The sequence below is a fragment of the Mytilus galloprovincialis genome, chromosome 13 (genome assembly GCF_965363235.1).
Source record: "Mytilus galloprovincialis chromosome 13, xbMytGall1.hap1.1, whole genome shotgun sequence".
In the NCBI taxonomy this organism is placed as follows: domain Eukaryota; kingdom Metazoa; phylum Mollusca; class Bivalvia; order Mytilida; family Mytilidae; genus Mytilus; species Mytilus galloprovincialis.
In genome coordinates, this window is record NC_134850.1 from 7149156 (window position 1) to 7293334 (window position 144179).

Consider the following 144179-nt stretch of genomic DNA (forward strand, 5'->3'; position numbering starts at 1 on the left):
ATATCCATAAACTTAACTGGCTAAGGAGGGGATAAGTCTCGCTAAACCAATGATATCTAGTAAACTTACCTGGCTAGGGAGGGGATAAGTCTCGCTAAACCAATGATATCCAGTAAACTTACCTGGCTAAGGAGGGAATTTGTCTCGCTAATACAATAATATCCAGTAAACTTAACTGGCTAGGGAGGGGATAAGTCTCGCTAAACAATAATATCCAGTAAACTTACCTGGCTGAGGAGGGGATAAGTCTCGCTAAACCAATAATATCCAGTAAACTTACTTGGCTAGGGAGGGGATAAATCTCACTAAACCAATAATATCCAGTAAATTTACCTGGCTAGGGAGGGGATAAGTCTCGCTAAACCAATAATATCCAGTAAACTTACCTGGCTAAGGAGGGGATAAGTCTCGCTAAACCAATAATTTCCAGTAAACTCACCTGGCTAAGGAGGGGATAAGTCTCGCTAAACCAATAATATCCAGTAAACTTACCTGGCTAAGGAGGGGATAAGATTTGCTAAACAAATTATTTCCAGTACACTCACCTGGCTAAGGAGGGGATTAGTTTCGCTAAACCATGAATATCCAGACATTTGACCTCCCTGTTATCTCTTCTTTGATCAAGAGTTTGTTATGAATGTCTTATCACCAAATAATTCAACATACAAACATTAGCTATTAAAAGTTGTCCTTGCGGAAGTAAATATATATTTCCGTTCATATTTTATTCATATTTCCCTGTCAACGTTGTGGTTTTGACAGTGTTATTGTATAATATATAGGGAAATATTTTGAATATTTCGTATAAAGGATATATCTAATTTAAGAGATTGTTATCCTTTTGTTTCTTGTGTCATGTTCAATCAATTTGAAGTGGGCGAATCTATACGATTTTTGTTTTCACTTAAAAGTATTCTCATTTATTTTGTTTGTTTCAAAATTTTTCTTTTAATCATTTTAATTGATTACAAACTGCGGTTTTGACAGTTTGAAGAATTGTGATTTCGGATAGTTGTTACCCACTTATACACTTTCATATTTTGAATTATGAGTGAACAATAGAATAATTTTAAAACATGTTTACATTCTTTACAATTTAAAAACCGAAAGAAATCCTCCAATTTCATAAATCGATAGCACTAGCTATTGTGTACATGTTATTCATATTCATTCTTCTTCCTTGTTATTTATGGCCTTGCTTTGTATACATTGTTTGATATATTTTGTTTATCATTAAAATAAATGACAGCATTGGTATCCGAAAGCTTTGCACTGGATATGCTGCTGTAGAAGATGGATAAGCGATTACAGACTAATTTGATAAAGCTATTGTTACGCATTCTTTTTACTTATTCTGCATAACGAGATAAGTTTGATCATAGGCTGTGTGTGATATCTAAATAAACTTATCATAGATACCGGGATTGAACATTTGTACGCCAGACGCGCGTTTCGTCTACAAGAAAAACTTCATCAGTGACGCTCGAATCAAAACAGATAACAAAAGCAAATAAAGTACGAAGTTCATGATCATTGAGTACAAAAAAATCCGAAAGGTTTTTCCTAAAATCTATTCTTAGGGTAGAAAATGCTAAGTTTTGCGGGGTAAAAAAATCACAGTTTAATGCTTTCGACCATATCAATAATAATTCCTTTAATTGATGACTACTAGGCTGGTGATACCATCAGGACGGTATACTAGAAGTCATTAAGAAAGAATGAAATCATACCAGAACATAAGATACAATGTATCTCTATATTTACTGGTCCGTTTATTCGATGCTTACTGATATTTTATTAAAGATATAATTTTATTAAAGAGTAATTTTTTAAACTATCACATGTATTTACAATTTTATAAACGACACTTATCTTAAAAATATATAACTATATGTATTGTACTGCCGATTACAATGGACAAAGACAAGTAAAGTGCGTGAAACATCACGAGAAAATACTCGTAAAAGATGACATGGTTTATCATCACAAAGTCAGCAATGATATTACAAGGTGTATTTATTTACATCAGCAATGATATTACACGATGTAGTCTTATTTACATTAGCAATAGTATTACACGGTGTAGTCTTATTTACATCAAAGTCAGCAATGATAGTACACGGTGTAGTCTTATTAACATCAAAGTAAGCAATGATATTACACGGTGTAGTCTTATTTACATCAAAGGCAGTAATGATATTACACGATGTAGTCTTATTTACATCAAAGTCAGCAATGATATTACACGATGTAGTCTTATTTACATCAAAGTCAGCAATGATATTACACGGTGTAGTCTTATTTACATCAACAAAGTCAGCAATGATATTACACGGTGTAGTCTTATTTTCATCAAAGTCAACAATGATATTACACGGTGTAGTCTTATTTACATCAAAGTCAGCAATGATATTACACGGTGTAGTCTTATTTACATCAAAGTCAGCAATGATATTACACGGTGTAGTCTTATTTACATCAAAGTCAGCAATGATATTATACGGTGTAGTCTTATTTACATCAACAGCTGTCATGTACATTAAACATGCACATATATATCAGCTTTGTGAGAAAAATAATCACATAAAGATTTCACGCTGTATGTAGCAATTGACCAATCAAAATATCCTAAACAGTTATCATACACATCTTCAGTGTAACTTATCACCATTAAAAACGTCCAAAACAGATATCAAACGCGTCCTCGATGTGACCAATAACCAATCAAAACATCCATTAAAGTTATCATTTGCATCCTCGGTGTGATTAATCACTAATCAAAACGTGCAAAACAGATATCAAACGCATCCTCGATGTGACCAATGACCAATCAAAACATCATAAAAAGTTATCATTTGCATCCTCGGTGTAATTAATCACTAATCAAAACGTGCAAATCAGATATCATATGCGTCCACGATGTAGTAAATGACCAATCAAAACGTCCAAAAAGGTATCATATGCACCCTTGGTGTAAAAAATAACCATTCAAATTCTCCAAAAAAGATAGAACATTATTTCTGTCGTTGGATTGCTGGATAAATGTGGTTAATTTCATAACTCTACAAAGGTGAGAGTGTGAAAGCAAGGATTTTCATTAGTAATAAATTACTGACAAAGAACTAATGAACACTATAATGGATATTAACCTAATCTTAAACACAAGTATAAGCGTTGCTATGAGTCAAAATAATTAGATATCGCTTGCTATGCTTCGTTAATTGTCTATCAAAGGGTGAATATAATTGAATGTCTAATTATTTTTGCAATTAGTATAACAGCTAATCTTCGATAGCCCGGAATGTTTTCGAAACAAGAAACAACGTAAAAAATGTTTATTTACTTGTTTTACTGTATACTGCCAGACAGCTTTGTGTCTATCTTTTTGTTTTCATGTATATCTTTAATGAAATCGGTGTCACGTGTTTTTGGAAAGGTTTGAATTTTCAATTCAATAGCCCGCTTTTAATACGAAACAATTTAAAAGGTATCAATGGGACATACAGCAGCCAACAACAATTACTGCATAACAAGTTTATTTCTTGAGAAACAGACTCAACCAATTCGTGCAGGGGTTAAACTTGTTTGCAAGTGCTCAACTCTCTTCCTAACCTGAGATAATTGTTTCCAGTCTTAACGTAAGAACACGTTAATAAAATCAACAGGAAATGATAGAACGTTTTTTAAGAGACACTTATCGAAAGATGCATATCTTTCATTATCTCCGGCTGGATATGTTTCTAGGATTTTGTTTATTTGATTTTTGTTTACACACGTCGCTACAAAACTGTTATATTTCAAATTTAGCTTAGTGATTTCCTAAGGCCATGTCCAAATTGATCTAAACTCGATTTGTTTTAAGTGTACTCACTTGTACGTTCTTATTGATAAATATCAATTGTTAAAATCAGGTTTTGATTACATTCAGTCGATAGCCAATGTAGTCCTTTTTGTATTTTAAAGTAGATACATGGTTTACCGCCATCTTGGATTGTACAATCACAGTAAATAATCGATCTACTTATTTGCCTAAATCTGCAAATTTGGAAACAGATTTGCAATTTAAAGGTTCGACTGTTTTATAATATAAAGAAAACTTGGTAATTTATTGTATAATTCAAAATATTTAAACAAATATCTTTTTTTTTTTTACTTTTAGAACCATTTTTTTCAAATGGGCCATTTAAGTGAAGATAACTCTTTTAGTAAAAAAATCAAACTGGACTGATAGGGATTTTTTTTTCTTTTTACTTGCGTGAAAACAAGTGCGGTGACACCATTTTTTCTTTTTATTTTCTTAAAATATATTACAAAAACTATCTTTTCTCAATTTATTTCTCAATTCTATCTCATAGATTTTTTTTTATGCACACAAATGTGTTTTCCATGAACAATCTAACCAAATTAGGCAATTTTCAACGACTCATAGCTTAAAAAGTAGCACGATGACCCATACTTTTTATTATATTTTTGAAAAGAGCATAGTAAAGTCTTCCTTTTTGGCTAAGTATAAGAAAATTTTGTCTCGCCAAATTTTTACTTACGATCTACCTCAAGTGTACTTAAAACTAGATTTAAAGCAAAGTATTTTTATTATGAATATTAAAGGAGGCTCGAGTCTACAAAAAAATCAGCAAAAATTGAAACATTTCTTTTTTCATTACAAATTTTATTTATTACATTATTAGTGGTTACTTTATGATATGGTACAAAAATCAACCAAACAAATCAGTTCGTTTTGGCCACAGATATCGTTGAAAAAGCTCCAAATTATCTCCCTTTTGGCAAAAAATGCCATTTTGTTGGCATTAAAATTGAGATAACTTTTTTGACTCATCGGTGACCTATTTTTGTTATTACTTTTTTCAAATAAACTGTTCTTAAACTAAACTATTGTAAAATTTAAGCGATTTCTGTAATTTAGTTTTTTTTTTTTATTTCGATATTACTTTTTTTCTCCTATAAGTTTAATAGTAAAAAAAACCTTAAAAAAAATGCATGCTTTTTCAAGCAGATTGTGAGCTTACATTAACGATGACCCCATATTCTTATTTGTCCATTAAGTATAGGATATTTAATTATATATAAAAGTAACGAAATCCTATATTTAAAAAAAAAGGATTTATACCCGCGAGCCCCCTTAAGGAAGAAACTTTTTTTAACAAGTACGAATTGACAATTAACAGAGAAGTTATATCGTGTAATAGGGAGTTGATATATCTCAAGTGAATATATTATCTTAAATAAACATCTAATTTGATGTATCTCAAGTAGACACTCAACTTAGTGTATCTTGAATGAATATTCAACTTCTATTGCGATAAATAACTACCTCCAATTTATACAAATCAATGTTTACATGATGTTTAAATCAGGTTTTGATAACATGCAGTCGATAGTCAATGTAGGCCTTTCATAGGGTAAGTGTTCAAAACACTCGATATCTGACAGCTATATTTTTTTTATGAGTATTGATTATTAGGTGCATCTATTAAATAAAAATTCATAATATTTGAATTAAGTTATAGACCAGTTGATTTTTTCAAGGCTCAAAATATTGCTAAGTTAAGAAAAACATATAGAAAGTGCAATCATAATACACGCGATTCACTTGAAATTGTCTTCCGTGATTGACTGGACTCATTCCAAAAGCTTAGTGTTCATTGGTAATAAATAAGAGAAAAACATAAACATCCTATAATGATTATAAGAATATCCTATAAAAATTACTTGTCTTGTATATCTGAATATAAGATTCAAATTTCCGAGCTCTTATAAAATATAACACATCATATATAAAGATGAGTTAAGAGTGTTTCACCTGGTGTTTATACCTATCATTGCCACCATAGATGAGACGAACTGATAAACAGATTACATGCATGACGACATTTCCAATCATTTTACATAAGTAGGTGATGGCAGAAGTATCTTCATTTTTTGTTTTATGATATATAAAACATCAATTAGAGTATTCCGCACACCGATTAATACTTATCTTCTGTACTCACATCAACGGAATCTAATTGTGTGGGATCTGATTAACGATACAAATCATGGTGCATAAAAAAGTCACTAGTAACTTACAATTTTATTTTTTTTTATTTTTCATAGCCATGCTTTTACTTCTTATGGAACGCATAGCGGTGGCCTATGAAAACACCCATACCATTGCACTTTTGTTGCTGGGTGTCTCGTGGGTAATGCCATTCATCAACATCTCCTTTTATCTACTCTCTATATTGTTATTATAATATGCATCTTGTATTAGAATTTACAAATTCCAAAGCATTAGATTAAGACGAAAAGCGTCTTTGAATAATAAATATGTTAAATTGTTAGAAAATCTTTCAACTAGTATGTTACATCGATTGTTGAAGATTAAGATTTAATTCAATTTCAAGAACTATCAGAACCTGAATATTGTTTACCACTGATTGACATGTATATCTGAAAAACATATCTGAATGATGGCTAATGGAAATACAATGATCTGAAATGGAATGCCATACTCCAGTGCCATGAACTGAAAACCAATGTCTAAATGGGAAACCGAAAAGATTAAAGTCATTAACTAAAACACTGATAGAAAGTCTCTTCTAAGATTGATTATCAGTATGATAAAGAAAGAATGCAGAGTTGTACGGATTGTAAGTGGGAAACGATTAGTCACCTCATACCTATCAATCAAGCAATGCTTCAATGCAAAGATATTGGAAATACTCATCAACTTGTATTCCGAAAGGTTATACTGAGAAATTATATCGCAAACCTGTAAATGTCAACCCTTTAATTAATTTACAAAATATCTTCGGACAGGAAAACATTTTACAGCTCTGAAAGTAGGCAAAGACCTGTTTGAAGGTCTTCGGTGAATCAACAAAGGGATGCAAATTTACATTAGCTTTATTTAACGAATACTCGGTTTGCATTGAAGAAGAATTTTACGTAAATATTAACAGCAACCCAACGATACAAAATTTGTATTTAGAGTTCATAATACATTAAAAGGCAAACTATAAACCGGCTTGACTCTAGTAAAAAGATATCATCAAACGATCTGTAATCAAAAGCAAACTGGAAGAAGCAAAATGTGAAATGATATAAATAAAGAAACCATTGCAGAGGGTGCTGACAGCTTCCCAAATTTAGGACAGTTATAATTTTAATAATCATATATACCCACACTATACTCATAACTAAGAAGTGGAACATCTTCAGGTTTTGCTAGAAATATCGATCGTTGGCACTTAATTGTTTTCAAAAAGAAAGTAGGTTGATTTTGACATATTGAATGTTTTGTCATGTCAGATTGGCTACATCTATTATGTTTAAAATAAATATTGATGGAGAATTGATTTCTAACTGGCCAAATTTCAGGGCGTAAATGAAAAATGAAATTACTGGTTAAAGTACAGCACAAAAATTTACTAATTATGATTTGTAGTTTTGGTTTAAAAGAATAACTGATTTCAGAATAAGAAATGTATATACAAAACCAATTATATAACGCATTTAATATTATATATAGTATTTCTGTACGCAAGTAGTGCAACGTTTTAGTAGTTTGTCTAAAGTACTAGTAACTAGTGATTAACTTGTCATAGTATGGTTTATTTATGATAAACAACGTCTTTCCTTTATTATATAATTATGAATATGTTTTCAGGTCAGCATTGAAATGGATGTTAATGGTAAAGGGAAATATTACATTCCAGAGGATGGTGCGGCACAGGTGAAATTTTCCAGGTAGGTAAAACTTTTCCTTTATTTTCATCAGAGCTTTACAAAGATGTGCCTGTTTGTTTTACTTGTGTTCAGAGAATTCAAATTGCAAGCGTTGAACTATTTGACAGGTCAAACGTTTCCAACTATTTGCCTTCTATGGGTCTATTTGACCGTAAGCGTGTTTATATTTCGCAGATTTTCCACAGCAGCTTTTTAATGTTATAATATCGCGGGAGTTACGACATTGCGTTTAAAGATATATGTGTTTTATCGTCCTTTGTTTTTTTGTTGCACTTCAGTTTCTGTTGTTTCGTTGTTTTCCTCTTATAGTTGATGTGTTTCCCTCGGTTTTAGTTTATAACCCGGATTTGTATGATCTCAATCGATTTATGACTTTTAAACAACGGTAAACTACTGTTGCCTATATTTACCTATTATATTTAGGGTTGGTGTTAAGATTTAGAATATATATGAAGTAAACTTGAAACAGTATGATTGTGTTTCTGCTTTTTATATTACGATAGTTGACTAAGCCGCGATACTTAATTGTCTGTTGTCTCTATGGGTATAATAAAACACTTACAGACTGGATATTTGTGGAAAAGAAGGTTTATTGTCCTATTTGATATCACAATTTAACTTAGCTTTGTCTCAGGACAATAGTTGCACCTTTTGGTCAATAAAATTACTATTCCACACATACCAAGTCAACACGTATCAAGGTAGATCATAAGTAAATAATTTTTTTAAACAGAATTTTCATATAATTTGCCAAAATAAAGATTAAACTATGCTTTTTGAAACGTATACTCTCGTATCGGTCACCGTGCTATTTTTCAAGTCGTTGGAAATTGCATAAATTTGATTAGTTTGTTTAAGAAATAACGCATTAGTATGCATAAAAAAAATTCTATCTCATAGAATTTTGAAATAAATTATGAGAAGATATGTTTCAAAATATGTTTTAAGAAATAAAAAGAAAACATGGTGTCACCGAACTTGTTTTCTTGCTACAAGTACACATTACAAATTTACCTATTAGCTCAGTATAAATTTTGTACTAAAAGAGTTATCTCCCCTTAAATGGCTCATTTGAAACAAATGATTTCAAAAACCAAAACATTTTAAATTTGTTAAAATATTTTGAATAATACAATAAATTAAGTTTTCTTTATATAAATAAACAGTCCATTAAATTGCGAATCTGTCTCCAAATTTGCAGATCTGGGCAAATTACTAGACCGATTTTGTGCTGTGATTGTACAATCCAAGATGGCGGTACACAATGAATTTACCTTAAATGTATACTGTAAGATGATTTTACCATTTTAATTTTTCTAATTTTGTATCATATGACAAACTTTCTCAACAATGCAGTCCTTAATGTTTTTATTCTAATATTATTAATTTTTTCACTAGATATGGATAGAAATATAAACTACTGGTATTTACTATGAAGAAATTATTTCATTGAAAATCAACAGACTTCGTATTTCTGTTTTTTTTTCAAGACATAATCCGTTAAAAGTAAAATAATAAAAACACCGAATCCCGAGGAAAATCCAAACGGGAAAGTCCCTAACCAAATGACAAAATCAAAGGATAAAACACATCAAACACAAAGTCAAATACATACACCTTTACGATTAACTCTGCTCAGGTATGAGAAGGCTACAACTAATACATACACCATTGCGAGAAACTCTACTTAGATATGAGAAGACTACATCTAGTACACTACCACAATTACTTTTAATCAAAAGGACATTTAGATCAATACTAGTCATGTTGCATTCAAAAGTTTACTTAACCTCAAAAATAATTTATTAGTTGTACAGGCATTTCCCCTGCGTGCCATACCACAATTGTCCGACAAAAGTGTCAGTAATAGTGTTGTCAGTACGACTTGTTATTTTTTATTATCTGCGAACAAATGTCACAATAAACACTTTGAAGCATATCAACCAGCATCCAAGTATTACCATCAATTACTGTAACAGCCCTCACAAGCAGCTTTTGACCATGTATAATTACAATGGCATATGTATTTATCTTCAAATGCTTCCCTTATCTACAGATAATCGCTCTTTTATAGGAAAACAATTTGTCAAAGAGTCTGATTATTTTTTATGATAACGTCGATTTTTTTCGGTCACGTAGATAACACATTGCTTTCTTGTGAGGTACTTTGTGTTGATTGATGTTTTCAAGATATAAGATAATTTAAATCTTACTTATCTAACTTATTGTGAATAATTTTATTTATGTAAAAAAAAAAATATTCGCTGATTTAAAACCTAGCATATCAATGTACTTATTGTGAAATATTTTTATTTATGTTATTAAAAATTATGCTCTAATTTAAAACCTTGCATATCAATGTATATGCTGTTTGATTAGCAATAAATTTAATGGTTTTCATTAACGCTGTCGTGATCTCCTCTGATGTTGAGACTTTATTCACATTATTGGAAAAAATACATAACTTTAGAATTTAATTTATGAATTATGTTGATACTAAGGCTCCTAATTCCTCAAATTTTACATAAGACAATGTCTGTACCAAGTCAGAAATGTGACAGTTGTTATTCATTAGTTTGATGTAGTTGAGGTTTTGATTTTGCCTTGTGTTTACAGAAGTTTTGTATTGAATTTTCCCCGGATTTCGGTATTTTTGTTATTTTTACTTTTTTCAGAAAAAAAATTGACGGTCATAATGCCCTTCACGTGTTTATTTCATGTTTTCGAAATATTTCTCTTTCATCGTTTCCGAAATAATTATATACAGAAAAGTTCTTCGAACGAAAAACATTTATAAAGTTTTAAAGCACTGCATGGGTTGATACTATTGGTGGTTGGCTACCAATATTTGAGGGTGTTGCTAGCTGACAGTTGTTAATGCTTTTATCCTGGGGTGATTTATATTATACTTTTCTTTCATTGTTCGATTATAAATTTAGAAGTTGTCAAGAAAAGAAGATACCACCTCCCTCAAGCAAAGTTTGCCATTTGTTTTTCCTTTTTGTTGAATAACTTTATATGTGTGTATTTTTTGTATGAAAGCGTGCATCGAAGATATACGGTACAAAATATGTGGCCCTTTTATTTGGTACAAATCGGTTGCTTTGCATCTGATTTCTTCTCATTAATATGCATTAAAGCATCCCGCAAACCTACGATTATACTCGAAAATAAAATTAAAACCAAACTGTATTATAAAATATTATTGTATTTAACGCATTTCAAATATACATTACCATAACAATATGTCAAAGAGAAAATTAAAAGAAAATCTACTAGTGAATCCTTATGTAATACACCTAATCGCTATTTATTCCATTCCGGATAAGTTCTAAAATTACTCAACTTTTTCATCCAGTTGAAACTATCTGGGACCCTGTTCAAACAATGCACCATGCAAGATACTTTTTAATGAGACCTGTTTAAACTACCGTAAATACTTCATACAAAATATTTTTTTACTTCAATTTTAATTTCGAAAAAAGTTGATCATACTCTATCAAAGTTTTTTAATGGTCGCTTTCTAAAGTTTTTCCTCCCTCAGCTCACTACTGATGACCTCTATCTTTCGACGGCTTGACCTAAACAGGAAGTTGTGTAAATGACTGATTTTCCCGGATTGGACTAAATAGCGATAAGCTATTACTAGCGAGGTCGTTACATTTGTGTGATTTGCTTTCTAGGTTGAATGCATGACGGTATGACTACATTTGAGTACCAATACATTATTTTGATTACATTAACATACGTAATACCTTGTTATCCTATATATTCCTTTGCTCTATGAATTCGTGTTTTATGTCTGTATGTATAGATGTCATGTAGTGTCTGTATAACACGGAAAATTGCTAATTACTTATACAATTACTAATTACTAATACAATTACTAATTACTTATACAATTACTAATTATTAATACAATTATTAATTACTAATACAATTACTAATTGTGAAGGATTGACAAAATACAGATATAGAGATTAAAAGTTATCTAGTTAATAGTATGTAAAGTTTCAGTTTTAGATAGTGATAAAAAAATTATCTGTAAATTCTTTTATTGTGTTATTCACCATGTTAACGTAGTGTTGTATACTCAATGAAGAGTGGAAATACTATGTGACTTTTCATTAAGAAACTAAATTGTAAAATAACAAGCGTGTACTAAATATATATGCCAATAGTAAAAAAAAACGGATGGTATAATAATTTGGAAAGTATGCTGTAACCCATTTTATGTGATTTATTTTGTGTTTTTGTTATACCTTTTATATCACTATTTTAAAGCTATGTTCTTTTCGTGTATTTTTTCATTTTATAATTATCTAAGTAATAGCCATTAGTATAAAGAAGGGGAAGGTTTAGACCACAAAGACAAGTTATCGGAATATAGATAAGAGTCGACCCAAACAATTCTAGCCATGATGTTTGTATAGATTATATATTCGTCCCTCTTTTATAACATGACCTTTTCCATATTGGCCCTGGTATCATCCCGAGACTCCCATATCGGCCTCGAGGCTTTAGCCGAGGGCCGATATGGGTCGAGGGATGATACCAGGGCCAATATGGAAAAGACATGTTATAATCTTTTTATCACATATTTAATTTCTGCAGAAAAGAGAAACAAAGGTCAATTATAACAATTTAATGAAAGATAAAAGGTAAAATCTTAAACATTTTATCACAAACGTGTCGTTAAGGACACAGTGTTTTAGAATCAGGGCACAATATCAATATGGTTTTTTTGCCCCGGGCAATTTTGAGGTTATTGCATATGCAAAACCAGACGTATTCGTAACAAATATGTGATAAGACCTTTTATTCGGTGTGTAGGAATTTCGTTGCAATGATGAATACTTCTCACCCTACCTTTTCCAGTAACAAAAATAATTTTTGGGTGATTTTGCCATTTTTGACTTTCAACAAATGAAAACATGCTGACAGTATTTTTCTAGAATTTGACTCTCTCAACGATTTATACCATCATATAACCATATTACATTTAAAAACGACGAAAAGATAACAAGAGCTCATACGAAAACTCATTTAAAACAAACCCTGCACTTCGTTTAATATTACACAGAAAACTCGATATTGAAAAACCCAAAATCCCTTTCAGAAACCAAGCACCTGTGCTGTCCAGGAATCAATAGTCAAAAGGACACGTTAATTGACCTATTTATATTGAGCTATTCCCATTGTAGGATGTAGGTTTAAAATAAGCGACGTAAATAAAATTTCTGCACTTTTGCGAAATATATTTCCAACAAATGTCTTGTCTCAGGACACTGACACATTTTATTATGGGGATATTTATGATGTTTTGATTGATTTACCAGAATAAATGTCTGTATCTAAAATGTTACAAACGGCAGTGTACTAGACGCTTTAGACAGCTTGACTTACACTCGATTCCCAGTGGTATTATTTAAAAACACATCAAAGACCCGGATCGAGGCACTGTAACAACCCTGATCGAAGCACTGTAACAAACTATCATTTCCCTTGAGTAAACATCAAAATCAAAACCGTATAAGAAAAACATTTAATTAGAAGAAATAAGCTTAGACAATGACACAAATAATCTAACTTTATTTTTTTATCTTCTGTTAAACCCATTACAGGAAAAATGATGTCATGATTTTCTAACAGATGTCCACAGAACTGAGAATGTAGCTATTAAGTACATTTTAAAATATTTGCTTGTGTCTGCGAATTGCTTCAGCGTAAAATGTATTTTCAATTGTATCTAAATATTGATTTCGTTTTCGAAAAATCAATTGTAATTAATAAAAACATCAAAGATACCATGATAGAAAAAAAATAAACGCTGATCTACAAAATAAACAACATGGTCAAATAAAAATGTAAAAAAAGCGAAACAAAATTCAAAATTTAAAGCATTGAATATCAAAAATTCTGAAAAGTTTTTCTAAATAGAGCTAAGGTCATTCTAATCCTCCGTTTTTCGAAAGTTTTGCATTAACATATAACTTATAATTTTTACAAATAATAATTCATTGTAACAGTTTAGGAGGATTCCAAACACTATTACATGGATGGAATGATACCATGCCTGTATAAAAATGAAATTTGTATGACCCACCTACGATAGTAGAGGGGCATTGTGTTTTCTGGTCTGTGCGTCCGTTCGTCCGTCCGTCTGTCCCGCTTCAGGTTAAAGTTTTTGGTAAATAACATCAGAAAAAGAAATGTAGACAAAACGACATTCCGGTGTATTAAAGTATAAGACGAGTATCTTAATAAGTTTCAGCTAACCATTTGCTATGCAGCTGAGGGTTGACTGTTCTGATAGTGAAATTAGGTTGTTTACCTAGACAAAAATGCGAGTGCAATGTCAGGAAAATCTGCATACGGATATATGTATCAGATTTAAGAACGCGAGTTCTTAATATTGCGATATGCACTCAGTCGCATTATTCGCATAAATAAAAAATTAATTTACTGTAGATTTTGTGTATGCCTTAATTTTTGTTAAATTTATATTTGTTTGGACATACTATAGGTCTTTCGTCAACATTTTAATATATTATAACACCTGACATACAAAATCAAGTTCTAAGTTGAAGAGCACTAGACACAAAATTAAAAAAACCTAAGAAACATGTTATGGTCCAAATCTTATAAGCTATGTTATATGATGTTATGGTGCGATAGCCGAACTTGGAACAAAAACTGCTTTCCTGTCTTGGTCACCAAAGTTCATTTTTACACAAGAAAACAATGTACAAACGAGACAAGTTGCAAAATATTCATAATCAACCATCTAATGTTAACTTCATGTTAAGTCCATGAAAATATGTATCTTATAAAAGATAATCTTAATGTTTTTAATGATTTTTAGAAAGATATCGATCACAAGTAAAACAATAAATACATGGAAGATCTATCAACACAGGTAAAAACTACAAGTCTAAATGTCATTATTCGAAATAAGGCGAAACTACCATGCATCAAAGAAAACTCTGATATAATCTCATTTCATTTTCCCCTTTTCATATGTTAGGACTGGACAAATCATACTTTATGTAAACCAACTCTGAATCAAACAAGGAGTTCACTGAACTACACATAATCGAGATGACAGATTGTCTTCATTGACAACATATTGGTTAATAGGTATAGGAAGATGTGGTATGAGTGCCAATGAGACAACTCTCCATCTAAGTCACAATTTGTAAAAGTAAACCATTATAGGTCAAGTTACTGCCTTCAACACGGGGTCTTGGCTAACACCGAACAACAAGCTATAAAGGGCCCCAAAATTACAAGTGTAAAACCATTCAAACGGGAAAACCAACGGTCTAATCTATATGAAAAAACGAGAAACGAGAAACACGTATAAATTACATGAACAAACGACAACTACTCTACATCAGATTCCTGACTTAGGACAGGTGCAAACATTTGCAACCGGATTAAACGTTTTAATGGTACCAAACCTTCTCCCTTTTTTTGAAACAATAGTATAACATCACAACATAGAAAAACACACGATAAAATATCAATTGGAAGGCTTAACTCAATCAAAAAACGTAAATTAACACACCAAGAACGAATAAATTTGAGATGCGATACCTGAATGCATATACATAGACTGATTGACTCGGGGTTTTGTCAACTTACAGTGGGATCCGACCAATTAACTCACACTCTTATTAAATTTTTAAGATGACTTCACTGATATTAAGTTTGTGAAACAAATGATTCTAATCCTTAAAGTTCGTTACAACTTTTTATTAACTACTTTAACTTTTACTGTCCCTTTGGTGTCTTTCGTCCCTCTTTTTTAACTTTTACTTTCTTTGAACCCCATGATCCATTGATATTTATTGTATATTGAAATATTATAGTAAAATCGACATAGTGTTTACATAGGCCTCGAAACAAGATTCATCATCTTGATGCTAGATAAAGGCAACAGTAGTATACCGCTGTTCGAAAGTCAAAAATTTATTGAGAAAAAACAAATCCGGGTTACAAACTAAAACCAAGGGAAACACATCAGCTATAAGAGGTAAACAACGAATCAACAGTGAACAAAATACAAACTACAATGCAACACAAACAGAAACGATCTATTAGATAACAACTGCCCTTTTCCTGACTTGGTACAGGACATGTTAAGCAAAAATGGTGGGTTGAACGGGGTTTTGTGCAAAATTTACGTTTTACTAAGACAAAGCTAAAATACAATAAGTTATGTCATACATTATAACGTAGCAGAGTTATTATCAAGAACCGCAGATTAAATCATGTTTAGTTACTGAGTTGAAACGTATTAGAGTTATTGATAGAAACCAAAGATTATTTAATGTATAATTATGGAGTTACAAACTAATAGAGTTACTGATAGGAATCTTAGATTATGTAATTAATATTTACCGAGTTAAAACATAACAGAGTTACAGATAGAAAACATAACAGAGTTACAGATAGAAAACATAACAGAGTTACAGATAGAAAACATAACAGAGTTACAGATAGAAAACATAACAGATTTACAGATAGAAAACTCAGAACCGTAGTGATTTTTGGTATTTCAGTCTAATAAACGAAATAAACTTCTAATGAGTTCACAATAAAAAAAAATCATGATGTAGTACTATCATTATAGATACTCGAATAGTAATGGATGTATTCCCATCAACGCGTTTACAGTATAAAAGATTAACAGTAACTGTTGTTTTTGATAGTTTGTTAAACTATTGATAAACTAACTTCCAAGTTTCTGTCATTTCAGGTCAAAACGAGAAGCAAGTAAACTTTGGTGTAAAGAGCGAACTGTCCTAGAGAGGATATTATTTTGTGTAGTATTACTGTGTATAGGAATTATTGGTATTTTATTAGTTTTACATGCCATTACATTACAGGAGAGACGGGGTAAGCTCTTTTTCATCAGTTATATTATCATTTTTTAAAGGATATTAAAAAAAAAAACAAGTTGTAGAAAATTAAATTGGCAATGATTATCCAAACAATTAAACTTCTTTACCATGTTAACAACCTCCTTCCCACCGTTTTAGCGATGTTAAACTGCTGTTATTTTTGACGAAATGTATTACCAACTGCTCCTGATTGAAAGGTTTTATACCGTTGTTCATGATAGATATTATTCTACCCGCTGTGAGTGATTTGAAAATGCATTAAAATATGTTTTAACCACTGATGTTGATAAAAAGAAATGCAAAAGCCAGCTAAGAGATTGTAAAACTTCGAAGTCGAATACAAACTGCCAATGACATACCGAAAAATCAAAACAACAAACAGATTAACACTTATCTACAAATTACAACACAGAAAACTAAACACGAATCCACTTGGAATTTAAAAGCTAACTTGTTATCAGCAACTTACTATCTCAAAAATGTTTTCCGTTTTTACCCTGCATTCGGATCACGAATCAAAACTATCAGACATCCATCAAAATTTTAATCCTTTAATTAGTAACCAATTTAATATAAAACAGAGAATGTCTCGGTAAGTTTAGAAAATTGTTTTAATTTGACCAGTTCGTTTTCCTATCGTGTTAAATGTTACATTTGATGGCATAACTTTTCAATACAAATCATTACGAAGTTTATCATTGATGTTTAAGAAACTTTGATTCGGAGAAGACGTTACTAAGTTGTAAAACTTGTGTCTAATCCATTTGTCCTTTTGAACAATAAAATATGTTAAAACTACAAACTATACTAACTTTGATTTGACATTTTTTTTTAAACATTTTGTATGGTTCTTAACAGGCACTTTGGAAAACTATATATTTTTCTATCTTGATAACTGGGTTTGTATGTTCAAACCTGAAATATGTGGGGTTTTTTTGTTTTTGAATTAGTATTTCCTTTTCAGTTGACGAAAATCAGTTTTATATGAATTTATCTAGTCAAGACAAAAGTGATAAAGGTAAGTCAGAATAAAATAAAAATGAAAAAAACACTTTTGATACACATTTTTGGTAGTCCTGCATTCATTGTTACAAATTGGTTTGTTTTTATAATGATTAAGATTTTAACACAATATTGACTCATGTACCTTTATTTTTGACATTTTTACCTATTACGTCTGTTTGTTTTGTTCACACATCGTTGTCAATATAATGAAATTTGATGCGACTGTCATACTGTTATATTCATGTGTTATGGTAAAGAAAATTAATCACCGCCTTCATTTATTAGATTTGATTTTGTTCAACGTAATCTGTACGATGTTTTACGTTTGAAGTTAGATTCAAAACAAACCGGACATATATATAATATAGTTAATTGCTATAAATAAGTATTGCAATGTGCATTGTGTTTAAATGTAATATCAGTATTTAGTTCTATTATAATCTTTAATCCATCCTAATTCTATCTTATTTTTGAGATATAGTTTTTCAAATGTGACGTCATTTTTGTGCCTTTTCACCACTTCGTATGTGACGTCATTTTTATGACTTTTTGCGTTGAGGCCTGGACTAAGTCGGGTGTGTCTATTTTCTGTGTTGGTCTTTGGTTACTGTTTGCAATAGCATAAATTGTTCTAAATAATAAGGATGTTCTTATCACAAGCAGAAAACCCTGATAAGCCGTATTTGGCACAACCTTTTTCATTTTTTGATCCTCATTGCTGTACAACATTGTACTTTTTTTGACTTTCGAACTTTTTATATCTGGCGTCACTGGTAAGTCTTGTGTGGACGAGGAGCGTTATTTGCGTATTGAATTTTAAACCAGATGCCTTTTGTTATTTATTATTCATGTGTTTCTTTGCATAATACGTTCTCCTATTTATTTGCATTATAGTCCTGTAATATTATGTTGTCATTTTAAAGTTATATTTAACATTGCCATTAAAGTGCGAGGTTTGGCATGCCACAAAACCAGGTTCAACCCACCATTTTTTCCTTTAAAAATGTCCTGTACCAAGTCAGGAATATGGCCATTGTTATATTATAGCTCGTTTCTGTGTGTGTTACATTTTAACGTTGTGTTTCTGTTGTGTCGTTTGTTTTCTCTTTTTTTTGAGTGTGAATTCACATTACTATAAGACGTGTCACGGTACTTATCTATCCCAAAGTCATGTATTTGGTTTTGATGTTATATTTGTTATTCTCATAGGATTTTGTCTAATGCTTAGTCCGTTTCTGTGTGTGTTACATTTTAATGTTGTGTCGTTGTTCTCCTCTTATATTTAATGCGTTTCCCTCAGTTTTAGTTTGTTACCCCGATTTTGTTTTTTGTCCATGGAGTTTTGAACAGCGGTATACTACTGTTGCCTTTATTTACTAATACAAGTGAGAGGTTTAGCTAGCTATTGTTTTAGTTTAACTATTAGTTTTGATCTTTCGCTCGAGCATTTAAGGTAATAGAAAGTTTGGGCTTCAAAAGTCTACATAAATATTGTTTTTAAAAACGTGGAGATACATTGAAAATAATTCTCGATATTCATTGATTGAGGAAACCAAAAAATCCGGACGTGTTCTTAGAGGATTAACAGATACCTATTCCACTAGTGCGATAGGTCTTTTTTCTCATGAAAGAAAAAAGACCTGGGATAGAAATAATTCATGAAAGGTGCCCACGACAAACATATCCGTGACCATTTGTTACATTTATTTACCCTTAACGGTCGAATAAATTTTGATAACATGTTTTATTTAACTAATGCTGGGTTTTTTCTAATCTATACGAAATGAATGCAATTCACTGTCATACAAACGATGGTTTACATGATAAAATGTACTTCTATTTATGCGGTTCCATGTACTGAATGTTTTCATTTCAGTGATATTTTGTAAGATTGCCTTATAAGCCATATAAGCTGGTTTGGCTAGCCTTAAAACCGGTTCAACCCACCATTTAATATTAAATATCCTGTACCAAGTTAAGAACATGGCAGTTGTTATTAAGTAGTCCGTTTTTATCGATGTTTTGATACTTTTTTTGTGTTGCACTTCAGTGTTTCTGTTGTTCCGTTGTTTTCCTTTTATAGTTGGTGTGTTTCCCTCGGTTATAGTTTGTAACACGGATTTTTTTTTTAATCAATCAATTTATGATTTTTTACCAGCGGTAGACTTCTTTTTTCTTTCATTTAATTGCCTTCATTTCGTATAAGTTTTCACACAAAAAAACATTCAATACACATGTTTTCCGATTTAAGAAATAGAAAAAAATATATGTTATGGAAGACATTTTAAAAACACTAAATATTCTGCAATTTTAAAAAAGGAAGACAATTCCAAGTAGAAAGTTTTTAAATCTTTTTCTTGTTATGTTATTGACGAACAAGTCTACGATAAGGAGAAGGAATAACTACAAATTAAATACATATAAAGAGATATATCATCGTCTTGCAATAGAAACCAACCACTAGGAATACTACCATTGCCATTTAGCAACAAAAATGATAAAGATCGTGTATCTCTTTGTTAAAGCGTAAGGGTTTATTAAAAATTGTCATTCCATTATGATTCTTGCTATAAGTCTTCGGTTGTTTGTTCTAATTGTCATTCCATTATGATTCTTGCTATAAGTCTTCGGTTGTTTGGTCTAATGTGGCGCCATCCTTTGTCTTTTGTTTAGAATTATACTATAACACACCTGAGACGTCGTATTGTCTTCTGATAAATTGATCAGTGAATTATGTAAAATGTTTGTAGTACTTTGAGCAGCTGTACAACGTCAGTGCAAAGCAGACCTCGCTAATTCTTTTGGATAACCTGATATTTTTAACAGATATTCATAAAGGGCTTATGGCGTCTGTGAAATTTTTGGAAGGCAGATTTTACATCCATCAACTGGAACACTTGGACTGATAGCTTTCTTGTTAGCACCATCTCTATATTAAATCAAGGATTGGAAATGAAAGTTCTGAAATATCCGGGAAGACATATACACAGGCAAATTTTACTCACATTCATTTCACGTGAATTTAAATTCATGTGAATCTCCCGTGAAATTCACACGAATTTCATCTCAAACGAGCTTATACGTGAAACTCACGTGAAATCAGTTTTTGTGAATTTCACATTAAAATCACGTAAAAAATTTCACGTGAAATTCACATGAATTTTTAAAATAAAGTACTTCAAAGAACATCTAAATTTACAAATTTAATTACAGTCATGAAAAATATAAACAAAAAACAAAAGACAGTAAATTTCACGTAAAATTCATGTGAATCTCAATTCACTTGAAATTCACGTGAGTTTCATGTAAAAGCTCGTTTGAAGTGAATCTCACGTGACATTTTTCATGTGCATGTGAATTTCATGTAAGATTCATGTGAACAAATTTTATCTGTGTACCCCTATGCAGGCGCTGCTGGAATGTGGCTACATAGAAATGTAAGTTTCACAATTGAGAAGCTGAAATATTTTTGTTTTTTTGTTGTGTTAATGTTTGGTCTCATCCGACCCTGATTGTCTATTTGTAGAACATAAAGTAAAGAGTTATTCTACCAGTTTTGTTTATACTTTTCTCATGATGCTCCTGTTAATTATTAGCCTCATATGAATAAATGAACAAGTCGGCAAGAAAAAAGAGCATATTAGTTACAATGTTAAGCCGATTATTGAATTATATGTCCTAATTACGTTACAAATATGTTGCCAATCAAGTTATCAAAAATCTTGATAAGGTCACTTTCAGAGATTTGTTTGCAGCAGAGTAATGTTTTCCTGCAAGAGTTATCAAAGGTACCAGGATTATAATTTAGTACGCAAGACACGCGTTTCGTCTACATAAGACTCATCAGTGACGCTCAGATCAAAATAGTTAAACAACCAATCAAGTTCAAAGTTGAAGAGCATTGAGGACCCAAAATTCCCAAACAAGCACGATTTATCCCTCTTCCTATGTCAAATACTTGTATCTGAGTTGGTCATAACTAACTATTCACAAAACCAGACCAATGCCTTGAAATATGTGTGAAGTTTTGGAATGGGGGAATACTTTTGTAAAGGGTAGAAAAGTCAAATGTTTTAAAAATATTGCAGAAAAAAGCACATATTTTGTAACGGATTTAACATATCTTTAAGTATGCGCATCTGATTTAGGTAGACCCTATAGTATGTAGTTTCATAATAACATAAATGTTCGGCGATATTGAAATTCTGCAACACATGTTTGTTCTTGAAGATTTTAATCTGGAATTAGTTAGGGTTATAAGTCACGAGTTGGTTGCCCGTTATGGAATATCCGTTTCACAGATGATATCTGATATGTTCCGTATGTCGTAACGATAGTCCTGTTCCTTTTATCGTATATGTTATAACATGGGCAACACGACGGGTGCCACATGTAGAGCAGGATCTGCTTACCCTTCCGGAGCACCTGAAATCTCCCAAGTATTTGGAAAGGTTCATGTTGCTAAGTATTTAGTTTTCTATGTTGTTTCCTGTGTATAATTATTTGTCTGTTTGTCTTTTTCTTTTTTTAACCATGGCGTTGTCAGTTAATCTATGAGTTTCACTGTCCCTCTGGTATCTTTCTACCCTGTATTTGACGCATTGGGTTCGGACTGTTATTATCAGCACTACTCCTTTATCAAGGCATTCCAATCATTATATCATATCAACTGGATGATATAAACGACATGAGCAGATGATGTTGCAATGTTGCTACAAAAATGTTGAAATTTTGCATTTGCAAAATTGAAGTTAATTTATTTCTCTTCAATTAACAGAGCTACATGTATGTTGTCAATGTCCAGGGATGAGTAAAACACATCTTTTTCTTACTTTATTGTTTTCCAACGTGAATAATAACAAAAGAGGGTCAAAATTACTGGATTGTAATATTGTATGGACAAAAATCAGAACAAAATATTTAAGAAAATATATTCTGAAATATCACAGTATATTTTCGATAAAATAAAAAAAAAACAAAAAAGGGATACATTCCCAAAGCACCTGTGATGAAATGTGATTGCTTCAATCCGATTTTATTTAAGTGATCACATGCCTAGAACAAACGTCAAGATCAAATCACCATAGCCGTCTGATGTAGAATTTTCAATATTTAAGGCATCGTGATTTAATCTTTTGACAGAAATCGTGTCTGACATGATATTTCTTTTAGCGAGAAAAAAAAATAATAAACCAGTTTACTTGAAATCTTTAATCTTCCATCTGTAATGTTGTAAAGTAAATGAAAAAAAATATTTGATATTTACTTCACCGTAGGATTTTATAAAACAGAATGGCTTGCTTGAAGAATTTTTGATAAACATGTTGATTGTGGTACTTGAGTTAACAATTCTAGACTATTTTCTAGGTTATTCCAGGTGTTCAATTTTCTAGGTTATTCCAGGTATTCAATTTTGTCTGATGCTTGGTCCGTTTCTGTGTGTTAGTTACATTGTAGTGTTTTGTCGTTGTTCTCCTCTTATATTTATGCGTTTCCGTCAGTTTTAGTTTGTTACCCCGATTTTGTTTTTTGTCCATGGATTTATGAGTTTGAACAGCGGTATACTACTGTTGCCTTTATTTCGCAAAGTTGTATTTTATTTTTTCAGAACAAGAAAAAAACGCAAAGATATGCATGACAAGAGATTGTGTGAAAGCAGGTAAATAGTAAAATAGGTGTAATACATTATAAATGAACTCATCATAATTACCAGAATTGATTTTTGTTATGTATTTGCGCCAGACGCACATTTCGTCTATAAAAGACTCGTTAGTGACGCTCGGATATAAAAAAAAAGTTAAAAAGCGAAATAAGGTACAAGTAAAGAGCATGGAGGACAAAAAATCCTAAATGATTTGCAAAATACAACTGGTTATTCTATTTCTAAAGTAGAACTAAACTTAAACATTACAAAAAATAGCATGTTGCAAAATACGAATGCAGATTAAAAAAAGGATCATTAGAAAAGCAAAAATACAATGGATAAGTGGAATTATAACACATAGAAGGCATGTTAGAAAATCTGTATGTAAAAAAAAACACAAAAAAATCAGTGAGAAATAGCTTTTGTGTTCATTGTTCTTTAAATATTTTAAATAAAACAATCGTTTTATCTAATGATGCTGTTGCATGTCAATCAATATTTTCCCAATTTCTGAAGTTAATTTAACAATTACGTACGATGATACTTTAACAGGTACCATGCATAATTTTTGAACCAGTACCAGAAAAAATATATCAAGTGAATCATTATTCTATTTTGTTTTCACTTTACCGATTGTACATATTATTTTTTTTTTAAATTTAGCTTGACCGAATTCGGATAATCTGGAAAATTTATTTTGAAGATGCAATAAGATAATAAAGTATACCTTTTTGGTGTGTCATATTATGTTTCTACTTGGTTATTGTTATGCTATTTTGCTTCCAGCTGCACGAATATTACAGGGAATGAACCCGTCAGCAAATCCTTGTGATGATTTCTATGAATATGCATGTGGTAACTGGAACAAAGTAAACATTATTCCCGATGACAGGTCAAGCTATAATACGTTTGCTAAACTTTTAGATGATCTCCAAGTTATTGTCAAAGGTAAACTCGAATACATTGTTAGTGACTTACAGATTTAAAAAGCAGAAATACAATGTAGTCAGTTTGTCTGTATACGTGTGTATTCTTTTAGTCCTTCAACAATTTTCTATGAACGTAAACATGTCATTTTTCACAGTTTTACAGTAATAGAAACTTAATTTTTAAGGTGAAAATCACCATGTATATATTCTACGTTTAAAATATTACTTGAAATATACTTTTTTGTTCTTTTGGAAAATGTCGTATATGCTGTATTTAGATCCCACGGCCTGAAAATTTGTTTTGCGTGAATACGTATAAAAATTGCGGTTTTTATCCAACGCAATCATAGGTTTAAACGTTCTTTTCAATTTAGATTTGTTAATATGTTTACGTATAGATATCGTAGGCATAATGCAAAACATGTTTAGCCAGTCACAATGGGACTCGTGTCGGATATTGTTTTCGGAAAACCCGATAATATATATTTATCGTCCTTCCCTATGCTTTTATCACTCTGCTCGGTTACTCCGTAATTCTCGTATCAATGCTTCTAAACGATATCAGGCATTATCAGCGACGTCACAATGTGAGAGGAAGAGTTATCAACGACGTCACAATGCGAGAGGAGACGTAATCAGCTTGCTTTTGTCAAGCGAAAACTGTCATAGGAAGAACAAAAAGAAAGAATTTTGGTAAAAACGTATTTAAAAAAAGATAACCGTGAATAACACCGAAGAAACAAAAGAACATGTACTTTTATATGTGTTTTCATATATATGTGACGTCCATGACGTTGGTTTATCAATGTTTTTATGAATATTTCAATTTATGAAAGTTAGAAGCTACAAAAGAAGTTTATATAAATAAAGGCAACAGTAGTATACCGCTGTTAAAAAGTCATAAATTAATTGAAAGAAAACAAATTCGGTTTATTATAAGCAAATAATGCGCAGCTAGTTGGGACCGTGAGTGTTCAACTCAATATTTGTATAATGGCGAACACAATTGCGATAAGGTGTATTGATTCATTTGATAGAGATATAATTCTATTTCAGGGCTGTTAGAGAGGCCTGCATTATCATCTGAATGTGAAGCAGTGAAAAAGGCAAAATATTTATACCACTCATGTATAAATGAGAGTAAGTTAATAGCGAATACAAATTATAAGATAAAACTTTCATAATTCATTTGCACGAGTGCTTTGAAGATTTACACGGGTAGTAAGGTCGTCATATCGAGGGGCGTTTAGTACAGTGATTTTGTCATAGTTTGGTTAAGTTAGACATGGTTGTGTTAAGATTTTTTATTGACATTCAATGACACAATATAAAAATTTTGATTTTTCGCCATAGGAACCTTTGAAAATAAATTCAAGCTGGTCATTATCTTTTTTTTTTTTATTGCTAATATATTAGTACATTAGGTTATTTCTTTACTGTCTGTTACATCCAATATTTCGTTATGGTATAAATCTGCCCTCAATTATTCCGAAAAAAAACCTACATTTGCACACAATGTAAGATTACAGAAAAATCGATGTCATGGTTTAGTTCATTAGTGTCATGGTTTAGTTCATGTTCGACATGGTTCAGTTATGAGATTCCTGTCGTGAATGATGAAAAGGTTACGATAAAAATAAACAGACATTATGTACAACTACTAAAATACTGTTTAACAATATTTTCGCTGATACTTTTTATCGTGTTAAACCCATTCAATCCTATTTTGAGTCAATATAGTGTCGTTATTTTCTTATCTTGTTGTTTTGTTCCCAGACAATATAGGACTGTATGGTGTCCTCTCGATATCGTTTGTATAATTTTATAGTTGAGTTATTGTTTAATGGACGGTATCATTTATAAGTAGGCGGACCCTGCCGGAGACTCCAATATGATAACATTCATACCATCCTTTGATATTTAATTATTTCGTTATTATAGGACAATTTTGGTTCTCTAAGAACTCCCAGAACGCTTAAATGTTTTTTAGGGGCTTCATTGATAATATAGATGATGTGCATCGATGTTTTACTAACAGATTCACCATTTATTCGTTCTTTGTCGCTTAAACAATTCGTCAACTAATATCCGAAAAATTGATTCTTCCATCATTATCACCATTTTTCTGTGTTAACAATCACAAGCCACTTAAAAATAACTTAAAAATAACTAATTACACTCTCATCCTATCAACTATCCTACGTTGTTCAATATAATTTGCTACACTTGAACTATTTTACTAACTTGCTACACTTGAAACGATTCCATATTCCCAGTTACTAGTCTTCAATCACTTATACACCTTTCTTTGGTACTGTTACGAACTACGAGTTTCATTGAGAAGTATATATCCGTCAAATCAAATGCTGTACGTCCTGAATATTGATATCTTGACTTGCCTATTTGTTTAAACACTTAGTGATCCAGCTATTAATCTACTCCAAGAGTTACCTTGACTAGACTATTTGTTTTTGCACTAATTGACGAAAGAGGTGTAGATCCAGCTTTTGATCCACTACAAGAGTTATCTTGACTTGACTATTTGTTTTAGCACTAATTGACGAGAGGGGTATTGATCCAGCTTATGATCTACTAGAAGAGCTAGGTGGTTGGCCTGTGACGGAGAAAGAAGCCACGTGGTCAGAAGAAAATTTTAATCTTATTGATTTGATGGTGAAGCTGAGATTTTATAATAATAAAATTTTGGTAGACCAGTGGGTCAGTGCAGACGATAAAAACTCAGAAGTCAATGTAATTCAGGTAATGCTAGCACCTAAATAGCCATAGTTCATGACAAGAACATGCAAAGTTGGTATCAACAAATAATAATTAGAGAGAGTTGGTAGTAATGCTGTAATCACAGAATTTGCAAGTGTCTCCATGAATGTAAAAAGGTATAGGCGGATGACCAGTATGCATTATCAGTACAATTATTTTTCAAAGTCATAACATCATAACCAGGTAAAAATCACGTATTTTATCGAAGTGACAATGACTCAGTAGTACTAATATAAGTAACAAAGAAGTTCACAAATCAATTTCATGTATCATATGTACAAATTATGTCTCGTCGGTAACGTTCTAAATCAATTTTTATCAAACAATGCTTTTAAAATGTAACAGTTGATCACCTAAACTATCAATTTCAGATTGATCAACCTGATTTAGGAATGCCCTCACGGGAATATTACTTGAAAGGCTTAGACGATCCTATTGTCCAAATGTATCACCGATTTGCTGTAAATGTAGCTGTGATGTTAGGTGCAAATAAAACAGCGGCAGAATTGGAAATGAGAGATATGGTGCAACTTGAGGTCGAATTAGCAAATGTATGTCTTTATCTAATGCGTTATTTTTAATTTATTGAAGAAGATTATATGCATTAAATCATTTTCGATAAATTGTTGGAATATTTAAACCAGTGTTTAGATTTTGTTTTAATAATATTTTCAGGTTAAAATTTGCTTCCTTTGTTTATAAATAAAATATCTAGTAGAAATACAATGTTTTGTAGCTTTTATTTCAAATTACAGTCAAAATTTGTACCAATAAACCACTCTATTGAGACTACAAAAGCCGTCTCTTTATACAAGTAGTATTTAGATTACGGTTCACACATTCGACCAGAAGGAAACTTTTGCTTGCATAATTTTTACGTGTAATATAAATGAATTAATTGTATTTGCCTCATAAGTACATTCATAAAAAGAATTATGAATTTAAATATTTAATCCATTCTTGTATTTATATGTTCTATCTTCCCCCCATTGTATTGTACATCACAAAATCATGTGTTTTTCTTTTACAAAGTCCAGACTCATCCATTTAAAAAATCTAAAATAACGTCAAAAATGTCTCAAATTTGTAAAATGTATAACTTGCATTTGGTTTTATAGTAGGCTTTGTTTTTATTAAACTGTGCAATATTTTTGTCAGGTAACAGTTCCACAAGACAAAAGGCGAGACAGTGAACTTCTATACAACAAAATGAATATAAGTACATTGCAACAAACTGTACCTCGTGTAAGATCATTTATCTTTAGACATCTAGCATGCTTATTGAAAAATCATGTTTCTTTGGAATGAAATTGTACTGTTAAAAGATGATAAAAAGAAAGCATCGTTCCATTCGGTAACTTTTGTCGAAATATGTTCGAAATATGTTAAATCATATCAACTTTACCCAAATGAAGATTAGGTTGCAAAACTCTTGTGAATTGTGTTTAATTCCTTTCATTTCTAAAAAAAATAACATGTCATAATTTTAATCAAATGATTCATCTTAGCTACACAAGGGTTTCTATCTATTTGACTCCTGTTTAAGTTTTTGATATGATTAGAATCATTTTAAACTGTTTGTTCTGATTCATTCACCGTATCAAACCATGACAAAAAAACTACTCTAGCAGCTTCCTATAGTGATGAAAGATGAACGATATTCTTTATTTTCTATATTTCTTGTCATCAATTAAATTTTACAAATTTATCAGTTTTATATCTGGGAAAGAACACCATATAACTTAAGCTAATGAAGCATATGTTATAGGCAAAAACGATCTCAAGAAAAATATATTGTTTTCTGTTCATTTGTAGTTTGATTGGTTAAGATACCTACAAGAAGTGTTCAAGCCTGTCAACAAATCTATAACGTCAGCAGAAGAAGTTGTCGTTTACGCACCAACATATTTGTCAGATATGGTAGATATTGTCGACAAGGCCAGTAGCAGGTAACTCAATATAAGGAGTGAAGCTCGGTTTGGGGGGGAGGGCTGTAATACTTAATTAAAAGGGGTTGTAACTATGGTTCTGTTACCCTATCCTTTTCTAATTATTAAGATATTAAAATTGTAAACCTTTTCATATATTACGTAGATAACAATGTTACCTTAAATTCTCCCTCGCCATGCTCGTCCAAATTTAAAACATTTCTTAACTAAATCATTGGTATAATAAATAAAACAAAACTCTAGATATAGGTTTAGTTGCTTGCAGTAACTTTTTCCTTTATATAAGCAATGTTTAATAACATTTTAAACCAACATATAAGTACAAACACATATGTCCAATACATTTAAATGGACTGAAATAAAACTAGGTATTATAATCATATAGTTTTCAATTCTTTTGACACAATAAACTGCAAACTGTCGCAGTTACTGTCAGCACTTTCTATGAAATGACACCCACAAATTTTCTTTATATAATATAACGGAACCCCACCTTTTAAACCGCCAAAGTATTTCACGTGCATATATTACCCATTTATATGTATAACCAAAACAAGAACTAGTTATACAACTACTCCACTAACCAGTTTTGAACTATAACACAGGGGAAAATCCAAGTCTAAACGAAAAGAAATTTAATTTTCCCATATTGGTTGAGTTTCATGTTGTGTAAGGAAAAGTGGAAATTTAAGGCCAAGATTCTTTATGTTATACTGTCTTGACTTTTGACAGTGCAACAATGACAGGGCTTTTCATTGGAATTTAATTGACCTGATATATATTTCCGATAGTTTTTTCTCACCTATTTACATATTTTGAAGCTGGAAATGTGACATATTCCAGCAGCACGTCCTATCACCTGGTATATAATATGCAATGAAATGATATGATGGTCACACCATGCTCGTTTTGCATAGGATATGATGTTACTACGTCTCTAATTCGGTTATACAGAGTTAAACAAAGGAATTGATACAAAGAATGTTTCAGTTTTGAATATTGATGTATATTCACCAAATGTAATCTTAAGGCAACATATTCTCGAATTTTCATATAGTCAGAATGTCCGTATATATTTTGCTCCCCATCCTGACGTGTTTTCGATTTAAAAACCATTCAAGCCGAACAACTCTTGGTTACGTTTATAAGCAACCAATCAGAACTAACTGTTGTTAGCGATAGTTCAAAACGGTGAGCCGTAGTGTAGGGATTAACGCATCGGACTACTAATACAAATTAAAGTATCCTGGCTCGATCCCCGTTTCGGGGAGACATTTTCAGTGACTCAATTTTTGACACCACTTGAGAGCATGGTCTTGAAGATCGATGATAATCCGTCGGCAGGGGACAATAAATGGCTGACCCGTGTTAAGTGAGTGAACAAAATATCTTGCACGTAAAAGACATCGATTTCTAAATCGCTCCAAGGCAGCACTCGCACTCTCAAAGTGGAAAAGATTAATATAAGTTTCAATAGCTTGTTTCCCAATCCCCTATAAATATGTTTAAACTCAAATGACTTGTTTTTATTGACTGAAAGTAAAAGATGGAACCATGATAAGAGATAAAACTAGTTCAGAGATACTTACCGATTATGTTAAATTATCAAAATAAAATGTCAAGTGATTTATTCTCTGTATAAGCAATAATCCTTAAAATAACCACAGCAAGCTTAGTTCAGTAACTTTTATCATACCCTTTTTATTTTTTGTTTTGATTTGTAAATTGTATATTTAAAACTGATTCCACTGTAAAAAAAACCCTCATTTTCCATTAAAACTTTTTTTTTATTTGTAGGACATTAACAAATTATTTAATATGGAGGATAATGATGAATCGAATAACAAATCTACCAGCAATATATAGAAATGTTCAAAAGGAATATCAAAAGGTAATGACAATGAAGTTTCTAGTTAAAGGTCATATAACTGAAACACAAAATTTCAAAAGGCATACCAAGAGGTAATATCACATTAGTATCTAGTCAAAAATGAATATCAAACGGTAATATCACTCCACTTCCAAGTTGCAAAATGGATACCAAAACGTAATAATACTTAACCACCAAGTATCAAAGGGAATACCAAAAAGTAAACTTATACATAGAAATTTGCTGGGGTATACAGGGAGGGTTTAGATCTCTCAAAACATGTTCCACCCCAACGCATTGATGCGCCTGTCCCAAGTCAGGAGCCTCTGGCCTTTGTCTTATATGTTTTGTAATTTCAGTTCATTTATATGTTTTGGAGCTTATTATGACGTCCTATTTCACTGAACTAGTACACATTTGTATTTAGGATCAATCTGAAGCACACCTTCAGGTGCGAGATTTTCTCGCTGTATTGAAGAACCATTGGTGGCCTTCGGCTGTTATCAGTTATTTTGTTGGCTTGTTGTATCTTTGAAATATTCCAAATTTTCTTCCCCAATTTTATACAATGAGTGCTTTGAAGAAAAATAATACTTAAATGAAGAATAATGATATGATACCGTATCAAAGAATGCTCGCATTTACAGGTTCTTGATTGTTCATTGTTTCCCTCGGTTTTAGTTTGTAACCCGGAATTCATTTTTATCTATCAATTTATGAATTTTGAACACCGGTATACCACTGTTGCCTTTATTTACTGAAAGCCAGCTTAAAGTAGTTAACAAACATATATGATGCCGTCTTACACTATAATTGGTATGTTGTACATCAATACATAACGTCATTAACAGAAGATTCTTCTTTAAGAAAAAAAGCATTGACAGACATAATGAAGCAATCTTATTTGTTTTGAATCTGAAAGACAATACAAACGTTGTTACATTCTGTCCTTATTGTAGTTTTGTACAATCTTTATCATTTTGCATTTAGTCATATAGCTAACGCACAACCCAAGGCTTTCAAACACATATATACTTTTTAGAAGAAACAAAAAAGCAAATACTGGTAGTGAAATAAACTTTTTGTTATTGTATTGTTATAAACGATATCATTAATATGAATCGATGTTTTTTAAGACTATGTATGGCTCGGAACAAGAACTTTCAAGATGGAGAGACTGTGTTAGTTATGTCAATGACAATATTGGAAATGCTGTTGGAAGAATGTTTGTAGATGAATATTTTGATGAAGACGCTAAAGAAATCGTATGTATCTGATGGTGAAAAGATATAAAAAGATGTGGTATGAGAGCAAATGAGACAACCCCCATCCAAGTCACAGTTTATAAAAGTAACCCATTATAGGTCAAAGTACGGTCTTCAACACGAAACCTTGGCTCACACCGAAAAGCAAGTTACAAGGGGCCCCAAGAACTAATAGTGTAAAACCATTCAAACGGGAAAACAAATGGTCTAATCTTTAAAAAAAAAAAAGAGAAACGAGAAACACTTATGAACCCCATTAAAAACGACAACTACTGAAAATCAGTTTCCATTATCAGTCTTATAAGGACACAATGGGAGTCTTTTGAAGTTTTTTTCTCTTTTGATTAAATATACACTTTGTATTGTCTTAAAGCTTTACATAAAAAAAAGAAGGATTGAATCTGTTATTGTTGAATTGACAGTTGTAACAAATCTGTGAAAGAACACTGCTGTTCTTTTGATATTTACATCCGTTCTTTTGTTTTATGCAGACGTCAAATGATAATTTGAAAAAATGTAATCACAGGTAGATCGAATGAATCTAAAATATAATGCGAAGACCACAATGAATCTCAGTTGATTTCATTCTTTGTCTTTACCTTTTTCAGGCATTAGATATGATTCATGGCATAAGAGCTGCTTTCGGTGAACTGCTCGAGGAAGCCGAGTGGATGGATGATCCAACAAGAAAAGTAGCAAAGGAAAAGGTAAGCTTTAAAGATTGTATAAGATGTAATAGATAGACATTTCATAACACGTGACCACTATGAAACGTCAATTGTATATTTGTGTCATTTAATTGGCCTGGATCATGACTATTCTTTTTAGTTCAGGCAAAAAATATATACTCCTTTAAATTTCCTATCTGATAAAAATTACAAATTGTTAATAATTTGATTGAACTGTAAACGCGAAGTATAAACAAATGCTGTTAACGTCGCCGCCGTCATGTTGACATTAGTTACAAAAAACATTCTTTTAAGGTTGTGTATCGAAAAATAAATACGGTTAAGAGCCACTACCGGAAACCTTCTCGAGCAATCATTTAAACGTATTCCCTAATATGAAAATCATATAAAAACTTTCATTTTCTAATCGAAGAATACTGGATAATGATGTTGAAATAATCATTTGATACAACTTTGTACTTTATTTGGCCTCTTTATCTTTTTTTGATTCGACCGTCACTGACGAGTCTTTTATAGACGAAACGCGCGTCTCGCGCAAATTTAAAATTTCAATCCTGGTACATATGATGAGTTTATTAACAGCAAGGAACTTAAATCAGCTACGAATATATTTTTTTAGTTCATTTCCATGTCATTTTGTTTCTGGTAGAGAGTTGTCTCATTTGCAAAAATACCATATCTTCTTATTTATATATTAATCTAAGAAGACTTTAAGGTTTGTGTCTTGTTATAAAGTGTCAAACAAATCAAAGCCCCCATGATAATCTTTTCTTGATAATGAAATTAAAACAAATCAGTTAAATTTGTAAAAATTTTATTGTAGTCTGATGCCATTGCTGAAAAGATTGGATATCCATCTTACATCGTAAACGATACCGCATTGGATGATGCCTACAAAACAGTGAGTATTTTTAATGTAAAAGATACTAAATTGGACGATGGTTACAAAACAGTGAATATTTATTGTAAACGTGATAAATTGGACGATGGTTACAAAACAGTGAGTATTTATTGTAAACGTGATAAATTGGACGATGGTTACAAAACAGTGAGTATTTATTGTAACCGATACTAAATTTGACGATGCCTACAAAAAAGTGAGTATTTATTGTAAACGTGATAAATTGGACGATGGTTACAAAACAGTGAGTATTTATTGTAACCGATACTAAATTGGACGATGCCTACAAAAAAGTGAGTATTTATTGTAAACGTGATAAATTGGACGATGGTTACAAAACAGTGAGTATTTATTGTAACCGATACTAAATTGGACGATGCCTACAAAAAAGTGAGTATTTATTGTCAACGATACTAAATTGAACGATGCCTACAAAAAAGTGAGTATTCATTGTATTCATTGTAAACTATAATAAATAGTTATCAAAGGTACCAGGATTATAATTTAGTACGCCAGACGCGCGTTTCGTCTACATAAGACTCATCAGTGACGCTCATATCAAAATATTTATTAAGCCAAACAAGTAAAAAGTTGAAGAGCATTGAGGATCTAAAATTCCAAAAAGTTGTGCCAAATACGGCTAAGGTAATCTATGCCTGGGATAAGAAAATCCTTAGTTTTGTTAACAGGAAATTTGTAAAAATGACCACATTATTGATATTCATGTCAACACCGAAGTGTTGACTACTGGGCTGGTGATACCCTCGGAGACGAAACGTCCACCAGCAGTGGCATTTTAAATTAGACGATAGTTATTGTCACTATTATTTCATTTGAGTTATTTAAACTCATTGTAAGGTATCACAAACAGAAGGTGAAATCAAAATAAATGAAGCATTACCTCGTCAAAAATGAAATTTAAAAACTTGAATTTATGCTGACTATCTTTGTAGACTTTCAACGCAGTACATAATGTATCTCTATTCTGTTTTAGGTTACTTTTCATCCAAATACCTATTTCGAAAATGTGTTGGCGAATCTGAAAAGTGTGGCTATCAACAATTTAGAAATTCTTAGAGAACCAGTCGATAGAACAAGGTATGAGTCTCACTGAATGAAAAAAAACAAAGAGGTAAATATATACATTTTATACAAAATGTCGATAAATACTACTAGAGTATACAAAAAAAAAGCAACAGTATGTAGTATAGCGTTGTTTAAAAGTCATATTCCGATTGAGATAAATCAAACTAAATATTAGGGAAACACATCAACTATAAGATGAAAACAACGAAACAACAGCAACACTAAAGTGCATCAAAAAACAAACGACAATGCAACATACATAGAAACGAACTATTCGATAACAACTTTCATTTTCCTGACTTGGTACAGGAAATTTTAAGAAACAAAATAACAAGTCACACATGAGAATATGGTAACAGCAACAACAGCAGCTTCCACCTCATTACTTCATTTTTCGTATTTGAATATTTAAATCTTTCGAAGCGTAATACCACAATTTAAACACAATAACCGAATGAATACTTAAACAATTTTAATTGTAGAAAATTAGAATTAGAAACATTTCACTTGACTAAATGTTGATGTTTTAAAAAAAAGGAAATCACAAAAATACTGAACTCAGAGGAAAATTCAAAACGGGACGTCCATAATCAAATTGCAAAATCAAAAGCTCAAACACATCAAACGCACGGATAGCAACTGTCATATTCCTGACTTGGTACAGGCATTTTTTAAATGTAGAAAATAATGGATTGTTAAACAAATGCAAAAACAATGTAAACTTTGCGAGCTTTTTGTTTTAACAGATGGTCAACAACCCCAGTTGTAGTCAACGCATTTTACAGTTCAACCAAGAACCAGATCAGTAAGTTTCAATGCTATTATAGAAATTCTTTGTATGTTATACACAGGGAATTAAACAACGGTATTTTATCGTTTAATCTCATAGTTTATATTTGTTGCATGTAGGTCTATACCATCCATTGAATGATACCAAACTGTACTGAAACAATGATAATTTCTCTTCATTCGAAGCAAAACCAATTTAAGTATTTAAGGGTAGTTGAAAGGATATGGAAAGTCATTAAAAGGAGATACTGTTATAAGTATAGTCCCATGTATTGCTATACCTGTCAATGTCTCTTTGATATAGATTGTCTCTAAATAAACAATAAGTAATAATAACTTAAATAAGGTGGTCTGATTTCATGTAATAGAACGTACAGTCTAGAATTTAACGCACAGACGCTCATGTTTACTCTACCATAATAAACTAACAATATGATGACACCGCACGCTCGCGTAAATCGGACATTTATTTTTAATCTCGTCTTGTTTTAATTCGTTTTCTCTTCTAAATTCTTTCAAAATTCAATATATAATGTTGATATTTTGTTTTAGTGTTCCCAGCAGGAATATTGCAGCCACCATTTTATGGAAAAGGATATCCAAAGTGAGAAATATTGCATGTTTTTTTTTATTATAGTTTGAATAATGACAAAAAAATTTCAGAATTATTTCTCTTTAGTCACTGGTTAACAGTTTTACTTTTCTGCACCTCTAGGACAGTATGTTATATTTCAATTCATTAAAGGCCTTTTTGAATATTTTATAAATCTTCCCCAAAACTGTAGAATCAATTTTAACATAACTCAAAATGATTGATCTTCAGTGTGTTAGATGGTAATTTATTAATTATATTTTGAGAAATACACAACTATGGTCGGCATGACTAGAAAAAATAGTTTTGGGTAAAATGCAAGTATTTCGTTTATTATCTTAAAAACCATTGAACATCTGATTGTTGAAAATATTCAAATCGAATAAATGTCGAAAATCACCTGATAACAAGACGTACCAAAATATTCTGACTACTCATTTAAAGAGTTCTTTCCTTTAAGAACCTATTTCAAACCATTTTAAGAACCGATTATCAGGTGGTTAAACAGTATTTGATTTTCACATTTTTGAAGGCCATACGCGGACCTATAATTATTTTTGTCTTTGTCATTTTCGCATGCATTTCTTCTTAGTTTTATATGTTTTTGCATTTATAGGCATGCGTTATTGACAAACTAAAATTAAATTAAGATTTGTTTATCTTTTAAAACTTGATTTGTCAACTTGAAGATAAAATATGTCATGCTATGTCTATTATAGATCACTCAATTACGGCGGTATTGGAATGGTAATTGGCCATGAGATAACACATGGATTTGATGACAGAGGTATCATTATAAATTAAGCTCATTACATTGAATGAATTACGATTACATTGAATGAATTACGATCACATTTCGGTGTTGTTGAACTTTATATATTTGTTTATTGCTCATTTCCTTAAGTGGTGACTTATGTGACATAACAAGTCTTCTGATAACGTTAAGAAAGATGGCTTTTAATAATGAAGGATGTCACACATACATTTGTGTCAGTAACAAACAGTTTCTCTAAAATGTGCATGACAGGCACATCCTTAAACTGATAATTATTTTGATTTATGACCTACACCATATTATTTTGTGTGGATCAATAAATATTGAGTTAGGTTAACGAGGCATTACATTTAAAAAAAATGAATTTGATCGAAAACAATATTTTTCTCGACTCTGAACTCCAGATGAAAAGTGCCGTTCGTCGTATTATCTAACTTAATGATTGTGAAGTTAGGTATTTAAGAGTTTAATGGCTATAAACCTGCAAACCAATATAGACTAGATATTTGCATGTATGTATATACTTAGAATATATATTTATAGTAATTATAAACTTAATAACACACCAGAACAACAACTCTGAGCGAATATGTTAGTCGTTTGCAGCTGAATAAGCTTACAAACCTTCTCACCTTGGAAACGTATTAAAGTTGTATTTATTAGTTAATGGTATAATATTTGTAAGTTTTAACATCATTCCTTTCCTTTGCAGGAAGACAATTTGATAAAAACGGCAATCTTCAGCAATGGTGGGACAATGAAGTTATCACAAGATTTAAGCACCAGGCACAGTGTATTATTGATCAGTATAGTAATTTCACACTGAAAGATGTTGACATGAATGTAAGATTTAAAAAAAATAATAAAAATCCGAAACTAATTGTATAAACATATTTCAGAAGTTTTCTGTATTGGGACAATTATTTTCTTTTCGTCAATGCTTTTTAGATTAAGACAACTATGTGTTGTTACGGTTATTAAAAACACTTCAAACGTTAACGTAGAAGTCGAAGATGTGTCAAGCACAAAATATTTTATCTATTAGAAACTGTATGGATATTCGTTAGATTTGTCATACTCCTAATTTACCCTTTCGATTTCATCTATGTGCAATTCAGCTGTCACTCATTTGTACCGACTGCATCTGTGAACAAGTATTGGTGTAAATAAGTAATACATGCATCGTGCTGAAGACCGTACTTTGACCTATAATGGTTTACTTTTATTAATTGTGTCCTGGCACTCATACCACATCTTCTTATATCTATGTACTATCTCAACAACTCAACATATTTAACCAATCTGATTTTTTGCTTAAGAAATCTTGTATTCCATTATTTCTTTTTCATCGTTCGTTTTTATGTGTTCGTGTTAATTTATAAATGCCTACCTCATGGGAGAAAATCGTGTAAATAAATTACCAAAGTACTATCTCAACTTCTTCACGTATTTAAAAAAAAACGCCTATCTCATGGGATTAAATTGGAAGGGACAAACAAATTCTGATGTTGCCAATCAGCTGATATAAAAGAGGGCCGAAAATAAACTGACAACGCCATGGCTAAAATTTAAAAGACAAACAAAAAATAGTACACAAGACACAAAATAGAAATTTAAAGACTAGGCAACACGAACCTCATCAAAAACTGGGGTGATCTCAGCTGTTTCCGGAAGGGTAAGCAGATCCTGTTCCACATGTGGCATTATCGTACAATTATAAGTATGGACTAAAAAGTTAAAAGTTGTGTTACAAGAACAATTAATATACCATACTGATTGTGCTTTCGTTTAGGTTGATAATTTTTATTATTTTATTATTCACCGTATTTCTTTTCGTAAATAATGCAGTCATTGCTGTCCCAACTAAATATTTATTCACATCATCAGTGGTTTAATTAACAAAAAAATTCACACAAGCAACATTATATTTCATATTGTAAGATATAATTGATTTGTAAGAAGAGACGGTTGAATATACTGCATACGTAAAACACGCATTAAAATTGTTGTTCTTCTTCGATAAATCGTTTTAATCGCTTAAAAATAATCTATTGTGCATGTTGTGTCGTGAGTACTATTATTTGTCAATTTTAACCATGGCGTTGTTAGTTTGTTTTCGATGTATGAATTTAGTATCTTTCGTCCCTCTTTTGTCAATTTGTCACTCATACTAAAACGAACGTAAAACGTATATGCTCTGCAGTTATCATCAATACCATTATATTTTTTTTATTCAGTTGAATGGTTTACAGACGCAAGGAGAAAACATTGCAGATAATGGTGGATTAAAGCAAGCTTATAGAGTAATAAACATTTGTTGTTGTTTTTTAACAAAAATAGTATCGTATTGCGTTTACATATCTCAAATAATTTTACACAAGTTCAATTGTGAACAGGAATGTTCTGACAGCAAACTGCTCAGAAAGAGATATCGAGAACTAAAATAGACGCCATAGTCACTATGAAAGACTTGTTGTCAGTCACGATGAGTTTGGGTCTTACAACGAAGTGTTCATAAAGTTTTATTATCCACAATAATCGTCATGTCTGTAAATGTACCGATGTTGTCCTATTCCTGGTTGTGTTATTTTCACGGAGAGTGTATTCCGATTGCAGTGATGCTTGGGTATTAGACGAGGCTTACACTGTCGATGCACCCAGTCATGCTAGTTAAGAGTTTATTCTGTCTGTTGGTGTTTTGTTTTTACCTTGAGAGTATCATTTAAATGGATAAATGAGACATTAATACCGGTTATCTATTGGTGTGTTTATAATTCCTGTGTGATCTTTTGAGAAGGGGTATACAATAAGTCAATCAATTTGATGGATGTATGAGTTTATTTACAACCACTGGGTCGATGCCACTGATGGTGGAGATTTATTTCCCCGAGGGTATCACAAGCCCAGTAGTCAACACTTTTTGTGCTGACATGAATTATCATTGATATGGTTATATTTATAAATTAACTGTTCACAAAATTTAATAGAATTTTTGAAATACTAAGGCTTTTCTACCTCAGAAATGGATTACCCTAGCTGGCAAAACGTTTAGGAATTTTGGTCCTTAATGCTCTTCAACTTCGTACTTTATTTGGCCTTTTTTCACTTTTTTGGATTCGAGCATCACTGATGAGTCTTTTGTAGACGAAACGCGCGTCTGGCGTATATACAAAATTTAGTCCTAATATCTATAGTTTGTTATATGTTAATAGATGTTTTAATGATATTCCAGGCATATACAAACTGGCTAAAGACACTTCCAGAAGATGATCACCAACCTCGCCTTCCCGGGTTATCGGAATTAAGTGATCACCACTTGTTTTTCCTAAATTTTGCACAGGTTAGAAAAATACATGTTTTATTCAAGCTCAAGCTAGTATGATCTATTCTTAAAGATTACACATATTAAATATTCTATCCATTGTTTTAGTTCTAGGTGAACAGGTACCGAAATCCAAGGAAAATTCAAAACAGAACGTCCCTTATGAAATAAACCTCATTGATATTGTTTGAGTGAAATCAGTTTTTTCAATATTCGGGTATCATTTATAAATAGAGAATACATTTCCATTCTGAATAATACATATTAAGTTATTGGCTTAACTTATGATCCTTTTCGGTTATATCAATATTATACGTCTGTTTATTGTTTTCGATTAAGACAAATGTTGATCTTGAATGTTATTCATATGAAAATCGTACTATCTAATCATATCAGGACTGCAAATGAATGCGAATATCTTGAAAGGTTTAGTTTTGTAGAAGTTGACAAAGCAACCAGCAATACTCTTGTTAATAGTAAGAACTAAAAGGAATTACTCAAAACCAAGATCAGAGTTCCGAGAAGGTTTTACTTACTTCATATGAAAACGTTTGTAGATGCATGAACATGTTACTAATTAACACCGTCTCAACCTTTTAGTTAAAACATATTTTATTTGTTGAAGTACAAATTGGATAAGACACAAGTCAAACAGACTTATGAAGTCTTTTACATTTATAGCAATATAATACAAAAATATATGTATGAGCATGCATGTATAGAATGGTATATCTATTTAATATAAATATATATATATATATATATATATATATAAATATGGATCAAAAGACGGAAAATTGAAGAAAAAAGAAAAAAGAAATGTATTTTTAGAAAACAAAAACACAAAAAATTTAATTTAAAACTAAAAAAACGAGAAAAAAAAGGAAAAAAAAGGAGAAGGAATTTTACTTAGATGATGATGTGTGTGCGATCATGGTTTGCTATCTAGACAATTTAAAATCTTTCCGAACTTTTAATAAATTCGGAGACATTTTCTTAACTGCTTGAGCTTAACAACCTCCAACAAATAGATATAAAAAGATGCGGTATTTTTTATCATGCTTGTATGTTTAATTTGATCGTTTACGACTCTATTAAACGTATCATTTTCAGTAATAATTAAAAATAGTTAACAGCTGGGATATATATGCATCATTAAATGCTATTTAGATTACTCAGTTTTAATTACCTCTGTATATAAATATAATGATTAGGAATATTTCTTTTGAGCAAGGAACTATTTTTTTAATCTTGATTTTATTAGGTATGGTGTGGGACAATGAGACCTGAAGCATCAGTGAACCGGATAAGAACTGGATTACACAGTCCGGGCAGATTCAGGTTAGTTGCCGTGAAATAGTTTGCCATGATAGTTACTAAATTTTCTGTTTGTAACTTTCACGACCATTTCATATACATATTTTATAACGGTTATCGCAATCCAAGTAGTCACTCTGATATACTGTCAATTGACATGGTCATGATTATAAATCAACTCTTTTCTGAACTTCAGTTTATCGAATAACTAAATATTTTCTCTCCACGGAATAGATTATCTGAGCTGTATTTGGCAAACCGTTTTGGAATTTTTGGTCCTTTTGTAATGATTACATTATATTATATGAAATGATGCAATTCAAGGGAATAATAATGTAGAATATTTCGATTATTTCTTTCAGGGTCATTGGTACACTACAAAACTCAAAGGAATTTTCAGAGATTTTCAGCTGTCCAAATAATTCATATATGAATCCATCGAAGAAATGTCATATTTGGTAATTGGGAAAATAACGAAGCATGCATAATTAAGAAGCTCTGAGTTTCAAATTATGAATATGTGATGAACCAATATAAGCCATGAGAAAAATTGAGATTTAGAAGAGTTCATATTGCAATTTTTCGGTCTGAGCAGTAAAGGAAATGACACAAGGGTCGTGTGGTTTTCCTACAGAGGAGTTATTTGTGCCTAAGTAGACACTTTGTGTAAATATTCAGATAATACAAGAATCTATTTGTCATTACATTATTTGTTCTTATACCAGATTGACATTCTAATATGCATATGGTTGATCGGAATTACATGTGATTCATGGAATGATATGTGTAATACATTATTTTTAAAATTACTTTCCAATTAGAAGTGTACGTCAAAACTTAAAATATAGATATTGGACAATGTAAGGTGTTATACTTACAAGGTGTCAACTTTACAATATAAATTATGGAGAATGAGAGATGTTATACTTACAAGAAGCCAACCTTAAGATATAGATAATGATCATAAATGAAAATGTAACATGTTATACTTACGAGATGTCAACACTATGTTGTATTGTCTAATTAAATGTCTTATTTCAATATAAATTTGAATGTAAATCATTGTACTGTCATACTGATAGCACACAATTTTTGTTTATGACTGCATTGCATTAATTGTTGTTCTATGACCAATTTCAATCATATCATCGTATACTTTTTTCACTCAGCTGTACATTAATCTGATAGTTTATAGTTTTTTTTCTGTTATCATATCTTTACAATTACTGGTAGATATATCTCAGGTGTTTCAATGAGTGTTATACATTTTATTATATACTGTAGACGGCAAAATTATGATCATTGTGAAACTTGTTTTATAAATAACTTCCCATCAAACTTAAAATACGGTGACCTATAGTTGTTAATTTCTGTGTCATTTGGTCTCTTGTGGAGAGTTGTCTCATTGGCAATCATACCATATCTTTTTTTTTATATTATTTGAGGAAGATTGAATCAGTAATAAATGTGATTCTGTTTACTTCCTGTTTACAATCTAGTTGCATCGTGTTAACACAGAATTGATTGATAATTAGTTGTAAATAACAGAACTATTTAAATCATGAGAACACACAAATTGTTGTTGTTGATTACCGTGTTGTGAACAACGTAATTGTTATCGAGAAAATAAACTTAGACCCTAGAAAAATAATTTAAAGTTTCAATTTATTGGTCAAATGTGCCTTTGACAAAATGAGGAATAAGTTTTATTGGACAGCAATGGTTTACTTTTATCGACAATGAACAATGTTATATTGATGCCAAGGTTAAAGTTTGATTCGATATCAACCTTTGCTGTTACATTTTATTAGTCCATTGTTCTTCTATTTAGGGATTTTTAGAAACTTGAAGCAGTCATTAATGACTTATTTTTTGTAAAAACTACAAGAATCAGTGTGAAAAAACGGTTCGAATAGAATTGGAAATATAATCTTAACTACAGAAGAACCTATTTATCTCCCTTATTTGTAGCAATCATATTTATGTAAACAACATATTATTGCAATCAACATAAATTAAGCTAATGTACGTCACAAAATTGACATTTAAACCGGACGTGGTGGTTTTTCTAAGGAAATTTGTGCATTTAAGGTTGTAAAACCTTCATTTTTCAGAGAACATTTTTTTGTATTGCATTTATTTTTCGTTTGTACATACTGAAATGCATTTTCATAATTATGTATTTAATATCTTTTTTCTAGATACCCTTTCATAAATTGACACCATTAAAAAATTTCAACTATCTGTTGTTCTGTTTGAAAGTTTTCAGAGCCGAAAGTGTCCAGATTTAAGCAAATTTCATTTTTAGATACAGGCGTTAAATGAACTTGGTATAATTCTCGTCTCACAGACAAGTTTTTAGTTTTCAAAGAAATGAAATAGAACAGTTGTTATCCATTCGTTTGCTGAATTTGAGCTTTTGTTGTTGCCATTTGATTAGGGACTTTCTGTTTTGAATTATCCTGGGAGTTCAGTATTTTCGTGATTTTACTTTTTTGATTATTGATGAACTAAGTTCTAATTTTGTTATGTCTCACAATGCAGGCAGTACAATGCACCTTTGTGAACAGTTTGTTAACCATCGACGTGTAGAATACAACTGGCTTAGGTCAATTTATTATCAAATTATCAGGTCAAATTACCAAGTTATCAGACTCGAAGCTTTTCATGTAACTTCTTATGGACAACCAAACAACACAATACGTCTGCTGAGAATGTACTGATATTTTAACATGTTGTCCTTGTTAGGATTGTACGGTTTGTACGGATTGATATTTGTTGTATCAATAATGATATCGCTTGCCTAGAATATCCAGAGAAACGTTGAACAATGACCCATATGAATAGAGGCAAAGATTGGAACGTAAATGAATATTTCACTCAATGGATATGTTTTATTTTTTGTTTTTTACCAATTTTGCCGTATTTTATAATTATGGCAGTCATTTTAGAAATTCAAATTTCAAATAGCTACTCTACAGAACCATTTAAGAAATAATTATTTCATGTCATGCTCTATTATCATGTAAATATTGACAATTATAATGCCTACTCATGTCAGAATAAGCAGAGATATGGTATATTATTCTATTCTAACAGTAAAATGTTGAACGTTTGTACTTTGAAGCGGTCTATGGTACACACTTGAAAGGCATCTATTTTGATTTAATGAAACAAAAACGTTATAAAAATATCACAAGATTAACGATAAAAATGATTTTATCAAATTTCATAGCGAGCAAAACCAACACAAATCACGTGCAGCTCATTTTTAATTGAAATAAGAACATGGTTTTGTATTTAAAACAAACGAAGAACGTCATATTAGAATTAATATTTGTGTAAAGTTTCATCAATACAAAAAAAAAGATATTGTAGTATGAAAGCCAATGGAAAGTCATTTTGGAGGATTTTGAAAAATTTGGAAATGTTGCTGTTTTCATGGTAATGTTTTCCATTTTCAAATTTCCAAAGACAAGATATCTCATTGGCACATGAGTCTTATGTAGACGAAACGTGCGTCTGGCGTACTAAATTATAATCCTGGTACCTTTGATAACTATTTAAAAACATGCAAGAAAAGTTTCACTCATATACCTCATTACCTGTGAAAAATACTACTTGAAGGTTTTTCTCCGGAGTTTTTTTTCCTCGTTTCCATTTCTATTACAGCCATGTTTAAATTTTAAAGATAGTCTGCACCACATTTATATATAATAGGTAACATTTCCATACGCTTTTATTCGGTTGGTTAAAAAAAACATGGGAAATAGATCTTTTTTTCATTTTTTGCAGTTTCAATGGTAACTTCGGTCGATAAAAAATCTAAAAGTGTTACTGCACATCAACATTTTGGGATCGATTTCATGCTAATCAACATTGTCAAGTAAACTCCTAGAAAAGACTTGATCAAAATTAAATTGAGAAAATAAATACTAAAATACTGAGATAAAGCAAAAATTCACCCGGCATTCATTCGGGGTGACTAACAAGGTATATGGAAAAAGGTCAGTATAACCTGTCAAAACAAATTGGACGACAATGTCAATCAAGTAGCACAACTGTTATTTCCTAAAACGCACATTTCCGAAGAAAATGTTGTATCGAACTTGATTCTATAGATTATTAATTGAATAGTAATTGGTATTTGTAATTTCAAAATCAAAGATGAATTTGAATCACTTAGCGAACAAATAAGTTACTGACATAAATAATGTTCATGATTCCTTTTTGGACATTTGAGATACCAACATTGGTGCTGTCTTCCGTATGCAAGGAATAAAACATAAAATTGTTATGATTTTCGTTCATTTCCCAACCACACTGTCAATATGGATAACATGTGTTGCAATTGCATTCGTTGATGTTTCCTGATTAATGGTTGTTTTCACAGAATTGATTTGATTTAAAGTTGCTGTTAGAATCAAAGTTGTCGAGGGAGTAGCCGTTGGAGTTGTAATAGCCATTTTAGTTGGAATAGCCGTTGTAGATGAAATAGTTGATGTAGTTGGAATAGCCGTTGTAGTTGAAATCGTAGATGAAGTTGGAATACCAGTTGTGGTTGGACTTACAGTCGTTGGAAACTGTCTGGAAATAAAAAGATCATGTACAGTGTTCATTTAGGTTCAATCTTCGATAAAACACAATATTATAGTGGAAGGAAAAAGAAAGAAACAAGATCTTTAAAGGACAATTATACATAAGTATTTGTGCAACGATACTGATAAAAAGTGTATTTTTCGTGTACATGTTGCAATTTTACCAAGTGTAATTATAGATATCTTTAAAGGTATTGAATCTGATCCTCAACATTTTTGGCCTTCAGCATAATTCATGTAATTATTATACTTCATTTTTTTAATTTTTTTTAATAACATCATTGCATGAGGCATTTATCAGTTTGATGTCTTAACTGTATATCCACTAATGTATGTGTAGAGAATGTTTTGACATATAATTCGTGTGATGTGTTTGGGCAACTGATTTTATGGACTTTCCGTTTTGAATTTTCCTCGGAGTTCAGTTTTTTGTGATTTTACTTTTGGCATCAATTCGTTTTAATATGAAGATTCATTTTTTTTTTAATTTATTTATTTATAATTAGAGGTATGTTTTCCAATTCTTAATTGTTCAAATATTTGAACATACTGAAAGTTCCAAAAATGGTCTGTAATATATTACACATTTAAAGAATGATCATTATATTATCAGTCCTAAGTTTTTAAAATAAAAAAATCATTATCGTTCTACTTATTTATAAAGAAATTGAATATATGACTTAAACAATATACTGTAAACCAACTTATTTTCGCGGATACTTTATTTCGCGTTTAGCCCTTTCGAGTCCATTTCGCGGCAATTTAATTTCGCGGTTTTCTAATTAACTTGATGTTGTTAAATACGGAAAGATCCAAGTTTTACATATTCGCGACGATTTAACTTCGCGATATTTTTTTACACGCGAAAGTCGCGAAAATTAGTTGGTTTACAGTATTATGGAGATAACAAAATGTTTTACTAACGTGTTACAAACTTGGGTACATATTTCACCAGTTGGGTCAAATTTGACTCTGCTGATACACCACGTAAAGCACTTCCCTGCTGTTACAAGACGTTCTGCCTTTCCACGAGAAACAAGTTCTGTTGCAATTTGAATTGCTGTAAATATAGGAAAAAACATTGCAACGAGAAAAGGAAACAAGAGAAAAAAAAACGACAACTACGAAAAACGAAGTTTGCTTTTGAACAAAAGCATAGAACAATTTTTTTTTTCTTATGTGACTAACAGGTCTGTTGTGATAGTAAGAATGTACCTGACGATATCCAGATGGGGGAACTATGTATCTCAACTGGAACGGTCATTATATCAAAAAAGAATATCATTTCTTAAAAAGATGAACTTATTTTTTGAATTAGTTTCATCATGCCAACATAATATTATATAACAAAACTGATACAAAAAAAATATAGAATTTTTTTAAACTTTTTTACTGTAGCTGAGAGGATATGAAAAGATATCACATATCACCAATTTTTACTCAAGCTTTTGGAAATTCAAAATCATAGAGTCTTTGTGAAAAAAAATATTCCACCGAATTGGTAGATCAATGGTTTATATAAAAAAGAAGATGTGGTATGATTGCCAATGAGAAAACTATCCACAAAAGACCAAATGACACAGACATTAACAACTACAGGTCACCGTACGGCCTTCAACAATGAGCAAAGCCAATACAGCATAGTCAGCTATAAAAGGCCCCGATAAGACAATGTAAAACAATTCAAACGAGAAAACTAACGGCCTTATTTATGTAAAAAAAAAAGTGAACGAAAAACAAATATGTAACATATAAACAAACGACAACCACTGAATTACAGGCTCCTGACTTGGGACAGACACATACATAAATAATGTGGAGGGGTTGAACATGTTAGCGGGATCCCAACCCTCCCCCTAACCTGGAACAGTGGTATAACAGTACAACATAAGAACAGTTGAAAAAGGCTTAACTCATCAGATGGACAAAAATACAAGTTGACGTGGCCCGGTACTTATACATCCCGACACAAAAAGACACAATGAACAGATCTGAGAGTACTCGCAGTTATCTGACAGCTAGTTCAAAGCCACTAACAACTAATAAAAAAATCATGCATCTAAGACTAAACTATCTATCTGTACACATCCAACATCCAATGGATTTAGTGTAAAGACGTCATTAACAGTATAGCTAGTTTAACCTCTCACTTGAATGAAATTCGCATTGAGTTTGATTATTTTTACTTGAATTTGCACCATCCCAAAGCAAACAGAAATAATATATAATCAAGTCAAAATTAAGGTTGAAGCAATGATCAAACAACTATGACATAAAGAATATAATAAGAACACCATGGTTTTAGCTAACGGAATAAAACCCTTTATTTATACCCCATTTCTATTTGATTCTGCAATATCAAGATATGTTTAAAAAAAATGAAGTAGCAGTCATTTCATACAAAACTATACCTATTCCTGAAATTACAACAATAAAATATTTGCATATAAAATCGCACTTTTACTGAACAAAAACAGTTACTTCTGAACCGAACAAACGCGACCTCCTTTTATAATAACATACACTTTTTTTATCAATACTAAACTCCGAGTTATACACAAGAAACTAAAATAAAAAATCATACAAGACTAACAAAGGCAATAGGACCGACGCGTTAATGTGGCGGGTTAAAACATGTTCCCCTATACCTCTAGCTAAAGTAGTAAAAAACAAACAAACAACAATACGCACAGTAAAATTCAGTTCAAAAGAAATTCGAGTCCGATATCAGAATAGGTAACAAAATAAATTTATCAAAATGACAATGATACATTGGTAAACAAAGGAATACTCGCAGCTACTGACATACCAGCTCCAGACCTCAATTAAACTGATTGAAAGATTATGTCTTCATCATATGAATATCAAGTACAATCCCTCCGGTTAGGGGTTTAGTATAAAACCATCATAAAGTATATGAGAAGAACATAATCCGTATCATTCTAACAACTGGTTTTAGAATACTAGTAAATGTGTTTATATCCAAAGCAAAGAGTCTAATAGTGAATCAATATCAAAGCCAAAATATGCAATCTTTAATGGCCTGACAACAGTATCGTTACTGTATCCCTTTTTAATAAGTCTGTTTAAAGGCTTTGCTAGATTTTGAGGTGAATGCCGACATTTTTGCTCTTTGTAAAGAATAAAATACCATAAGAAATTGGGTGTGAATTACCTAAACGCATAAGATGTCTGTATGTTGAATTAATTTATATATACGAATGGTGTCCTTGTACCGATAATAAAATTTAGTAAAAGTTTTGACTAGTTTGTGATATTGCAAACCCCTAATATATGTTTATATCAACTTATCGGCACTATTAAAAGGTCATATCGATAGTTAATTAGATTAGACTAAAATACACAAGAAATTTTGATAATTATTATCGAGTTCATGCTTTCCTAACTCTTTATTTCAGAGTTTTTGTTATTTGGATTTACGTTACGTTACGTATGTTATAAATCAAATATAAGAATTTGAGTTGATTCGGTGAACATGAATTTGACAGCTTGTGTCCCTTTCAAAGGTAATTTCACAAAAAAAAATGAACTCCGAGGAAAATTCAAATTGGAAAGTCCCTAATTAAATGACAAAATAAAAAGCTCAAACACATCAAACCAATGGATAACAACTGTCATTTTCCTGACTTGATACAGACATATTCTTATGTAGAAAATTGCGAATTAAAACTGGTAAAAAGCTAGCTAAACCTCTCACTTTTTATAATACTTTGACCGGTAACTTAGTTCATTCTTTTCAGAAAATAATCATGGTAAAATATCAATCAATGTGTAATAATAATATAAATTAAAAGGTTTAAAAGAATAATGAGTTTACCTTTATCAGTATTTAAGACTGGAATTCCAAAACACAGAATAATAAACGTTGATATAACATAACTCAACGTAAATGTATTCATTTTATAAATGTAAGTAGAATATTCAACTTGCTCTAGGCCTGGTTTAAAACATATACCTTGATTTTGATTTATATATACGCGAAGAACTGGACCATGAATTCAAAAGATCAATGTCGATACTTGTACAAGGAATGGTCATTCAAAAATAGATACGCAGAACACCTGATACTTTTGTTATTAATCTAAATTTGTTTGCTTGTGATAAGAATTTCAAAGCATTAGAGTGATATATTGTTTGCTTATTACTTGAATTTGACACCTTATATATTTTATCTTGACAATAAAGGAGAATTTTATATCTGTAATATTAAGTAGGTGAGTCCATGACGTCTGTGATTCGATTGATGATTAAATGAACATCACAGAAATGTTTATAAATAAAAATTGTGACACAAAAATTTGGACGATCAATGCGTTTGAATGAGGACATATACTTGGAACACCTCCCCCCTTTTTTTTGGGGGGGGGGGTTGGGAATACCCACCCCCTCCCTTTAAAATGGCTGGATTCGCTGCTGCTGGTCGTATGTTTTCATAAACTTAGTGCCAAAATGAATATCAATTAAGATTTGCACATTTCTTTACTCTGCGTATAATAGTTGTTTCCTGTGCAGGTTTATTAAATATTATCTAAGGATGCATTTCTGTCTAACACAAACGAAGCAAACGGCTAAGCGTGCACATGTTTTGATCATTTGTTTCTAACATACGCTTGCAAAGTTTACCTAAACTATGACAAACTATGCACTCGCTAAAAATGCGTCTAGAGTTTGTCGTTCATCGTTTGTTAGTACAAACGCTACATTTCTTTCTAACTTCAGCCTGATTTAACGATGTATTGGTTTAAACTTTTGTAATAAGTCTGTAATAAGTTTACCAACAACATATGCAATATTATTGAAAGTTTAAACAGTAAACACTTTTTAAACGATGTATTTGTTTCTACTCTTGTAACGTTTAGTAAACGATAAAAAACGGCACACAACGTTTACAAAATTTTGGTAAGAAAGAAATGCACCCTAAACTTCAAAAGAAATAAATAGATAAAATGTATTTTATTCAGCATAACACGAAACATACAAACGCAAGCTCTGATGAGGTTTTATTTTTAAAAAAAAAACGTTTATAAAACTAATAAAATAGAACCACTAACCCAGGTTCCGGTCTGAAAGAACATCCTTAGGTTCATGTAGAACCCGTGGTGAAAGCTTTTTTTTTCAATAAAAAAAAGTATATAAAATAAAAGTGCATTTCTTTCTTACCAAAACTATGTAAACGTTGTGTGCCGTTTGTTATCGTTTACTAAACGTTACAAGATTAGAAACAAATACATCGTTCAATAAGTGTTGACTGACCCTGTTAAAAAAGTAGAAAAGAAATGCATCGTTTAATAAGTGTTTACTGACCCTGTTAAAAAAGTAGAAAAGAAATGCATCGTTTAATCGGTGTTTGATTACTTGTAACCTGTTTGAACTGTCAAAATGCATGTACATGTTGTTCATATTTAAACTCTTTACGCGGGAAAATGTGTTATTAAAGATGTTACAGATGACATAACTCCTCTAAGCACGTTTAATTTTATTGTCACTTCATCGTCTTCATCAAATGAATGTATGAAGATAGTGATAACAAATAAAATTGAGAATGGAAATGGGGAATGTGCCAGAGACAACAACCCGACCATAGAAAAAAACAACAGCAGAAGGTCACCAACAGGTCTTCAATGTAGCGAGAAATTCTCGCACCCGGAGGCGTCCTTCAGTAAAAGCCTTTTTATTGAAAATAACAGCAATGAAGGAAAGGAGGGAAACTGCTAAATTTATAACACGAGGACTTTTTGTCATGTTGTTCAGATCAAAAGTATCTGTTTTTGTACTATCAAACTTTCAGTAACAGTGCGCTCTTATATGCGATTATTGTTTTGTTGAGTTTTCAGCACAATTCATAATAAGGTAAAGTTGAACTTGAAATAACTGCCACTTTATTTGTACCTTAAATAAAACACCCATTTTAGCTTTTCATTCCTTAAAAGGGCACTAGCTGTCATCAGTGGCGGATCCAGAACTTTTCCTAAGGGGGGGGGGGGGGGGCTGACTGACCTAAGGGAGGGCCCGCTCCAGTCATGCTTCAATGATTCCCTATATAATCAACCAAATTTTCACCACGAAAGGGGGTGCCCCCCCCCCCCCCTGGATCCGCCTATGGTCATATTCCATAATCACCGATTTTAATCAAATTCGGATATCTGATTTAGAATATACAGAAAAACCTGTTATTATGGGATTCTAATGTTAAAAACTCGATCATTTATTTGGCCATTTCTGCTGTTTTCTGTATGTTGGCGCTCAGTCATCTTTCACCCGGATAATTGCTCTCTATACAATACGTAACTTGTGTTGTTCAGTCTATTTCTGTCTACGGTTATATAGGATATATCTATTTTGGGGGGATTAAAGGGTTCAAAACTTGTTCAAATCGTGCTTGGTCATGTGTTGTTTTTTCTTTAAGTTCTGCCGTGTTTGCGCTCAGTTATACTTAAACCAGATTGGTGCTCTATATACAAGCGTTAACTTTTATTGCCCATTCTATTTGCTTTTTTAAATATGTAGGATCTTAGAACCTTATAAAAATGTAGGATTTACCTGTTATTAAGGGATTCCAGTGTTCTAAGCGTGAGGTTTGGCATGCCACAAAACCAGGTTCTACCCACCATTTTTCTTAAATGTTCAGGAAAATGGTCATTGTCATATTGTAGTTCGTTTTTGTGTCTGTTACATTTTAATGTTGTGTTTCTGTTGTATCGTAGTTATCCTCTTGTATTTGATGCGTGCTCAGTTTAAGTGTGTGACCAGGATTGTTTTTTCTCGATCGATTTATGTATTTCGAACAGCAGTATACTATTGTTGCCTTTATTTCTAAACTTGATGATATCGTGATTGGTCATGTTTTTTTCTTTGGTAAGTTCTGCCATTTTCGGTATGTCCGCGCCCAGTAATCCATAACCCGGATCATTGCTTTTTACACAAATGTAACTGTTGTTGCTAAGTCTGTTAGTTTTTTACCTTAAATAGGGTATATCTATTATTAGGGGATTCAAGGGTTCAAAACTCGATCAATTTGTGCTTGGTCATAGGTTTTTTCTTTGGAAAGTTCTGCAATTTTCTGTATGTTGGCGCCAAGTAATCCTTGGCCCGGATCATTGCTTACTATACAAAACATAACTTTTGTTGCTACTTCAATAAGCATTTTTATGATATATTGAGTATACCTATTGTAAGTGAATTCAATGGTTTAAAATACTATCAAATCGTGCTGAGTCATCTTTTTTGTTAGGTTAGGTTTGATCGTTTTAGGTACTGATCACAAGGAGTTCATATCAAACTGACGAGCAAATAACTGAACATTGAAAATCAGTAATTAATTCAAACTCTAATACAATGGATAATGACCTATTATCCTGGGCCTCAAATTAGTCGTCAAACTTATATATGTATTGATATTATTGGGATATCATACCAAATATCATTAAGCTATCAAGAGTAGATCATATCAAACTAATTAACTTAAGCAAAAAACTTCATGACCTTAACATTGGAAATTTCAAATTCATTCAGTCACTGGACCATGACCTGGGGGCACTGGGGAAGGGGCAAAAAAAGTCGTCAAACTGATATGCACTGAAAGTAGTGCAACCTAATCATGATTATATGAAATACAAATGATCTATCACACTACTGTAAATTCAAAAATTGTTACAATGTTTTTACTATTGTGAAAAATGCAACAGGGTTATAATCTCAATAATGTAAACTTGTATTTTGAAATTTTGTACATGAAATAAACAGGGTTTTTCTCAATATTGCAAAAATTAAAATTGCATTTAAGACTCAAATCACAAAAATGCCAATAATAAATGCACGCAATAATTTCTGAATTCAAAGTAGCTTAAGCAGAAAACTAAACAATTTTGATGCTGTAGCAATAACTGGAAAAGCAATCCCTATGTCCTCTTTCCTATGACTTTCGTGGCAGGTGAGAATAAAACAAAAACAATAACGCTGATCTTTTAATATCACTGTGGTTAAGGGGATACAGGTGGACATAACATTATTGCAGTTATTAAGCAATCAACAGTTTAATTTTCTCATACGAATTAATTTTGGATTAATTCCAAGTTTAATTGATCTCATTGCCATAGCTCTGTTAAAATGTCGCTGAGTTTTCACTTCTGATGAATCATCAAAATTGGCTTCAATAGAAGTAATTACCCCAAATAATACCCCTAAAACCAGCAGCAAAATAATAAACAATGTATATTGTGTAACAGAAGGACTAGGAGTTCCTTCCATTTCACGTAAATTAGCAATAGCTGGTTGAAATCCTGGATTTAGGTCTATCGCATGCCTGAAATGCAATGCTGCCTCCTGATTGTGTCCATAGGCTTTCAATATTTCGCCTAGTGTAAAATGTTGAAGCCATGAATTTTGATTGGTTGGCTGCATAACAAGAGAACGTCTGGTAAGAAATATAGCATCATCTAAATATTGTAGATTAAAAAGAACTCTTGCTAGATTTAAGAGAACTTCTGCATTGTTTGGTAAAATGGATAGAGCTTTTCTGAAACATTCAATAGATTCCTGTGTGTTGCCTTTAATCCTCCAGAAATTACCAATTTGGTTGTAAACTGACAGGGAGTTGGGTTTCTGAAAAATATAAACAGACATAAATTGTCTCCCTTGTATGAACTAATAAAAATATAAACAGAAATAAATTGTCTCCCTTGTATGAACTAATAAAAATCTACATTTTTAGGTTATGTTAATTGGTATGTATGTATAAGCATTGGCACATCTCATTTCCATGCAGATTATTTGGCTCCCTCAGTCCTGTATCTGTATATATATATATTCACCTACTTTATAGATCAGTGATTTCTCACTAAAAGTACATGTATTGTGCCAAAATTCAGTCCAGGTATATATAACTCATATAATTTTAGATCTAAATGTGAACTACAAAGTATGACAAAAAGGAGCTTTAGTTTTGATGCTGCACGTCTCCTCTTAACTTTGGAACAATTCACACATTTTATTTCAACACGGTATTCTTCAGAAAATTGCATCTGTAGCTCATGTAGACAATAACTTTGCTGTCACACAGCTGAAGTCTTCTAGTCCTCAGTGTTCTGGTTATTGTTTGTTTTTATTTCAATTATTTGTGCCAGTTAAAGGAAATGTGCTTTTCTTTTATTTTTTAGCTTGCTTGCTATGATCTATGCATGGTGCTTAGCTATTATATTATGTGTGTGTTTTATTTATATGCTTATTCTGTCAAATGTGGTTATTCATACCACATCTTCTTTTTTTATATTATACATGTTAGGATGTAATTTCCATTCTCAATCTTATTATACATGTAATTTCCATGCCCAACTCTAAATAAATAAATTTGGTGTATTTACTGTCTTCTGATTGGTTAAAAGCATTAGTTTTATTTTCAATGTTGTCAATTTTTATGGCGACACGCCCACTCTGACGTTGTGTATTCATACACCAACATGTGTGTACGTACATTGTTTTTGTTAATTTAAGTAATATAAAAAGTTCTTTGAGCCTTATTTTTGATAGAAAATTTATTTATAATGAATGGCAATAATTTATTTTGAATTTATTGACCCATAAAATTAATTTTTGACTCTTCACATTTTACATAATCCACTACGCAGATTATTCAATGTGACGAGTCAAAAATTAATTTTATGGTTCAATAAATTCAAAATAAATAATAGCCATTCATTAAATAAAATTTACTTACATACTTACAAGAAAAACCCATACCAGTTAGTCAGATAGAAAGGGCCCCGCTAACAGCCCTATTTATAACAAAACAAATCACACGCTTGATCCAATGACAAAATCAAAACTACAGTCTCCTGTCTAACAGGCACATAAAGAATTTGGCAGAGTTAAATGTACATGTTCATAACCATGAAATATTGACTAGGTCATGAAGTTGTTATTCATCGTAGTCCACTGCTATTTCAGTGAAATTTTAAGTTTGGAAACAAAATGCTATCCACTCTGTGCAATATTCACAATAATGTTACATGTATACCTGACACAGTTATTAGTGGGTCTCATTGGGGTCTAAGCATGACGTGGGATTGCCGATTTTTTGTAAGCATGACACGTGAAAGTCAAATTATTGTGTCGGAAAACGGGAAATGAGGTCTAGCAGGACCCAGGAAATGACCAAAAAATGAGAATTGCTTATGTACATAGTGTAATCGGGATACGGGAATCTGACAAAACAATAAGGGGGATCCAGGATCGGAACCCCCCAATGACACCCCCTTATTACCATGATTCTCATGATTTTGTTTTACTTTTAACTAGGCCATATAGTAAATATTCACTCAAGTAAATATGTGAAAAAACTTACTAACCTCTTTTAAATTTTTCTTTAACTTTTCTTCCAAAGTATTCATATCTACTTCTGAATTTCTGCTTCCTTTCTTTTTAAATATAAGTGCCACTTCTGGTTCTGGGATATGTCCATGATCATTCCGATTGGCTATACCACGTAAGTGATCGTACTGTGTCGTATTAACAGGTTTACCACAGGTTATTGAAGGTTTCTGTTTCTCTTTTGACCGTTCATTTAATTTCCTGTAAGTATAACATTATATCAGGTCACAAATTATGTTTTCAAATCAAGCAGTGCTCTTCAAGCATGTCAAGGACAATATCTTGGTATGTTAATTGATTAAAAGAGGTGTGATATTAATAAATCTGTATTTCAAAATTTCTGTTTTAAAACTTGTTAATTAAATCATTTTACATGTACCTCAGTCATCATTTTCTACAGTCTATGTGAAATAAGTACACCATATTTTCACTATTTTTCAAATTGCAAGCTTTGAACTATTGGACCAGTCAATTATAAGTTTCCAACTATTAGACCTCAGTGAAACTATTAGACCTCAGTGAAACTATTTGACCGCAAGCGTTATCACATTTCGCAGAATTTTAAATGCAGCTACGGGATTGGCTAATTTTGTACGATATTTGATTTAGCCCCGACATTGATTGTCTGATGTCTCTTTTGGTATAATAAAACACTTACTGACTGGATATTCGTGGTATAGTACGTGTATTGTCCCATCGGATACAACTATTGCCCTCGGCTAAGCCTCAGGGCAATAGTTTAAGCCTCAGGGCAATAGTTGCACCTCAGTAACAATAAACTTACTATTTCACTCATACCCAGTCAATAAGTATACAATAGTGTGTACTGGCTGGTCAATATCACATATGATAAAATTTATACATATCTAAACATAACATTAACATGTTAACTAAAAAAGTTTCAAAGTCAATGAACCAGGATAAGAGTGTGGGGTTATATAATCTCCATTGAAATGAAACTGGCAAATCCCAATACATTTGCATACCATATATGACATACTTAGTATTAGCAGTTAATCTTACTACTGACTTTATCACAAACTAATACAAAGCAAAAGTTTCAAAGTCAATAGACCATGACTTAAGGCTAAGGACAAAATATTCTTCCTAAAATGAGATGTTCTACATGCATATGCAACTGCATATCAATTACTATTGACCTATTACTAACAGTTCCTCTTAAACTGACCTTAACACAACTAATACTTGAAAAATAAGCAAAAGTTTCAAAGTCAATAGACCATGACTGAGGGGGCGGGCCAAATAATCTCCATGGAAATGAGATGTGCCAATGTTAATACAAATGTCATTGACCTACTATTAGTACTAGTGGTTCAACATAAACCAGACCTACATGGAATAACAAATTTAGACGTCAAGAAAACATACCACAGTAAAACATCCTGCAGGAACATTAAATGTACATGTATATTGTACATGTTTATTACTCTGGAAATTTGCACACTTCATTAAAGATCTAGAACAATTTTTACCTGCTACTCCAAAATCCAAGACGGAGGAAGAAATTAGAGCCACCTTATAATTGAAAATTTTCAGGGAAATAAGCCAAAAATTTATTGAAAAAAATCCCCCCAAATTTTGGTCCCTACAAATTTTTCTTATCATTATCATTTGGGGCAATTCCCTAAAAAAAAAAGCCCAACTTTCCTTTTGTGGAATTGAACCTTCTGGTAATATTTCATAGAGATCCATTAACTTAAACTTAAGTTAAAAGTCTGGAAAAGGGGGGTTGTTGGCAATAAGATAGAATTATACAAACTCAAATTTTTTGCAGTCGTATAACTGCCATGATCTCCATAAGTTGTATAAACCATACCTTGAAGAGATGTTACCATGGTAACGGCCATAGGACAAATTTTGTCCATACTTTGTATAGATAAGCGTACACCAACCATTTTTTGGGGGGAAATAAAATAAATTCAATTTATATTTAGTATTTAGATGTACAGACTGTACATGTACATGTAAATGGTAAGTATCACTTGTAAATGTATTATGCTGTATTTAATAATTTTTTTATGTTTTTACTTGCTATACAATTTGAATGGGCATTATCATGATTATAAATTTATCATGAATGTGTTTTATCTAATGCAATATTCTATTACTTTTTAAAATGGATGTTTGACATCTTGCTCTAAACAAACTGAAAAAAAATAAAACAGACAAGAATGAATATCTAAATGGGAGATTAATTTCTACCATCGTTAAAATGATAAAAATATAAGTTTAATTTGAAATACATGTAAAAACAAGGAAATCAGATATCACGAATAAGGGTTAATTTAAACATTTAAGAAGGTTAAAACGTTGTTACAATGTAATTGCTGATTATTTCTTTGATGAACAATTAGTTCTAATTGTGTTTTTGTGAAGAAATTGTAAAGGAAATACAAACGGAGATCCCTATAAAAACACAGCACCAAAGCTGACTACAAGCAGACACAACGCAAGGCAGCAAGATATGTATTTAATGACTATTACATGTATAAATGAGCTGTCACTGGTATCTTAAACAAACTAAAATGGGAAAACTTGCAATCCCGCAGAACAAAAGCTAAACTTGTTTTGATTTATAAGATTAGTCGAAGTCACTAATGACGTCCTGATTCAATGTGACAGGCGTACTAGAGGACAACATATATTTAAACATATATATACAAATAAAGACTTTTTTAAGTCAGCTTTTTTTTCAAGCACTATTGCTGTCTGAAACAGTCTCCCAGAAGCAATCTGCATGTCACCCTCCCTAGAATCCCTCAAAGGTGGTATCTCCGCCTTAACATTTGAAGGATCCTGTCTGGCTAATTAGTTATTGCATTTAAGCCACTGTACATAATGTGAATATGTTTAACATTAAGTTACAACTAGTGTTATTTTAAATTGCAATGGAACTGTAGCAAATATTTTATTTTGTAATAAATTTTTTGAACTCCATTTGCATGTACATAGCGCCACAGTTCCGGGATATTCCACACTCAGGCACCAGAGTCTTTCCCGTACCAGGAAGAAGAAGAACATACAGAGTCTGGTATTATTTTTTTTATAATCAACCTCTAAAAATGGAATATATAAATACATTTTTTGTACTTTAAAAGTATGGACAATAGTCAATACGTCTTTACAAGGTATATTGGAGGGTGTGGAGGTATGGCGGACACATTAAAATGTGGCTGTTGTGTTTCCAAAGCATTCAAATGAGTTAAAACTAAAACTAAACAGCACATACATGTACATGTACACACGTACATACATTTGTACATACATTTACTCATTCAAACAGTAGTAGATTTAAAACACTTATGACATTCTTCTTGTGCTTAAAACTCCCCTGGAGATTAAGAAAAGTTGGCAGGTACTATGTATGTCCATGCAATAAAAAATCTTCAAAACAATGTCAAGTTGACCCACAAACTTACTCCTTCTGGTCTTGTTTCATCTTCTCGTCATTTTTATTTTGATCACATTTAGAGCACTTCTTTCGTTTCTCTATCTTCCACTCGCCATTTTCATATACTTTATCTGTGAGAATATTCATTAAATCATCCTGATTTTGCGAGTCCGACACTTCGTCTGATGCTTGCACTACCTTTCCTTCATCAACGTTTAGCTTCCAATGATTTGATCCGACCCTCGTGTTACTGTTTACTAAGTGCATAGAAATTATGTACAAGGCCATGTAAGAAATGCCTGGCAAATCGGCTGTCATTTTCACGTTTATTTACAAACCAATTTAACTTGCTTTGACAAACATAAGTGACATTTCCCTCGTTTTATCGATCATAAATTTATGTTGACAATATGGTGTAAGATTATTTATCGTATGACGTACAGAAGAGCCTAGAGATTTCCGATGCAGGGCGTGACTAATTGTGGAATCCATGTCGGAAAGTTTGTCCCCCGCTAAATCCGAAATATAGTCATAACATGTAATAATAAGACAAGCAGTTGAATTGATTCCAAATCAGTTTCAACTACATTCGAAAATCTTTTTTATCTTGTAAACTTTCCATTTAATTTTAGAAAACATTTAACTTGAATCATGAGTCGCCGCCACGTTTAATTGGAACAATGATTTTTAAAATTTTCTTAAATATCGACCGCGTTTTCTCGAGATGATGTTTTTCAATTAGCGGAAGAAAAATCCTGTCCAAATATTCACTACTGTCCTACCTTTTATTGTGATTGCACAGTATAATCCTGACCTTCACATAATCCAAGATTATTTTGTATGGTGGAATCCGACATTGTTATTGAGTTTTTTGGTTATAAGTATTGTGTATATAAGTTTCATAAACTTTTGTAGAGGTTAACTTAAGTTAGAGAACGAAAATAAATTCCGCATATTTTTAAAGGGGCATAAAAAGTGAACCCCCGTGCAAATTTCAAACTTGATCTGTATTTTGTGGTAATTAGGATTGTGAATTAGTTTCATAGCATTTTGTTGAAACACACTAAAGTAAGAGAACGGAAACGAAAAAAATAGCTATTTTTCCATTTGTCTGAATGATGCATAACTCTGAGGATGACCAAAATAATGCCATTGAAACTTTAAACTTTATCTGCGTTTTGTGGTAATACGCATTATGTATAAGTTTCATAACATTTGGTTGATACAAACTAAGGTCTTGGATGCATGTTTTTTTATAAGATGTTAGTGGCTTTGAACTAGCTGTCAGTAACTGCGAGTACTCTCAGATCTGTACTTAGTGTCTTTTTGTTATTGGGATATATATTAATACAAGTATTGTAATGATTTTATGGTTCTGATCCTGCCTGGAACTAAATGTATTTGATTTTTATAGAATGAAGATAATAACACCTGTCTGACCTTTTTTTTTTAATGTTTCATTTTATTATATAAAAATGTTTTTCTGTTACAAATCATGATGTATTGTTCTATGTGTACATGTTATGCTGCCCATCAAGGGCCCTTGATTGGAATAATAAAATATTCTTAGTCTTATTCTTAGTACCCGGCCACTTCCACTCTTTATAGTATTTCTATTTGTATCCATCTGCCCTTTTTAAACTGATTTTTATAGTTCGGTCTTATGTTGTACAACTCTCATAATATGCAGGTTAAGGGGTATTTCTGCTTGTATGTGCCTGACCCAAGTCAGCTAGGCGCCTGTAATTCAGATGTTGTCGTTTGTTGATGTGTTACATATTTGTTTTTCGTTCATTTTTTTTTTTGACATAAATTTGGCCGTTATTTTTTTTTCGTTTGAATTGTTTTACTTTTGTCATTTCGGGGCCTTTTATAGCTGACTATGGGGTATTGGCTTTGATCTGTATACATCAAATATTCGTCTATAAATTAAGCTATTGAATTTGAAACTGAACCAAACAATATATCCCAGATTTCGATTTTCAATATCGCGCCGGAAAGTCATTAGATGTATATGCATTTTTTTGTGCCAGGTTGTTTACCTGCTTACTTTTTACAAACCAACACACATATAAACATCCTAATTCACATATTAGTAATATATAAGGTTTGCCTCCTTCCTACGAATGTGTCTAGAATGCACGGATGCCCCAATCGCACTAACATGTTCTATGTTCAGTGAACTGTGTAATTGGGGTCAAAACTATTATTTGGCATTAAAATTAGAAAGATCATATCATAGGGAACATGTGTACTAAGTTTCAAGTTGATTGAACTTCAACTTCATCAAAAACTACCTTGACCAAAAACTTTTAACCTGAAGCGGGACAAACGGACGAACGAACGAACGGACGGACGGACAGATGCACGCACAGATCAGAAAACATAATGCTTATAAATTGGGCATACAAATATTTTCATAATTCATATCATGTTAAAATTTAGTATTAAAATAACTTCGTATCCACGTGCAATTAAGAAAATTGAAAACAACCAAGTATGGTATATTTCAATTCAATAGTATGATATCACTTATTTATTTAGTGTGTGTCTTGCTTGCAAATGTATAATTATATATGTAATTGTGAATGTATAATTGTTATCCTCTTGTAGCACCATACGTGTGCCTAAGTTGTTATAAATGGTCTTGTCTTGTTATATTTAACATTGCCATTAAAGTGCGAGGTTTGGCATGCCACAAAACCAGGTTCAACCCACCATTTTTTCCTTTAAAAATGTCCTGTACCAAGTCAGGAATATGGCCATTGTTATATTATAGTTCGTTTCTGTGTGTGTTACATTTTAACGTTGCGTCGTTTGTTTTCTCTTATTTTTTTAGTGTAAATTCACATTGCGATAAGACGTGTCACGGTACTTGTCTATCCCAAATTCATGTATTTGGTTTTGATGTTATATTGTTATTCTCGTGGGCTTTTGTCTGATGCTTGGTCCGTTTCTGTGTGTGTTACATTGTAGTGTTGTGTCGTTGTTCTCCTCTTATATTTGGTGTGTTCCCTCAGTTTTAGTTTGTTATATAACCCGATTTTGTTTTTTGTCCATGGATTTATGAGTTTGAACAGCGGTATACTACTGTTGCCTTTACTTGTATTATTTGTAAAGTTGATAAAGAATATTTGTCAACAAGTCTTGGTACCTTCCGATGAACTTTTTATAGAAAAAGGACGAGACGTTCTTTGACATACCCCGGGTTCATCAACATTCTACTCAGACACTGGTGACGTTTTGTAAAGTATGAGTTGGAGCTGCAAACTCCTGAATACCGAATAAGTTGGGAAATGTATATCCCATATGCAGGTAAAGTAGGTAAATTGCTACTAAAGTGGGGGGATTGATAATCAATTAAAATCGATACTGAGATTACCATGGATGTTTTCTAGTTCTGGAGGATATATTAATGGAACCCAATCAGAACAGTTTGGATTGGTAACGGAAAGAACATCATCAATACACTAAATGTGAAAATTAAAAGACCTGGGGTGGTGTTCTCGAAAGTATCCCAAGATTCGTCATAAGACACATCCTAGACTAATTTTAGGATGGACTTATGATCAACTTAGGACACTCTTAAGTTGTTTCTTGAAGCTATCTCAGACGAATCTTATGTTAGGACGTCCTAAACATATCCTAAGTCGAAATTTTAAATCATTAAAGTAATTTTTTGATAAAACATTTATTAATGACAAAATTATTTAATAAAATTGTTTACGAATTTTATAATAACATGTACAGAATTAAATGCATAATTACCAATGTAATTATCTCAAAAGGGATTGTCATTTAAACTGGAAAACAATTTGTTTTGAAATGAGAATTAAATTTGTAGTGTAATCGTATCGTGGAACAAGAAGTTCAAAGTTTAAAATCATGCACAATTTCTTTATATACGAGTTAATAACCGATTGTGCGTTTCTTTTCATGTTCATTTTCACGTAAAATAATGAGCAAAAAGCGAAATCCAAACTTTATCACACGAGGATGAAGATAGGATGCTCTTAAGACACCTTATTGGGTGTCCTAAAGTTAGGACGAAAAATGCGATATATCACAAGTTAAGAGAGCTTCGAGAACACGACTTAGGACAAAGACTTGTCACAAGATAGACTTAGGACACGTCCTAATCCTAAGATAGCTACGAGAACACCACTTCTGGCTTCTTTTGTCTTCTTGTTTTAGACAAGTGTCTTTAGGAACTCCGATTCATCTGAAAATAAGTTACATATTTGTTTTTCGTTCATTTTTTAAAATAAATAAGGCCATTAGTTTTTTCGTTTGAATTGTTTTACATAGTCATTTCGGGGCCTTTTGTAGCTGACTATGCGGTATGGGCTTTTGTTCAACGTCTAAATCGTCTAAATCTAAACAATTACATCTGGTGCTATATATCGTACATTGACTATTTCATATGGTTCTATTTATAGTAAATTTACTATTTTGTACATCTGTTTCTTGCACGATTCAGACATCTCTTTCTTACATTTCCTTCATGCCAAAAAATTCTAATAACGTTGAGATGTCATTTATATCAGAGCGGCTGGTCTTACGTTATTCCTGCACTATTTAAAGTATTGCGGGGAAAGAAACTGTTACCATTGCATTAAATACAAATGTAGAAATATGCATTATATACCTATATCGACAAATAATAATAATATTTGTTCTCCTATAGAATAAAAGAAAAACAACTTTACCAGTTTAGTGAGTGTTTGTTACGACTTTTAAGCCATTACATTGGTAAAATATCCAGTATGCCTTTGGGATAAAATGTAGAATTTCTAGACATATCATTTTTTCACACAGTACAGATAGCCTTTATTGGGGTGTTCGAGTATTCACATAATCATATATTTTTTTGCCAATATAATCACTTATTCCTTGTCTATTTTTATGTCCCATTTTATGAGTATTATGTTTTCTGGTCTGTGCATCCGCCCGTCCGTCCGTTCGTCCGTCCCGCTTCAGGTTAAAGTTTTTGGTCAAGGTAGTCTTTGATATAGTAGAAGTCCAATCAACTTGAAACTGAGTACACATGTTCCTTATGATATGATCTTTCTAATTTGAATGCCAAATTAATGCCAAATTAGAGTTTTACTCCAATTTTCACGGTCCATTGAACTCAGAACACAGAAAATGATAGTGGGAATGGGGCATGGTTTTAATAAAGAAAACAAGCAACTTTTTTTTTAAATTTCTTAAAGGCCAAAAAAAAAGTATTTCTATTGTTGCCTCGAAAGAGCATGCATCTAAAAACAATTATCAAACAATGAAGGTCGGGGTTTCAAGTTAAATTTCATCATACAAAAGCCAATTCAAATAGTTCAGCTCTAGTCTAGGTATATATAAAATAAGGTAAACATGAGATCATGACAATGTGGATCCCCTAAACTCCAAATCAGTTTGACTTGGAGCCGATTAAAGCATCTCATGTATAGATACTTTAGCATTCGTTAATGTTTATCTCAAATTCATCTGTTATAAACGCAAAAGATTTAATTATATGTCTCTTTTTTATTTAAACAAAAATTTCATAGGAATAACAAAAAATCATAAATAAACAAAGGCAAAGAAATAAATTTTCAAATAAAAAAAAAACCAAATAAACATATGCTACTGTTCAACAAATATGATTGGAGCAGGGTTTGAATAAAAGTTTTAATGTCTGTTCCGAATGAATCCAACAAGACTTCTGACAAAATCCATCAGCTTAGGTTTATTCATTGGTTTTGCCTCACCTACAAAATAAATACAGAAAATAAGTATTAACAGCAACATAGTCATGTGTTTTCTTAATCATCACTAAATTGTTCCTTAATATTTTAAATTAGCCGGGAACATATATATTGACGTTAGATATATTAATATATACTGTTCCCAGGTTGCGCTTTAACGATTTGAAAATAGTGATAACTGGCAGCAAGTTGTCAAAAATGTTATTCAAAGTCAATTACGAAAATACAATATAAAATACTGCATGTCACAGTCTTGTATATAAATATTACCTGTAATAATTTTCTCTTTAAATTCCTTTGATTTTAGTTTTTCGTTTAGCTTAGTTACTTTTACTCCAGCTTGGCCTGTTTTCACCTTTTCGTCCTCTGCGAATTCTTGAGCTTTCAGTTCTTTTTTCTCCTTTACTACCTTGCAATTACGTTCCTTTATTTCAGTTATACGTTTTTCGCGAATAGATTTATGTTCTTCTTTCTCTTTTTTGTTGTTTGTTTCTAGGTTCTTCTTTTCTTTAGATTCATTTTGATAAATTTTCTTTTTCTGCTTAGATTGCTGAGCCTCCGAAATATGTTTTTCCTGTGATGACTTTGTTTCTTCTTTTCTTTTCTGTTTTGAGTCGTATTCTTCTCCCTTAGATACACATTTTTCATATTTCTTCTGGTACTTAGCTTTCTTTTTTTCCAGCTTTCTTTTCTTCTTAATTTCCTTTTCTTCTCGTGTTTTTCTCTCCTTAGTTTCCTGAGCCTCTATTATCATTTTCTTTTTTGATTCATTTTCTTCTAGTTTTCTTTTCCTTTCAGTCTCTCGGGCTTCAATTTTTCGTTTCTTCTTCGATTCTATTTCTTTCAGTTTTCTTTTCTTCTCAGGTGCCTTTGCCTCCATTTTTGCTATTTTCTTTGCTGTTTTGAAGAGATCTTTCATTCCAACCTTGCAACTATTGGCCTTTTCAGCAGATACTTTTTTGTTATCCGTTTCATTTATTTCAAGTTTTTCTTCTGTCAACTGAAATCAATAAAGGTACAAGTCTGATTTGTTATTAACTAATCTAATTAAAATATAGATCTCAGATTTCGTTATACTACGTGATACTACATATGAGTATAACGTGGTATACTGAAATCAGAGATGTAGTATAACGTAGTATACCGAAATCAGAGATGTAGTACTAGTATAACGTAGTATAACGAAGTCAGAGATCTACATGTATATTCTAATTAGATTGTGTTACTAGCTTAATGCAGTATCAAGTATAATACAACTAACATAAAAACGTTTTTATGATAGACTAAAATGCTAAACATTTGTTTTATAATTTGACTTTATTCAATGAATAGTTGAATGACATACATGCATATAAAAATGAGAATAACATCTAAATATTTGCATGATAGCACAACAATATGTGCAAGGATAAAATATACCATTGTAAAACTAGTACTAGTATTATCATAATGTTCTTCAGCATGAGCATAGACTGGACACTTCTACTGTATTTTTGATTTCAAGTACAGCTCTTTAGTAGTCTTTATTGAGTCCACAAAACTTATCTAGACAGAGGCCGATTTAGACTAATTTTTTTTACAATTTTATATCATTCTGTAATGAAGATTGCCCTGTTTGTTGTTTCTTATAAATAAGAAGATGTTAGTTGATTGCATATGCGAGAACTATCAATCAGAGAAAAAAAGAGCACACGAGCAACCCATTAGTTTTTTTTATTCTGTTTTGGGGTTGGGGTCTCAGTGACCTTTTAAGCATCCATGTTATCAACATATTATTTACCTGTAAAGCTCCCAGTCCATTGCTATCTTTGTTTTCAAATAAATTGATCAGGGATTCATCTCCTTAAAAATATAGAACTATAAGTAAAAACGATTATACAGACGTTACGCGCGATGTTCGTACCTCATTGGAAAATCGGCGTAGTTGGCAAGATGCAAGTCCAAAATATATAATTTTGTGATATCATATTCATTGCTATTGTACGTATTTAAAAAAATAATGTTTTTTAAAATAAAAACGAAAAAAAAATAATTGTTGAAACTATGTTTTATGCTGCATGCGACAAGCTTCATTTTAAAAAACGGCTATTTTTAGGCTGTCCCGCGTAACATATTTCATTTATTGTAACCACTAAACTATGATTTTCGTCTAAACTATCTAATATTTTGAAAAACGTTTTTTTCCATTATTTAACAGAAAGGTTCATTCAGTCTTGTATGCATTTTTTATGACGTTATAATGACATCATAGAAAGAAAAGCGTTCCATACTACAAGGGCAAATCTGTCCCACGAGGAAAAAAATGGGATTACAGATTTAAGAATCAAAAAACTTTTGTCTAAAATGGAAAAAGGTTAGTATTTGTATTTACTACATCAATGTTAATTTGCTTAATTTTTATGAATTTAAAGACAAATATCCTGGAAAATGATATATGGTAATTTATGGACGATTTTTCAAAGGGTTGAAGGTTGTCGCACCACCATTTTTTAACGTAAAAACTAACTCAACTCAAATTTACGTCAATTGTTTGCTTATCAGTGCTCTTATAGTGATAGAATTTTATGATTTTTTATAATGTTATTTTTCTTCATTTTTCAAAAATCTAAAATACATCAATTTTAAATAAGTAGTTAAAAAGCATCGTCGATTTTGCGGAGTCTTACAAGAATGTCGCACTTGCTTAAAAACAACGTTTCAGTCGAATTTTTGGTTTGAACGTTACGAAATATTCGCGACGTTGTGTCACGCTTACATGTACGAACATCGCCCGTAACGTCACAAATTTTTTTTTTTTTTTTTTATTTTGGTTCGACCTTTTAGATATTTAAATGTCAATTGAGATATCAAGAAAAGGTTGAAGCGGTAAGATTGCCAAGCAGACGACTACTAGTTCCCACAGCGACAAAAAGTGGTGAGTGATGTAAGTAACTAGAGGCCCCTTGCGTAAGACATTAACAACTAACAACCCTATACTGTATTGTAAGAAATAAAAGACAAATCCATGATAAAAAATTTTAAAAAATTACAGAAGAGTAAACAAACGATATGCTTAAAGGTAAACGAAAAATAATTTGGCAGACGGGGGAAAATCAAGTAAAAGAATTGGGTACATGGTAAAATTAAAATCAAAATTATCACTTATAAATAATAGCATACAATTCAACATTCACAAAAAAATAACGTATTCTTCAAATTGTTTTGATACTGTTTTTTATTCCTGATATATATTCTAACAGTATTTCATAAATTGTTATTGTTTTTGTATATAACTTACTTGTAGCGTTATGATTGAAGTCATGCTCCATGCCATCATTTTGGAATATAAAATCCTTTTGAGGCAAAGGCGTATCATCTCCTGCTCCGTGTTCCATCTCAGGTATTTGGAATGTAACTTTGTGTTCTTTAAAACTCTTTTCTTTGTCTGCTCTTTCTCCGGAAGCTGACTTCTGTTCTTTTGTTTCTTTTTAAAATATATAAAAAAGGATATATGCAATGATTGTAGATATAAAACAAACACAAGCAGTACACAATGACCTGGTCATCAGTAATTATTTTTTTTAATAGTTATTGCCAATGAGACAACTCTCCACAATAGATCAAAATGACACAGAAATTAACGACCATAGGTCATCGTACGGCCTTCAACCGTTAGCAAAGCCCATACTGCATAAAAGGCCCCGAAATGACAATGCAAAACAATTCAAACGAGAAAACTAACGGCCTTATTTGCACATAATAAGCAAAGGATTATCGTTCTAAACTTTATCTAAAAAATCACGTTGTAATGTTAACATGCATAACTCACAAATAATACCCATAATGAATTGATGAGTACATACCATCTGAAGCTGTATCTGGTATCTTTTCATCTGTTTTCTTGCCTTTATTCAAATTCTCTCCGTCCACTTGCTCTTCATCTGTTAAAATTTTTGACATAATAATAAAAAGGTTAAGATACCTACTTATCTGTGCGTATAAAATTAATATTAGTTTCATCGTATATAATAAAACAAAATACGGAAATACAAATAATTAAATATGTTTAAACTTAATAATTATGGTACAAGTATGACTGAACAGACAATTACGATATTATTTTTTTAGTAACGGTTGTTAAAAGTAAAATCACAAAAACAGTGGCGGATGCAGGAATTTTCGAAAGGGGGGGTGCTAGCCCAGGGCAAAGGGGGGTGCAGGGGGGTGCAAACATATGTCCCGATTCAAATGCATTGATCGGCCAAAATAAAGGGGGGGTGCGGACCCCCGGAACCCCCCCTCTGGATCCGCCACTGAAAAATACTGACTTCTGAGGAAAATTCAAAACGGAAAGTCCCTAATCAAATGGCAAAATCAAATGATAAAAATCATCATCAAACGAATGGACAACAACTGTCATATTCCTGACTTGGTACAGGCATTTTTAGATGTAGAAATTGGTGGATTGAACCTGGTTTTATAGCACTAAACCTCTCACATGCACGACAGTCGCATCAATTTCCATTATATTAACAATGATGCACGAACAAAATGTCACAAATATATACGGGGTACAAAAACAACATTCACCCCACCAAAAACTAAGGATGATTTCAGGTGCTACGGAAGGGGAAGCAGATCCTGCTTCAAAAGTGGCACCCGTCGTATTGCTCAGGTAGCACTCCACAGTTAGGTGTGTAGTTTCGCATTTTGGCCCCTGTGGATTTTTCAAATATGAGAGCTAGTGTGCAATAAAATTCATTTTTGGATAGCTGAGTATTAAAATAGCCTTTGTATTGGGTTTATATGAATATCAAGATTATGTAATGTATGTAATATAGGCTGTTTTCTGTATGACAGTCCGTATTTGCATGTCTCTACCATACATTGGTCCGGCAATTATTGCAATGTTTTTTTCCAACTTTTTATCGCACGAACTTTGTGATTGGATTTTACGAAAAAATGAGGCGAAAGACACCCATTTTTTATTTGATCATTAGGAAGATTTATGAAAACAGTTTCTAAAAAGGTATCACTCAAAGGCATTGAAATTCTAGTTTGATCAAAATTTTGGGGGGATATGTGACATGTCCACCCCCCTTTTTGCAATATTGTATGGTAAATAAATGCAGAATGTTGCCATGGATACACATAAAAGGAATTAATTTTCACTCTTTTAACTTTTGAAAATCAAATCTATGGAATATACTGATTACATACATATGCACATGTACAACACAAACAGTAAGGTTAATGTATTAGAAATCCAGGAATAGGAGATGATAAAACATTTTGTGGCTCATTTTTAATTTTATTTTCTAACTGTGGAGTGCTACCTCATGTTGTTACAACGCCGGTAAATAGTCTAATTCGGTAGGTCACATTCGTGAAAAGGGAAGGGGATTGTAGTTGTGACATAAATATCCGATATCATCTGTATGACGAATATTCCATAACGTTCAATCAACTTAATTGCACTTTTTTGTATTTCATCCATGAAAAATCATGAAAATTTAAAAAAAAAAAAAAAAAAGAAGTTTTTTTTAAATGCTGAAATCAGCTTATTAACTAAGATCCCTATTCCGTGTATTCTGTTTATTTATTTAGCTTACCTGTCGTATCTCCTGATGAACTGTCCTCTTGGGAATTTGGATAATTATCTCTTACAATTTCCATCCTATTCCAAAATTCTAATTCTTGAGCGGACTTTGCATTTTCTTTAAACTCCATAATAAGCTGCTTTTTGGCAGCCTCTAACTGCTGGAACGGATTATCTACATCACCCATTGCTACAATAAAGGTTTATCACGTGTGAATTAAATAAAAGGAGATGGAAATAATAAACTTTTACACTATTGTTTTAAGTTCCGTTTCGGTTACTAGTATTGGTGGAAACGTGTGGCGATTTACACAACAAATGAACAACGTTAAAATCAATTCGTGTGGTTTCCTTGTTTAACTAATATTGCTTTGCTTTCTTATTGTCTTCTGATGTAATGCAATTATAAATATTGACTGATTTAGCGTTACAAAAATGTTGTATGGACAACACTAAAGATCACTAAAATAGTGCATGGACAACACTAAAGATCACTAAAATAGTGTATGGACAACACTTAAAGATCACTAAAATAGTGCATGGACAACACCAAAGGTCACTAAAATATTGACAGAACCCCCTAAAAAAACAACTACAAGCTAAATCCTTTTATGCAGTTCACAATTCATTTTCAAAGTAACATTATATTGAAATTAAAAAAGTGTTTCGTAAATTCTCCTTTCCGTCGCATTTACACAAAACCATGCCGATTGCGATATGTAATGAAAATATTTTTTTCAAGAATGAAAAATATCTCATCTTTAACTTGATACACAAAATTCATACAGTAAAATCCAGAGCCGGAGAACATCAGTAGTTTTTATTTAAGATAAGATAAGATATAAAAGAAAACTTTTTTTCTAACGAGCTTTTGATCGAATATAAAAACATACAAAAAACATAAAATAAACAGTCCAATTTGACATATAAAATTTGTGTTCTTACCTAAAGTCCTTACTCGGATAATTTCTCTCTTCAATTCTGTTTTATAAACAAGAATGAAACACTTCTTCGATTGTCTAGTTATCGGTGTGTGAGTATATCGGTGAGATTCTTTCCTCAACGACGATCTGTAGTTAACGATTGAACCGTGACGTCGTCATCATTGTTACAGCGATACCGTGACTTCCGTTTTTTTTCGATCCCCACGTTTTTAAATTGGAATACGAGTAACTGTACAGACAAAAAAACTGTTGAATGCCGTGATGTATTTTATAATGTAATATTAGTAAATAAAGATGGCATATTTGATAAGTTTTTCATATCTAAGTTTGATTCGGAGGGTTTTTAATGACTAAATCAGCTAAAATCTTTCATTTAACTAATCGAATCGAATCGATCGAAATAGACACTTAAGTGTTTAAAAAGTGTCTAAAATCTTCCGTTAGATAAACTTGAAAGGAGTAGGTCCAGTAAGACCCCTTGTTGTTTTACAAAATTGTTAAAATGTAAACTTTTAGTTATTTATTGAATAGTAGAATGGTTCTGCTACATAACTATGGACTGTTTTGACAATACAATGCACATATATTGGGTACTAGCACCATTAAGTCATGCTAAATTACTGAAATCTTAACAATTCCACCATTTTACTTAAATTTTAGCCGGTTTCCGTGTAAAACGAAAGTGGCCGCATTCGTGTTCATCCAAAATATTGAAATGGAAGTTGTATTTGATGATAATACATAACATATATAAAGATTGAGGATGAACATGGATGCGGCCACTTTCGTTTTTGACAAAAACCATCTGAAAAGTGACATTTTTTCGCATATTTGGTAGATTTTTCATATTTGAGCTTGAATCGGTTCGTTTTGAATGACTGAATAAGTTAAAATCTTTCACACAAATTAATTGAATCATATAAATAGACACTTAAGGAGGCTCGAGGGTATAAAAATTTCAGAAAAAAATCAAACATTTGTTTTTCATTACAAATTTTATTTATTTCCTTTTGTAGTTGTTACTTTATAATATGGTACAAAAATCATTCAAAACAATCAATTCGTGTTGGCCCCAGAATTGACTTTCAAAATGTATGCATCATTGAAAAAGTTCCAAATTATCTCCCTTTGGTGGAAAAATGCCATTTTTTGGCTCTAAAATTGAAATATCTTTTTCAACTCATCGGTGACCTATCTTTTTTAATATAATTTTCATATAAGCTGTACTTAAACTAAATTATTGTAAAATTTTAGCGATTTCTGTAATAAATTTCTTGTTTTATTTCGATATTACCTTTATTTCTCCTATTACTTCAACAGAAAAAAACCACGTTTACAAAAATGTATGCTTCTTTGAGGGCCCTCATGGGTTTTTTGATTATGTGATTACTTGGCCGTTTTTTTAATGATTATTTGATTATTAAGCCAAATATTTCATGATTATTTGATTACCTAGGACTGTATTTTTAGTTTATGATTATTTGATTACTAAAGATAAGCAAATATTTAATGATTATGTGATTATATTGGCAAAAAAATGGTGATTATGTGATTACTAGGACCCCCCCATGAGGGGCCTCTTCTTTCGAAGGCAGATTGTGAACGCAAATGAACGGTGACCCCACTTTTTTTATTTTATTTTTCAATTAACTATAAGATAAAGTTCATTTATAGAAAAATATAGAGAAATCCTATATAAATGATTTAGACCCGCGAACCCCCTTAAGTGTTTAAAAAGTGGTCAAAATCTTTCGTCAGATGAAACTGAAATTTGAGGCCAAAATCGGTCCTTACCGGACCTACTCCTTTGAGGCCAAAATCGGCCCTAACCGGACCTACTCTTTTACGTTGCTATGGCATTGACTCTGTTATGGTTAAAACTTGGTATTTTTTTGCAATGAAGACCCTTAAAATAAATCTGAATTGAATATAAAAAATACAGCAAGCTGCATTCAGTTTATGCGTAACAGTCAGTGTATAGACCTCTGATTGTATTGGAAGAACTTGGACAATCAGGGTATAGACCTCTGATTTTATTGGAAGACCTTGGACGATCAGCAATATGGATGATTATTCACTTGACATAAGATGCATCATGTTTTCTGTCATATACTTGTCCTTCTCTTTCGTTTACATCGCCGCAATATATTTATTTTTTATTTTTGATGTGGTGTTAAACAATCACCAATCAAAAAAACGATCACTCTTTCGTTAACAAACAAGTGTGGACACAGATCAGTGTGGATAGTATATTTGGATGTTTGACAGTGTTTTCTGACATAGAGAGTTCTCTTGTTTATTCCCAATAGGTTACTATGTTGAACTGTGGTATACAGTGACAGCCAACATGTACCATAAACTAAAAATATATGCAATTTTCAAGATGATTTTGATGGTGGTTTTATTGTTATATTCGGAGGTTTGACCATTTAAAATTAAGCTGTAACATGTCCAAGATAAAGTATTATATATACCACGCTATTTACGAGTAAACATATTTAAACGACGAATCCGCAGGATGAGTTCGTTTAAATATGTTAATGAGTAAGGCGTGGTGTATATGTTTTGTAACATCATTCACAAGTGGCCTGATGATTTTTTTAACTATTAAAAAAACAGAAGGAGTGTCATTTTAGCACGATACTAAGCTCGCACACGAGAAAATCGATCCAGTTGGGAATACGGCACATCAGAATTGACAAAAAATTATTTTTCTGCATTAAACGACTCGGACTCCTCTAAGGCACATACCATTTGTTTTTTCAGGGTCTGGGAATTTTTAGAACAAAATATTCTGGCTCTATTTTTGTCATAAAAAAAAATCTTTATAAAATATATTTTCCCCCAATGAAATTTATGAAGTCATTGACGGAATTCCCAGTAAGTATGGTAAAACAAACGAAATCCTTGTCCTCGTGCATTCACTAAACTGTCAATCAGGCATAACAAAGAGGCGGAGTTTCAATCATGGTTTAACATAAAAAAAAATTATCAGATTAAACCATAGTCCAAGCTCCGCCTATCTACATGCAGTTGAACGAACAAAGTACGTCATGATTCTTTTTAATGGAATAACATATCAATCTTCATATTAAACTATGGTTTTTCAAAAACCGAACTATTAAGCAGATTATTACGTAAAAACTTCAAAGAAAAAATACGGAAGCGTATTAGCGCCACACATTTTTTTTTATTTTTCTTCTTATGTTTGCGTTTAACGCAAACCTTTGCGATATAACACAAACCTTTGCGTTATAACGCAAACATTTGTTTTATCTTATTTCTTATTTAAGATTCAAAGGAAACAGTAGTTATTAATGGAGGAGGCTGGATATAATAAAATTTATCACCTTTGTAGTAATTGCAAAGCTTGAATAATTAGATCATATCAATGACTAATAATGTGCAGAATAATATAAGAAGATGTGGTATGAGTGCCAATAAGAAAACTCTCCATCTAAGTCACTATTCGTAAAAGTAAACCATCATAGGCCGAATTACGGTCTTCAACACGGAGCATTGGCTCACACTAAACAACAAACTATAAAGGTCCCCAAAAACGATATCCAAGTTACTACTAGTATATATATTACAAAGAAAATTGAGTAAATTGAGGTTATTCCTAAGAAAAAAATCAACCCTGCTAATATAGCTATAACCGAATATAAATATACTTCCAAAGTAAGCTCTCGTTTGAGAACTGTGTAAAGTAGGTTACATTCAAACAAGCTACCCTTTGGCAATAAATGTATAGATTAAGAATGAAGATGTTTATTAATAAAATTATGTTCTCTCTATTCAAATTGCTACCCAAGCATCTTAAAAATACTTCATTATATTGAAATGAAAATTCAATGACTTTCTATCAAAGAATCTTGATCATATTCTGAGATTTAAAAAAAATGTTTCCTTATTAATAATTCATTTTAAAGCAGAAAGATCATTTTGTCTATTTGACCTGGAGGTTTCACAATTGTATGACATTATTTTTGATCTTTCAATTTTAATATGACTATATACTATATCTATTTTCTTGTTAAATTATATACTTTTCTGATGCACAAATCAGTCTTAATTTATGTATAATTGCACTTCAATTATTCCATTATTCCTATGCATATTTATTTTAATGATTTGGCCTTGTATGTATGTTTCTTTTTTTATCTACTAGTAAATCACATCCGAAATGAATGACAGATGGACATATATACAAAACTTAATGAATAATTGAAATAAAGATGTTTGCGTTATAACGCAAAGGTTTGCGTTAAGTACAACTACAATATTATATAACGCAAAGGGTTGTAACGCAAACATAAGAAGAAAAAATTTTAAAAAAATGTGTGTGGCGCTAATACGCTTCCGTAGAAAAATGCCGTATTATGTTACAAATGTCAATAGACCACGAACACCATGACTAAGGGGGTTCACCAACTAATTCCCATGGATGAGATGTTGTAATTCTGACAACAACACACCAAATATTGTTAATTTACCATTACTAGTGTCCCTCAAACTGAACTAATCAGATTTAGAATATAAACTAACCAATGATTTTGGGAGTCAGACTCCCTGCTGAAAGCATTTTTGATTTTTTATCCGAAAAACTGGAAAAAAGCCTCATAGAATAAGACTGCATAACACCAAAAATGTAAAATCTGAAATTTATACAAATCAAAAGGTATCTTACATCAAAAGATATAAACAATTCACCAAAGTTTCATAAAAGTTGGTGAAAGTGTTTTTTGAGTTATTGTCCAAAAACTGGGAAAACCCCCCTTTTTTAAGTATACAAATTCATAACTGAAAAAAGTAAAATCTGAAATTTATAAAAATTGAAAGGTAGCTTCAGTCAACAGATATAAACTATTCACCAAAGTTTCATTTAAGTTGATGGAAGCATTTTTGACTTATTATCCGAAAACTGGAAAATTCCTGTTTTTTTATCGATAACATGGAAACAAAAATCTGAAATTTATAAAAATTGAAAGGGAGCTTATGTCAATAGATATAAACAATTCAACAAAGTTTCATAAAAGTTGTTGAGAACGTTTTTATACGACCGCAAAAAAAATTGCGTTCGTATAATGGTATGATGTCGTCGTCCGAAGACACATTTGGTGTCCGGACAATAACTTACGTTTAAGCGAATGGAGGGTATGAAATTTCATAAAAAGGTTCATTACCCCAAAAGGAAGGTTGGAATTGATTTTGAGGATGATGGTCCCTACCGTTTTGGAATTAGGGTCCCCAAAAGGGGCCAAAAAAAAGCATTTTTCTTCTTTCAGGATATCAACTTGTGTATAAGCATTTCAATTGCTCTGAAATTGAATCACAATGTTAATACCACAGGTAGAAGGTTTGGATTGATTATGGGGGTTGTGGTCCCAAATGTGTAGGAATTTGGGGCCAAAATAAGCATTTTTTTAGTTTTCAGTCAATAACTTGTGTTTAAGTGTATATAAATCTCTATGAAATTATACCACAAATTTCCATACTACAAAGGGATGGTTAGGGGAGTTATGGTTCAAATCATCAAGCAAATAGGGACAAAAAAGGGGGAAAATTTAAAAGCAGTGAAGGGGAGGTAATCGAATTAAAATTTAAAGAACACCGTTATATATATATATATATATATATGTTTGATTACTTGATTACCTCCCTTACACTGCTTGAAAATTATGTATTAAGAAATGATGATTGCCTTGAGATGTGTAGCTGTAAATATATTTTTAGAAGTTACTGTTTATTAATATAATTTTAACCATGACTATATGTCATTTTATATTTTAATATTTTATGATGTATTTAAATGAGTAGTTATTGTTGCCAACTCCATTAGAAATTTGAATGGGGATTATTTTTTTTTAATAAGGAAACGAAGGAGGTGAAAAAAATGTGGGAGGGGGGTGGGGGGTAGGGGTATATTTTTCTCATTTCAGATTTTAGAAATTAAAAAGATTTTTTCTACAAATATTTTTTAGTGATGGGATTAATATTCAACAGCATAGTGTATTGCTCAATATGATGTGTCAACTTCTTAATCATAATCCGAATTCAGAGCTGTATCAAGCGTGAATGTTGTGTCCATATTTGCCCCAACTGTTCAGGGTTCTGTTTAGTAATTGTCCGAAGTGTGGAAGACGGACGGACAGAGGGATGGACAGACAGACAACAGTATACTATAATACGTCCCGTTTTAGACAGGCGTATGGAAACTTTTAGCTTAAATATGTCCTGAATTTTTATGCACAAAGGTTTACGACATTTAATGATGAGTAAACATACACTAGATAAGATAAATGGATTATGTTTCTATGGGACACAGATGATAACACTACTTGCATTTATGATTATAGAGGAGCACAACTCAAGAACACCATAGTGACACTACCCAATTGTGTGCTTAATCAGTGTTTTGTGGTAATGAGCATTGTTTGTAAGTTTCATAACTTTTGCTGAAGGCAAACTTTAACGAATAAATTGGGAATGTGTTCATGGGATACAGATGATGCACCTGCATGCAGATGTTATAAAGGGACATAACTCAAGAACTGTAAAAGTGACGCTACACAGATTTCTACTTTATCTGAAATTTATGGAAATAAGCATTGTGTGTACATTTCTTATTATTTGGTTGAGGCTAACTTAAGTTAGAGAATGCAAACAAAAAATCCAGCCATTTCTCAATTTGTAAAGGGGCATAACTCTAGAACATTAAAAATGACACCACCAAAATTCAAACTTGATCAGTGTTTTGTGGTCATAAGCATTGTGTATAAGTTTCATAACATTTAATTGTGGAAAACTAAAGTTAGAAAACGGAAACCAATTTTTGGATGTACAGATGTACATACACACGGACAAGTGTTTGCAGTTTTAATAGACTAGTTTCTCAGTGCTCTAACTATTGATTAAGTGGTCCGACATTTATTAGCATTGGTTTGTGGTCAATGTTATCATTTGCAACACATACATTAAATCTTGTTGGTTGATTGTTTGATGTACAGTCGCAAATATATCATACAAAAGCAATTTTTACCATTTGTAAAGGGGCATGACTCAAGCATGGTAAAAGTGACACCACAAAAATTCAAACTGGATCTGTGATTTGTCGTAAACAGTCTCCAATGTACCAATTTTTTTTTTTTAATATTGTTGCATTTCCATGTAATCATAGCCAGTGCCTATTAAATAAACATGAAATATTTGGTCTGTCTGGTAAGAAAATAATTACTAAAAATCGCCATGTAATCAACTTATTAAAATCCCTATGAGGAAGCTCACTAATTCCCTAAAGTAAACGCATGTACTGAGTCTGTAATACTTTTTTCCATTTCCTTCATTAGTTGGTATTCAAATGCTTTTCTATTTTCATCATTCCTTTTTGGGACTTTCCTGATTTCAAACTCAGTAGAAGTTTGTTATTTTCTATTCTACAACAAGTAAAGAAGATAAACCATTTGCATATTATTTATTTTATATACACATCTATAATGAGTGAAGACTAGGTGTGATAACAGATTATCTAGAATGATAATAACTTACATATGACATTAATGTTGAAAATGTCCTTAAGTTCCAATGAAGTTGACACATTGGTAATTGAAACCTTGAACCAAAATTACCCAGTTTTAGCAAGCATTGAATTTAGATAACAACACTAGGCTAATGACACAACAAAAAGTTCAGCATTTATACAGTTTGAGCAGCAACATTTTACTTCAATATATATGTCTGTTGCAAAACATCTAAATAAACCCTTCAAGTAATTTAGTCACATATCTAAGAAAGATTTCTCCACAAAAATTAAATCTGATTTTCCCAAGGGCTATAGTTACTCAGTGTAAGTAATGAAATTGAAATTTACCATAAAAATGTGTATTTCTTACCCTGTGCCAAAATTACATTTTGTACAATTTATAATCAAGCTGTCAATTGTTCCAGCAAAATTTCTCCTTTTTACATGACACAAATATACACAGCTATAAATCTTACAAATAATATTGCACATTTATATATATATATTTTGTACATTTTTATATAAATAAATATATGTACAGAACAAACCCAAACAGTAGGGTATAAGATGCTACAACAGATTTAACAGTCTGAAACGTCTCGCCTGTTTAATTGCTTGTAACTTAAAAACATCTTTAGAGACTTTTAAATAAGTCTTACTATATATATGTATAAAGAAAACTGAATGTTCACTGATGAACCATATAATTTATAAATAAAGTTACAGTCCAGAGATACTGATCCATGAAAATGTAACCTTAATAACTAAATCAAGGAATCATGTGATTCTTATCTCTCTTGACTGTCCCTCTGGTTTCTTTGGCCCCTCTTTTATCAAACATAAACCACACATATTTGACATGGACAAAGTTGATAGTTCTTAAGTGGGTCATCTATTATCTTAAAGTAAAGTTCTTACAATGTCAAAGGTATATCTTAAATACTTCTCTAGACCTTATTCTAAATGGACTTTATTTGACAACCTAACAATATGTTAATTCTACTGTCTTTCTGAAACCATTGCCTGAAACGTTACACCTGCCTTACTTTGTAATATTTGTTGCAAGCAAGACGAAAAATCAAAGAAGAATGTAATAAGTTTTACAACATAACTTTCATGGCTTAAATTGAAAATACATTATAAATAGATCTAACTTAAATGCAATTAATATTACCAAAGGGAGATAATTCATAATAGTATCAATAGGGGAGATAACTCCCAATTAACATAAACAATTCAACTGGATAATATTTTATTCATTGTCATCAAAAAAAGCACTTTAACTGATGTTGATTTTTTCTCAAATCAGAACAAAAATTAGTTTTATTGATGTGATCGGAGCTGAGAATCAAGAAATTCATTTGTATCACTCAACTTGTTTTTTTTAGAGTTGAATAGATGAGGGTTTGGATGGGGTTAAATGATTAAAGAATAATGCCCTTAAAAAATAAAGATTAGAGAATAATGGGCAAAAAAAATGAAGATTAGAGAAAAAAGGGGTTAATTTTTTGAAGATTAGAGAAAAAATGGTGTTTTATTTTGAAGATTAGGAAAAAAGAAGGGGTGAAAATCAAATGTTCACAGAATAACAGACCCCCCCATCCAGACCCTCATAGATCATTCATAAAATATTATGACAAATTTGCATGTTTTTTTAGGATGTCATAACACTTTTTTACAAAACAAAAATAAAATATATAGTACATGTATATCAACAGTAAACACATTTAAATTGGAATGATTTCATTAAAGTAAAACATAACTTGATTATTATAATCATACCTAATAGAATATCTATCTCTAGATGAGAACACATCTGAGTGATACTTAAATTGAATAATAAACAATTCAGATGATATATTGTCTTCCTTTACACATCTTGATAAAAGGGTTTTATCCTTACATTGATTTAATGGGCATCAATGTTCATTAATTTTGTAACTAAGAGTTAACCTAAGGATGTGCTATCAATGAATATAAAGTTTTGTTAAAATACTAGCAATGTGTAATTTGGTTCCTTTCTGTAATTTCATACTATAATTTTTAACATCCCTAACAGGTAAACAAGTTGAAATACATACTGATTTTCTTTAAAATCCTGGCAAAAACATGTTTCTAAAAAAAAAAATTTTTTAATAAAAACTGGATTTTTACCAAATTTAGAAATTGTAAATCAATCTTGAATATACTTTGACTTATGAATCAACTTTCATTGAAGCATAAAAAGATGTTTTCAGAATTTGTTAACTTACAGGAATAAACTAAAAGTTTAGGCAAATTTCTCCCCTTTTGGAAAACAATTTTGAATAGCGTATTAATACCTACACCACTGAGCTTTTTGTTGAAATTCTGAAATAAATCATGTTTCTTAAAATGCTTACCACTGAGCTCTTTTTGTTGAAATTCTGAAATAAATCATGTTTCTTAAAATGAGTGATTTTTTATTAACTAATGTTTTTAGAGCTTTTTTAGCCACATATAAACAAAAATAACAGGGCAGCCCTTTCTTATGCTGAGTTCACACGTAATTCGAATTCCATTCACATTAACTAATTCGAATTAGTTTAGTTTCGCATTCAAAATGTTTTACGTCCTCACGTCAATTCTAATTCGAATTACAATGCACGTCAAATTCGCTTTACTGTGCAAATGACGTTAACTTTTAATTTGTATTCACACAAGCGAATTTCTAATGCGAATTGGATAATTCAAATTAACCAATTCGAATCAATTCGAATGAAAAAAGAAGAGTGTGTGAAAGCGATTAGCGAATTCGCTCGCATTTGATTCGAATTAATTGTCCTTGTGAATGAGGCATTATAAAGGTTTAACAGCTTACATACAAATTATGGATATCGATTGATGCAATCTTTAACTTTATCACGCAACAAAGAAGTTGTGATAGACAGAGAGGAGCAATAACAAGTGGAGCCCTAATTCATTGGACAATTTATTTTTGGCAAAAAAAATAACAAGATGAATATATCATTAATAAAAACTTGCATTCTTAATATTTGCTGACCAGTAATAATATATTACAATAAGTACGGGGATATATAGAATAAATCAAAAGTTGTGTTACAGTCAGTTATAATTCACAAATATAATTAATATACACATTAAATTCAGTGAACTGATAGTTACCAAAGCTGAATCATTGGTCAAATGTTAAACATGTAATTCATCTTTTACAACCTTAGGTTAAAGTTCATACAACTGATGTTATCAATTTTCTTTTAAAATTGATTAAGCAGAACACATTTAAAATGTTCAAATTTAGAACATATTTTCTGGAGATTAGTAAAATATAAATACTGTAAATTCTGATTTTATGTTGATGTTTTCATTATTGCGAAAGTGTAATAATAAATGCATGCAATAATTTCTGAATTTACAGTAAGCAATTTATTTTTATCATGTTTTAAAAAATCTACACCATACCTCATCAGAAGAAAGACAATAAGAGCCATTTAAAATAAATGATAAAATAATGATGATTTTACACTATAATGCCTTAACTATGAGACAATTCTGTAGATGGTCTATATCACATTCCATCAAAACTGGACCCAATCTTCATCTGTACTGGGAGTGGAATTAGAACTAAAAATAGACAAAGTAAAGTAGATATACAAGTATACAAAGAATGATTAAAACTTATGAGTAAAAGCCGTCATAAAAACTCCAATGAACTCAGCGTTATAAACTCTTACTGGATTGTAAGGTTTGAGTGAGTATTGAAATTGAATTCACCATAATTTAATTATATTTACTAAAAACAGTACAGCAATTTGAATATAAGATAAAGACGATTAAGCAATTATTTTCCATTTGGCAAGTCTTTCATTTAATAGTTTTGACTGGGTAAGAGTGGAATAGTAGGTTTATTGTCCCCAAGGTGCAACTATTGTCCTGAGGCGTAGTCAGATGATTTTAAGGTAAGTGCAGAATAAATACTGTACAAAGTGTGTGTTTGGAATGGAAAATAATATTAATCATGGGATATGTGCTTAGATTAAACATATGTGAATTGGGGTGTATGTTTTTGACAGTGAATTCGAATTGGTCTGAAGGTTTTTGACAAAATGGATAAGTAAGTTCAAACATACATAATTTATTCATAATGTAGTCATTTTCCATCACCTTTCCTGAAATTTGAATTCAGCATAACATAAACAACCATGAATACTTCAGGATTCTTTCAAAGACTAAACACATGTCGTACGCAAATACAAACTTTAAATCCTTGTATCTATGATGAGTTTATTCACATCTTTTTACTAGATAATAAAATTAGGTTATTACATGTTTCTTAGCAATTTACTGAACAGAAATTATTTTTTTAAATCTGTATTTTCTATCAAAACTGTATGTTTTATAAAACAAGAGGCTCTCAAGAGCCTGAATCGCTCACCTTAATTTTTTTGGTTAAATCTCTCATCAATGATTATTTTGGCTTTTCAATTTATTTAAATGTTCTTTGAATCGTCCTATTTTCTTCAAAAGCAAAAAAAAAATCATTTTCTCCTATGTTCTATTTTAGCCATAGGAGCTATGTTTCTGTCATACAAGGAAATGAAATATAAAATTTATACTAGATACTCTGAAACTCATTTAGCCTAAGTTTGGCTGAAATTGATACAGCAGTTTCAAAGGAGAAGATTTTTTAAAGTAAGTCAACATGATGAACAAATTGTGAAAAAAAGTCTTTAAAGGGCAATAACTCCTTAAGTGGTCAATTGACAATTTTGGTCAAATTGACTTATTTGTAGATCTTACTTTGCTTAACATTTTTGCTATTAACAGTTTATCTGTATCTATAATAATATTCAAGATAATAAACAAAAACAGCAAAATTTCTTTAAAATCATCAATTCAGGGGCATTATACCTGAAAAACCAGTTACCCAATTCGGCTGAAAAATTTCAGGACAGGTAGACCTTGACCTAATAAATACTTTAACCTCTTGTCTTATTTGCTCTAAATGCTGGAGTTTTTGAGATATAAGCCAAAAACTGCATTTTACCCTGTGTTCTATTTTTAGCCATGACGGCCATGTTTTTTGACGAAATAAAAAATAAAGCACAAACTTTATTTTATACACCCTACTGATCATTCAGTTGAAGTTTGGTTGAATTTGGTTTAGTAGTTTTAGAGGAGAAGATTTTTTAAAGTTAGCAAATATGATGAACAAATTGTGAAAAATTGTCATTAAAGGACAATAACCCCTTAAGGGGTCAATTGACAATTTTGGTCATATTAACTTATTTGTAGATCTTACTTTGCTGATCATTTTTGCTCATCATTTTTGCTGTTTACAGTTTATCTTTATCTATAATAATATTCAAGATAATGACCAAAAACTGCAAAATTTCCTTAAAATTACCAATTAAGTGGCAGCAACCCAACAATGGTTTGTTTGATTCATCTGAAAATTTCAGGGCTGATAGATCTTGACCTAATGAACATTTTTACCCCATGTAAGATTTGCTCTAAATGCTTTCGTTTTTGAGATATAAGCCAAAAACTGCATTTGACCCCTATGTTCTATTTTAAGTAACAGCGGCCATGTTTTTTGACGGATCAAAAATCGAATCACACACTTTGTGCAGGATAATCTAAGGAACAATCATGCTAAGTTTCATCCAAATCCATTCAGTAGTTTCAGAGGAGAAGATTTTTTAAAGTTAGCAAATGTGATGAACAAATTGTGAAAAATTGTCATTAAAGGACAATAACCCCTTAAGGGGTCAATTGACAATTTTGGTCATATTAACTTATTTGTAGATCTTACTTTGCTGATCATTTTTGCTGTTTACAGTTTATCTTTATCAATAATAATATTCAAGATAATGACCAAAAACTGCAAAATTTCCTTAAAATTACCAATTAAGTGGCAGCAACCCAACAATGGTTTGTTTGATTCGTCTGAAAATTTCAGGGCTGATAGATCTTTGACCTAATAAATATTTTTACCCCATGTCAGATTTGCTCTAAATGCTTTCGTTTTTAAGATATAAGCCAAAAACTGCATTTGACCCCTATGTTCTATTTTAAGTAACGGCGGCCATGTTTTTTGACGGATCAAAAATCGAAGCACACACTTTGTGCAGGATTATCTAAGGAACAATCATGCTACGTTTCATTCAAATCCATTCAGTAGTTTCAGAGGAGAAGATGTTTGAAAAATTGTTAACGACGACAGACGACGACGACGGACGCCAAGTGATGAGAAAAGCTCACATTGCCTTTTAGGCCAGGTGAGCTAAAAAATATATTAGTAGCAGTAGTACCAGACCAAACCAAAGCATGTTACTCTTTTAAACATTTTTTTCTAAGCCTTGCTTATAAATAATCCCATCACAATGGAGAAAATTACTGGTATTCCTAAGTTGCTTTTTGAAAGGACTTCAAAGCAACCTAATGTTTGATAAGAAGAAGATTGCTACTTACTTGACTCCTGTAAAGTCTCCCCAAGGATCCACCGTTGTCGTCTGAGCAGGTTGTAACACAGGTTGTGATGATGACCCTGATGAACTCACTGATAATGAATCAAACAACAGATCTACATTTGATTGGCTATTACTAGAACTAATGTTTTGTGAATGAGAATTTATTTGTGGTTCTGAAACTTGTGAAATTTGTTGTTGTTGTTTTTCTTGATTGGGTACACGTTGAGGTACTCCCCCTGGTGGTGGTGGTAACTTCATTGCTCCTGGAGGGGGAGGTAACATTCCTAAACCACCTCCTGACCCTTGACCTTTTGGTCTGGATTTTGCTTGCTGATTAGGGTCTCTATTGGTCTGAAAAAGTAATATCATTTACAAAATGTTTAGTTAAAATCATGCTGTCATTTATTCTTATAACGCCATGTGAAATTGGCACTGTGTTTGGTCTAAATTTAAAAAAAAAAAACAAGAGTGCACACACTGAAATGTCTCGCCTTCTTTACTAATCATTGATATTATGTTGATAGTCCTAAGTATAAAGCTTTATTACAACTGTCACATAAACTTAAAAATTAACCAAGTAGCTAAACAAAGACTAATGAACCATGAAAATGAGGTCAAGGTCAGAAGAACCATGCCAGGCAGACATGTACAGCTAACAAAGCTTCCATACAACAAATATAGTTGACCTATTACTTATTATAGTTTAAGAAAAATAGACCAAAACACAAAAACTTAACACTGTGCAATGAACCGTGCAATTAAGGTCATGGTCAAATAAATCTGCGGGACTGACATATAGATCATAATATATTTCCATACACCAAATATAGCTGACCTTTGGCATATAAAATTACATAAAAAGACCAAAACTTAAAAACTTAACTTTGACCACTGAACCATGAAAATGAGGTCAAGGTCAGATGACATCTGCCCGCTAGACATGTACACCTTACAATCATTCCATACAACAAATATAGTAGACCTATTGCATAAAGTATGAGAAAAACAGACCAAAACACAAAAACTTAACTATAACCACTGAACCATGAAAATGAGGTCAAGGTCAGATGACACCTGCCAGTTGGACATGTACACCTTCCAGTCCTTCCATACACCAAATATACTAGCCCTATTGCTTATAGTATCTGAGATATGGACTTGACCACCAAAACTTAACCTTGTTCACTGATCCATGAAATGAGGTCGAGGTCAAGTGAAAACTGTCTGACGGGCATGAGGACCTTGCAAGGTACGCACATACCAAATATAGTTATCCTATTACTTATAATAAGAGAGAATTCAACATTACAAAAATTCTGAACTTTTTTTTCAAGTGGTCACTGAACCATGAAAATGAGGTCAAGGACATTGGACATGTGACTGACGGAAACTTCGTAACATGAGGCATCTATATACAAAGTATGAAGCATCCAGGTCTTTCACCTTCTAAAATATAAACCTTTTAAGAAGTTAGCTAACGCCGCCGCCGTAGCCGCCGCCGCCGCCGGATCACTATCCCTATGTCGAGCTTTCTGCAACAAAAGTTGCAGGCTCGACAAAAAATCATTCGAGATGATGATTTTCAATTAGCAAAATCAAAAATATTTCCAAAAATACAACAAATGGAAGTTTTTAACAACCTTGACTGGCTATACAGCCCTTGCAGGGTCAATCCTTGCTTGCACCTTTTTGGGCATTAAAATTTCCAAAAATCAACCACTGAACTACCTTTTATTGGGTTTGCACAGCTAATAATAAACAAAACATTAATATTACCCATAAGTTCTATTTTTAGTCATTTAAGCTATTTTGGTTGGTAAGCAGGATCATGTTCTGTCAAATTTAACAACAAGTTCATCCAATGATGATGGTGGCCAAGCTTGGTTTCAATTGGCGAAGTAGTTTCACTCTCGAAAGAGATTATTTTAGTAAAATTTAATGGATGACAACCTATGACATTGTGGAAGATGGTGAGAATGTCAGATGAGCAAAAAATAGATATTTATTTATACAAACCTATATAGATTAGACCGTTGGTTTTCCCGTTTGAATGGTTTTACACTAGTAATTTTTTGGGGCCCTTTATAGCTTGCTCCTCTGTGTTAGCCAAGGATTGTGTTGAAGGCTGTACTTTGACCTATTATGGTTTACTTTTATAAATTGTGACTTGGATGGAGAGTTGTCTCATTGGCACTCATACCACATCTTCTTATATCTACACAGATACAAAATGATAACTTACATCACCCTTTGGTTTATGTGAAAAATATCTGATTTGAATTACTCGTACATACCTGTAAATTAATTTTTATGGTTTGACCTGCTTTGAATCCAAGGTCAAGTTTTGGTCCGCTAGTAAATTCTGCTTGTGTCTTTTTTGCTGCTTCTTCATTTTTCAACCATCTGGAAAAGACGATGCTTTCTTAAGTGTACTTTTACTGATGAAAATACAGATTTAACAAGACCTTTACTTCACTTAATATCAAAAAAAAATTTTTGACAAATTTAGAATATAAGAAATAATGAGTTTTTTACAAGACTTTATCATGTGTAATTCTTTTTTAAAACTCTTCTGACTTCTTTTGGACAAGTAATCCTTTTATTGATATACGAGCCGAATCATATGGATGGGCAATAAACAATAACTATATAAGCAAACACATTTACATTAAATGAATAGGACAAGAAGTACACACACATAAACAAGAATGACAACAGCATAATTCAGAGGCAGATTTAGAGGGTTTTCCGGGGGGCATGGGACCCCCTTTTTAAATTTGGCTGATTATATAGGGAATCACTGAAGCATGACCCCTCTTAGAAAGTCAGTGGGTACCCCTTATGAAAATTTCTGGATCAGCCACAGTAGTTTTGTGAGAAATAAATTAATTTTCATTTGAAAACATTTCTACAAAATAATTGCAGACTGATTCACTTGTTCATGATTTTCTCAATACAAGACTAATGAAAGCAATGTGTGGATTTTCTATTCTGTTTCTAACATGAAAAAAAGAACTGAGAACTCATACACTGCAGAGAATTTAAATCATTTTCCAAAAATCCTTTTGATCTCCTGACCCTTCTAAATTCCACCTTAGAACATTCACAAATAAACTATGAATATGAGGTAAAGGTCAAATGAACCCTTCAAGAAGGACATGTATACCTCAAAATCATTCTATACATCTTAGGTAGTTGACCTATTGCTTACAGTTTATCAGAAAATACATTAAATATCGCAGATGAGACAAAAATTATTCAAATTTTAGTTAATTTACACTGGCCTATAAAGCTAAACCCTTTTGTTCAAAGTGAAGTTAATATGTATTTTTATCTTCTTTTGAGAGCATTTTTCCCACTCAATTTTGATGATTAAACAAAAATTTTTGTCAAGTTAAATTTTCTTTTAAAAACAATGATTAAATTTTTGTTTGCTCTCTTACCGTTTATTGTACATTACTTTACCTGTTGTCCTACCGTAAGTAAACCTTGTTTTTCGTTGTCATTTCGGGGCCTTTTATAGCTGACTATGTGGTATGGGCTTTGTTCAGTGTTGAAGGCCGTACAGTGACCTCTAGTTGGTAATCTGGGTGTCATTTTGGTCTCTTGTGGAGAGTTGTCTCATTGGCAATCATACCACATCTTCCTTTTTTATACTTACTTAAAATGGTCTTGCAGTGCCACATTGAGATCAAAGGAATCTCCTCTGTCATTGAATCCTATACCAATAAAAGCACTTCTCCCTGTATTGTAAACAATAATCATACATGAAATAACCAATAATTGTCCATATATTTGTTCTTGGAAAAAACTGTATGCACAGAAAAAGACAAGAAAGGCAATGTATACTTGTTTTCTGTTAAGAAATAATAATTAATATCAAAGGTGCATTTCCAAGATTGAGTATTATTGAAAATTATAACACAGAATAGACAACATAATTAGAAGTTGTTTTGTTCATGCCTTTTTTCTAATGTTTTCTTACTTTAAAATGTCTAAATTCTTCCAAATTTCTACATTGAACCTTTGAAATGCATAAAATACAAACTTATAAACAAACAAATAAAATTTCACCAGATTTATACATACCACCATCATCTTTAATCCGTAAAACAAAATACCGACTGGAATCTGTTACAGCTTCAACAGCTATACTTGGGTAGGTTTCTACAGGACACTGGGCAAATAATTCACCTGCAATTCAATAACATACAAACCATTATTTTTGTGTTATATTTTTTACCATCAAAAAGTTTTGATGGAGATTGTCAAGAACATGACCTTCAGTTAACACTATTTTGAGACCTGCTGGCGTTTAATGTGTTATGTTTTGTTTTAAATATATGTACACTTCCATTCTTCATTTATTTCCATATTATAGTGACAATCAAATGCAACAGTGTTTGTAACGTTCAATTTGATTGGATAACATCACTAATTTTCATGGCATCAATTCACAATTGATACTACAACAACGTATGCACAAACACAGAAGACATATGACAATTCTTATATATGTTTTAACGTTGTTTTCTATCAGTTTCATTAGAATGGAGTTAACGGCATCAATTACTGATTTGATGGTTGCAAATACCCATTTACTGGCTCCGCTAAATCATCACAGTAAACTTAATTTGCAACCATCAAATCACCAATTGATGCCGTCGGAGCTTAAAGTACAACACAGTTATCTCTATATTGTTTAGTACATGTAATAACCAATTCAACATAATGGGTTGTTTGTTTACCGAGTTTAGTTTAAACATATTTATTTATTATTGTTTACAAGTTTTCTGAATGTTTGAAATATGCAGAGAGTATCACATGATGTACATTTAGGTGATTGTACCTGAAGTTTTGTCTTCCAACTTTATAAACAAATCTTTGCCTAGAGCTATAATTCTCATTCGACCAGTCCAATCTGGTGCATCTAACTTCCAGTCAGCAGCTCTAAAGAAAACAAGTCAAAATAATTACATTTAATTATAAATCTGTTTTAAAACATTTCATTTGATAGAATATTGTTTTCTTCCTTGATGTCCATTTTGTTCCAGTAACAAACTATTGAATTTCAAGAATTTATTTCAGGCCAAATGAAAAAAGATTTGTGTTTCCTAATACCCAGGACATTCATTAGGAGGAGGTACCTGGTACTTTTACCCTCCTATACTATTGACAAGTACCGCCTAAATGTAGAAATTTTTATATAAGATATTCATGGAATAAATTGAAAAGTACCACCTAGAAACGCGGAAAGTACCAGTCAACATAAAAAATAATGAAACCCCTGAAATTACCATGATTACCAAGCTAAAAAAGGGGGGAGACATTCTAATGTTAAGAGTGCTGGACTTCTCTTGAACTGAATTTTAATGTGCGTATTGTTATTCTTTTACTTTTCTTCATTGGCTAGAGGTATAGGGGGAGGGTTGAGATCTCATAAACATGTTTAACCCTGCCGCAATTTTGCACCTGTCCCAAGTCAGGAGCCTCTGGCCTTTGTTAGTCTTGTATGATTTTAAATTTTAGTTTCTTGTGTATAATTCGGAGTTTAGTATGACGTCCATTATCACTGTACTATTATGCATATTTTAGGGGCCAGCTGAAGGACACCTACGGGTGCGGGAATTCTCGCTACATTGAAGACCCATTGGTTGCCTTCGGCTGTTGTTTGCTCTGTGGTCGGGTGGTTGTCGCTTTGGCATATTCGCCATTTCCTTTCTCAATTTTATTATAATTGAAAAATGTCAAAAAAACTTTAGGGAAGGCTATTTCTGAGCTTAAAAAATAGGGAGGGTAGGCCAGGTAATACTAATAGAAAACATACATCTATTTTTATTAGGTTTTATCATGCAAAAACCTTCCCTTAATATTAAGGGAAATTAATATTACCCAGGGCAAACAGATTCTATGGAAAACTCAGAGAGAACAGACCCATAGCAAACATTATTGTATTGTAATCAGGGCGAACAGACCTGATAGTGATACACTCTCCAAGTATAGCAAGAAGCCTAGATGAGGGGGATCAGGTGTTTATAAGATCAGGATTGATCCTTTCGGGATACTGGAATTCTATTTTTGAATTTTGGGATGTTGCGATTTAAATATCTTTAAATTAGAGACCTCTTGATTCATGTTTTTAAGCCTGGGATTTCCAGATCAGGTCCTGATCCCGAAATCCCGGTCTTAAAAAAAAGAAATCCTGAGGTCCCAAATTTAAATAAAGTAAATCCCGACGTCCCGAAATCCGAAAAAAAGGATTCCCGGTTCCCAAAAGAGTCAATCCCGAAATCCCGAGCTTAAAAACACCCGATCCCAGGGTTGAAATCATAAAAACTTTGCTCAGTGCTCGGAGTACAAAAATCATGCTCGAAACATGAAATACAACATTTTGATTCGTTGATATTTGAGTCTGAGTACAAAAATCGTGCTCGAAAGTTTAATGACTGCAAGGCATAGAGTCCCGATAAAGGTCCTATCCCCCCTCCTCCAACCCCCCATCCTAGACTAGAGGTCTATAATCTAATTTTCCAAATAATTATGACGTCTTGAAGACTTTTTTCCTTATGTTTTTTCCAGAAGTAGGAAGGTGTCACATCATTAATTTAGATAGCCTTTCGAGATGTCATATTTATTTGGACTATAAACCATGTTAAGTTTAAATTATTAAGTGTCTATGTGATCCGCCCATCTATTTACTATCAATATTATATCTAAAGAACTTATCTATAAAAAAATATTTACGTGTGATGTAAATATTCTACGAATATGCAAATATCTCACCTGTAACCTCTGTTTGATTGCCTTGGAGGTATTTTAAACACCATAACTTCATTTTTAACACACAAGATACTTTCGTAGTCGGTCGACATTTTCGCCAGAAATTGGAACGAGGCAATTTGCGTATCAATTATCTCCCCTAATTGAAAATGTAAATAATACTTTTGTTAGTTCAAGTTTAGAATAAAATGTAGCGTGATTCATAAATCACTGTATCGTTCTGGTTGGTCTAAGATAGCTTTATTTTGTCAACATATTTTTTGTTTCTACTTGTCTGATATTATTTGATATGTTGCCATTATTATGCAAAAATTATAAACTTTTTAAGACAATTTATTCCATACGTTAGTTGTCAATCATATTTTGTTAAGGGGAGACAATCTGTGAAGTTTCACTTTCACTTTGCATGTTTTGACAGCTGTTGCCCTAATAATCGACAAAAATGATCAAAGTAATTAATTTAATGTGGTATTGATATTGACAGAGACATGATAGATTTAACCAAACATGGTCATTATTTGAGGTGTATGGAAGATAGTAAGATCAAATATGAGCTCTCTTTTGCATAAACCATATGTTTACCATAACAAACTTTGATGACCACTTAGTGATGACTTATAGGATTTCAAATAGAGAAAAATATTCAACGAGTGTCCAAACAACACATTAATTCACGAATGCGGGTAGCGCATGAGTTTATTATCAGTGTTGTTCGGTCACGAGTTGAATATTTTTCGATATTTGAATTCTTTAATTAGTTATTCATTGGCAAATGGCTTTTTTTAAACGAAATTAATGTAAAACTAAAGGAACTATATCTTTTTTTCGACGCATTCACAATTTGTTTTAGTTCGCTGTTAGGTGTGAAATAACCACGTTTATTTCACATGTGAAATTATTGGTTTTTATATAACTGGGAAAATAATGTAATTCATTGCAACCAATGTAATAAATGTAATTAATTCTGACACTTCATGCAGCATTTTGTTAGAGAAACCGAAAAACTGTTATGAACTAATATACTGTTTCCCTGAAAAACTAAAAGAAGCCCTTTATAAAACAAGTGACTCATTATTAAAAAAAAAACTATACATTGTGTCTTACCCATATTTTCTTAAATCTTTGAAATTATTAACGCCAAAATATGCAATCTTTAATGACCTGACAACAGTATCGTAACTTTATCTCTTCTTAATAAGTCTATTTAAAGGTTTTGTTAGCTTCTGAGGTGAATACTGACATTTTTGTGCTTTATAAAGAATATTTCCATAAAAAATTGGATGTGAAATACCTGAACGTATAAGAAGTCTGCATGTTGAGATATATTTACGAATGATGTCCTTATATCGATGATAAAATTTAGTAAATGTTTTGATTAGTTTGTGATATCGAAAACCCTGTTGTAATAATTTTTCTGTAATACATAAACTTATTGTTAAAATCTAAATTTTTTGTTGTTAAAAATGGTAGTTTATATACATGTAACTATGCAGATGACAATGCTCTATCTTTCTGCAATTCAGATTTTGATTTATTTATTTCAATTTTTGGAATCTGATTCAAAAGTACTTATATTGAGTTGTTTCAAGGTGAACAAAATACAAGTAATTTTGTGTAGTACCTAAAATGACCTTAACATACCATAGTTTCTTTGTGAATTTTTAAAAGTGAAGATAAACCCATCATATCAGAAAGCTTTTATTAATTTTTGATTATCATAAATTTAGAGCTATTAATGTATTATTTGTATTTTCTCTTCAACAGATTAGATTATTATGTAAACCATGAGAAGATGTTTAGATGACCCTGTGAGTTCTATACCTTCAGTCGTTAGGTGTCCATAGCTTTATATCATTCAGGATGAAAAGTTCCTCTAGCTTGGAGAGAAAGCTCAATAAACATGCAACAACTATATTAATTGGAGGAATATTTTTTACATTCAGCATTCTTTTTTTCTTGTCATTTTGTCAAATGCCTTGTGAAGACCAAACATATGGGGCAATGCATAAGGACCAATCAGATCAGGGCTACTGGAACTTGTCACCACGAAAGTCCTTCTCTTGTTTTTTATTCATTAGTGTATTGTCATCGCCAAGAAATACGCATGAAAGAGATGTTATTAGAGAAACATGGGGAAAAGACTTACCAAAAGATATTGTTCTTCGATTTGTTGTTGGTATTGGTAATTTGAATAGAGAAGAGAAAGATTCGCTTAGTAGAGAACACATGCTACATAAAGATTTACTCTTGCTGAATTTCAATGAAAGTTTTAATGCTCTAACCTTGAAAGTAAAAGAAACATTTCAATGGGTTGATAACAATGTTGATTTTAAGTTTCTTTTAAAAGTCGATGAGGATTCTTTTGTGAGAACAGATGCTTTAATGAGAGAATTGAAACTAAAAACAGGCAGACGGCTTTATTGGGGATTTTTCGATGGTCGAGCTCTGGCCAAACAGAAGGGAAAGTGGGAAGAGAAAGACTGGATTCTTTGTGACAGATATTTGCCGTATGCTTTGGGTGGTGGATATGTTTTATCATGTGACCTTGTACATTATGTGTCTTCAAATTCTAAACTGTTAAAAGCTTTTAAGAATGAGGATGTATCCCTCGGTGCTTGGCTTGGACCATTAGATATAAACAGAGTACATGATCCCAGGTTTGATACTGAATATAAATCAAGAGGTTGTAAAAACTCTTATCTAGTTACACATAAAATATCATCAATGCTAATGCGAGAATATAATAATAATTTGCAGAAATTAGGACATCTTTGTAGTCGTGAATTCCAAGTTAGAAAATCTTACATATACAATTGGAGTAATCCACCGTCAAAGTGTTGTGAAAGGGTGGATTCATCTGTTCCATAATATAATAAAATCATGTTAAATAATACTATTCTGTAGTACATTTAGTTTTAACTAATTTTTAGAAAGTCAATATGTCAAATAAATATGTTTATAAGATCTAAGTAATGAGTGAATTGGTAGACAGGACAGATACTTTGTGTGTTGTGCTACTAAGGCGTTGTTAATTTCGGTATCATTTTTGTCTCTTGTGGAGAGTTGTCTCATTGGCAATCATACCTCATCAACTTTTTCGTTTACAGTTCAAATGCCATGTTTTCTCGTTTCTCATTTTCTTTGATTTCTAAATATTGGTAAAAAGTAGTCTAGATAATACCACGGATGAAGTAGATATTGTTGAAGGTTACAGTAGTCTAGATTAAACCATGGATGATATAGATATTGGCGAAGGTAAATGAAGTCTAGATACGACCATTGATGAGGTAGATATTGTTGAAGGTTAAGGTAGTCTAGATACGACCATTGATGAGGTAGATATTGTTGAAGGTTAAAGTAGTCTAGATAAGACCATGGATGAAGTAGATATTGTTGAAGGTTAAAGTAGTCAAGATAAGATCATTGATGAAGTAGATATTGTTGAAGGTTAAAGTGGTCTAGATAAGACCATGGATGAAGTAGATATTGTTGAAGGTTACAGTAGTCTAGATAAGACCATGGATGAAGTAGATATTGTTGAAGGTTAAAGTAGTCAAGATAACATCATTGATGAAGTAGATATTGTTGAAGGTTAAAGTAGTCTAGATAAGACCATGAATGAAGTAGATATTGTTGAAGGTTACAGTAGTCTAGATAAAACCATTGATGAGGTAGATATTGTTGAAGGTTAAAGTAGTCTAGATAAGACCATGGATGAAGTAGATATTGTTGAAGGTTAAAGTAGTCAAGATAAGATCATTGATGAAGTAGATATTGTTGAAGGTAAAGTAGTCTAGATAAGACCATGGATGAAGTAGATATTGTTGAAGGTTACAGTAGTCTAGATAAAACCATTGATGAGGTAGATATTGTTAAAGGTTAAAGTAGTCTAGATAAGACCATGGATGAAGTAGGTATTGTTGAAGGTAACAGTAGTCTAGATAAAACCATTGATGAGGTAGATATTGTTGAAGGTTAAAGTAGTCTAGATAAGACCATGGATGAAGTAGATATTGTTGAAGGTTAAGGTAGTCTAGATATGACCATGGATGAAGTAGATATTGTTGAAGTTTAAAGTAGTCTAGATAAGACTATGGATGAAGTATATATTGTTGAAAGTTAAAGTAGTCAAAATAAGATCATTGATGAAGTAGATATTGTTGAAGGTTAAAGTAGTCTAGATAAGATCATTGATGAAGTAGATATTGTTGAAGGTTAAAGGAGTCCAGATAAGATCATGGATGAAGTAGATATTGTTTAAGGTTAATGTAGTCTAGGTAATACCATGGATACAGTATATATTGTTGAAGGTTAAAGTAGTCTAGATAAGACCATGGATGAAGTAGATATTGTTGAAGGTCAAAGTAGTCTAGATAAGACCATGGATGGAGTAGATATTGTTAAAGGTTAAAGTAGTCTAGATATGACCATGGATGAAGTAGATATTGTTGAAGGTTTCAAGTAGTCTAGATAAGATCATTGATGAAGTAGATATTGTTGAAGGTTAAAGGAGTCGAGATAAGATCATGGATGAAGTAGATATTGTTGAAGGTTAAAGTAGTCAAGATAAGATCATTGATGAAGAAGATATTGTTGAAGGTTAAAGTAGTCTAGATTAGATTATGGATGAAGTAGATATTGTTGAACGTTAAAGTAGTCTAGATAACATCATTGATGAAGTAGATATTGTTGAAGGTTAAAGTAGTCTAGATAAGACCATGGATGAAGTAGATATTGTTGAAGGTTACAGTAGTCTAGATAAAACCATTGATGAGGTAGATATTGTTGAAGGTTAAAGTAGTCTAGATAAGACCATGGATGAAGTAGATATTGTTGAAGATTAAGGTAGTCTAGATATGACCATGGATGAAGTAGATATTGTTGAAGTTAAAAGTAGTCTAGATAAGACTATGGATGAAGTATATATAGTAGTCAAAATAAGGTCATTGATGAAGTAGATATTGTTGAAGGTTAAAGTAGTCTAGATAAGATCATTGATGAAGTAGATATTGTTGAAGGTTAAAGGAGTCCAGATAAGATCATGGATGAAGTAGATATTGTTGAAGGTTAATGTACATGTAGTCTAGGTAATACCATGGATACAGTATATATTGTTGAAGGTTAAAGTAGTCTAGATAAGACCATGGATGAAGTAGATATTGTTGAAGGTCAAAGTAGTCTAGATAAGACCATGGATGGAGTAGATATTGTTGAAGGTTAAAGTAGTCTAGATATGACTATGGATGAAGTAGATATTGTTGAAGGTTTCAAGTAGTCTATATAAGACCATGGATGAAGTAAATATTGTTGAAGGTTAAAGTAGTCTAGATAAGATCATTGATGAAGTAGATATTGTTGAAGGTTAAAGGAGTCAAGATAAGATCATTGATGAAGAAGATATTGTTGAAGGTTAAAGTAGTCAAGATAAGATCATTGATGAAGAAGATATTGTTGAAGGTTAAAGTAGTCAAGATAAGATCATTGATGAAGAAGATATTGTTGAAGGTTAAAGTAGTCTAGATTAGATTATGGATGAAGTAGATATTGTTGAAGGTTAAAGTTTATTCCCCTTTAAAAGTGTCCTGTACCAAGTCAGGAAGATGGCCATTGTTATATTATTGTTCGTTTCTGTGTGTTTTGCATTTTAACGTTGAGTCGTTTGTGTTTTCTCTTATTTTTGAGATATTGAGATCAGACGTGGCACGGTACTTGTCTATCTTTAATTCATGTATTTGGTTTTCATGTTATATTTGTTATTCTCGTGGTGTTTTGTCTGATGCTTGGTCTGTTTCTGTGTGTGTTACGTTTCGGTGTTATGTCGTTGTTCTCCTCTTATATTTAATGCGTTTCCCTCGGTTTTAGTTTGTTACCCTGATTTTGTTTTTTGTCCCTGGATTTATGAGTTTTGAACAGCGGTATACTACTGTTGCCTTTATTTATACCATGGATACAGTTGATATTGTTGAAGGTTAAAGTAGTCTAGATAAGACCATGCATGAATTGATATGGTTGAAGGTTAAAGTAGTCTAGATAAGACCATGGATGGAGTAGATATTGTTGAAGGTTAATGTAGTCTAGATATGACCATGGATGAAGTAAATATTGTTGAAGGTTTCAAGTAGTCCATATAAGACCATGGATGAAGTAGATATTGTTGAAGGTTAAAGTAGTCTAGATAAGATCATTGATGAAGTAGATATTGTTGAAGGTTAAAGTAGTCAAGATAAGATCATGGATGAAGTAGATATTGTTGAAGGTTAAAGTAGTCTAGATAAGATTATGGATGAAGTAGATATTGTTGAAGGTTAAAGTAGTCTAGATAACATCATTGATGAAGTAGATATTGTTGAAGGTTAAAGAAGTCAAGATAAGATCATTGATGAAGTAGATATTGTTGAAGGTTAATGTAGTCTATATAAGATCATGGATGAAGTAGATATTGTTGAAGGTAAAAGTAGTCAAGATAACATCATTGATGAAGTAGATATTGTTGAAGGTTAAAGTAGTCAAGATAAGATCATTGATGAAGTAGATATTGTTGAAGGTTAATGTAGTCTAGATAAGACCATGGATGAAGTAGATATTGTTGAAGGTTAATGTAGTCTAGATATGACCATGGATGAAGTAGATATTGTTGAAGGTAAAAGTAGTCAAGATAACATCATTGATGAAGTAGATATTGTTGAAGGTTAATGTAGTCTAGATAAGACCATGGAAGAAGTAGATATTGTTGAAGGTTAAAGTAGTCTAGATATGATCATGGATGAAGTAGATATTGGTGAAGGTTAAAATCGTCTAGATAAGACCATTGATGAAGTAGATATTGTTGAAGGTTAAAGTAGTCTAGATAAGACCATGGATGGAGTAGATATTGTTGAAGGTTAATGTAGTCTAGATATGACCATGGATGAAGTAGATATTGTTGAAGGTTTCAAGTAGTCTAGATAATACCATGGATACAGTAGATACTGTTGAAGATTTATTAGTATAAAGTAGTCTAGATAAGACCATGGATGAAGTAGATATTGTTGATGGTTAAAGTTGTCTAGATTATATCATGGACGAAGTAGATATTGTTGAAGGTTAAAGTAGTCTAGATAAGACCATGGATGAAGTAGATATTGTTGAAGATTAAAGTAGTCTAAATAAGACCATGGATGAAGTAGATATTGTTGAAGGTTAAAGTAGTCCATATAAGACCATGGATGAAGTAGATATTGTTGAAGGTTAAAGTAGTCCATATAAGACCATGGATGAAGTAGATATTGTTGATGGTTAAAGTAGTTAAGATAAGACCATTGCAATTGAAAAATCGTCTTAAGGAAATAATACTCAATGCTTCACGATATAAAAATGTATTACTTTGGGATACCATTCGGCATATTTTGGTACATTGAACAAAAAGATGAAAAATGATACACATAGGAACAAGTGATCATTATGCTAGAGTTTCTTATTCACAACACAATTGTTCAATTTGGAGGTCGATTTTTTTCAACAAATTGTCATCGATTCTATATATAGGACCGAACTGTGCGCCTCTCCTTGCTGACTTAGTTTTATTTTCATTTGAGTTGGAGGTTTCTTCAGACACTTGTCAACTACTTATGAAAAGCCAGATCACTTAATTTCCCATTCAGATAAACTGATGATGTTCTTTCCATTAGCAATCAAAACTGTTTTAATCATGAGGGTTCCATTAATATATCCTCCAGAACTACAGAGGATTCAAGGATGTAAAACTCGATCATGATTTTTTTTTGTTTGTTTGTAAGGTTCGACCGTTTTCTGTATGTTGTCAATCAATAATCCTAAACCCGGATCTGTGCACTTTATTCAGTACTGAAAATTTGTTGTCCAGTCCATCTGCTTTCTTATGATATATAGGTTATACCTGTTATTAGGGGATTCAAGGGCTAATAGATTGTTATCACAGAAATATGTCTCGCATTTTTGTGATTTTGATCATAAGCAAATGTTGAAATTTAAAGAGCAATACTTTAGTTTAAAGCGGCATATTTACAAGCTATTACAACTTATATTAAGGCAGCAACCATTTGATTTTCGGGGGGGAGGGGGGGTGGGCTATGGTTTTTTTGGGGAAAAAAGTTTGTTTCCAGTTTTTGGAGAAAAAAATAATTTGTTTTTGATTCTGAGAAAAAAAATTGTTTGTTTCACCCTCAGCTGCCACGATATGTAATGCTAAAATTGAAAGAAATAGATTGTTTTTCACCACAGGCGGAGAAAAAAAATTTGTCCAGAAAAAAAAACCATAGCCCCCAGAAAATCAAATGGTTGCTGCCTAATCCCTTTCCACTTTACGAGTGCTGCCTTGTAGCGGCATTAGCCTGCTCTTTTTCGAAATCTACAAGGGTGTTTTTTTAAACAGTCTTTTACGTGCAAGAAATATTGCTCTCTCGTAACACGGGTCCCCTTCCAACGATCTATCATCATCGTTTCTCAAGACCATACTCGCAAATGGTGACAGGTAAGGGAGAGACGAAATTTCAGTCTCTAAAATTTCTCCACGAAACGGGGATCGAACAAAGAATCTTTGTTTTAGTAATCCGATGCGCTAACTACTACACCACGGCTCTCCTAAGTTAATACTTTAACATGTAAGTTATGCAAATATCAAATACCATTGACTTATAATAAATAGTCGTTCTCAAACTTAAACACAAACATTAACTTGAAAACTATGTAAAAGTTTCAAAGTCAACTAACCATGATGAGGGGGTGGGGCTATATATAGTCTCCATAGAAATACTTGTAAATGCCAATACAGCTGAATACCAAATATCATTGACTTCATTTTATCAGTTCATCTTAAACTGACCTAATCACAAACTAATACACGTAAACTATGCAAAATTTTCAAAATCAATATAGACCATGACCAAGGAATCTGAACCAAATAACCTCCACGGAAATGCCGGATATGGTCATGCTTATACAACTGCATACCAAATATCATTGACCTACCACTTGTGCTTCGCCATAAACGAATGCATTGTTGGTGACGCCGTCGACACCAGAAACATCATACATGTGTCTCACTGTTTTACTCCGTCAAGGAGAGACAAAACTAATCTCCATGGAATTGAGATATGATCATGCTTTTACAATTACATAGCAAATATCATTGACCTACCATTAGGTAAACCATAAACTGACCTAATCAAAAACTAATACATGTAAACTAAGCAAAATCAATATACAATGACTGAGGGGGTAGGGCCAAATAATCATAATGGAAATGAGATGAGCCAAAGTTTATACAACTGCATACCAAATATCATTGACCTACCACTTGTGGTTCAATTTAAACAAGTAGGCCTGACCGCTAACTAATACATTTTTGACGACGCTGCCCCTGGAAACAGCATACATATGTCTCGCTTTTTGGCATCGTCAAGACGAGACAAAAACTCGATACTATCGTGATTGGTCATGTTTTTCCATCTTTGGAAAGTTCTGCCGTTTTCGGTATGATGGTGCTCAGTAATCCTTAACCTGGATCTGTGTACTGTATTCAGTACATTGTTGTTGTCCAGTCCATTTGCTTTCTTAGAATATATAGTATATACCTGTTATTATGGGATTCAAGAGCTAAACATTATCAAATCATGTTTTTTTTGTTAAGTTCGGCTGTTTTCAGTATATTTGCGATCAGGATCAGGCACTCTTTTCAATACTTAACTTTTGTTGCCCAAAATATCTTTTTTGGGATATATAAGGTATACCGGTTATTATGGGATTCAAGTGTGCTTGGTCATGTAATTTTTCTTTTTGTAAGTTCTGCCGTTTTCGGTATGTTGTCAATCAATAATCCTAAACCCGGATATGTACACTTTATTCAGTACTTTTAAAACATTTGTTGTCCAGACCATTTGCTTTCTTAGAATATATAGGATTTACCTGTTATTATGGGATTCAAGGGTTAAAAACACAATCTTACTGTGCTTGGTCATGTTTGTTTTTTTTTGGTAAGTTCGGCCGTTTTCAGTATGATGGCGCACAGTTATCCTTGACATGGATCAGTGCACTCTTTTCAAAACTTAACTTTTATTGATTGGTATATTATCTTTCTTTGGCATTTGACCCTTTGGAAATGTATACAATGTCGATATTTATAATGAAATATTTAGTTGATAACCAACAGGACACACCATTTAGATTTAGATTAGATCTATCTTTACTCTAATTCAAATGCCACATGATAAAAGTCTTCTGTATTGCCTAGCATGGAATCCAACAGAACATCATAATGGAGGAATATCAAAAGTGAAGTGAAGCTAATATACAGCTTTAATCACAATATACAGGACATGTATAACAAAATCTACATAATCAACAACACAGTACTTATCAAATAATTCACTCTTTTACATTTCTTTCACCAGATATTGGATTAATTTTTTTTTGTTATTGTACATTACAGCTTTTGGATTCTGCTCTATATTACCTGCTCAAAAACAGAACAAGTTTACACATGGTCAAAAAACAGAGTAAGATAACAGATGGTCACAATGAGAGCAAGTTGACCCATGGTCATAAACTGAAAAAGTCAACGCATAGCTGCAAACAGAGCAAGTCAACCAATGGCCATAAGCAAAAATATGAAATGCAACCCATTGTCCCCCAAAGGGGGCAAGCTATAGCCAAACAAATGGGGCAAATCAACCAATGGCCCAAATGGAGACAGGTCATTCGATGGTCACAGAGAGGGCAAGTCAACCGATTGCCACACAAGTTTTTGTTATTTTTTTGTATAACACAGAATATCAATCTGCCTTTGCCATTTTTTAAGAAAAAAAACCTAAAGAATATTAAAAGTCCACTTCATACAGTTGGAAAAAATTGACATTTTAGAAGCTTTTTTCATCCTTGGGTCCATTCCCCGTAATGATTGATTGACAAAAATTCACCACCAGCTGTACAATACATGGACAACAAATTTTCTTTTGAAACCATCCAGTACTAATAGGATTTGTTCTACTTATACTAAAGGCAAATGAAAAAAAATCTACATTTTGTAGTTTCATCTGCACTGTCTGTACCGAAGAAATTAACATAATTAATACCAATATAAATAAAACCCTCAAATTTGGAGATTAATTCTACAATCATATTTTCTACTGATACCTGTTCTCTATCATAGAACTGAACAGTTAAGTATGATGCATTGGAGTCATAAAACTTTTGAGTTAGTTTTTTGTACTCATACTTCAAAATCAACCAATCAAAATATTGGATTTCATGTTTCGAGCATGATTTTTGTGCTCCGACGACTGAGCAAAGTTTGATGACTTCAACCCAGGCATACAGGTAACCAAATCTGCATGAAGAATAAAAATTCTTAAATAATCTTGCAAAAAAAACCAAGGAAACACAAAACAAAACAATCATTTTCAGAGCACATTCAAAAATAATCACATTCATACAAATTAACAATTGGAATGACATTATAAATCAGTGACTTTCAAATCCTCACTTAAAAATTTACATGAAAATAAATAGGACAGGAATATGCTACGTACTACAAAATTATCTTAGTGATAAACATATATATGTAATTCTTTTCAAAGTAAATATACATACACTCTATTCTGATGATGTGTTTAAATGAAGTGGGACTGACTACTAAATAACATTGCACCATCTAATGACTTGTAAAGAATGGACCTGATAATCTCTAGTTTCACTTTCTACTTTCATTTTCATCAATGCAGAATAAGTGATTGACATGGTCATTTTTTTTTACTGAAAACTCAGTCTTGAATGCAATCAATATTTTTTTTAAATAACAGAAACAGCAGTTAATCAGATGTTGAAGGTTCTATAGATATTTGCTTTAAAAAAAAATCTTAGATGAAATTGTGTGATAGCTGAGAGATATTCTGAATGACTGCTGTATCAACTTCAAAATTAGTCAGGTATTTTTGTTCAAGTTTTTTTTCAGAAATATCTTGTATATCTTGAAAGTGAAATAATTTTTCATTGAGTTCAAACTTAATATAACAGAAATTTGTGTCTTAAAAATTTTCCACAAACATATAGCTATTTATTTTTTGATAGCTGTTATCAAAATGGGTAATTTCTTATTAATAACTTGTATATAATGGTTTTACATCATTAATATCTCTCCATACAATTTAACTTCTTATATATATATATGATTCCAAATGAACATTATTTGCTCAATGATAAAAAGCACACAGCTGGACATATCATATGTTCATCAATGCATATTAAGGTTTGAAAGGATTTCTGTGAATGAGGTTTACTAACATACTATATACAATAGTGGAGAATGAGAAACATGTTGTTCAAGAAAGTCATTACCTCCACATTCATCATATATACTTACTTTTGAAAGAAAATCTTCTACATTAATATTTTTTTCATACTGTGAATTATACAGATATATTTAATGTTGATTTGGAAAAAAAGATATTTCAGTTTAATTTCGCCTGGAAGGTTAAAAATAATAATATAAAATTTCTTTCATCCCTACAAAATTGTTTCTTTTAATCTATTTTAATTACACAAGTTTATGTTATGCAAATTTAAAATAAAAAAGAAATAACAAGATAGATCCAAGGTATCTCCATTTGCAGGATTAACTGTGAAATTAAAGAGGCCGAAGACACAAAGATTGGTTACGGAGTTATCTCCCTTACATATATTACATGCAAAGAGATTTGCATTGAACATAAAGCAACTAAATACAGCCTTTATAAATGTACATAATTACAGTATTGATTATAATAAGCACTGGATCAACAATAAATAATCTGTCATAAAAATTAACAATAAACTTTCAATTGAAAGCATACAATAAATTATAACATTCATATCTTTACTTGTGTTAACCACACTGAAGCTAACAAGAACTTAAAAATACATGCACTAAATTATGATATATATTAATTGTTCAAAACTATCAAATTTGCCTATCTTAAAAATGTTTATTTGGCTTCATCAAATTAAATACAAGACTTTTCTTTAAAATATCTTTAAATTAAAAAAAGAATAATCTATAGAAAGAGTCCAGAGTATAAATATTAATGGTTAATATATTTATATATGTTAATAATATTTCATCCAGATAACTTTGTTCTTTTATTAAAAATTTGTATCTTTATTTCTTTAAGATTATCAAACTTGACAGCACAAATTGATAATTACAGATTTGTTCTGAATATACCTTGAAGGAAAATCAACAGCACTAAACACCTTGATAATAAATAAACATGTTTTTTTAACTTACAAAAATGTTTTTAACTTATAAAAATGTTTCTTAACTTATAAAAATGTTTCAACTTATAAAAAAATTTTAACTTATAAAAATTTTCTCTTACTATCACAACCAACTCACTTAAATTAAGTATACAAATTAAACTAATTAAACAGATAATCAACAAATGTAAATTTTGTTTCTAGACAATATGAGGCCTTTGATAGGGTTTAGCATATGCTCTTATTGTGACAATGGTTTGTCTTGGTAAGCACACACTCAAAATATTCCATATAGGCATATTTTGTGTGAAAAACTAAATATCAAAAGAAATGCTGTTTAGTATTTAGCAACTTTTTCAGACAAGTTGGAATTGCGTAATCATTAAAGATTTTGGCATTAAAAAATTGATTTCTATTATACCCCGCTACTCAACAAAAAATCTTTATTTAACACTACTGAATACAAAAGTACTGAAGAGTTAAGGAGGTAGACCTAGGTTAAGGGAAATAACTCTTAAAATCATCAGTACGTTTATGACAACCATTTTTTAAGAATATATTCTAAGCTTCTAGGTTACATAGATTATTTTCAATCTGTTTCAAGTAAATGCTTAAATTACATGGATGAACTTGACTTTTACAAACGCTTAACTGATTTAAAGAGTTATCTCCCTGAACCAAGGTCTACCCCCTTAAGCATACACTTAATAAAAAGATTTGCCATCAGAAATAAATAACGCATCCTTGATAATATGTTCTTTGTGACAATAGTTATGAATATATATATGTAATGTCCGTGTATACTGTGGAGTCATTAATATTTGTTGGATACCAATTTTTGTGAATTCCATGGGTACAGATGACCCATGAGGGTACAGATGACCCATGAGGGTACAGATGACCCATGAGGGTACAGATGACCCATGAAATTAAATCTTCAACCATTTACATATATTCTAAAGGTGTGAATGCAGACTTTGTCAAAAGCATGAAATTAAATATCCACGAACATGCAAGTTTTCCTCAATCCACGAAAATTGATACCAACAAAAAAATAAATGAATCCACAGTATGCTTCATTGCTAGCAGCAATGATACAAATGTTTTCCTTGTAATATCTTTTGTTGTTCTTATGATTCTTAAATTTTATGTTAAGGACACAAACAGAGTTTTGAAGGGAAAATGTAAAATTGTCAAAATTGTTAGTAAAACCATGATCAGACTATTTCGTAACACTTAAAAGTCAAGTCAAGAATACTTAATTGTATCTTATATAAATATACATAAAAACCATATATTTCATGGACAAAACTCATGTTACTAGCATTGTTTAGTTTAAGAATCCCTAATAAAAACAACATATATTGCATGGACAAAACTCATGCTTCTAGCATTATGTTTAGTTTGAGAATTCCTAACAAAAAACCATATATTGCATGGACAAAACTCATGCTACTAGCTTAATGTTAAGTTTAAGAATCCTTAACAAGGATCACGGAATGTGTAAGACTTTGTTTCATGTAAATCTTTCTAGTGTTATGATTGTAAGATGGAGAGTGAGATGAGATGACTGTTAACAACTATCTACAACAAAATGTTTCTTTTTCCTTTCTTCTCTCCTTTCTCATTTGTTATCCTCCACTGCCCAAACTGAAAAACATAAAATACAGCATTATTTTCAGAACAGAATTGAAATGACTATTCTTGGATTTAAACCCAATATTTCAAGTAATCTATGTTTTACCTCATGCATATAGCAATGAACTCTATAGAAACTTTTACCTTGACATGGACTTATAAATAACAATGGCAGTCAATGATGTTTTTATTATGATGAAATACATGTACATGTCTTCAACTTTCGATTCTCCATTTGAAATTGTTGATCTCATGCATTCATTTCAAATTTATACTAACATGAGCAACACCACAGGAGCCACACGTGGAGTAGGATCTGCTTACCCTTCCAGGGCACCTGAGATCATCCCCAGTTTTGATTGGGTTTGTGTTGCTTAGTCTTTAGTTTAATATGTTGTGTTGTGTGTACTATTGTTTGTCTGTTTGTCTGTTGGTCTTTTTCTTTTATCATTTTTTAACTTACATTTACTTAATTATGTTGCGAATTTAAAAACACTGTTATCTAATTGCATATAACTTGTCATTTACAAAAATGAATTCATTTACTAAAATACAAACATGTTTTGTAATTTAAAATAACACAATTCACAAAATACATTCAAATTTTGTTATATTTAATAAAGACTAACTACCATAACAAAAAGCTACATGTACTCAAAATATACGAACACAAATATACATGCAGCTACTATTGACCTTTGTCAGGTTTACAGAAAAACAACATTCATGTGTTAATCAGCTCACTTGCAACTAGTCAGTTTCAATTTAATTCTTATAACTAGAGTGCATTGTGAAATGTCTTACCGCAGCCTGCTCAACTGATCATGAATGATTTTTATGTTGAGGTTTTACTACCCCTAATTTCAGTCTTTTTTAGTAACTATGACCTTGACAGCAATGACCTTGAGATCAAAAAGAGATCTCCTCTCATCAAATGTGATCAGATAAAAAGTAAGGAAATATGATGTGATAGAAATTGAGGTAACTATCCATCAAAGACCATTGGCAATGGCATGGGTGTGACTTTCAATATTCATGTATCTTGGCAATCTCATATGAGGTTCTAAAGTCATGATCTGGAAACTTGCTTTTCAAGGTTAATTTCAGTAAACATGACCTTGGACTAGAGGGATCTGTGACCAAGTTAGGTTCCAATCACATGTAAGATATTGGAATAGTCAAACTGAAATTCCTTTCCTGCACTAATTTTTGTCTATTTAGTAACTTTGAGCTTGATCTTAGAAGTTAGATGTCTTGACCTCAAAATAAGGATACTTTCTGTCATTATAGCCCTTGATAAATCAATAATATAACTGACCATTTGCAAGAAAACTGGTTAAGAAAATGGCTAACAACTACTGTTAAATGATCTCTGATATAAATAAATAAAAGTGCACAAGTGAAAACTCATAATATTAGAGTGTTATATTGTATAACAGCTATAGGAACTAATCAACAGTCATACATGCATATAAATGACTGTTCATGCATATAATGAAAGATACAGCATAGTTCAAGTGAAGAGTATCAAATTTATGTCATGGCAGGGATCTTTTAAATCTTTAAAATATCATAATTGAAATTTTCTCGGCTTCATGTTTGTGTAATGTTTTGTAAATTTAGTTTCCCCGTCGATAGTTACTTGGTAAGCTTTATGTAGCAACGACTCAGAAAAAGCTGAACTTTTTGGTAATTGGCAACACCATAATTTCGACAAAAAAAAGTGGTGTTGAACCAATTTTAAACTCTATCTGTATCTCATCACAGTAATGTGACTTTATAAACACGTCTGTATAAGTGTTTGTTACAGAATGACAGACAAGGGTAACTGTAAAGATACATGGCCCCGACCACATTGTAGCCTGGCCATGAAAATAAAACTTATCTAAATCAGTTCTCAGTTCTCTCCTGCAACTTTTGATTGAATCAGGGATGCTGAATAAAATTGTCATTTTGAAAAAGGACGGACACTTAGTAATTAAAGCTCACTCAAACTATACCAATATCCAATTGATTTTATTCTATTATTTGATAATGTCAAAATGCACAATTTCATGACATGTTTCCATTTTGTGCTGAACGTACCGTCAGAATTCCTAACAACCATGACCCTACATAATCTTTATTATTCGGCTGCAGGATGAGGCCTACAGTTTACTTGATTGCTTTGTTAAACTGGTGTAATTTTTATGGAATAAGGCCTGATTACTGTAATATATTTTACTCTTCAGAACTGTAGGATTTCCTGGGAAATAATAAACACTGATTGTAACAATATTCGTAAAAAAGTTATTTTGTTTAATTATTTTTATTTCCATATGATTCATTTATCATACACTTTTGTAAAAAGTGTGAAAACATTAAAATACTGCCCTCAGATACTGTAGTGCCATGGTTGTTATCGAGAGAAATAAAAATATAGAAAAGGACAACATCGACAGTAACCTTAGCCAAACTTGTTATACAACCAGACTGCAGGAGAAAAGAAGCAGGACAATATTAATACAGTTAGAGGACATAAGCTGGAAACAACATAGTATAAGGACAATATTAATACAGTTAGAGGTCATAAGCTGGAAACAACATAGTATAAGGATTTCAAAATTTAGTATGAATTACTACAATAGTCTAAGAGAGTTCTGTTTGTGAAAATTTCTAAAAAATATATAATTGACTAGCTAGTATAAACCATGATAAGCAATTTATTTCCCTTATAGCCATACATGTAATATAATCAGAGTTCTAAATAAAATATTTATTTTACATATTTTCAAAGAAAATCAAGGACACATATACATGTCTGTCGGCGCCAAATTAGGCGTTTTATTTTGGAATATATAACATAAACGGAATATTTAAATAAAATTTCAAGAATTCAAGTCCTGGAAAAAATGCAAGTGCATAATTGTAAAACATAGTTTTCTGCAAGTAAGTTCATGAAGTTTAAGGTAGTGACTAGATTTTATTATTATCTATTAAAGATGAAGTGAGGGAAAAGTGATTACACAAAGTGTGGCTAATACATGTAGCCTATTATAGCTCAGTGCTGGCTTTTTCTATAACAAATCTTAAAATGTGCAACATATCTGAAAATTTACATAAATGCCGTTAATTTGCATTAAATTTAATTTGAGGTATAATTTTATTTAATTTTTCCCCATTAAATGAGTAATTTCATTTAAATAATAATATTAATACATGAAATATGGAATGTCTCATCTCTTTGTCTCTTAAAATTTTATTCATATTAAACCCTTCATAAAACAATAAATACACGTACGTTTTACTAGATATCTTAAACAAATGCTGCATAAAAAACTTGTCGTTATTCACGAAACTTATTTATTTCTTAAATTTGTGATGTTATGATAATTATGTGCCAGTATATAAAACCTACAAAACTAAAATCTGGAAAGCAAAAAGAACGACAGAACTCTCCTATTCACAAACAATATTAATATCTACTGTATATACAATGGTGAAAGTCTTACATGTTTTAACCATATGTAGTAGCTACCCATACTGTTGGCATGACAAAAATAAGCAAATGGTTATAGTTGGCATAGGAAACAATAAACACAATGTTTACTTTAGATGGCTAAATGTTATATGTACTTAGGTTTAAACATTCACTTTATAAAAGTATTCATGCTAAGATGCCACATTCACTGTATTAATATAAATTATCAACAGATGGTTTACCAACTTATAAGGTCAATATAATTAAACACTGGTGTGAACAGATTGGAATTTATTTAGATTTCAATCACCATTATTATTGAATTTACCTTTATAATGTAGGGTTAGTGATCAGATACATAATGCAGACTAGGGTTAGTGACCAGAAAAAGAGAGTTCAACATACACAGAAAAAGTCAAAAGAATTATTGTATTAAAATATTGAGAGAAACAAGTTTTAATCAGGATTCTTGGTTAGGCCAAGACTTATCAATTTCATTTCAACAGTTACAAGGATAAATTATATATCTCCTGTCATCTGAAATTATTTTTGTAGTTCTGGCATAGCATCAATGATTATTTTGATGTTTATGTATATCAATGTATGTTAAAAATGCCATTGAAAGTTTCTCTCTATCAGAATTTCTGCAACAACAACAAAATTGGTAAAAATCATCTTTTTAAGGGCAGTAACTTCCAATTGTAGGCCCATAGAATGCTACCATGCTTTGCCATCTAGAAATGTGATATAATGCAATGTGGTTAAGTAATCAAACATAATTCAGTAAACCAGATCTATCCAAGTCATACTATTGACTTCCTTACTATAATATACTCCAACCCTGAAAGGCATCATACATACATTTAACATAAAACTTACCAACAATAATGATAATTATGACTAATATAACAGCTATAAGGATTGCCCACATCTGAAAGTACACAACATCTAATTTACAACATCTAGTTTACAACATCTAGTTTACAACATCTAGTCACAACATCTAAGGTCAAAAGCAGACTTCACTTTTATAAATAGCATCATAGTTTGAAGATGTTTGCTTCTCTTGTCTTTGAATTTTTGTTAAGATATTCGTAATCCTCTGGTTTTATCCATCTAGTTAATTAAGCCCTACTTAATTGTTTATAATTTTTTTACATATAGTTTAAAAATCATATCTATTATTAAAATTCTTGCATTTTTTCATATTTTGAAAGAAAAATGCTGCCAATGTTAATTGTATAAAAAGAGAGAGAATCGTTTCCCGCAAAAAAAATCAATGGCTAATATCTCTAAACCAAACACATGGACCCATGGACCCTTTTTTAAGTTAAGTTATATATATAAACTTTCAATTTTTAACAGTCTTTTAAAAAGCTTGTTATTTAGAAACAGAGTAACAAACATCCTTAATGCATTTCCCCTGATCTAATTTTTACCTAGAATCCTACCAGATATAAACTTAGAAGTTTATCACACGATTAAGTTTGCATTGGTATTGTCCATCAATGTCAGCAAGAAGATACTAGAAAATCAGTATTTCAAATTTTTAAAGCAAACATTTTATGATGGAAGGTTAAAATAAAACACTAGTCATGCTAGTTAATATCTCAAAATGAATTCCAAGGATGTTACTAGAAAGCAACATAAATATGCTGCTGATTGATTTGAGACCAATTTCCTAAAAATAATCTTATTTGATTTATTGATATAGATATCTAAAGATATACAACTACAGGATATTAAAATTTACTTATGATTAGCCATATAGGTGAGCAGTTTCACAAAAAGTTTATCAATGCACTGTTATTAGTTAAATAAAGAGAGACAATTATGTTTGTATTTAATTAAGTGTCCATTTTGTTACATCTTAGCCTAGGACAGGAATTTCATTGCTTCAATATTTATCCATCCTATTTATATAAACTCAATGATAAAAGAAAATAGTTGTAGGCATTTAAAAGATTGATTTAATATTCTAATAGATGTCTAAATGTGTTTGTTTTGTTTTAAAGCTTAAAATATTTAGTGCATAAATTTAAATAATTCTGATTTGATAACCAGATGCTCCGCAGGGCGTAGCTTTATACGACCGCAGAGGTTGAACCCTGAACGGTTGGGGCAAGTATGGACACAACATTCAAGCTGGATTCAGCTCTAAATTTGGATTGTGATTAAATAGTTGACACAGCATAGGTTTCTGACACAGAATGAATGTGTTCTAATGAACTTGAAATTTTTGTTTTCTCTTAGAGCAATTCACTATGCTGTTGAATATTAATCCTCTCAAAACAAGAATGTGTCCTCAGTACACGAATGCCCCACTCGCATTATCATTTTCCATGTTCAGTGGACCGTGAAATTGGGGTAAAAACTCTAATTTGGCATTAAAATTAGAAAGATCATATCATAGGGGACATGTGTACTAAGTTTGAAGTCGATTGGACTTCAACTTCATCAAAAACTACCTTGACCAAAAACTTTAACCTGAAGCGGGACAGACGGACGGACGGACGGACGAACGAACGGACAGACGGACGGACCAGAAAACATAATGCCCCTCTACTATCGTAGGTGGGGCATAAAAATAATTGAAGAAATTTTCTTTTTTATTTATGAAATTTCAAATGAGAAAAATTGAACCCAATTTTTTTAATCACATCCCTCTTTCCCTTATTCCAAAACTAATCTCAATTAAAATTTCTAATGGAGTTTGCAACAATAACTACTCATTTAAATACATCATAAAATATCAAGATGTAAAAAAAACTGCTTGTTATCACTGAATGTTATTTATTATAATTTATCAGTTGGTAGTAAAAAGTGAATATACATTGTATATTGTATATAACAAAGATTTAAGTTGATTCTGGACAAAGAAAGATAACTCCAATTAAAAAAAAATCTTGCTATTGCACAATATTTTGCAATTAGATATTTCTTGCTTACTATTCTGGACAAAGAAAGATAACTCTAATTAAAAAAAAATTTGCTATTTCACAATATTGTGCAATTAGATATTTCTTGCCATTGCGCAATACTGTGCAATTGAAAAGACTTGCTATTGCACAATACTTAATATAATAATTTTAGATCCTGATTTGGACCAACTTGAAAACTGGGCCCATAATAAAAAATCTAAGTACATTTTTGGATTCAGCATATCAAAGAACCCCAAGATTTCAATTTTTGTTGAAATCAGACTAAGTTTAATTTTGGACCCTTTGGACTTTAGTGTAGACCAATTTGAAAACAGGACCAAAAATGAAGAATCTACATACACAGTTAGATTTGGTATATCAAAGAACCAGGGATGGGGTAATTAAAAATGTAATGGTAATTAAGTGTAATGCATTACAATTTTCCATGTAATTGAATGTAATGTGTAATTGAGCATTTTTTTAATTACATGTAATGGTAATTTAATTAATTACATTGAAAAAAGCATGTAATGCTCAATTACTTTTGAATTACATTTCAATTACATGTACCTTTTATGGTGTTACAGTTAAGGATTTGTGTTTAATAATATAAATTGTAAAATTATATATATTTTTCAAATATTAATATCAATGCTTTTTTAATATATGAAGTCTGTAACTTATTCTGAAGTTTTTATATCATTTATTTGACCTACAGATTTTTTTTAATAGTCTTATAATTTAAAAAATGTTTTTAAGAAAGATCTTTAACTAAATAGATTGATAAGTAATAAACACCTTGTTAAACAAACACAATAAAATGTGTCACTGTGAAACATCTTTCTGAGGCAACACTCCTTTTGCGCCAATTACTGTTTTTCAGGGGTATCATTTGCGCCAATTTTTTTTTCTTCAAATGTATCAATTGCGCCAGTTTTCGGAACTCATTTGCGCCAATTTACCTGAACACATATTGATGGTACATATTAAAGATTAATATATATTTAGTATCATTTTTGTCTGAGGGGAAGTCTTGCACATACACATGAGACAGACCCACAAAAGTTAGAGCGTCAAATACTACGAACAGCATGCAAAAGAAAAGCTACAGAAAAAATATCAGAAAGCCTGACCAGCTAAGATCATATGTTCGGAGCTACATGTATTTCATTATGAAGAGGAACATCTACAGAAAAATGACTTGAAGTGCATAAGACAGTCTATGTACTCAGAGAGATGATAACTGTTCCCTGCCCAACCAAAAAGTTCAGTAGAATTTCAAAAAAATTAAGTGAGGTATAGTGATCACAAATAAAGAAGAAGAGTTTGTTTTAGTAAATGATATTGACAGTGGCATTGTTATTCTCGGTTGTGAAGCTAACTTGAAATTTCTTTGTATGCGGGGCAGAAGATGTTTTTGCATACAATACATGGATTCAGGAATGGACATTTAATTGATATTCCACTTTTAGATTGCCTTTTGCCTTCTAAATCAGGAAACTGTAATAGAAAATTTTTTCTGTGTTTAAGGAATGTTTTTCTTTAAATTGGCGCAATCGTATATTTTATTTTTGGCGCAATTGATACCATGTAATTTTAAAACAGGTGGCGCAAACGTAGCATTAGAGAAAAAAAGTTGTGGCGCAAAAGGACGCATTTTTGGCGCAAACGGATCTCTCCCCTTTCTGATACAGTTCATTTAGAATTTAAAATCACTGCATACATATCATTTTGTCAAATAAGTATACACAAAAGGATTATAGAAATAAAAATTAACAGCTGTAAAAACAAACAGCAATTAATCAGATTAAAATGTCCAGGGGCAATGCCACTATTACAGATATTTTATCTAATTTAAATTAGCAAAATATTGCTAATATTTAGACATTATATACATTGTTTGTACTGAAAATTATTTTCAATATTGTGACGAGCACACTTTTTAATATTTTTAAAGTAAAATAAAAAAATATTTTATATTCATTTATAATTTCTTTATTCATATTATGTTTAATTCAAATGAGTTCATTTCTGAGATGTCAAAATACCCCTTGATGTATTGGCAAGTTAATAGGAATAAATTCCCTCTCCTATCAATATAATGATCTTCTAATCATAAAATTTCCATGTCCTGATCAAGTAATATCTTGCACAACATTAGCTCCTGCCGAAAGACTATTTACAATTGCTGTTTTCAGACTAGATATTCAGACTATTTGACAAAACATTAAAATAACTATATTAAATGTTTATCAAATGCAAGGCTTTAACTATGCTTACTTGAATATTTTACACATGCATTATATAAACATGTAAAATATTGTTAAAAAATATCATGATGAAATGTAATGTGTAATTTAATTAATTACTTTAGTAAAGTAATTGTAATTTAATTAATTACATTTCAAAAACTGTGTAATGTGTAATTAGTGTAATTGACCATTTTTGCAATGCAATGTGTAATTTAATTAATTACATTCCAATGTAATTGACCCCAAGTCTGCAACAGGGATGGGGTTGATTACTTTAAAATGTAATCGATTAAATTACAATTACTTTGCTAATAAAATGTAATCGATTACATTTCAATTACACCCTATTTCATATGTAATCGATTACATTAGATTACTTTTCTTTATTGTAATCATGATTACTTTAGATTACTAATGATTACATTGTATATTGCTATATCAAAGTTTTTTTATAATTTTTTATCCGCTTATTTTGGTGACATTTTTTAAAAGCCTTAATTTATTCATCTTTTAAAAGAATTTATAGACAAGACAGTTACAGTTACAGTGTAACATGTGTAATTTGATAATATAGCTATAGACAAGTGTCCTTTCTCTATGTAAAAGATGTAACTTTATTTTTAACTACAAATTGTAACCAACTACCTAATTAACAAAAAAAACTGACAATAAGGAAAAATTAATTAAGTATAGTTTTATTGTTTGTTGGGACATAATTGACACATCCATTTATGTTTTTACAGGCGTTAATCACTACTTCCATTTTTTAAAACAAACAATGGGTGGGCTTGGGTATTAAAATTTCATTGTCTTAATAATGATATAAATAAAGTTAAAAGTGGTTGATTGTCATTATTTGTTTGAAAATTTTTAATACTTGATCTAATTGAAATTAATAGAATTATTGCCAGGTGAAAACCCAAAACAGTTATGTAACTTAGGAAAGATTATACATTTCTCTTTATATTAAGCAACAGTTTATTGTATTGATGAAACTTCTGACGTCACCTATTGTTTACTATGCATATTGTTTGCAATATTTATGCCATATGTATACACTGTACATGTACAAAATGTACTTGTTTATACTGGTGAGCCTTAAGGCTAATAAAGTTAATAAAGAATAAAAATAAGAAAGCACATATTATACCCGAATTTATGGAAAATAAAATTCATTCAATTTTGTCAATAAATGAAACCTGGTTTTAACTTCCATTTTGAATTAAGTGGGCTTATATATTTATGCCGACCGTCAAAGTCAAATAGGAACTAAATGTTTTCTGCATTTGAATTTCAATGTATTTATGTAAAAATATTGGGTAAACTAATATGAAATTGGAGTTAATATCAGAAGTTTTCAATCAAGGAAAACAAATGCTTTCAAGGCATATTCTTTTATCATTTGAGCTCAATTTCACAAAGAAATATAGGACAGTAAATTTCTTTTTGTAAACTGTTAAAACAAAATAAAACACTTGATGATCACATTAAACAAGGTCCCATCATTGTGATTACTAGTTTCATGATTTTTCATTCAAGCTTTACATTTCTTATTTTCATCTTGTCTATCAAAAACTATTTTCATATTTATACAAGATTTGTAATCATCAAGTAATCTTATGAATGTAATCTTAAAGTAATCTAAAAGTAATCATGATTACACCTGTTTTTTGCCATGTAATCGATTACATTACGATTACTTGTAATCAGAAATGGCATGATTACTGATTACATAGGATTACACTGCAAAATGTAATCGATTACAGCTGATTACGATTACTGATTACGATTACCCCATGCCTGGTCTGCAAAGAACCCCATTTATTCAAATTTTGATGAAATCAAACAAAGTTTAATTTTGGACCCCGATTTGGTACAACTTGAAAACTGGGCCAATAATCAAGAATCTAAGTACATTTTTAGATTCAGCATATCAAAGAACCTAACTGATTCATTTTTTGTCAAAATCAAACTAAGTTTAATTTTGGACCCTTTGGACCTTAATGTAGACCAATTTGAAAACGGGACCAAAAGTTAAGAATCTACATACACAGTCATGACAGTTAGATTCGGCATATCAAAGAACCCCAATTATTCAATTTTGATGAAATCAAACAAAGTTTAATTTTGGACCCTTTGGGCCCCTTATTCTGTTGGGACCAAAACTCCCAAAATCAATACCAACCTTTCTTTTATGGTCATAAACCTTGTGTTTAAATTTCATAGATTTCTATTTACTTATACTAACGTTATGGTGCGAAAACCAAGAAAAATGCTTATTTGGGTCCCTTTTTGGCCCCTAATTCCTAAACTGTTGGGACCTAAACTCCCAAAATCAATACCAACCTTCCTTTTGTAGTCATTAACATTGTGTTTAAATTTCATTGATTTCTATTTACTTAAACTAAAGTTATTGTGCGAAAACCAAGAATAATGCTTATTTGGGCCCTTTTTTGGCCCCTAATTCCTAAACTGTTGAAACCTAAACTCCCAAAATCAATCCCAACCGTTCTTTTGTGGTCATAAACCTTGTGTCAAAATTTCATAGATTTCTATTAACTTAAACTAAAGTTATAGTGCGAAAACCAAGAAAATGCTTATTTGGGCCCTTTTTGGCCCCTAATTCCTAAAATGTTGGGACCAAAACTCCCAAAATCAATACCAACCTTCCTTTTGTGGTCATAAACCTTGTGTTAAAATTTCATAGATTTCCATTCACTTTTACTAAAGTTAGAGTGCGAAAACTAAAAGTATTCGGACGCCGGACGACGACGACGACGACGACGCCAACGTGATAGCAATATACGACGAAAAATTTTTCAAATTTTGCGGTCGTATAAAAACATTCTAAAGCATGAATAAACACAACATTTACAAGCAAGAATCATGGTAAAAGCAGTATTTCTATTTGATTTGTCATCTGCTTAACCTTTTTTTAAACCTATATACATTGTGCATGTATACTGTGGATTCATTTATTTTCGTTGGTACCAATTTTCGTGGATTAAGGAAAACTTGCATATTAGTGGATATTTAATTTCCTGGTTTTGATGAAGTCTACATACAAGAACCAAGAAATCCAGGAATATTGGTATCCAACAAAAATTAATGAATCCAGAGTAGGCTTCAAAGAAGATATAATTACAGTGAGATTCCAATCCAAATAAGAAATTACAAACTTATCAAACTAAAATACAAATTCAGATTCATAACCTAAATGGTTATAACAGGCAATGACAGGTCCATCAGCAATTAGTATTACCACAGCTCAACTATTTTCCAACAGCGATTCAGGGGAGGATCCAGCCAATTTAAAAAGAGGGGGTTCCCAACCCAGGATAAAGGGGGGTTCCAACTATATGTCCCCATTAAAATGCATTGATCGGCCAAAAAAAAGGGGGGGTTCCAATCCCCAGACCCCCCTGGATCTGCCAATGAAATTGAGATTAAAATAAAAAGCTTTAAGGCAGAATGGTTTAAATTTGGAAGAACAAGGTCATTTCAAGGAGATTTTTTTTCACAGTACATAAAATCTTTACATATTGAGAAAACTAGATATCATTGAGATGGGAGCCATCTCTGTGGGCCCCGCTGTGAATAATGTGCATTAAAAAATTGTATCTTTACCATAGGACATGGGTTTGTCAACTGAAATCAAAGTTTTGACCTTGAACTTTGACCTAGGAAGTTGTAGATAAATTTTGACACACCCTTTGGTGTTGGTTTATAAACATTTAAAGTATAAACTTTGAAATGATAACGGCTCTCAAGATATAGAGCGGACACGATCTTTACCATAGGACATGGGGTTGTCAACTGAAACCAAAGTTTTTGACCTTGACCTTTGACCTAGGAAGTTGCACATAAATTATAACACACCCTTTGGTGTTGGTTTATATACATGTCAAGTATAAACTTTGAAATGATAACTGTTCTCAAGATATAGAGCGGACACAATCTTTACCATAGGACATGGGGTTGTCAACTGAAACCAAAGTTTTTGACCTTGAACTTTGCCCTAGGCAGTCGTTCATAAATTATGACACACCCTCTGGTGTTGGTTCATATACATGTCAAGTATAAACTTTGAAATCATAACGGTTCTCAAGATATAGAGCGGACACGATCTTCACCACAGGACACAGGGTTGTCAACTGAAACCAGTTTTTTTACCTTGACCTTTGACCTAGGAAGTTGTACATACATCATGACACGCCCTCTGGTGGTGGTTAATAAACATGTAAAGTATAAAGTATGAAATCATAATGGTTCTCTAGATATGGAGCGGACACAAAGTGTTACGGACGGACGGACGAATGGACGGACAGACTGATCACTATAGGGGACCCGCCTTTGGCGGGGCCCTAATAATACCATGTCTATTTTTTTTTTATAAAACTATATTTTAAAAAATATTTTATTAAAATAACGTTCATATCATCTTTTAAAAACTTTGCTTGATAATTAAAACTTATTCTTGTAATTTCAACAAATATTTTATAAAATGTCTTTCATATCATCCTAAAACTTATATTAATTAACTAAATATCTTATTTCTTTTTCAATATAAACAAGTATGCAACAGTTACACTTCTACAATAAAATATGGTGATTGTATTTTTAGACAACATGAAATTCACAACACTTTACAACATCTAGGGGGAGATAACTCACCAATGATAATTATGACAATTATTCCTATTATACTACCCAAAATTATCATCATCTGTAAAAAGTACACAGTTAACATTCAAAAATGATAAAAAATTATGAAGGGCAAAAACTCCAATAATATGTATAAGGCACTGCTATAAGGGATCAATTGACAATTTCATTCATGTTTATAAATTATATCTTATTCAAACAGATATAATGCAATATGGTTAAGTAATCAAACAGGATTAAAAATTGTTATCCTATGGGGTCCTTCACATACAAAAACTAAAAATTGTCCTTCATACTCTTTGTGAATCTTTTAAATTCAAATGCATGTTTATAAGAATATCAGCCCTCACATTTCATTGAGAACAGGGATAAATATCTTTATTAAGGGCTATCAGATTATCACAAAGAACACAGCAACTTTGATTTATATCTTCAGCTTTACTTATTTATTGGAGCACTTCGCTGCCAAAACAATGAAAACAATATATTTTATAAATTAAATTTGTTTTTGATACCTTGCAGTTTTTCCACCAAAATTTTCGCTTCAATTTCCCTGCACTTGCTTCAAATTGTGAAGCTCCTTGCTGTAATGCCTCTGAAAATATGATAAACATTACTAACAAACAAGTTTATATTCTCATTCTGTCAGTTATAGCCAAGCTAACCTTGTTTTTAATTGTCACACCACTGTTGCAGATTAGAAGATTTGGTGCTAGCAAAGTAACCATGCCATATTCTGTGTGTGACTGCCAATATAAGGAGCCTGTAATTAAGTGGTTGTCGTTTGTTGCACGATATCATAGCCAGGCTATTAGTTTTCTAGTCTGAATTGTTTTACATGTTATTTCAGGGCCTTTTAAAAACTAAATTCATACCATGCTTACTATTTGTGGACAATGACGTCCTGTATTTGTTACAATTAGCATGAATGAAATTTATAAATTCTAATGTTTTGAGATTTCAGTCTTGTTTGACCACGTTCTGTGTCTACTTTCCTTTCTACATGTACATGTATCATGGATAAGAACAATAAATGTGGAATGTATCCATGGGACACAAATGATGCCCCTGCTTGAGCTAAGGGGTCACCAGTAAACTTAATTTGCGACCATCAAATCACCAATTGATGCTGTCAGCGCTTAAAATACAATAGTTATTTCCTAAATGGCATAAACCTTATACATCATAAAAGGCAATAATAAAACAAAGTAAAAGATAATGGACATTCTACTTCTATTATAATCTTTTACCTGCTCTGTCATCTAACTCTGAGATTTTTGTATCTCTCTCCAGAACTTTGTCTACATTTACTCTCATAATATCCACAACCTGGAATAAATGTTCAAATATTGTACATTTGTAAATATAGAGTGCAATACTATTGTAGCTACCCCATGAAAAGCGTACTTGAGGGTGAACCAACTTGATCAAACAAAGGATTTTCAGCTATGTCAGAGGTGCTCTCACCATTTTTTGGCAGACTAAAAAGTTATGAAAAGATAGCAATTTTTCAATTTGTAAAAGACATAACTCTAGAATAGTAACAGTGACAACACAAACATTTAAATTTGATCTGTGTATTGTGGTAATAAGCATTGTGTATAAGTTTCATCATATTTGGTTGAGGCAAACTATATATATATCAGGGCTTCCAAAACGGTCATATATTCCGGTCATTTGTATAATGTCCGGTAAAAGTCCGACTGGGCAAAGCATGAAACGGTCAAATTCTTTTTAGTTTTCAAGGCTTTTTCGGTCATTTTTACACAATTCACGATCTTTTTGACCCAACCTTTTGCCTTTAACATCAACACATTTCCGGTCATAAATGTGACATGATGATTAATTACTATCAAAACAACACCTACTTCAATACTTTCTAATTTTAATCACGGCTAATTAGTAGTTGGACAGCTGAAATCTACCTGTTCAGGTGACAGGTGAACTAAGTTCAGTACTGGACATCGTTAAATTGATCGGTTTATTCACAATTATTTTCTTAAATTTCAGCGGTTTGTATCTAATTGATTTAGTCCAAAAGATTAAAATTCTTAGAAATTAGTTTATCAACATGATCTGATGAAAATTTTTAAAAGGTTTTAAATAAAAAAAGCGTCAGAACTACGTCGTATGAACTAGAACACGTGTGCGCATGTGCACAGGTGGGAAATTTAATAATGCACCCCACATTTCTTCAAAAATGCTAAAATTATCATTGATACCTGTATCTAACGTTCAATTCAAGTATTTTGTTGAAGAAATAACGTGGAAAGAGCTTCTTCTCTCAGTCGTGCTTTGTTAACGTACACGGATTTTATGTATCCGTTTATGGTCCATGTTTTACCATTGTCAAGTCAACGTCCGGTTGAAAACAAAAGTCATGTTTTTGACATTGTCATTTTGCACAATAAAAAGTCTAAGGCAGATATGGAGCTCAGAAATGAGCACGCTGATGTGCACACTTTGAATGATGCACTGCCAATTTAACAGTTACATCCGAACACCAAATTCATATCATATCAAAGTAAAGTTTAAAATCGTTTTTTTTTTAATGTAATGTCAATCATTGGAATGGCCATCTGATTACCATAATTGCCTTTTGTGACTAAGTCTTAAGGGATTAAAATCGGGATCAGATATGAAATGTCCGGCTGTCTCAAATATTTTTTGGAAGCCCTGATATATATATAAAATTAGAGAACGGAAATAATTTTTTTTAGCAATTTTTCCATTTGCAGGCAGGCAGTAGGGAGAGGGAGCATAAAAAAAACATATCACTGTGAAGATAAAATTTAAATCCAGCTCATAATAAAATAAAGTAGGTGATGTAATCTGGTCAAGCTGCACAATCAGGAACAGACGAAATAGTAATCATGTGTCGCCTAACAGGTATAATTAGAAAGTGTATGCTTGTCAGATATGATGGGTAATATGCTCCTGTCAGAGTGTGGCAAGGGACATGAATACTTTATAATTATTGGAATAATTAAACAATACTACAAGTTCTACATTACATGTATCTGAGTACATTGTATACCTCAGGCCAGGGATGGGGTAATTAAAAATGTAATGGTAATTAAGTGTAATGCATTACAATTTTTCATGTAATTGAATGTAATGTGTAATTGAGCATTTTTTTAATTACATGTAATGGTAATTTAATTAATTACATTGAAAAAAGCATGTAATGCTCAATTACTTTTGAATTACATTTCAATTACATGTACTTTTATGGTGTTACAGTTAAGGATTTGTGTTTTATAATATGAATTGTAAAATTATATATATTTTTCAAATATTAATATCAATGCTTTTTTAATATATGAAGTCTGTAATTTTTTCTGAAGTTTTTATATATTTTATTTGACCTACAGATTTTTTTTTAATAGTCTTATAATTTAAAAAATGTGATAATCATATATATTAGGGTTGTTCAATTTTTAAGAAAGATTTTTAACTAGTTAAATAGATTGATAAGTAATAAACACCTTGTTAAACACAAACAATGAAATGTGTCACTGTGAAACATCTTTCTGGGACAGTTCATTTAGAATTTAAAATCACTGCATACAATTATTTTGTCAAATTAGTATACACAAAAGGATTATAGAAATAACAAGAATGTGTCCTCAGTACACGAATGCCCCACTCGCACTATCATTTTCCATGTTCAGTGGACCGTGAAATTGGGGTAAAAACTCTAATTTGGCATTAAAATTAGAAAGATCATATCATAGGGAACATGTGTACTAAGTTTGAAGTCGATTGGACTTCAACTTCATCAAAAACTACCTTGACCAAAAACTTTAACCTGGAGCGGGACAGACGGACGAACAGACAGACAGACAGACGGACGAACGGACGCACAGACCAGAAAACATAATGCCCCTCTACTATCGTAGGTGGGGCATAAAAATTAACAGCTATAAAAACAAACAGCAATTAATCAGATTAAAATGTCTAGGGGCAATGCAACTATTACAGATATTTTATCTAATTAGCAAAATATTGCTAATATTGAGACATTATATACATTGTTTGTACTAAAAATTATTTTCAATATTGTGACAAGCACTTTTTGATATTTTTAAAGTAAAATAAAAAAAAATATTTTAAATTCATTTATAATTTCCTTATTCATATTATGTTTAATTCAAATGAGTTCATTTCTGAGATGTCAAAATACCCCTTGATGTATTGGCAAGTTAATAGGAACAAATTCCCTCTCCTATCAATATAATGATCTTCTAATAAAAAAACTTCCATGTCCTGATCAAACAATATCTTGTACAACATTAGCTCCTGTGGAAAGACTATTTACAATTGATGTTTTCAGACCAGAGAGATTCAGACTAATTGACAAAACATTAAAAAAACTATATTAAATGATTATCAAATGCAAGGCTTAAACTCTGCTTACATGAAAATTTTACACATGTTTATCATGTTTATATAAACATGTAAATTATTGTTAAACAAGAATGTGTCCTTAGTACACGAATGCCCCACTCGCACTATCATTTTCCATGTCCAATGGACCGTGAAATTGGGGTAAAAACTCTAATTTGGCATTAAAATTAGAAAGATCATATCATAGGGAACATGTGTACTAAGTTTGAAGTCGATTGGACTTCAACTTCATCAAAAACTACCTTGACCAAACACTTTAACCTGGAGCGGGACAGACGGACGAACAGACGGACGCACGCACAGAACAGAAAACATAATGCCCTTCTACTATCGTAGGTGGGGCATAACAAGAATGTGTCCTTAGTACACGAATGCCCCACTAGCACTATCATTTTCCATGTCCAATGGACCGTGACATTGGGGTAAAAACTCTAATTTGGCATTAAAATTTAAAAGATCATATCATAGGGAACATGTGTACTAAGTTTGAAGTCGATTGGACTTCAACTTCATCAAAAACTACCTTGACCAAAAACTTTAACCTGGAGCGGGACAGACGGACGAACGGACGAACAGACGCACAGACCAGAAAACATAATGCCCCTCTACTATCGTATATCGATAGTGGTGGGGCATAAAAATATCATGATGAAATGTAATGTGTAATTTAATTAATTACTTTAGTAAAGTAATTGTAATTTAATTAATTACATTTCAAAAACTGTGTAATGTGTAATTAGTGTAATTGACCATTTTTGCAATGTAATGTGTAATTTAATTAATTACATTCCAATGTAATTGACCCCAAGTCTGCCGGCTCAGGCTCAACGACTTGTGCTCGAGTCTGTTGAAGCCTTTTACTGGACTGATATGGCTGTTGTGGGGGTCCACCTGAACCAGCTGTTCCTGCATACCCGGACCGTTCTACAATACCTACTTACCTCATCGACTTGTGCTTGTGTCTGTTGAAGCCTTTTACTGGACTGATATGGCTGTTGTGGGGGTCCACCTGAACCAGCTGTTCCTGCATACCCGGACCGTTCTACAATACCTACTTACCTCATCGACTTGTGCTTGTGTCTGTTGAAGCCTTTTACTGGACTGATATGGCTGTTGTGGGGGTCCACCTGAACCAGCTGTTCCTCCATACCCGGACCGTTCTACAATACCTACTTACCTCATCGACTTGTGCTTGTGTCTGTTGAAGCCTTTTACTGGACTGATATGGCTGTTGTGGGGGGCCACCTGAACCAGCTGTTCCTCCATACCCGGACCTTAAATACACAAATCAGATTGGTTAGGACTTAAATGACGAAGGTTAGTAAGAATAGGTCCACTGTCAGATTTGAGGGGTATCTATATTCCAAGACATAGAAAAAATACTAGTAAAAGGCAGTATGAAGATTGTTCATGTAGCCAAGCCAGGCTCATTTCATAGCAAGAACACAATTTCTAAATACTTCCCTACACTGTACGAATATTGGTTTTATCCTGCTATTAAACTCTGAAATGAAATGAATACCTTTTTTCATCCTAATCATGCTTTTGATGAATTTGTTAATGAATGAATGCTGTAATCTGTCGGTGTGACCCAAGTATTTTGAATATCAAGAATCAGTACTCCCTGTGTGACAGTAGCTGATCTCCATTTATTATTCAAAGTTCAAAAAGTGTAATCTTCAGCACAATTAACAGATATATATTTTACATAAAATTGTATTGCTTTTTAACAATGTTAAAAATCTTTTGCAAATATCAGATCCATGCATAAAGGCATGATAAAATGAAGTTCACTGTATTACAACAAATAATATTCATAATAAAGCATCATGCAAAACACATTTTGTGCAAATCAAAAAAATTGTACTATATTTAAATACAATTTTATCCTGTTCACTCTGTGAGTAAGAAGTGTTTCATGCAAAACTTTAAACAACATTTAAGATAAAAATGTTACAAATTACAATGAAGTAGCAGGGCATGCACTAAACATTTTGAGTTAGTGTCTGAAAACTGGAATAATCCCCCTTTTTCTAATGAATAAAACCCCATATTTGTACATCATGTACATGTAACTAGAAAATGTAAAATCTGAAATTTATAAAATTTGAAAACAACAGAAAGGTAAACTCGAAAATTTATAAAAATTGAATTGGAGCTCGTCAATATAAACAATTCACTTAAGTTTCTTGTAAATTTGTAAATTGGTGAAAATGTTTTTGAGTTATTGTCAAAAAAACTGGGAAATCCCCCTTTTTGTAATGAATATATATAAGACCCCAAAACTCATACAGTTTCAAATGTACAAATCTAAAATTTATAAAAAAAACAAAACAAAAGGGAGCTCATGTCAATAGATATAAACAATTAACTTGATTTATAGATTTATTCTACAGTTGTGACAGCCAAATATCATCAATATCAATCTAAATCATGTACATGTATTTTTGTGATTTTACTTTTTTTTTACATGTAAATAGACTTACATGAAAATTGTACATTGACATTGTACATGTAGTACATGTTGTATCTGAAAGTGATAAACATGATAAACAAATTGAAATATTCAATAAAATATAAAAGTTCTACAATGGAACTTACAACAAAAAAACACAAATATAAACATATACATGTATGTTTGAATAATTAAAAAATAATACAAGCTCACAACATTGATTGACACTTACGCTGGGGGTCCACCCGGTACTGATTGAGTATTTTGAGGAGCAGACCTGTTCAAATGATATTCAAATTAAGATAATAAAGAGTGTTTATGTTTTGAAGTTTCTGTTCCAGTCTGTACTGATGCTCTAGACTAGTAAGAATTTGCAATACTTTGTTGTAAAGATAAAACAGTTAGAATATTGGGCTGTGGAAAAAATATGAGCACATACTGGTCAGTGTTGGATCCGTCAAAAATGAATCTAGCTAATGTTGTGGTAACTGTTGTTCACAAGACATACATGTATATAATGAAAATGCTAGATGTGTTACAACATTATCCAGTCAGATGATCTGTAAGAAATGCGAAGTCATAGAGATAGTCAGACACTAAAATCTGTATACAAAACCATGACCAAATCATCATGATCAATTTCATTGACAGCTCTGAAATTCATGGACTTTTTGGTTAATTTCCTAAGTTGCAATACATCTGACCCGTCAGAACTGCCAAGTTTTCATAAAGCAAATGTGCTAGATTTTGCCCAAATACTTAAACAGTAAAGATGAAAGGGAAAAATAAAATTGATCCAAGGAAAATGCCGCCAGTTAAACATTAAAATGTGTGAGTCTCAAGTTATTAATCTGTGAAATATGGCAGCCTTATTATGTTATTACCTCATAATAAGAAATTATTGTTTTTGATGACATTGTTTTTGTAATTGTATCATAATAAACAACACTTGATTGGTCATGTTGGTGTTTTTATGTTTTTTACATGCAATGCATGAAATTTTTATAACTCTAAATTAAATTTAAGAGCAGAAACTCTCAATCAGAATTGCTATGACTTTTCTTTCTGCTCAATCATATTTATGTCTTCATCTATGTATTACTTGGCATCATAATAGATGATTGTCTTTCATGGAATCGACAAATAAACAAAGTATATGTACTGTGATTAGTACTAGACTAGGTTTACTAAATCGATTGAAGCATTATATTCCACAAAAAGGTTTATGTTTATTATATAATGGATATGTACTTCCTCTTTTTGATAATTGTCATGATTGTTGTACAATATGGACTGAAACATGTCATCTAAATATGGAAAAAATGTTAAAATTGCAAAAAAGGGCAGCCAGAATAATTCTTAACAAATCATATGACACACCATTAAAAACTTTATTTAAACAATTAGGATGGTTAACTTTTCAATCAAGAATCACATATCACAAAGGAGTATAAGTGTGTAAATAGTCTTGCACCTGATTATCTTTGTCAATTATTTAATAATAACCAAAATGTTAATGCAAGATATTCTTTGCGTTCATCAGACAATAACCATGATAATTGTCTTTTCATACCACGTCCGAGAACAAATTTTATGAAAAAAAAAACGTTTCAATATTCCGGTACAGTTCTTTGAAACAGTATTCCTGTTCAAATACACTGTCTTCATGGGTTGTACCATAAAATAAAAAAGATAGAAACGATAGAACAGTTCAAACAAAGTTTTTATAATTTCTTGTTTAAACTAAAAATGCAATTATCAGATGAAATTTACCTATTAAATAAAAGTCCATATATTTAGTTTGTACATCTGACATTAACAAATGTCTCCACTGTGTATAAAAGCCTAAACAGGATTCTACACGTACCAAAACAGATACAGATAAGTTCATGAACCTATTCTGTATGTTTTTCGCCTTTTGTTTTTGCATAAAACAATGTAAAAAGTATTTATATGTAAATGTAGTATATATTATATTATTGTATATTTTGAATTATTCAGAGGGCATCAGGGGAGATCAGTATTGTACTAACTGATTTTACCCTATTTAAATAAAGTATTTATTATTATTATTATTATTATTCAAAATGGAAATTGGGAATTTTTTTTTGTAGGCACCTTTTTTGTATTGTTTTGTAAATACTTAATAGTAGTTTATTTTAGTTGATATTCCTTATGTGTTTACAATTTGAAACACTGTCTTCATGGGTTGTACCCTAACAATTATAACATGTAACTGAGTGTCATTTTTTTTATACGGAAATCGACCCAACAGCCGGATTCAGGATTCTGGTGGTGTGATGCAGACAGCTTCAACTCCATACATAATTTCTTGGGAAATCGGCATGCGATTATAATATTACATGACAAAAACACTCTCTATACTCACATGGTGCTATAGGTTATCTGTTTGCAGTGCTACAGTACTAACTGATGCCAACTGCATAAATATTACAAGCGGTCAATGTAAATTTATTGAGGAAAAATGGCGAATAAATTTACTGACGTCATTATCCGGGAAGTTGTATCATCTCTGTCACTCGAACGATTGGATCTAAGGTATTTTTTACATGAAGCGTTTTTGAGATACAGATTGTTCTAAATATAGAAAAGAGTCAACGTCATTCATTCATGCATTATGAGGGGGTACAGATGGAATCTCTTTAACATTATTAATTATTTATGGAAAAGAAAGCACTAATATACTCAAAAGGTGTTGATGGCATATATGAAAACAAAATAACACATTACATAATATACCGCAAAAATAAAAAGACATGAATTCAGGGATATATAATAAAATGCTTCACTGAGAGCAGCCTGATACGCCCGCAGTTCTAAGTAAGTTGAACCCTAAGTTTGGACACAATAATATTCAAGCTTGATACTGTCTGAATTTGGATTGTGATAAATTTTGACATAATATAGGTTTCTGACACTAAGTAAATGTGGTTGAAGGTCTTAAAAATCTATTGTGCATTACTGTACAATTGGAGATTTCTTGATATTTTTCTAAACATTTTAATTTCAAAAATTTGCAGAAAAAAATATTAACCCTCCACCCTCTTGGAGTAATTATCCCCAAACTCAACCCTACACTTCCCTTTGAGGTATAGAACCTACACATAAACACAAGTTGTTGTAAAAAAGTAAAACTAGTAAAATGCTTGTTTTTGGCCCCTATATATATAATTCCTGAACGTTTGGAGCAATTGTAACAGTAAATTCGGTCCGGTAGTAAAATGTGTCCACCAGACATTTTTTCCTAGTTAATCAAGTCCATGTCCATGATTTTACTAGGAAAAGAAGTCCTAGGACAAATGTTCCTAGGAAAATAAGTCCATACCTAGTAAAATACTTTGGATGACACAGGCTTAGTACAATTAATTGAAAATCCAACAAGAAAGGACAATATATTAGATCTCATGATAACAAACTTACCAAACCAGGTCCCACGAATTGAAATCATGCCGGGAATCTCAGACCATGACATTGTCTTTATAGAATTCAAATTAACACCATCTAAACTAAAACAAACACCAAGAAATGTGCCGATTTACAACAAGGCAAATTGGGAAACAATGAAAAAAGAAGTAATTAACTTACAACATACTATACAGGAAAAGGTTAATACACACACTGTTGATGAACTGTGGCTAGAATTCAAAACAAAACTCAATGAACTAGTCAGTGAGCATATTCCACACAAAAAGCTAACTACAAAAAATAAAACCCCATGGGTAACATTTGAAACAAGAAAATTAATGAAAAAGAGAGACAGACTCTATAAAAAGATGAAAAAGATGACTACAGTGGCATAACATCACTTAAGCAGAATGGGAAACTTATTACTGACACCCAAACAAAAATCTGACGCACTCAACAGGCAGTTTCAATCAGTTTTCTCAGAACCAAACAAAATCACTGCTACTGAATTTGAAAACAATCAATACATGCAACAGAAAACAGCGTACCCTACCATGCCTGACATAAATATCACCATCCAAGGTATCTCAAAATTACTTCTAAATTTAAATCCATCCAAGGCAAGTGGACCAGACGAACTTAAGCCACGTCTCCTTAGGGAGTTAGCACATGAAATTTCACCAATACTATGCCTTATATACCAAAAATCATTAGACACTGGCGAAGTCCCTACTGACTGGCGTACTGCACATGTTTCACCCATCTATAAGAAAGGTTCCAAATATAATCCAGAGAATTATAGACCTATTTCTTTGACATGTATATGTTGTAAACTTATGGAACATGTTGTAGTTAGCGCAATCATGACACACGCAGACAAACATAACATCCTGTATCCCCTACAACACGGCTTTCGAAAAAACAGATCTTGTGAAACTCAACTTTTGGAATTTGTAGATGATGTCACTAAAAATATGGAAAACTCAAAACAAACAGATGTACTTATAATGGATTTCTCCAAAGCTTTTGATAAAGTCAGTCATAACTTGTTAACACACAAATTAAATTATTATGGGATACAGGGGAAAACAAATGCATGGATACAGGGCTTCTTATCATGTCGTACCCAAGCAGTCATTCTAGAGGGCGAGACTTCAGGCTATGTCCCTGTAAAGTCCGGAGTGCCTCAAGGATCTGTTCTGGGCCCAAGTCTGTTTTTATTTTATATTAACGACATACCGGTTGGGCTAAATTCCACCATACGCCTATTTGCAGATGACACCATTGCATATCTGGTAATAAAATCAAACAGTGATTGCGAAACCCTTCAAAAAGATGTCACCGGGGAAATATGGTGACTTGTCGGGTCGTGTAACAAGAGCCTGACTGAATGGCCTCTTGTTACTGAAACTGTGTGGTGCACCTGATCACACAACGAACGATTGCTGTGAATAGCAATGAAAACTCTGAACTCTGAAACTCTGGTGAAAACTAACTTCTGAGACTCTGGAACTAGCGATGAATAAACCAATAATTCAGCATGGAATACTAATACTTTTATTACAGATGGACTGTGTTCAGTGTAAAGTCCTGAGTCCAAATCTTGCTTATAAAAATTATAAACAAGTATTTATACACAATTGAAATGACAAGTATAGACATAACAAATAACAATTAATTTGAGTGATATTGTTCACTGACAAAGATTAAACTATTTTTAGAACTTGAAGAATAGATATTAAATGATAATCTGATTATGACAATTAAGAACATACATTATGAATAAGGTAAAATGTCACTAATTAGCTAACCGATTGAAACATGTCACTCAATGTCCAAACTGAGAATTAAATGCATATTAAAGAATGTTGATTTTAAGTCCTGGATACGAAATGTAAATAGAAATGAAATTATAAAATATAATGAATAATAAAACACAGATAATTAATGTCTAAAATATCAAAATTGAGAAATAAATATTAAAGTCCTAAGTATTAAACGAAGCTGCTTTTTCCACTGTCACATATGCCTCTCCTCCCAATAAAGTCCGTCCTCGGACTTAGCACTATCTGAATCGGCCTCCTCTGCGGTTGTTATAGTGTCTGTTGTTGTTATTGGGACGCTGTTGGTTTTGACGGGATACAAGATGGAGTTCGTGGTTAAGGTCCTGAAGTTGAAACGTCAATTGAGAAATCGAATCCGCTTGAAAATTTACCTTTGAACATAGGTCTTCCTTTTCTTTTTCCAATGCTTGTTTTTCATTTTTCAATGATTGGATTTCATCCGTAAATTCGGTCGAACGTAAATAGTATAGATCTTGGACCATTTTCACAGTTCCGTCCTTTTCAATTAATTGCTCCTGTAATTCTTGAATTTGATTGACATATTCCTGTACGTTTATACGTGCAACACTTTCTTCTTTCTGTTGACTAAGGTTTTCAAGTTCTTGTTTGAACTGGTCTCTCTCTGATTCGATGATTTGCTGATTCTTTAATTGAATTTTTAGTGCCTCGATGCACTTTTGTTGTTCTAGATTTTTATTCTTTTCCTTGAAAATTTTCTGCTTCACACTTTTTAATTCTGTTTTGAGCACATTTGAAATATCCAAATAATGAAAGAAAGCTGAATTCCTCATACCAGAGAACGGTAAGGATCGGATAATGTTTTTACGTTGAATAAAGCTGTGTATCCTAGCTGAATCGCGCTTCTTTTGCTTTCTAGATTTCACGTGAACTGGTGTACTTTGTCGGTCTTTTGCTGCTTTTGAAAAACACTTAGTGGAATAGTGTCCGAATTTTCCACACGAATAGCATCTTTGATTGATTGAATTGCAAATATAATGTTTATGGTATTTACCGCATCTCCCACATGCTGGACTGTAACCTGACTGGATGTTCCATGGTCTCCATTGTGGTCGAAAGCTGTACTCCATCACTGAATATTGTCTACGCTATACTTGTCTGGGAACTCGCTTGGCTGCTTGAGGTCTCTGGATCGTGTGCTGAGCATAGAAGTCAGCACGCCGTCGTCGTCCACCAATCTGTCACCGGGGAATCTGTCACCGGGGAAACTGGGTGACTTGTTAGGATGTGCAACAAGAGCCTGACTGAATGGCCTCTTGTTACTGAAACTGTGTGGTGCACCTGATCACACAACGAACGATTGCTGTGAATAGCAATGAAAACTCTGAACTCTGAAACTCTGGTGAAAACTAACTTCTGAGACTCTGGAACTAGCGATGAATAAACCAATAATTCAGCATGGAATACTAATACTTTTATTACAGATGGACTGTGTTCAGTGTAAAGTCCTGAGTCCAAATCTTGCTTATAAAAATTATAAACAAGTATTTATACACAATTGAAATGACAAGTATAGACATAACAAATAACAATTAATTTGAGTGATATTGTTCACTGACAAAGATTAAACTATTTTTAGAACTTGAAGAATAGATATTAAATGATAATCTGATTATGACAATTAAGAACATACATTATGAATAAGGTAAAATGTCACTAATTAGCTAACCGATTGAAACATGTCACTCAATGTCCAAACTGAGAATTAAATGCATATTAAAGAATGTTGATTTTAAGTCCTGGATACGAAATGTAAATAGAAATGAAATTATAAAATATAATGAATAATAAAACACAGATAATTAATGTCTAAAATATCAAAATTGAGAAATAAATATTAAAGTCCTAAGTATTAAACGAAGCTGCTTTTTCCACTGTCACAAAGACCTCAACACAATAGGCATTTGGGAAAATACATGGAAAATGGCTTTTCATCCTGACAAGTGTAATGTCATGTCCATCAGCCGAAATAAAAATCCATTCGTTTATAATTACACTTTACATGGCCACATTCTTGAACATGTCGATAAGGCAAAATACCTAGGTGTGACAATTCAATCCGACCTAAAATGGCACAGTCACATAAACAACATCTGCAATAAAGCCAACAGCACTCTAGGTTTTCTTCGAAGGAATCTTAACATCAGTTCCACCTCAGTAAAGGAACAGGCATATAAATCTTTAGTCAGACCATCACTAGAATATGCCTGTTCAGTTTGGGACCCTTACTTTACTGAGGATATTAACAAAATAGAAAAGGTACAAAGAAGGGCTGCTAGATATGTCACTAACCGACACAGAAACACCTCAAGCGTTAGTGACATGCTAGATCATTTAAAATGGAGAGACCTTGCTAACAGAAGAACAGATGCACGCCTGGTCATGTTCTATAAAATTACATATCATCTCATTGCAATCACAAAAACAGACAGATTAATTCAACCGCTCAGACAGTCCAGGAACATGCACACACTCTCATACCAAATTCCATCCTGCAGAACACAAATAAGACAACAATCATTTTTCCCACGCACAATTAAAATCTGGAACAGCCTTCCCCTGAGTATTGTTATGAGCGACTCTATAGAGTCGTTCAAAGTAGCCGTCTCAAACTACACCTACAGTCAGTAAATTCATCATGTGTAAATAGTTTTATCTTAATATTTTAAAAATAATAAATTAAAAATATGCACTACCACTATGTAAAAATTTTTTGTTTTGTTTATTATCACAAATTTGTATATTTCACTGTATATATGTCTTCACAAAGCAATGCGCAGTACAAGTGACGTAAACTTCAACGTGTTGAAGGCGGTCATTACATAGTAGAAGAAGTAGTAGAAGAAATATGTCTGGTACTCATTATCCTAGGAAAAATTGTCCCACGACTTGTTTTTCTATTAGTTTTCCTGTTTATAAAAGTCATTCAAAATGGGAAAAAAAATCTTTGTTAAAATTGGAAAGTGTCATTATGTTTCCTATTAAAATAAAGGACATGTACGTTATTGCCTAGACCTGTACATGTTAATGACATGGACATAATATTCTTTGAAAATTTATCTGGGACATACATTTAAGTTAACTAAAATATTGATACACAACTGTAAAACAATATTAAAGAACAGTTTAATTTACCTTTTAAAATAAAGAGCATGGACATTTTTATGGCATATTAATGACATGGACATGATTTCCTAGGAAAAATAGTCCGGGGACAAAAAATCTATTAAATGTGAATGCATAACTCTTTACCAATATAGGAAAATTTGTCTGGGGACATACATTTAATAAAAAGAAAAACATTATATTTTCATTCTTCTTTTAAAATTAAGAGCATGGACGTTTTTACCTAGGAATATTAATGACATGGATTTGATTTCCTAGGAAAATTAGTCTGGAGACATTAATTTTATCAAGGATATAAATATGCAACTCTTAAAACAACATTTAAACATAACATTTAAATTTCCATTGTTTATATGTAATTGAATTTCTTATAGGATTTTATAGGACATAATTTCCTAGGAAAATTGGCCTGGGGACGTAGATTACTAACATAGGACTAAATATACTAGTAAATTCTGTAACCATGGAATTTTTATACTAGTAAAATTTTGTCCTTCCAGATTTTATCACTTACACATTTACCCCCAAACTCAATTTCAGCCTTTCATTTGTGATATGGAACCTTGTGGTACAATTTCAGAGAGATTCATTACTTCTCAATTTCATATTAGAAATTAATGAAAATCAAAAGGGAACTAAAATCATCAGATATAAGCAATTCATCAAATTTGTATGAGAATTGGTGAAAGCATATTAGACTGGAAAAATCCCCCCCCCCCTTTTAATGAATAAAACCCCATATCTTGGAAACGTGAAATTTAAAATTTATAAAATTCTAAAGGGAGCTTACATCAATAGATATAAACAAGTCACTAAAGTTTCATTAGAACTGCTGATCGAAATCATTTTTGAGTTATTGTCCGAAAACTCTACCCCCCTTTTTTCTATGAATAATACCCTGCAAATCGGAAATGCAAAATCTAAAATTTATAAAAATCGAAAGGAAGCTCATTTTAATAGATATAAACAATTCAACAACATTTCTTGCAAGTTGATGAAAGCATTCTTGAGTTATTGACCGAAAGCTGTAAAAAGTCCCCCCTTTTCTTAAAAAATAAAACCCTATAACTCGTAAAAATTTAAATCTTAGATTTATAAAATGCAAAAGCTAGCTCACGTCAATAGATATAAACAATTCACTAAAGATTTATGCAAATTGGTTAAAGAGTTTTTGAGTTTAATATCCCACATGTTGACGATGGACGGACAGACGGACAACTATATACCATAATACGTTCCGTAAATGGGCGTATAAAAAAGAAGATGTGGTGTGATTGCCAATGAGACAACTCTCTAAAAGAGGCCACTGACACAGAAATTAACAACAGTAGGTCACCGTACAGCTTTCAATAATGAGCAAATAAGGCGTTAGCTTATTGCCTAGGATTTAAGCTTAATGCCTAATTTCACTTATTGCCGCTAACATATATATATTGATTTAAAGAAAGACAAGGATTATAGTTCAAAGTGTCTACATTGTTTATTTTCATTGTTTTATATATGTAAACTGTATATTATGTATCATGTTTTAAGCCATTGGCCCATATGGGTGTAAAGTGCTTTTCAATAAAGCTATATATAATTAACATATAATATCGGCAGTTGCTATTTTTCCGGCTAGCCGGACGAATAGTACCAGGACTATTTGTCCGCTCAATACAATGCGCATGTCTGTGTGCGTGAAATATTATCTTCAGCAGCACCAGGGGGTCTCAAATCATATATATGGACATCTAAAAGGCAATGTTTTGCAATCTTAAATCGTCAGGCCCCAATCTTGTTACTTGTAATTGAAATTGTTGTTTTCTTTATATATAGTCCAATGTGGACAACATATAATTAGAAAAAAAAATCACTAGTGTGGATCTAGCCGTCGATAGCAGCCGGCGTTAATATTCATGAGGCCAGCCTTCAATAATATTCATGAGCCGGCAATAATATTCATGAGATGACTTGCGTTCGAAGAAGTGTTGTTAGAAACTATGAACGATAACTATGATTAAATAACGTTCCTATTTATATGTGATATTACTTCAAACAGGCATGTCAATGGGTGTCTTCTTCGAGGTCCGCGTTTACTAAATTAACTTTTGGTCTTCTTCAAGGACTTCTAGGTCTGCGTCTTTAAATAACATTGTAAATGTAATAAAAACAATGCAAATGCTTCCATCAATATAAAACAAAGTAATGGTCTTTTAACATTCTGTGATAAGAGAAATAATGTAAACTGAAGCAATAACAAGTTGAAATAAATATAATTAAATATAGAAATTTAATGGGACATTACAACAAACAAATAAAGTAAAAAACAGTTCTTATTAAAATTTTGTGATTGTTGAATTAATGTAAGCTACAGTAAATAAAAAAAATGATTGAATACTAGTATAGAAATTTAGGAATTACAGAGAATTGATGGTCATATGGGCATTCCATAATTTGTTCGTTGTTCGTTGTCCAATCATGAAACTAAAACATACAATACAGACAGTATTTTCTATTTAAACAGATCAGAAAAAATAGAAACATAGTTAATTGCAGAAATAAAAACAACAGAAAAATAAAAACTGTCAAGTACTATTTCAATGACATATAATTCTTCAAAATTACGGAGACCAATCTCAGTCATTAATCTTAACATTAACAATTTATATCATTGCCTTTAAAATGGCCCATAGCACTTATGCCCTAAACCCGTACGAGTTAGTCAGGAAAGGATAAGGGGGGGGGGGTACCCTGGTATATCACAAATTCGAAAATGAACTATTGCCGGCTGGCAAAACGAAGAGATTCTCCACGTGGGCAATACTACCAGAGGAAGAGGTACTTATTGCCTTTAAAATGGCTCTTAGCACTTGTACAGTAGAGGGTTAAAAGGGGGGATATGGTATTCCGGTTTACAACGAATTCGAACTGAACTATTGCCGGCTGGTCAAACTAAGAGATTCTCCACATCAACCATCATACCAGAGGTAGAGGTTGGTATTGCCTATAAAATGGCTTATAGCACTTATGCCCTAGACCCGTACGAGTTAGTCAGGAAAGGATAAGGGGGGTACCCTGGTATATCACAAATTCTAAAATGAACTATTGCCGGCTGGCCAAACGAAGAGATTCTCCACGTGGGCAATGATACCAGAGGAAGAGGTACTTATTGCCTTTAAAATGGCCCAAAGCACTTGTACCCTAGACCCGTACGAGTTTGTCAGTAGAAGGTTAAAAGGGGGGATATGGTATTCCGGTTTACAACGAATTCGAACTGAACTATTGCCGGCTGGCCAAACTAAGAGATTCTCCACATCAACCATCATACCAGAGGTAGAGGTTGGTATTGCCTATAAAATGGCTCATAGCACTTATGCCCTAGACCCGTACGAGTTAGTCAGGAAAGGATAAGGGGGGTACCCTGGTATATCACAAATTCGAAAATGAACTATTGCCGGCTGGTCAAACGAAGATATTCTCCACGTGGGCAATGATACCAGAGGAAGAGGTACTTATTACCTTTAAAATTGCTCATAGCACTTGTACCCTAGACCCGTACGAGTTTGTCAGAAGAAGGCTAAAAGGGGAGATATGGTATTCCGGTTTACAACGAATTCGAACTGAACTATTGCCGGCTGGCCAAACTAAGAGACACTCCACATCGACCATCATACCAGAGGTAGAGGTTGGTATTGTCTATAAAATGGCTCAGAGCACTTATGCCCTAGTCCCGTACGAATTAGTCAGAAAAGGATAAGGGGGGTACCCTGGTATATCACAAATTCCAAAATGAACTATTGCCGGCTGGCCAAACGAAGAGATTCTCCACGTGGGCAATGATACCAGAGAAAGAGGTACTTATTGCCTTTAAAATGGCCTATAGCACTTGTACCCTAGACCCGTACGAGTTTGTCAGTAGAGGGTTCAAAGGGGGGGGGATATGGTATCCCGGATACAACGAATTCGAACTGAACTATTGCCGGCTGGTCAAACTAAGAGATTCTCCACATCAACCATCATACCAGAGGTAGAGGTTGGTATTGCCTATAAAATGGCTTATAGCACTTATGCCCTAGACCCGTACGAGTTAGTCAGGAAAGGATAAGGGGGGTACCCTGGTATATCACAAATTCTAAAATGAACTATTGCCGGCTGGCCAAACGAAGAGATTCTCCACGTGGGCAATGATACCAGAGGAAGAGGTACTTATTGCCTTTAAAATGGCCCAAAGCACTTGTACCCTAGACCCGTACGAGTTTGTCAGTAGAAGGTTAAAAGGGGGGATATGGTATTCCGGTTTACAACGAATTCGAACTGAACTATTGCCGGCTGGCCAAACTAAGAGATTCTCCACATCAACCATCATACCAGAGGTAGAGGTTGGTATTGCCTATAAAATGGCTCATAGCACTTATGCCCTAGACCCGTACGAGTTAGTCAGGAAAGGATAAGGGGGGTACCCTGGTATATCACAAATTCGAAAATGAACTATTGCCGGCTGGTCAAACGAAGATATTCTCCACGTGGGCAATGATACCAGAGGAAGAGGTACTTATTACCTTTAAAATTGCTCATAGCACTTGTACCCTAGACCCGTACGAGTTTGTCAGAAGAAGGCTAAAAGGGGAGATATGGTATTCCGGTTTACAACGAATTCGAACTGAACTATTGCCGGCTGGCCAAACTAAGAGATTCTCCACATCGACCATCATACCAGAGGTAGAGGTTGGTATTGTCTATAAAATGGCTCAGAGCACTTATGCCCTAGTCCCGTACGAATTAGTCAGAAAAGGATAAGGGGGGTACCCTGGTATATCACAAATTCCAAAATGAACTATTGCCGGCTGGCCAAACGAAGAGATTCTCCACGTGGGCAATGATACCAGAGAAAGAGGTACTTATTGCCTTTAAAATGGCCTATAGCACTTGTACCCTAGACCCGTACGAGTTTGTCAGTAGAGGGTTCAAAGGGGGGGGATATGGTATCCCGGATACAACGAATTCGAACTGAACTATTGCCGGCTGGCCAAACTAAGAGATTCTCCACATCGGCCATTATACCAGAGGTAGAGGTTGGTATTGCCTCTAAAATGGCCCATAGCACTTATGCCCTAGACCCGTACGAGTTAGTCAGAAAAGGATAAGGGGGCTACCCTGGTATATCACAAATTCGAAAATGAACTATTGCCGGCTGGCCAAACGAAGAGATTCCCCACGTGGATAATGATACCAGAGGAAGAGGTACTTATTGCCTTCAAAATGGCCCATAGCACTTATACCCTAGACCCGTACGAGTTTGTCAGTAGAGGGTTCAAATGGGGGATATGGTATCCCGGATACAACGAATTCGAAAATGAACTATTGCCGGCTGGCCAAACTAAGAGATTTTCCACATCGGCCATTATACCAGAGGTAGAGGTTGGTATTGCCTCTAAAATGGCCCATAGCACTTATGCCCTCGACCCGTACGAGTTAGTCAGAAAAGGATAAGGGGGGTACCCTGGTATATCACAAATTCGAAAATGAACTATTGCCGGCTGGCCAAACGAAGAGATTCTCCACGTGGGCAATGATACCAGAGGAAGAGGTACTTATTGCCTTTAAAATGGCCCATAGCACTTATACCCTAGACCCGTACGAGCTTGTCAGTAGAGGGTTCAAAGGGAGGATATGGTATCCCGGATACAACGAATTCGAACTGAACTATTGCCGGCTGGCCAAACTAAGAGATTCTCCACATCGGCCATTATACCAGAGGTAGAGGTTGGTATTGCCTCTAAAATGGCCCATAGCACTTATGCCCTAGACCCGTACGAGTTAGTCAGAAAAGGATAAGGGGGCTACCCTGGTATATCACAAATTCGAAAATGAACTATTGCCGGCTGGCCAAACGAAGAGATTCCCCACGTGGATAATGATACCAGAGGAAGAGGTACTTATTGCCTTCAAAATGGCCCATAGCACTTATACCCTAGACCCGTACGAGTTTGTCAGTAGAGGGTTCAAATGGGGGATATGGTATCCCGGATACAACGAATTCGAAAATGAACTATTGCCGGCTGGCCAAACTAAGAGATTCTCCACATCGGCCATTATACCAGAGGTAGAGGTTGGTATTGCCTCTAAAATGACCCATAGCACTTATGCCCTAGACCCGTACGAGTTAGTCAGAAAAGGATAAGGGGGGTACCCTGGTATATCACAAATTCGAAAATGAACTATTGCCGGCTGGCCAAACGAAGAGATTCTCCACGTGGGCAATGATACCAGAGGAAGAGGTACTTATTGCCTTTTAAATGGCCCATAGCACTTATACCCTAGACACGTACGAGTTTGTCATTAGAGGGTTCAAAGGGAGGATATGGTATCTCGGATACAACGAATTCGAACTGAACTATTGCCGGCTGGCCAAACTAAGAGATTCTCCACATCGGCCATTATATCAGAGGTAGAGGTTGGTATTGCCTCTAAAATGGCCCATAGCACTTATGCCCTAGACCCGTACGAGTTAGTCAGAAAAGGATAAGGGGCTACCCTGGTATATCACAAATTCGAAAATGAACTATTGCCGGCTGGCCAAACGAAGAGATTCCACACGTGGATAATGATACCAGAGGAAGAGGTACTTATTGCCTTTAAAATGGCCCAAAGCACTTGTACCCTAGACCCGTACGAGTTTGTCAGTAGAAGGTTAAAAGGGGGGATATGGTATTCCGGTTTACAACGAATTCGAACTGAACTATTGCCGGCTGGCCAAACTAAGAGATTCTCCACATCAACCATCATACCAGAGGTAGAGGTTGGTATTGCCTATAAAATGGCTCATAGCACTTATGCCCTAGACCCGTACGAGTTAGTCAGGAAAGGATAAGGGGGGTACCCTGGTATATCACAAATTCGAAAATGAACTATTGCCGGCTGGTCAAACGAAGATATTCTCCACGTGGGCAATGATACCAGAGGAAGAGGTACTTATTACCTTTAAAATTGCTCATAGCACTTGTACCCTAGACCCGTACGAGTTTGTCAGAAGAAGGCTAAAAGGGGAGATATGGTATTCCGGTTTACAACGAATTCGAACTGAACTATTGCCGGCTGGCCAAACTAAGAGATTCTCCACATCGACCATCATACCAGAGGTAGAGGTTGGTATTGTCTATAAAATGGCTCAGAGCACTTATGCCCTAGTCCCGTACGAATTAGTCAGAAAAGGATAAGGGGGGTACCCTGGTATATCACAAATTCCAAAATGAACTATTGCCGGCTGGCCAAACGAAGAGATTCTCCACGTGGGCAATGATACCAGAGAAAGAGGTACTTATTGCCTTTAAAATGGCCTATAGCACTTGTACCCTAGACCCGTACGAGTTTGTCAGTAGAGGGTTCAAAGGGGGGGATATGGTATCCCGGATACAACGAATTCGAACTGAACTATTGCCGGCTGGCCAAACTAAGAGATTCTCCACATCGGTCATTATACCAGAGGTAGAGGTTGGTATTGCCTCTAAAATGGCCCATAGCACTTATGCCCTAGACCCGTACGAGTTAGTCAGAAAAGGATAAGGGGGGTACCCTGGTATATCACAAATTCGAAAATGAACTATTGCCGGATGGCTAAACGAAGAGATTCTCCACGTGGGCAATGATACCAGAGGGAGAGGTACTTATTGCCTTTAAAATGGCCCATAGCACTTATACCCTAGACCCGTACGAGTTTGTCAGTAGAGGGTTCAAAGGGAGGATATGGTA

General features: G+C 32.2%; 6 protein-coding genes across 6 annotated transcripts; 2 read left to right on the forward strand and 4 right to left on the reverse strand.

Annotated features, from left to right (window-relative positions):
• The first annotated feature begins 7673 nt into the window (after positions 1–7673).
• On the forward strand, positions 7674–42313 carry LOC143057379 (neprilysin-1-like). The gene is made up of 22 exons (XM_076230685.1): positions 7674–7749; positions 16514–16653; positions 17623–17676; positions 24094–24255; positions 25293–25376; positions 26788–26996; positions 27386–27565; positions 28173–28259; positions 28830–28963; positions 30761–30854; positions 31970–32098; positions 32707–32805; positions 33611–33688; positions 34683–34786; positions 35521–35579; positions 36116–36167; positions 36875–36942; positions 37643–37773; positions 39168–39233; positions 40163–40270; positions 41517–41593; positions 41932–42313. The coding sequence occupies exons 1-22, from the start codon at positions 7682–7684 to the stop codon at positions 42029–42031; spliced, it is 2283 nt and encodes a 760-aa protein (XP_076086800.1). The 5' UTR covers positions 7674–7681; the 3' UTR covers positions 42032–42313.
• A 3404-nt stretch (positions 42314–45717) lies between these two features.
• Positions 45718–50115, reverse strand: LOC143056227 (uncharacterized). The gene is made up of 3 exons (XM_076229309.1): positions 50006–50115; positions 47092–47227; positions 45718–46156 (listed from the first exon to the last, which is right to left on the reverse strand). The coding sequence occupies exons 1-3, from the start codon at positions 50085–50087 to the stop codon at positions 45877–45879; spliced, it is 498 nt and encodes a 165-aa protein (XP_076085424.1). The 5' UTR covers positions 50088–50115; the 3' UTR covers positions 45718–45876.
• Positions 50116–54139: 4024 nt separating this feature from the next.
• Positions 54140–60412, reverse strand: LOC143055881 (uncharacterized). The gene is made up of 3 exons (XM_076228932.1): positions 59994–60412; positions 56532–56754; positions 54140–54789 (listed from the first exon to the last, which is right to left on the reverse strand). Exons 1-3 carry the CDS (start codon positions 60281–60283, stop codon positions 54214–54216), a joined length of 1089 nt encoding a protein of 362 aa, XP_076085047.1. The 5' UTR covers positions 60284–60412; the 3' UTR covers positions 54140–54213.
• Positions 60413–83191: 22779 nt separating this feature from the next.
• Positions 83192–93117, reverse strand: LOC143057755 (adaptin ear-binding coat-associated protein 2-like). The gene is made up of 7 exons (XM_076231138.1): positions 92992–93117; positions 91058–91158; positions 90298–90402; positions 89870–89951; positions 88503–88611; positions 86210–86559; positions 83192–83359 (listed from the first exon to the last, which is right to left on the reverse strand). Exons 1-7 carry the CDS (start codon positions 93078–93080, stop codon positions 83314–83316), a joined length of 882 nt encoding a protein of 293 aa, XP_076087253.1. The 5' UTR covers positions 93081–93117; the 3' UTR covers positions 83192–83313.
• A 1641-nt stretch (positions 93118–94758) lies between these two features.
• LOC143057802 (beta-1,3-galactosyltransferase 6-like) lies at positions 94759–95870 on the forward strand. Its single transcript, XM_076231216.1, has one exon. It carries the CDS (start codon positions 94849–94851, stop codon positions 95854–95856), a length of 1008 nt encoding a protein of 335 aa, XP_076087331.1. The 5' UTR covers positions 94759–94848; the 3' UTR covers positions 95857–95870.
• An 11863-nt stretch (positions 95871–107733) lies between these two features.
• Positions 107734–130568, reverse strand: LOC143056242 (vesicle-associated membrane protein 3-like). Its single transcript, XM_076229329.1, has 8 exons — positions 130424–130568; positions 128267–128311; positions 126757–126853; positions 122420–122498; positions 121685–121764; positions 121179–121230; positions 111363–111393; positions 107734–107883 (listed from the first exon to the last, which is right to left on the reverse strand). Coding segments are annotated over exons 1-7 (381 nt in total). The 5' UTR covers positions 130426–130568; the 3' UTR covers positions 107734–107883; positions 111363–111367.
• Positions 130569–144179: the final 13611 nt, after the last annotated feature.

What these genes read in the sequence shown, in the direction of transcription:
- LOC143057379 (XM_076230685.1), top strand. Translation starts at nt 7,682, where the DNA reads ATGGATGTTAATGGTAAAGGGAAATATTACATTCCAGAGGATGGTGCG. An exon ending in GCACAGGTGAAATTTTCCAG is followed by an intron (nt 7,750 to 16,513) that starts GTAGGTAAAACT and finishes CTGTCATTTCAG; the next exon opens with GTCAAAACGAGAAGCAAGTA. An exon ending in GAAAAGTAGCAAAGGAAAAG is followed by an intron (nt 32,806 to 33,610) that starts GTAAGCTTTAAA and finishes ATTTTATTGTAG; the next exon opens with TCTGATGCCATTGCTGAAAA.
- LOC143056227 (XM_076229309.1), bottom strand. Translation starts at nt 50,087, where the DNA reads ATGAATACATTTACGTTGAGTTATGTTATATCAACGTTTATTATTCTG. An exon ending in AGTCTTAAATACTGATAAAG is followed by an intron (nt 47,228 to 50,005) that starts GTAAACTCATTA and finishes CTATATTTACAG; the next exon opens with CAATTCAAATTGCAACAGAA. An exon ending in TGTACCCAAGTTTGTAACAC is followed by an intron (nt 46,157 to 47,091) that starts GTTAGTAAAACA and finishes TTTTATTTCCAG; the next exon opens with ACAGTTTCCAACGACTGTAA.
- LOC143055881 (XM_076228932.1), bottom strand. Translation starts at nt 60,283, where the DNA reads ATGACAGCCGATTTGCCAGGCATTTCTTACATGGCCTTGTACATAATT. An exon ending in ATGAAACAAGACCAGAAGGA is followed by an intron (nt 56,755 to 59,993) that starts GTAAGTTTGTGG and finishes TTATACTTACAG; the next exon opens with GAAATTAAATGAACGGTCAA. An exon ending in TAAAGAAAAATTTAAAAGAG is followed by an intron (nt 54,790 to 56,531) that starts GTTAGTAAGTTT and finishes TATATTTTTCAG; the next exon opens with AAACCCAACTCCCTGTCAGT.
- LOC143057755 (XM_076231138.1), bottom strand. Translation starts at nt 93,080, where the DNA reads ATGTCGACCGACTACGAAAGTATCTTGTGTGTTAAAAATGAAGTTATG. An exon ending in ACGGATTAAAGATGATGGTG is followed by an intron (nt 89,952 to 90,297) that starts GTATGTATAAAT and finishes TTTACAATACAG; the next exon opens with GGAGAAGTGCTTTTATTGGT. An exon ending in GGAGACTTTACAGGAGTCAA is followed by an intron (nt 83,360 to 86,209) that starts GTAAGTAGCAAT and finishes GTCTATTTTTAG; the next exon opens with TTCTAATTCCACTCCCAGTA.
- LOC143057802 (XM_076231216.1), top strand. Translation starts at nt 94,849, where the DNA reads ATGAAAAGTTCCTCTAGCTTGGAGAGAAAGCTCAATAAACATGCAACA.
- LOC143056242 (XM_076229329.1), bottom strand. An exon ending in GTACCGGGTGGACCCCCAGC is followed by an intron (nt 126,854 to 128,266) that starts GTAAGTGTCAAT and finishes TGTGTATTTAAG; the next exon opens with GTCCGGGTATGGAGGAACAG. An exon ending in AGAGTTAGATGACAGAGCAG is followed by an intron (nt 121,765 to 122,419) that starts GTAAAAGATTAT and finishes TCATATTTTCAG; the next exon opens with AGGCATTACAGCAAGGAGCT.